A 144,179-nucleotide genomic window follows, 5' to 3' on the forward strand; every position below is an offset into this window, starting at 1 on the left:
TCTGTAGACATGTGTATGTGGGTTATTTATAAGTTTGTTTCAGCTAGGCCTGTATGTCATATTGTAAAGGTTATTTTGTTATGGCATCTCTGTCGGCTTGCATGCCCTTTCATGTTATGATACAACTAAAATAGGGTGTAAGTATATGTAAAAGTTTGACCCATTGCAGTTTTTGGATGTAATATCACATTATGCATAGTTCAATTTGGCTATATTTGACAGTTACGTATATGGGGGCCTAGGTCGGACCTCAGTCACAGCTTACGGGGTTGGATCGTGACAGAAGTGGTATCAGATTAATTATGGGTGCATTATGTGGCTGTAATATGATATGGATATATATGTTGGCCCTATGAGGCATTATTGGCATCTTCTATGTGCAGGTGTTGAGATAGTAAGAAATATAGAGGAAACTCTGCCCAAATTTTTCTAAAAATAAAAGGAGCAGGAGATACAAGGCTGTAGTATGTCTTGCCCATAATAAGGATGAGATTTGACTAAACTACGAGTATGGATGACCTCAAGAAATGAGTTAATTGATAAATTGATGGCAATAGAAACTAGGAGGTCGATACTGGTATGGTAGAACGAAGTTGGAAAAGACTTGTGAAAAAAGAAGATGATTTAAAGAAGACTGATAGATCTAGATAGAATAGTATATTAAGGCAATGACTAAATTGATACACAGTTAAAAACTACGACGATTTATAGTTAAAAGAAGTAATAGTATTATTAATACAAGAGTACAAGGGAAAAAGAATTGTGATGGATATGAAGTGTTAATAAGACAGCTTGTGAGACATTAAGGATAAGACTAACTAAGAAGGGTAAGTAACCCATAGTAAGAATCGTGAAGTAGGTCAAGCAATGTTATACTATGGGAATAAATGCGAACAGGATACCATGTGAATATAACGAAGATCGTTATGAGAATAAGTAAAGCTTAGTAAGGAAGTAGCTAAAAGGTATGACGTGGTCTATGTGATTGGAATATAAAGATAGGTGTGAAATAGAAAAGCAAGCTATGGAACAAATAAGGAAGGCTTATCAAGTTCTGTAAGGAAAGTTTTGAATAAAGGTTATATGATGACTAAAAGGATAGCTAATGCAAGGAAATAAAGAGTAATATGGAATTCCTTGAGCACAACTAAAAATGGACATGAGTTGGAGGAATAATAAGGAAGTTCTAACAGAGGCACCCAAGATAGACATAAGTAACTGAATACAAGGACAGAGCAAAAGAAGAATGTATGGTTATAAGTTTAAAGTGGTAGTACAACAACATGATGTTAAGGTACACCTATTATTGAGGCAAGCTCAAGATGTTGTTAAGAAAGTGAGCATTGGGCGCACGACAAGGATGAAACTTATGAGGTATAAAGAAGTATTGTGTATACGTGACTCGAGTAATAACAATTAGACTAGACCAGCACCTCACGATTATGTTAAGATGTCGTACATAGGCAACCAAAGGTATGAAGGATGTAAAGGAAGGCCTAGATATGGTGCAGTATACCAAATGTGTTGGAAATGAATCATACGCATTTGAAAATTTGAGATAAGGGCGTAAGGTATAACAAAAACAGAAAGTGACATGGGTACACCCTAAAGGGGGGGAAATGGCTTCAAGTGAGATCCCATACTGGCATGAGTTAACAAGGTCTAAAAGCCAGTAATGAACGGATAGAAGTCATGATACCAGACATAGTGTTGAGAATTATTAGTAAGGACCTTGAATAGTATGACATCAAAGAATGGGTGTATACAAAGGGGATGAACATGATAAGAGAATCACAATGGGAACTTAAAGATATTATAAGGAATATACAGGATACACTTGACTAAAGGTTAGGATGTTGGTAATAGAGTTACTGGCTACTGGCATTGTGATATACAAGTAGAAAAAGAGAAGGGCTAAAGAATCTCTCCTATATTGGAATATAGGAAAACTTAAGAGTAAGTGAAGAAAGCAAAACAAGTATGACAAAAGAGAATGTAAGTGCGTGTTAGTAAAATGACACAGGTAGAGTAGAGTAAGCAAAGAGCAGGAAAGACTATGACTAAAATAGAACACATTTCGGGCAAATTACAAAAGAATAGTTATGCAGCCTACGAACATTGGTATACTAAGAATAAGATCAGGTGATTACTCAACAAAAGAAAGTTGGTAATAGAAATGTGATTGCCATATTGAGAATCTATTAAATAAAAGTGTAAGATGGTTCAGGGCAGAACTATTAAGATATAATCAGTATTAAGGACAAAAGCCATAGTGGGGCCCTGACCTGGACTGAAGGAGGTAAGACACTAGTATAATGATCCTAAGTCATTTTCTGGACTTCTCTAAGCACCTACACACGTTTAGGTAAATATTACGATATGATGTGTGATAAAAGAACCGGAAAGAAGATCTGAGTAAAAGCGTCATATAATATGCCTAAAGTGTTACAAGCTGCATTAAGAGGAATTGTACAATAGCTTAAACAAAATTAAGCATCAGAGGCTTGATAGCCTATTACATGGGATGGGAATCTCGACTCGGAAATGAAAGGCAATTAATATAGGTTATAGTACAAGCTGACCTCGCATTCTATGGAAGTTTGAGTTCATATGAGTTATGGTAGATAGGCTGACAGAGTCAACCCATTTTCTTCTAGTTGGGAAGGCATATTTAGCTGAGAGTTATGCTAGATGACATAGCAAGGAAACAAGAAGATTTCACAAAGTTCCCACATCTATTATCTTAGACAGGGAAGTTTAATTTACAGCTAACCGTTGGAGATCATTCCGAAAGGGATTGGGAACACAGGTGAATCTTAGTACGACATTTCACCTTCGATTAATGGATAGGCCCAGAGGGGATCTAGCAAGTTATTGATAATGTAAAGTTTATTCAGGAAAAACTATTAACAACCCAAAGTCAACAAAAGTCAGACACAGATAGTCGACGTCGACCTTTCGAGTTGAAGTGGTTGAATGAGTATTTGTGAAAGCATCACCAAAGAAAGTTTTAATAAAATTCTACAAGAAAATGATACATTGGTCCTTATCAGATTATTCATAGAATAAGCAAAGTTTCCTATGAGTTGGACCTACCATCCGATTGGAAGTACTACATTCAATTTTCCTGGATCAATGCTCTAGAAATATATAAGCTACCCTCCCAGAATATTCTATGTGAATGAGGTCCACATAGAAGAGAAGTTACCCTACGAGGAGAGACCTATCACCATCTTAGATCAGTAAATTAGAAGGTTGCAAACTAAGGACGTGGCTTCTATTAAAACATGTGATGAGACAAAGATAGGGAAGAAATATCCGTATAGGTTCCCTACGTCTACAGGTAATCTAAACTTCTAAAGCAATGGTGTTGACGAGAAGGAGGCCTATGGACGACAACTGGTATAGAGAATTCCCAAAGTCCTGGTAAGACCTCATAAAATTAATTAACATTCGAGGACGAATGTTCTAAAGGGGGGAAGGATGTTACACCCCACACTCTTAAGCTCGGAGTGTCTCATAAGCTTCTTAGAAGTTATCATATGAGCCTAATAATCTACGACACTATCAAAGAACTGTAAGAAAGGGAAAATGTGATACCCCATAGTAGGAAAGGTTTGAAATAGGGTCATGAGAAGTCAAAGGAGTTGGAGGCTATGTAATGAGTCATAGGACTCGACTTACCTACATAATCTATCAACTTAGAATTTTTACATACTTGAGCTACTTGAGTATATACTAAGATTATGTAGACGGGATTACAAGGGTTCTTAAGGTAAGATGAGATTATGAACCCACGAGGTAGAAAATAGGATGACACATGGAAGCAAGAAGAGAGTGCCACATGGCATCAGGATGAAGTGCCACGTGGTAGCAACTTAAGTAAGGAGGTTACCCACCTGCCTACTTGGGAGGGTGGACCCCACTTCCATGTGGCAGTATGTGAGTAGCCGCATGGGCTGAGGTGGTGCCCTAGGAGGCTGCCATGTGTCAGCCCTATGGGTATGCCACGTGTCACTCTACAAGGAGGGATATATATATACATGTGTATTAAATTTAAATTGATCACAAAATCAGCCTTTCACTTAGAAGAATTGAAAAAGAAACTCTAGGAGCTACGGAGAGAGGGGCGACAGCTTGGACAAAAGAAAATGTAAGGCCCGATTTCATTCCATAAATTAATTATTTAAGGTATCTTATGGTTATATAGTGGTTTTTATTAACATAAAATTTCATTTTGGGGAATCAAGGAAGAGATACAAACAGTTCGCTAACTTTCAGCATGTTATGAGAACTTCCGAGATACGTTTTAGTAAGTTTTAGCAAGGTATGTCTTGGTTCTATTCTCCCACATTTTGTTAAGGGTTTGTAAATGTTATTAGGGTGTTAATAATGTAAATTTAAGGTTTGTATCAGTACCAAGCGGACAACAAACAGCCATGATGTTTCAGCCGCGCTAGAAGAACTTCCGAGGAGAATTTTGGCAAGCTATGGCCAATTTCGGGTAAGGTAAGGGTTTTACTTTCAATTTGGAGTTTATTGTGTGGTTATGGAGTGTATTAAACATCTTATATATGGCTGGAATTATAAATATTGTACAAGGATGCTTGATGTTAGAAACAAACTAAACTAAGGCTGTCATAGTTAAATCGAAGTCGAGTAGGATATTGTGGTTGTTGTGTTGTGCTTGTAGGTACTTTTATTGTGTTTTGCATGGATGGAAAACATTAAAAAAAGGGTGTGGGAGATTTTGGTTTCAGCCACATAACTCTTCATTACGTATGGTTAAAGGTTTTATGAATTAGAGTTTATAAACCCTATTTTGGTATCGTAGTTTTAAGTGAGTTGTTGGGACTTGTATTGTGTAATGTTGCCATGTTTTATTTGTATATTAGTTTCTGATTGTTGTTGTTGGTTGTCTGCTAAGGTTTGGGGGCTAAATTGAAAGTACAGATAGGGCAAGTTATAGAGGAGATGCTGCCCGATTTCCGTTAACTCCTTAACTAACTAATAGACTAGTCGAGACTAGTCGAGAAAGGTGGATAAAGAATTGATTCCTATGGGTACTTGGTTGTAGATTTAGAAGTTGGAAGGTCGCAGGTTACTAATATTAGTATTACTTCCATGTTAAATAGGTGAAAGGAGTACTGAGGCGAGCTTGAATGTGATTAATCCATAACAGGTATGTATAGCTATTCTTCTTTTCTTTTGGCATGTCCTAGGTATAAGTTATGAATGGTTTGTATATGAAATGTGGGGATATGTCCACTCAAGAAACTCCAAGTGTAATTCATAGACTTTATTCACTTTGTGATGTTAAAACTCCTGTAATAGTTGAGTTGTTGCCTTTTAAGGCTCCTAGATCATGAACAGTAGTATATGTAAAGCATGTCTCTTGTTCCTTTTGGAATGTCTTAAGTATAAATGCAATGACATATGATATGAGGTGGAGGTAGTTCCTGTTATAAGCTCCGGATATAACTTGTGACTTTTATTCACTAATTTATATTAGATTTCTTAAAGTAGTTGAACTACTACCCTCGAGTCTCCTATCTGATAAAGTAATAGCTGAATGCATTAGCTCCTATTCCTAAGGTCTCTGTGAACTCAGATGTCTCTACTTCCATAAGCTGTTTAACCTTGTCTTGATACACGTCTATGATTCCTGAGACTCCAGCTAATATGATCCCTAACGGTCTTTAGAAGGTACTTAAGATGATTACTACTTTGGTCTTCAGGCGATGGTCCACTTGATTATTTTATTGAGTCTCAAATGATGATTTAGTTGCATATGGTTTCTCACTACTCTACTCGGGCACACTGTAACCCATCTTTCTCCGAGTCCCATAAGAGGGCCAGGAATGCGGTCGTGCCTAGTTTACTATTCGTTCACCGAGTCCTGGGCTGGCTATTTATATATATATATGAAGTATACAAGGATGAAATGTCATATACGATGAAGTAAAGCATACAATGATGCCATATGTGATGATGCTCATCACTGCGTCCCAGGCCGGGTATGTATATGTGATATGATGGAAACTATGAATGAGGTCATACATTCCGCGACATTGTTTTAAAATATGGATCAGGCCATACGTTCTGCGACATTGTTTTAAAATATGGATCGGGTCGTATGTTCTTCGACATTATTTTAAATTATGGATTGGGCCAAATGTTCCTTGGTATATTTTACTATATGATAAGGGCATCGAGTCCTAAAGTAGGTCAGGTGCGGTACGATATGTACACCACTCTTTCACTGAGACCCTCACTAAAGGGCCGGATATGATAGGTAGGCATATATATGAAAATATAGTGATGTTCATATAATGCATGACATGATATCGTATACAATGGTATGATGCCGTATACGATGATATAGTAACACCGAGTCCCACCGCGGGCTGGGAGTGACATGTGGGGATGATATACAAACCTTCTTTTCATAAGATGCAGGTATAGTGAATTATTAACTGCCATACCTGTTTCTTGCATCCCTATTTCAGTTGTTATCTCAATTATGTTATGTTATGCTTTATATACTCAGTATATATATTGTACTTACCCATGTTCTCTAGAGGGATGGGTTTCATGCCCACAGGTACAACTATTCATTTTAGAGATCCGCCAGCTTAGGATTTCCAATCAGCTATGTTGGAAATGCTCTAGTGTTCTGGGGCGTAACTTTTTATGGTGGTTATTCGATGTATATATCTGTTTATTCAGGGGTACGACGGGGGCCCTGTCCCACCATATTATATAGTTAATACTCTTAGAGGTCTGTATACATGTGTATGTGGGTTGTTTATAAGTTTGTTTCAGCTAGGCCTATATGTCATGTTGTAAAGGTTATTTTGTTATGGCAGCCCTATCGGCTTGCATGCCCTTTCATGTTATGATACAAGTGAAAGAGGCTACAGGTATATGAAAAGATTTTGACCCATTGGGGTTTTTGGGTGTAGTATCACATTACACATAGTTTAATTTGGCTATATTTGATGGTTACATATATGGAGGCCTAGGTCAGACTCCAGTCACGGCCTATGGGATTGGGTCGTGACATTTTGCATGGGGTATGGTTCCTGACCTACTGCATCAAACCTGAAAGCTATTGGAATCTCCAATTTTGGTGGTTATTTAGTTATCTTCCCATTCCCCTACTCGCTCCTTACCTATTTTGTATTAAAGCCAGACCGTCCTCTCCGGAGGGAGGAGCAAGGTTTCATATGAGGTCTATTTCTTTTATAGTTACCACCAACTTTTATATTCATTCTTTTATTTTGAGACTTTAGTTATAATTTTATTAATATGTAGTTCTAATCTCTTTCCTTAGAATTTAGAACAAATATGCTTGCCTTGGTTGTCCAACAACAACAAAAATATGTCTGTGTGTGAGTCTTTGCTATCTTCTTCAAATTAGTGTAAATCTGTCTTTTTCGTCCATGTCTAGTCCATGTAAATCTTTTGCTAAAGTAGGCATGTCTCCTAGTCTGATTAAAACATTTTCTTGCAAATTTGACTACCTTTATGAAGTAGATGTGTTATCCTAGAAATAAACTATCTTCCATATATCTACCTATGTTTAACCCATATTCGATCTCTATAAAAATGTCCTGTAATCCATAATTGAAAATCCGCTCTTTTGTCCAGCAGAATCGAAAAGGATTTAAAGAATATTTTACCATGTCAAAAACTATACCAATACCATATTTTTGCAAGTCACAAAGAACATTTCATCACTGTACAGATGCCAAAACACTTTTCATGCCAGTGAAGAAGCTTAGGTTTTATCCATATCCATTTTAGTGTTGTCAGAGTTGTGTTGACGTATCATGGAAACAAAGGCCAGCCTGTTGTGGTGGGTCTTTCCCTTATAGATACAAGATACAACAAATACCAACATGCGATATTAGGTATGGCTAAAATAACTCTCAATGCCAGGACTGTGTTTTTCACGATATTCCACAACTTCAATTTTTCCCTACAAGATATGTACCTCACGAAGGAATTGAAGATACAGGTCCAAATCCTTAGAGCTCCAAAAGCTAGAGATGATATACGGGCTACCCTTCACTATTAGATAACTTGGAGATTCTAGAACCATGTCATGGACCTATATCTTCCAGGTGGCCAAGATGCTTTGTTCCTAAATGTAGATTCCACCAATGGAACCACTCAATGCCCCAAATCCTGAGGCAAATATCTATAAAAGAACTTGTCAAAGTTCTCTCTAATTCATGGATTACAAACCAAGAGAAGTTATAGAGGAGGATCCTTTTGATCCAAAACCAATATTAAAATTTTCTATGATTGATTATGATTGGATACCATAGTTCGACTAGGAAGGCCATGAAGTACATTGGTAGAGATGTCCTTTTACAGGGCAGATAGTGAATACTCCAAAAGTGAAGTAGACTATAATGAAAACTCATATCAAAGCGCTAATTAGAACACCAAAGAAGAGGAATACCAAATCCTTGTCTAATATAAACCCCTAGATTGGCCAGCTTTACCTAGTCCATCAAATAAAACCTCTCTAAGAGAGTGTGGACCATAATTTTTCATCTTATCCCATACAAGATCTAGTCACACATATGATTTTCGCTCATATCAGCCATTCGAAAAGGATAACCCAAGCCATGCTCCAAAAATACCACAAAACAAAGTTATCTTACCAATGGGAGAACATATGCCAGCAAGCGATGTAGAGGCAATACTCAATTTATAATGGGAGAATTCCATGTGACAAAACAAGGCATTGTCTAGTCTTGAATAGTCCATCAAAATTATTTTCCACTCACATGGAAAGTTAATGGGCAAGGTAAATGCTATGGAGAAAATGATAGACCAAACGTCCACTCAACATGCTGGACTTATTAGAGTACTAGAAAAATGGATGCAAACCATGCAGTTTGATATATGTTCATTGGGAACTCACTTTTCTACTTATTTGAACAATAATGAAGTGATATGGCCTCCATCAAAGAGAAAAACCAACTACTGAAATATGGTAGCCTTGACCCGTAGAGAATCCATAGCTCTACATAAAGTTCTACCCTATTTCCCATATGTTACCAACCATACTCTCCACCAAGTCTAGATTATCCTGTCTTTGCTTTCTTCTATGGTGCGTATGAATCTATGCTACTGAAAAAGAAAATTTTGACATCGACAAACTCATGTGGGAAAGAAAGGACACCATGGTTGCTCAGAAGAAAACGAGGAAGCACAAAAAAATTCAAACAAAAGAAAGTTACAGACCCAGAACTATGATGATCTCAAAATACAGTACCCTAGATAATGACCTCTTCTTCTCAAATTTAATTCCTATTGTTACAAGTGATGACTTGATGACCTCTGATCAAGAAAGGTCAAATACAGACAAAGAATAGTATTCCTTGTTAAAGACAGTCTCAGATGAAGATACAAACTAAGATTTCCTATCCAAGGAAATCCAAGAGAATGGTGACCAATTCTTCAAAGATCATGGTTGCCCAAATACTGACTTGATCATCTCTAATCAAGGTGTTCCAGAGCTTTATACTCTTAAAGAAGATTGTCCAATAGAAGATTATTTTAGAGCTATTCACGATTATCTCAAATACGATGAACACCTTGATGACATCTATCTGGACCTAGAACCTAAGAATAATAATCCCTCTAATATAGACATTGAAGATAGTGAAGATTCTTCTAATGATTCCAAAGAATATAAAGACAATTCTCACGAATATGTTGAAGAAATTGTTGATTCCTCACAAGAATTAGTCAAGGAGGAATATCCTCCAATCTTCATGAACAAACATACAAAACCAAACATCTCCAAAGTTTATGACAATCAGGATGGCATGACAGATCATCAGATCCCTTAAAGGAGGCCAGAACCAGAGACTTCAACACCAAAACACTTTGGACTAGATTCAACACTTTCACTCTTGATGATATTAAGGTCTTAACATGGCCCCAGTGAATCGAAGACTTTTACACTTGGATAGTTACATAAAACCTGGTTGAACGAGAGAAGTACATTATCTTGGCATAATTTACTTCAAGGTTCTCCATTATTCTCAGAGATTGGTGGAATGGACTAGGAGGCATGGATAAGAACCTCCTCCTAATATAACAAGACTTCACCATCAACTAAAATATTCCTTAGGAACTCTTTTATGGAGATACCGTTCAATGACGATAAAAATATCAATGGCAAATTTTTGAAATAAAGTGTACATCATAGATCGAACTATCCTTGATATCCATTACCAGAAGATGGAAAAAATCTTATTTTAGCTAAGAGGAGACCCTAGTTTAGACCTTGGATTTATGTCATCACTACCAAAGATATTACTAGGCCATGCCATAATGATCATTAAAAGGAAATTTAACACTATAACCTCCCCACATATCGGTTAATTAGGCAGGCCATCTTTAAAGAGCTATGTAGCATTTGAACAAAGAGATCTATCTTAAAGCATATCTTCAAGAGCAATAAAACACCAGATAGAGCATGCATTCAAAGTGACATAGTCACTAAATCTGTTTGCCCTTGCTCAAGTCATCGAAAATGGCAAAAAAGCTAGAAGCTATTCAGAAGATTCAAATTGCAAAGGCCTCCAAATAATTGATTCAGGATGACTAGACGCACCAAGTATTTTAGGTAAAGAAGTCCAAACAACTGCAAAAAAAATGATCGTTGATTCATTTGCAACAAACCTGGACATCTATTCCTAATCCAATAAGTCTATCAAGTCCTTCTAGTTATTTGATGATATTGCAAACCATACATGCATGTATCTCAGTATGAATGATGATGTTTAATCAAACTTCTCTTTTGAGGATGAATCAATAGGCAAGACCCACTTATCCTTAGATGTCTACAGACCTTAAGAGAGGATGACGATACTAATGCAGCATCTCACCACAACATGTACCATATTTCCAAAGAACAAAAGGAGGTTGTTAGTGTTCCCCAGAGCTAGAAACTCCTCATGTTCAGTTGGCTATCTATTCATCCAAATGGGATACACCAGTTTAATCATTGAACTCATGGATACAAGATTTGAATCATCCATCCTCAACCCATCGGTTCTTCCCGATGATCTATGGATTTTTCACTTTCAGAATTTTAGCATACCATCAAAAGAGATATTGAAGACCAAGCTAAGCACAGAAGTCTGGTCGTAATTAAATTCTTTTCAAGGTTAGAGTTCAAAACTAGAATTTTTGGTTCAGCATTCTAGGAAGAGACCTCATTATTGGGTTTGACATATACAAAAAACTGAAGGATAGACTTTAGATCAGAACAAAAGGAATAGTCTTTAGAAATAATTCAAGCCATATATATTGATCTCAAAGTTATTCCACATCATCAGTATTGACGAAAAAAAAGACAAACCCTCCAACACTATCTTGATGTTTAAAACACCAACAACTGTTCAAACTAACATGGCAGAGTACCCATTGGAATTGTTCACACTATATGAAAATTCATTTGATCTAGTGATAATGATGGAATGGAGGACATTCTTGTCCCCACCTTACAAATTAAAGGCACAACACTTCAAAGGAACAGATGATACCATGGCAGATTTCCTATCTAAACCGAAGACATTTATAAGGAAATTCACAATAGGGTCAGAAAAGATACAAGCTACTATGGCTATCACTCATTTACGACCTCATGCAAAGCATGGCATAGACTGGTGGATGGGAGAAGGACATCCAAGACCAACTCCAATACCTTCAACCAATGTATAATCATATGTTTCCCGATGATATGTGCATTTACCACCTCCACCACGAAATTAAAACCTATCAAATTATCCATAAAAATTTACCATAAAGTTTCCATTACATGATTTCCACCAAACTTCCTAGCCAAGTTTATCACAAAACTTTCTTGACAAGTTTATTTGCAGGTAGTTTATCCACATACTTGAATGTTGCCTACAAGTAGTTTATTAACTTTCTTAGAAAATTCCAACAAGTAGATTACAAAACTTCTTGGAAGATGCCAACAAGTACCGTACACACCTGCTTGAAGTCACGTACAAGTTGCTCACCCACCAGCTTCCACATGTCATCACATGTCAATGATATGCTTTTGTTTTTAGTATTTTGTTTTATTAGGATCCTTCATAGTTATGTGGTGCTTAGTTTGAATAAAGTATGCCATCTTATATTATATTAGATAAATATAGTGTATTCGGATAAGGATTTGCTATTTTTAGATAGGATAGGGCTCATCTATTCTTAAAATAGAATGTCGTGAAGGTTATGTTTTAAAATTATGCTTGTTTGTATTAGGATACCTTCTCCTATAAAAGGAAGCCTAGGTCGTAGGTAGAGGACATTTAAATCCAATCTTAGTTTTAAATCTTAGTTTTCTCTCCAGAAAATATGATAGAATAGTTGTAACATCTAAGTCTTTTTCAAGTCTTAGAAAAATAATACTCTTTTGTACATATACTTTGGTTATGAATCATATGATTTTTGGCTAAACCTGTCTCTTATTCTTCTCTCTTAGGGGGATGGAAAGTTAGGTCCGGTAGTAAGAGTAGTGGGGGTAAGGAAACACCCAGAAAGTTTGGTTGTTAGGATTTCAATAGCTTTCTAAGTTTACCAATATCAGCTTGATGCAACTAATAGTTTATGTTTACCATCACACCACCTGTTGTAATTGCAATACTCTTTAAAAGTGTTAAGTATGTAAGCCAGTAATGATAGAGTAGGATATGTTCCTAGAATCTTGGAAGGCGCATAGTCTGGGAGAGACACAAAATCCCATTTTATATTGGGAAAAATTATACCATCTATCATTAGATTTACTACATAACAGTAAGAGAGTTATTGTGATTGAAATCCCATAGAGTTTTGATTTCCCCCCCTTTATGGACATGTATCGCTTTGTAACTTATTTTTGTAGTTGTGCTCTTGCTGGTTTGCATGGCATATGGTTCCTAACCGCCTACATCAAATATGAAAGCTATTGAGTTCTCCAATCTCACGTGGTTGTTTGGTTGTTTTCCCTTGCCTTTGATCTCTTCTTACCAATTTAGTATTAGAGCCAGGTCGTCTTCTCCGGAGGAAGGAGAAACATTTTGCATAAGGTCTAATTATCATGTTCTTACCCTTAAATTTTATAGTCATTCTTTTAGATTGTGTCTTTAGTTATAACTATGTTCATATATAGTTGTAGTCTATTTCCTTACAACATAGAACAAATAGTTTTTCTTTTTGTTGTGACTTTCCTTAGTTTTTATAATAAATATGTCTAGTCTTTATTGTCTAAAAACAACAAAAATATGTTTGTTTCCTTTACCATCTTCTTCAAATTTGTGTAAATATGTATCTTTAGCAAAAGTAAACATGTCTCCTACTCTAAGTAAAATGTTGACTTGCAAATATGACTACCTTTATGAAGTATATGTGTTACTCCCAGAAAATAAAATATCTTCTACAAATCTACCTATGTTAAACCCATATTCAACCTTTGTAAAAAAGTCTTGTAATCCATGGTTGCGAATCCTCTCTTTGGTCCAGGAGAAATCAAAAATACTTTAAGAATATATTGTTGTGTCAAAACTAGATCAACACTTGATTCTTGTAAATCAGGAAGAACAGTTCATCATAATACAAATGCCAGAAGAATTTTCACTCTATTGGAAAATCTTGGGTTTTACTTATATCCATTTTGGTGTTGTCAGAGTTATGTTGATGTATTACAAAAGAAAAGGCCAGCCTATTGTGGATGTGTTTCCCATCTAGATACTAGATACAATGAGTACCATCTAACTTGGGTATGGCTGAAGTAACTCTCAACTCTAGGACTATCTTTGTCACAATATTCCCCAGTTTCAATAAGTCCCTACTAGATCCGTATCTCACAGAGGCGTTGAAGATACAAGCCCGAATCCTTGGAGCTCCACAAGCTAAAGATGCTATACATGAACCTCTTTACTATTAGATGGCTTGGAGAGTCCAGAACTATGCCATGTACCTATCTCTTCCAGGTGGCCAAGATGTTTTTTTCTTGAATGTAGATGCTACATATGGAACCACTCTGTGAACCCAAATCCCGAGAAAAATATCTAAAGAAGAACTTTTCAAAGTTCTCCTTGATTCATGGGTCATAAACTACGAGATGTTTTGAGAACATCCAAAACCTCTCTAATCTACTGAGCCTATCTGTAGAAAAAAGTACAATAGCATAGTCTCTATAAACTTTGACCACCCTCACCTCAAAAAACATAATAAAACTGCCTTTTCTATATACTTATACCAACCTTTTGATAAATTTGTAGAACGAAGCCTTTTGATCCAAAAGTTATATCGAAATTTTGTGGGAATGATTATGATAGGATTCTACAATTCAATCATGAAGGTCTTGGTGTATACTGGTAGAAACGTCTTTTTACAAGGCATATAACATGGTATATAGACTATGACTGTACAGAGTGTCAGGAAGATGAAGTAGATAGTGACTACGCTGATGATGAAGTAGACTATGATGAATACTCCTATCAAAGTGCCAATTGGAAAACAAAAGAAGAGGAATGCCAATTCCTTGTCTCATATAAACTCCAAGATTGGCCGAATTTACCTACTCCATCAAATAAAACCTCCCTAAAAGAACCTGCACCACAAGTATTCATGTTATCCCATGAAATCTCTAGTCACGCATATGATTTTCCTTTATATCAGACATTGAAAATGGTAACCTGATCCAATCTCTAAAACTACCACAAAAGAAAGTTATCTTGAACATGAGAACATATACCCACAAGTGACATAGAGGCAATACTTAATTGGAAATCAGAGAATGTCATGTGCCAAAAAAACATTATTTAGTCTCTAACAGTCCATCAAAACGTTCTCCACTCACAGGGAAAGTTGATAGTAAAGGTAGATATGATGGAGAATATGATAGACAAGACGTCTACTCAATATACCATACTTATCAAAGCACTAGAACAAAGGATGCAAACCAATAAGTTCTATAAATTTCCACTGGGACCATCACATTGCAACTTCTTTGACAACAACATAGTGAAATAGCCTCCATCAAAGAGTAAATCCAGCTGTTGAAATATAGTTTCCCTGACCGACAGAGAAACCACAACTCTCCTTAAAGTTTTACCCTATTTTTCATGTGTTCCCAGTGATACTCCCTACCATATCCATATGATCTTGTCTTTGCTTTCTTCCCTGGTGCGTATGAGTCTATGACACTGAAGGAAAAAATGTTTTCCATAGAAAAACTCATGTGGGAAAGAAAGGACGCCATGGCTACTCAAAAGTAGGTGGAGGAGGTATAACAAAACTCCAGATGAAAGAAAGCTGCAAACCATGGAACCATGATGATCTCAAAATTCAGTATCCTAGAACATGACCTCATCGTCTAAAATTCAAGTCTTATTGTACCAAATGATGACTTGATGACCTCCGATCTAGAAAAGTTAGAGGAAGACAAGAGAGGGGATTCCTTGATAAAACAGTCTCAAAAGAAGACACAGACTGGGATTTCTTGTTCAATAAAATCTATTGTTACACCCGTACTTTTGTACCTTGGAATGCTTCTTAAGCTTCTTAAGTTGCTGGAAAGGCTTTTATGTTTCTTAGAGGCTGTCATGTGAGTCGGATAATCTATAACGCTATCAACTAATCCTAAGGAAAGGAGAATGAGATACTCCATAATAGAGAAGATTGGAAATAGGTTATAAGAATCCAAAAGAAGTTGGAGGTCAAATAGTGAGTTGTAGGACTCGACTTACTTGTGAAAGATATTACTTGGGACACTTTACATATTAAGCTATTGGAGTGCATGTTGAGTTGACGTAGCAAAGATTACATAGGTTCTTAAAGTGAGACGAGATTACGAACCCATGGAAGAGATGGAAGGAGGCGTAACACTTACTCGGAAGCAAGCAGGTGATGCACCTACTTGGACTAAGTAGGTGACACACCTACTTGGGGGTGGACCCCACTGCCACGTGGCAGCATATGGGTGGCGGCATGGTATGAGATAGCACCCTAGGGGGGATTCCATGTGTCACCCCTAGGGGATTCCACATTTCACCTCCAAAAATGGGATATATATGCTAAAATTATGACTAAGGAAATCATTTTTCAGCATCTACACTTACGGAAAATCTGAGAAAACTTGAGGGAGAGAAGAGAGAGTCACGACAGCCATAAGAACAAGGTAGGCCCTCCATTTTTGATCCATGAATTAATTATTTAAGGTATCCTACGGTTACCTAATGGTGTTTAATAGAATAAAGTAATTATTTGGGGCAGCAGGAAGTGCAGCGAGCAGCCCCACAAATTTTCAGCATGTTAAGAGAACTTCCAAGACAAGTTTTAGCAAGTTTTAGCTAGGTATGACTTGGTTATCTTCTCACACATATTGGTAAGGGTTTGTACATATTATGAGGGTGTTAATAATGTAAAGTTAAGGTTTGGATCAGCACCAAGCGGACAACAAACAGCCACGATATTTCAGCCGCGCTAGAAGAACTTCCGAGGCATGTTTTGGCAAGCTTTGGCAAATTTCGGGTAAGGTAAGACCTTTTCCTTCAATTTGGAGTTTATGGTATTTTTATGAAGTGTATTACATGTTTATTAAGATGCTGGAAATATGAAAATCCCATAACCATGCTTGACGTTCGAAATAAACTAAATTGGAGTAGCTAGAGTTAAATTGTAGTCGAAGCAAGGTGTTGTGCTTGTGGTGTGCTGCTGCAGGTGTGTGGTGGTGTGTTGCAGGGCCTAAAATTTTCTAAAAGAGGTGTGGGATCTTGTTTTTTCAGCCACATGACCCCTCATTTCTTATAATTAAATATTTTGCGAAATAAAAAATGGAAACCCTATTTTGATATCGTAATTTTCAACAAGTTGTTTGGAGCTTATGTTGTGTAATGTTGCCATGTTTTATTTGTATATGAGTTGTAGATTGTTGTTTTTGGTTGGCTGTAGTGGTTATATATCTAATTGAAAATTTCTTTAGAGCATGTTATAGGGGAGGTACTGTCCGATTTCTGTTAACTTCTTAACTAACTAAGGAACTAGTCGAGAAGACGAGTGAGGAGATGAGTTCTATGAATACTCCTATGTAACTTAAGATGCTGGAAAGTCTAGGGTTGTTGATGCTTGTATTGATTTCATGTTAAATTAGTAGAGAAGGTTGGAAATAGAGTCATAAGAATCTGGAAGGAATTGGAGGCCAAGTGATGAGTCGTAGGACTCGACTTACCTACGTAAGCTACTAAATTAGAAAACTTACATATTTGAGCTACTTGAGGACATACCTACCTTATGTAGCACAGATTAGATAGGTTCCTAAAATAGGACGAGATTATAAATCCATGAGAAAGGGGAAAAGATGACATGTGGCAGCCAATGGAAGAGTGACATGTGGCAACACCTCAAGCAATCAGGTGACCCACCTGCTTGGGGTCAAGTAGGTGACCCACCTTCTTAGGGGGAGGTGGACCCCACACCACGTGGCAGCCCCTTATTGGCAGCATGTATGTGTTGGCCCAATGGGGGCCGAACACATGTCACCCTTAGGAAATGACATGTGTCACCCCCTAAGGCAACATATATCTATATGTGAAGTGACTCTTAGTCACATTTTCTTTCCAAAACAACAGCCAAAAAGAAAGGAAAAATGTGAGAAGAGCAAAGGAGGCAACCATGGTTTAGAAGAAACTAAGGTAGCTTTGCAACTTTCTCTTCGCAAATTAATTATCTACGGTGTTCCTAAACAATGAGGAGATGTATATATATATCTTAAAATGTCTACAGAACAATAAATTCAGCTTTACACTTGGAACAAACAAGAGAAAGCTAAAGGAAAGCATTGAAGACAAGGAAAAGAGGGCTACAGGTTTGGGGGCTTCCAAGGTAAGCGTCTGAGTTTTGTTCTGTGAATTAATTATTTGAGGTGTCCCACGGTTATATAAAAGTGTTTGATAACCAAAAATTACAATTTGGGGAAGCATAGAAGGGACATAAATAGACCGCTTAATTTCAGCACGTTTGGAGAAGTTCTGAGTTGCAATTTGGCAGTTTTTACCAATTTTAGGTAAGGTAAGGTTTCTCCTATTAATTTGGAGTTTATGGTATTGTTAAGAAGTTTATTATATGTTTTTAATTAGCTATAAATGTGAAAACATCATAGAGATGCTTGACGTTCGAAATAAACTAAGTTGGAGTCGTTATAGTTGAATTATCGTTGAAGTAAAGGGTTGTGCTTGTCAGGTGTTGCTGCAGGGGTGTGATGTTTTGTTGGAGGGACTAAATTTGTTCTAAAAGGGGTAAGGGTGCTTTTGTTTTCATCCACATGACTCCTCATTTCGTATAATTTAAGGTGTTACAAAATAAAGGCTAGATATCCTATTTTGATATCGTAATTTTGAGCGAGTCGTTTGGAGCTTATGTTGTATATTGTTGGTGTGAATTGCATAAAAATATGCTGTAGGTTGTTGTTTTTGGTTGGCTGTAGTGTTTATGGATCTAATTGGAAATTTGGATAGGGCACATTTAGGGGAGGTGCTGCCCAATTTTCGTTAACGCCTTAACTAATTAAAGAACTAGTTGAGGAGACGAACAAGGAAATAGGTTCCATGAATACTAAAGTGCAACCTATGATGCTGGAAAGTTAAGAGTGGTTGATATTCGTATTACTTTCATGTTGAATAGGTTCAAAGGACGAAGAGGCGAACGGAATAAAGAGTAACTCATAAGAGGTATGTGAAGCTCTCTCTTGGCATGTTTTTGACATAGGTATATAAAGCCTATCTTTTCTCTTCCTTTTTGGCATGTCTTAGATGTAGTCTATGGATGATGAAAGCTTCAGGGAAACTTTACTCTTAGGTTCTGAATATGACTTCAGGACTCTTGATCACTTCCGGATGCTAAGACTTTTACAGTAGTTAAACTCCTACTCCTCGAGTCTTCTATATGACTGTATAACAATTGATTCAACTAAGATCTTCTTGTAAAAAAAGAAAGGCTAAAAGATAACCAACGCTCAGACTGCTATAAGATATTTCATACTGGTATATGTCTAAGATGTCCAAAACACCCTTTTACATAGTCCTTATTGATATTTAGAGGATATACGTCAGATACTTTCTGCCCTAATCTCCTGGGATGATTCACCTGACCACTTCATTGAGTCTCCGTTAATGATTTAAACTATGTTTTGTTTCTCACTACTCTATTCGTGTATACTGTAACACTTCTTTCATCGCACCTGAGTAGGGAATAGTAATCGTGCATAAGTCACTGCATTTTTCACCGTTCCCTCACTAGAGGGTCGAGTATGTATATATATATATGATGATGTGTTGTAATAAGGTGGTGATGGTACTGGGGCTATGATGGTTTTACAGATATGATTCACCGGACCCCTGAAAGGGCTGGCTATATGGTATGATATGAGCATGCATGCTTTTATAATTCATAGAGTACAGGTACAAGCTTTTAATATTATAATTTGTTCCCCTACTTATTTATTTCGGATATACCTCCAATTGTATTATGCTATATTTTACATACTCAGTACATATATCGTACTGAACCCTTTTTCTCAGGGGGTTGCGTTTCTTTCCCGCAGGTATAGATACATATTTTGGAGTCTGTTAGCCTAGGATTCCGCTCAGCTCAGCTGGAAGAGGCTCGATTGTATCAAAGACTAGTTGTTGGCACTGGCCATCAATGTGTAGTATTGTTTTGTTATTCAGGGGTACGGTGAGGGCCCTGTCCCACTATATATTGTCAGTAATATTGTTAGAGGTATGCAGACATATATATGTGGCTTGTATATGCCAGTTTGGTTCAGCTGGGTTTATATGATATATTATACGTGTTCTTTTATTATGGCAGCCTTGTTGGCTTGGACGCCCTTTTATGTTATGATATAAAAGAAAAAGGCTACAAATATATAAAATGTTATGACCCATGGGGGTTGTCATGTACGTATCATGTCATTGTAGTCCGATTTGACTATACTTGATTTATATGCATTGCATGTTTATAATTCGATATGACCACGACTGATAGATATGTATACAAGGGGTCTAGGTCAGACCCCAGTCGTGGCCTACGGGGTTGGGTGGTGACACTTGTCCCATTATATGACTAGACAATCGTTCTGTAGAGGTCTGTAGACTTGTGATATGGGTTATATATATATGTTTTGGATTGGTGTTCAGTGACGACCTTAACAGCCTTCGTGTGCCACATCTATTTTCGTGCACTCTCTAGCGATCTATTTTGATTTCCTTATTTTTGTAACGACCCAACCCCGTAGGCCACAACTGGGGTCCGACCTAGACCCCCCATATACATATCTATTAGCTGTGGTCAAGTCGAATTATAAACATGCAATGTGTATAAATCAAGTGTAGTCAAACTAGACTACAAACAACATGATACATACATGAGAACCCCCATGGGTCATAGCATTTTATAAATCTGTAGCCTTTTTCATTTGCATCATAACATGAAAGGGCATGCAAGCCGACAAGGCTGCTATAACATAATAATATATATCATATATCATGTAGACCCAGCTGAATTAAACTTACATACACAACCCATATATACATGTCTACAAACCTCTAACAATATTAATGACCACATATGGTGGGAGAGGGCCTCCGACGTACTCCTGAATAGATAAAACAATTTTATACATCGGTGGTTAGCATCAAAAACTAGGCTCCGATACAATGGATCCTCTTCTAGCTGGGCTGAGCAAAATCCTAAGCTGACGGACTCCAAAAACCTTTATATGTACCTGCGGGCATGAAATGCAGCCCCCCTCCCTCCCCCCCCCCCCCCCCCCCCCGAGAAAAGAGGGTCAGTACGACATATGTACTGAGTATGTAAAAACATAACATAGCACAACTAGAAGCATATCAAAATAGAGAAGCAAGGGATAAATTGTCAAATCAGAAACCTGTACCTGTACTCTGTGAATTATAAAAGCATGCATGTTCAAATTATACGATATAGCCGGCCCTACCAGGGATCCGGTTAATACATCTGTAAAACCATCATAGGCCCTGTGCCATCACCACCTTATTACAACACATCATCATATATATAAATAACTGGCCTGGCCCTCTAGTGAGGGACTCAGTGGATAAATGCAGTGAATTGCACGAATTTGATAACCGGCTCGGGATTCGGCGAAGAAGTGTAATAGTATACATGAATAGAGTAGTGAGTAACTATATGCAATTTAAATTATATCGGAGACTCGGCAGAATAAGAAAGTTAAGCTTTTACCTAAGGATCCGAGTAGTGGTGTAGTCATCTCGAGTGTCCTCTAAATGCCATTATGCGCTGTCTCAATTTAAATCTCAGGGACCCTATACATGTATTAACATAGGGCCAAATCATTTATTGAATCAAAACACTTGGTGTCATATAGTCTTTAAGACTTGGAGCCTATACATTAATTATCTCCTTAATACATAGAAGTTTCCAGGAAACTAGTTCAACTATTACAAGTGTTCGATATTCAAAAGTAAATAGGAGATGTTTAAGAATGGAGTTACCCTAGAGTTCCTATCATATTTCACTTATAACTAAGACATGCCAAAAAAGAAAGATAGTAGGCTCTACACAGTCTGTACCTCCCTTCAGGTGGTCATCCTGTACATATTTCGTATCCGGCACATCCTGGGGCTTGGTGAACAACTATGGAATCATAGTCTCATTTTCATACCAAGTACATATCAAGAGAAGGAGAGATAGCTTTCCACACACTACTTTTTGACATGTAAAAGCCTTAATAGGCAACACTCAATTCTTACAGAAGTTCCAATACTAAGTAGTGGATAGGGGTTACGAGGCGTATTTGGAGTTCAGGGAAAGGAATTATCCTCTCATTTCACATACCATTTACTTAAGGCTAAGACATGCCAAAAGAAAGAAGAGGTAGTTTCCCATACCTCGTATGGGTTACTCTTTATCACGTTCGCCTCATCGTCCTTTGAACCTATTCAAAACGGAAGTAATATGAATATAAAACATCCTTGACGTTTCAGTCCTTTGGTTACATTTGAGTATTCATAGAACTCAGCCCCTCGCTCGCCTTCTCGACTAGTTCTTTAACTAGTTAAAGAGTTAACAAAAAATGGGCAGCATCTCCCCTATAATATGCCCTATCTGAATCCCCAATTACGTCCTTAATACCTACAGCCAACCAAAAACATAACCAGAAGATCATATATATATAAATAACATGGCAACATTACACAATATAAACTCCAAATGACTCGCTCGAAACTACGATACCAAAATAAGGTTTCTAGTTTCCATTTTGCAAAACCTTTAACCGTACGAAGTGGGGGGTTGTGTGGCTGCAACCAGAAGCTCCCTCACATCCTTTAGAACACTTTTAGGCCCTGCAACACCCCACCACACAACCAGCAGCATCCCCCCCCCCCCCCACAATGCCTTATTTTGACTTCAATTTAACTTTAACAATTTCAATTTAGTTTATTCCGAACGTCGAGCATTTCCATGACTTATTTTATACTTCATGCAGTATAAAAGGCATATAATACAACCCATAGAAACCACATAAAGTCAAAATTGAAAGGAGAAACCTTACCTTACCCGAAATTGGCCAAAACTCGTCAAAATTGCGCCTGGGAAAACTTTTTAACGTGCTGAAAGTAGCGAACTGTTTGTAGCTTGTCCTTGCTTCCCCAAAATGGATTTTTACATTTTCAAACATCGATATGTCATCATAAGATAACCTAAATAATTAATTCACGGAATGAAATTGGGACGTACCTATTTTTTTCCTCCAAGCTGTCATGTTTTTCTCTCCACTTTAGGGTTTGCTTTTCTTTTGTTTGCTGAAGTTTTTGGAACATAAATGAAGTATATATTACATATACATACATATATGTGGTCTTAGGGAGTGACATGTGTCATCCCCTAAGGGTGACACGTGTCCAACCCCTATTGGCCACCATGTCCATGCATTAAAGGAGGGGCTGCCACATGGCAGTGGGGCCCACCTTCCCCATGCAGGTGGGTCACCTACTTGAACCCAAGTAGGTGGGTCACCTGATTGCTTGAGGTGCTGCCATGTGTCACTCCGCTATTGGCTGCCACGTGTCTTTTTTTCTCTTCCTCGTGGGTTCGTAATCTAATCTTATTTTAAGAGCCTATGTAATCCATGCTACACAAGCTTGGTACGTACTCCAATAGCTTAAGTACGCAAGACTTCTAAGTTAGTAGCTTACGTAGGTAAATTGAGTCCTACAACTCATTACTTGGCCTCCAATTCCTTCCAGATTCTTATGTTTCTATTTCCAACCTTCTCTACTACGGGGTATCACTTTATCCCCTTCTTAGAGTTATTTCATAGTGTCTAGATAGTAGCGGTCTCATGGACACTTTCAAGATGACTAGGAACACGTTTCAAGGTTCAAAAGTGCGGGGTGTAACATTTTCTCCCCCCTTTAGAACATTTGTCCCCGAATGTTAAACAAAACTTCCCTTAGAACTTTATACAGAGTATAGGGAGATTCTTTGCTATTGCCATAACACATACTCCTATCTAAGTATTTAATATACGGGTTTCAGGAGTTGGGGTTACCTGTAGACATAGGGAATTGGTGTGAATACTTGCATTTTATGTTCTCTTCAGCTTCCCAGGTCATTCTCTTTCTGGTTTTTGTTTTGCCACAATACTTTGACGGAAGTCACATCCTTATTTGCAACCTTGTAATTTGCCGTTCTAAGATGGTTATAGTTAATTCCTCGCAGGATTCCATTTCATGTACATCATCTATGGGACACAATCTGGGTGGATCACCAGTACATTGTGAAGTATCCATATCATACATATTGGGCGTATAGTTTCGTAATCAGGTTGTAAGTTCAGCTTACAGGCAACTTTCCCCATCTTATAAGTAACTTGATAAGATTCGATGTATTTCGGGCTAAGTTTCCTTTTCTTGCCGAATCTTATTACTTCCTTCCTGGGTGACCCTATTACGAACACCCAATCATTAATTTGGACTCTGAATGTCGATGTTGATTAACTGCATATTACGTCTGCCGACTCTAGGCTGCTAACCAATAGCTTACCCAATCATTTCGGGGCCTTTTAGTCTCTGGCCTAATAGGGGGACTTGCATACTCTATCATACAATGTCTTGTACGAGGCCATCTAGATACTAGAATGGTATCCATTCTTATAGGCAAACTCAATAAGTAGTGGACGATCGTCCAAGTTACTCTTAAAGCCAACCATATAAGCTCACAATATATCTTCTAGCATTTGATAGTATGCTCAGTTTGTTCAGCAACTCGAGGGAAAAATGTGGTACAAAGACCTATCTGTGCTCCTGATCTCTTCTTGGACTGATCCCCAAACGTTAATTATAATTCAAGTCCCTCTATCTGAGATAATAACTGGGAAACCTCTTGGAGTCTTACTACCTCCTTGACCTATAACTTAACCTAGTTTCAGCTGCATAGGTGGTCTTGATTGAAAGCAAATGGGCTGATTCATTAGCCTACTCACAATAACCCATATAGTACCCTACTTTCGCAGAGTATAAAGTAGGTACGTAATGACATTTATAATTTGGGAATCCTTAGCCTCGTATAGTCCTTCTCGACTCCTTTCAAATATTTAACTGGCACCCTATCCTTTTGGGTTTTGTTTTTTCTCTGGCCCCTTAGAGTTGGCTGCCAAGTGGTATCGAAATTTCCTCGCCCACTGGCCCTTATAGACATTCCGTGGTTTGCCTACCATTAACTGGTACTATGTTGAAAAATTGTAGAATTCAAGTGCGCCATCAATTAGCAATTAGCTAATCCTTCTTGTCTTGCTTAAGTCCTTTTTACAATACTCTCAACGTAACTTATAGTACTCCAGGTACATAATCTCATGTCGTTTCTCTGCCGCTAGTTTAGATTCTTCCATCTCGCGCGATCATACCAACACTAATGCTCTAAATTCCACCAGAATTTAGAAGTTAAGCATGCTTGGGCGTGAGTAATACTGGGATGGGTGACCTTCCTGGGAAGTCTTCATGTTGCACTTCATTGTAATCCTTATAATAGCGTGTCGGGCACTCAACTTAGCCCAAGATTTACCTTAGTGTCGTCTCGCTAGTCTTCATGTTCTGCCTTGCCCTTTCCTCTATTATCTTGCAATTGGTATAGGGGTAGATATGTGGTTCCACTATGACCACGTCCCTAGTCCCCTACTATACTCACCCATTTTGTACGCACCCATTCATTAGGGTTGGCTACTGAGTAACGCTAAAGTTCATTCATATAGTGATCTTTATAGCCGCTTTGAGTTTTGTCTGTCATTAGCCGGCATAATCCCGAAGAAGTTTGGCATATGAGCTCGCCATCCTATAGTAATCAACTAGTTCTACCCATCATACTTAACCTATTTTACACTTTTCTTACCCCGGCTGGTAACACTTTAGATTTGTTATCTCGTGTCTTCCTTTACCTTTACGAGAATGTGAGAAGTGCTCAACTTAACCTGAGAAATATCCTAGCATCGTTTCGATAGGTCTCATGTGTTACCCTGCTGTTTCCTTCCTTATTCTACCATCAGTGTTAGGGTAGATCTTTGGTCCATCCGTGGTCATTTCATACTTTGTTCGTAGTATTAATTCCATCCTTATAGTTTGGCTTAACTTATCCTCGTATCTCTCGGTAGGGTATCCAAAATATCATAATGTTATTGTCACTATTGGACCCCCATTCTTTTTTTCCCATACTTCCTCACTTAAACAGATGTCTATATATACATATCCGTATGTCGTACAACCCTTCGAACGCAACTTATAGGAGGTAGATGTAGTCTTTTCGTCTCTTGGTTCATTCTATTGTACACATCTTACTCACATTGAAACTTGATTGTCCCATCTTGTTATACTTCTTTGTTTTCCCTTATTTACTCTTTGCTCATCTCATCCCCTATCATAGGAGGTTTCGTGTTCCTTTTTCCTTGGTTATTTATCTATCGCAACATCATTTACGACCAACTCTATAGCCAATATTTTAGCTTTTGGTCTAGCATGCTGTCATTATCCTTCGTAGTATCCCTTAAGTTATTCGATATCTTTTTGTTGTTACGCCCTTTTTTTTATATGCACCCACCTTTTAGCATTATGTAATTCAAGGTCTTGTTGAAATCTTCTTGACAGTGCCTTACAATGCATTCCAACTTCCATTCCATTATCGGTGACTTCTAGACCTTCCTGACTTAGTTTAGTCTGGGTTCTTATTGAAAATTAAACATCTCTCTCAAATATGTTATCCTATCAATTGCCTTCACCTTACCTTTTCCACTCTCTCATTGAATTCCCTTCTTTAGAGGGTACTTATACCTTTATCTCCTTCCCTAATTTATATGGTACTATATCACATCCCTGTCTTTCTGTATATTTTATAACTTGGTTATCCGTGCAGAGAACCTTGGCTAAATCATGAAGCATCGAGAACCTTTTCATACATAGTGCAAGACCTCATCTATAATTTGTACTTGAGTAATGGGACTCATGGAACAACTTGTCCAAGGCCACATTCTACTTATCTTCATCAAAATTTAATTAGTACTTGTAGTCGTTCCAATTTCAATTACGCGGTGCTAGTATTCCAATGACAACTGTTCAAGGTTTTCTTGAAGTAGTAGCTCTATCCCAACCTATATCCTTTGTTTCTTGGGGTGAACGTAAGTTGCACCATTTATTCCCTAAGTCTGCCATTTTTTCATGTAAGGGTTCTATTATTTTTGGGGCAACATTGTGTACACACGTCATTCCATTATACCTTATGCCCTATGTCCTTACTGTGTACCCAACACATGCTTTTAACTTAGTCAACGTATACCAAGTGTGCCTTACTAGTGGTCATACTTTATCCCTGTATAATTGTATCACACCATTCAATTCATACTTACATATCCCCTTTTTAGTTCGTACTCATATTCAGTTCTTGACATCTCTTTGAGGTGCTTCTGTTAGAAGTTCTTTCCCCAATTAGTTGGTGGAGAACTATAAACTGTTATCGAAACCCCTTTTCCAACCATTATTGGAAGAAAATAGAACCTCTTAAACATTACAGTACTTTTTTTAATACTTGACCTACATGGTCTCCTTTTGAGTTTATCCTCGAGTTATGAACAACTTATCTAGTTTACAATTAGGAGTTGGGGGCTTGGTACTTTCAAAATGATTGAAGCTCAATTACTAGACATCTTACCCTTCAACCTGAGCTTATTTCTTTTTCTACAACACAATTATGGCCTGAGATAGTGTGGTCTGAACTGTATTGTTCAAATAGACTTTTGTTTCTCCGAAATAAGCTTCTCTAAGTAAAAAGGGTATCCCTTATTGACGACAGAAAGTGTATCTCTTACAGCTTTAATTTGGTATAATATGGGTACTCGGTATTAATTTCCAAGATATGTTATAAAGCTATGTTTTATCCCCTTTTTCTTGTTTTGGGAAAATTTTGACAGAGTTTCCTCTATACTTCTTACTATCCCACAACCTGCACACAGAAAATACCAGTAATGCCTCATAGGGACAACACATATATATATTCATATTATATCACAACCACACAGGGCTCTTAATATCATCTCATATCATAGCCATACAGGGCTTTCAACGTCAACAATAATATAAAAATACTGGACTTACATCATATGTCCAACTTCAAACTGCATCTGTTGTATTTTCCCGTGTACTTTTTCCTTCAGTTTTCAACTTTACATTTCAATCACATGTCAATACCTTACCCAACAGATATCTTTCATGCCTTTACTTTACTTACCTGCGTGTTTTGTAGCTTTCCATGTTGTCAATTACTCCCTTCTGTTGGTGTCATCCTTCAGCTAAAAGCCAAGGTTAGTATAAGAAGGTTTCCTATGACTCAGATCTATAGCATGATCTCAGATATGAAAGAAAGGTAACATCCAAAATGTCCTGTAGCTTCCTGTTTGTAGATGTGGCACATACCACATCAATAAATCAAGAATCTACTAGACATGGTCTGCGGACAATCTGAGGACGAACTGCTCTAATACCACTTCTGTTAAGACCCAACCCTGTAGGCCACGACTGGGATCCGACCTAGACCCCCCATATACATATCTATTAGCTGTGGTCAACTCGAATTATAAACATGCAATGTGTATAAATTAGGTGTAGTCAAACTAGACTACAAACAACATGATACATATATGAGATCCCCCATAGGTCATAGCATTTTATACATCTGTAGCCTCTTTCATTTGCATCATAACATGAAAGAGAACGCAAGCCGACAAGGATGCTATAATATAATAGCATATATCATACATCATGTAGACCCAACTGAATCAAACTGACATAAACAACCTACATATATATGTCTGTAGACTTCTAATAATATTAATGACAACATATAGTGGGACAGGGCCCCAACCGTACCCCTGAATAGAAAAAAAATTATACATCGGTGGTCAGCACCAAAAACTAGGATCCGATACAATGGAGCCTCTTCCAGCTGGGCTGAGTGAAATCCTAAGCTGACGGACTCCCAAAACTTGTATCTGTACCTTCAGGCATGAAACACAGCCCCTCGAGAAAAGGGGGTCAGTACGACAAATTTACTGAGTATGTAAAAACATAACATAGCATAATTGGAAGCATATCTGAAATAGAGAAACAAGGGATAAATTGTCAAATCAGAAACCTGTACCTGTACTTGTACTCTGTGAATTAGAAAAGCATGCATGTTCAAATTATACCATACAGCTGGCCTTACAAGGGATCCGGTGAATACATATGTATAACCATCATAGGCCCCATGCCATCACCACCTTATTACAATACTTCATCATATATATACATAACTGCCTTGGTCCTCTAGTGAGGGACTCAGTGGATAAATGCAGTGAATTGCATAAATTTGATAACCAGCCTGGGACTCGACGAAGTAGTGTTACAGTATAGACGAATAGAGTAGTGAGTAACTATATGCAATTTAAATTATATCGGAGACTCGACAAAATAAGAAAGTTAAGCTTTTGCCTAAGGACCTGAGTAGTGGTGTAGTCATCTCCAGTGTACTCTAAATGTCATTATGGGCTGTCTCAATTGTAATCTCGGGGACCCTAGACATGTATTAACATAGGGCCAAATCATTTATGAAATGAAAACACTTGGTGTCATATAGTCTTTATGACTTGGAGCCTGTACATTCATTATCTCCTTAATACATAGAAGTTTCCAGGAAACTAGTTCAACTATTACAAGAGTTTGATATTCAAAAGTAAAGAGGAGATGTTTAAGAATGGAGTTACCCTAGAGCTCGTATCGTATTTCACTTACAACTAAGATATGACAAAAAATAAAGAGAGTAAGGTCTACATAGTCTGTACCTCCCTTCAGGTGGTCATCCTATACATATTTTGTATCTGGCCCATCTTGAGGCTCGGTGAACAACTATGGCATCATAGTCTCATTTTTGTACCAATTACATATCAAAATAAGAGAGAGATAGCTTTCCACACACTACTTTTTGACACGTAGAAGCCTTAATAGGCAACACTCAATTCTTACAGAAGTTCTGATACTAAGCAGTGGATAGGAGTTATGAGGCATACTTGGAGTTTTGGGAATGAAATTATCCCCTTATTTCACATAACATTTACTTAAGGATAAGACTTGCCAAAAGAAAGAAGAGATAGTTTCACATACCTCATACAGGTTACTCTTTGCCACATTCGCCTTATTGTCCTTTGAACCTATTCAACACGGAAGGAACATCTAAGTCTTTTCTAAGTCTTAGGAACATACTACTCTTTTGTACATATACTTTGGTTATGAATAATATGATTGTTGGCTAAACCTCTTTCTTATTCTTCTATCTTGGAAAGTAGGTTTGGTAGTAAAAGTAACAGGGTAGGGAAACACCAGGCAAGTTTTCTTGTTGGGATTTCAATGGATTTCTAAATTTACCAAAATCAGCTTGATGCATGTACAAGTTTAACTTTACTATCATACCACCAATTGTAATTAGAATACCCTTTTGAAATATTAAGTACGAAAGCCGATAATCATAGAGTAGGACTTGTTCCCAAAATCTTGGAGGGTGCATAGGTAGGAGAGCCACAAATTCTATACCCCATATATTTTAAAGTTGGAATATTTTATGCTAATTGAGATAACTTTAAGGAAAAGAACATTTAGAGATATGAGATAGAGACTTTTAATCTCCAATTTTGATTAAGTGTATGAATTGCTTACAAATTTTAATTGATATAGAACATTAGTGGGAATTAGGGATTAATTAATCATGGTTAGATTATTAAATGGGAATAGTGATTAAACTAATACTAATTAAAGTATGAGTGGGCTAAGTGGACCCTACTATAGCATGGCCAAATTTGATTGGCCCATGCTATGAGTAGAGCACGTGTAACTTCAAGGCTGCATGTATAAGAACTTAATTGATGACTAATTAGTTAGTCATTCACTTCATTCTTTTTTAACATAACATAGAGGTAAAGAGGGAGGGTCTAAGCCATGGCAACTCACGACCATGGCTGAGCAAATTTAAGCCCCAAATTCTGATTCCTACATTAATTCTTTAAGGTATTTTTCAATCAATTGGAGGTGATTTACAATGTGAAACAGTTATTGAGGTAGAAAGAATAATTATCACTTCAATTCACAAGTTTCAGCCAACTTAAGGTGCAAATTTGTTACGGTAAAATCTAATCCTTTTCTATATATTTTAGAAGTGGTTTGGACTTGTTATAATTTGGTACATGTGAATTGTATATAAAAAACTATGCATGTTGATGTCGAGGTATGGTTTGAGCTGTGTAGGGGGATATTTTTAGTGTGTTGTTGTTCTTGTTGATTTGAGTAATTAAGAGTTAAGACTTATATTGTGTTGATGGTAATTAATGTGCTGTCTTAATCCAGAAATAATAGAGTTAATTATAATTAATGTTGATATTTTTATTGTGGTTGATTATATAATGAGAATGGAAGAATATTATATTTGAAGTTGGAATTTTAATTGTCTTAAAGGCTGGTTATAATGTGTTTATGTTGTGTTAAATTAAAGGATTAAGTATAGTTACATATATACATTTTATGGTTGTAATTATTGGGCTGTTATAAATTGTTTTGATAAAGTATGGTGGATGTGGGCTATTCGGAGTATTTAGAAATTTTATCTTGGATAGTCTTAATATCGCATTTACTTGTGTGGTTGTTGAGACTATTGATTGTTGTATGGCTGGTTGGATGTGAGGAGAGTGAGTGACATAGGGGAGGTGCTTTCCAACTATCTAGAAATAAGCTACTAATGTTAAACTACGCTTTATGCCTTTTCATAGCTTAACTATAGTCATGACATCTTAATATAGGTTGAGATATTTTTTACAATGTATACTCATCGAATCCCGAATTAAGCATCAAAGGTATGTTAAGATGTTCCTTCTTTCTTTTTGCATGTCTTAGATTTATGTGATGAATAATTTGAGCTTAGGGTAGTTCTATTCATATATTCGGAATGTGATTCATGATCCTTATTCACTTCTTGATGTTAGAACTCCTAAGGTAATTGAGCTATTGCCCCTCAAGTCCTCTATACGTTTGATAATAGCTAGTATAGAATTCCTATTCTTACAGACTCTATAATAATTGATGTACTTAACTTTCAATAGTTGTTTTGCATTATCTTAATACATGACATATGATTCTTGAAGCTCTATTTGATATAGTTCATACTGATATGCAAAGACTGCTTAACATGACTATTGCCTTAATATTCGATGTTTGTTATTCTGCTTATTCCATTGAGTCTCAGATGATGATCTGATAGGTATGGTTTCTCATGATATTCTACTCATGCATGACTCAACATGTCATTCACTGAGTCCTGGGCCATGTATGTTGTTTTACACAGTGTTACCACTTTATTCACCGATCCCCTTACTAGAGCATTGGGTACCGAATATGTATAAGGCGATATGATGATATTATTGTGGCACCGAGTCCCATAATGGGATAGGTAGGGTATATGATAATGATATGCATGCTTTCATTTCATAAGACGCTAGTATAGTGACTTCTTGATTATCATACTTGTCTTCTAGAATGTCTACCTCAGTATGATCATTTTTATCGTATTTCATTCTTTACATACTTAGTACATATCTTGTACTAACCCTCTTTATTTAGGGGGAGCTGTGTTTCATGTCTGCGGGTACATATACTCGCTTTGGTGATGTGCCAGCTTAAGACCCTTATTCAGCTATCTTGGAGTGCTCCATTATCTCGGAGCCTAGACTTGTGGCACAAATCCTTTTGATGTATATTTATATATTTATGTAGGGGTATGGTGGGACTTGTCCTATCATATTTTAGTGTTAATACTCTTAGAGGTCTGTAGACATACATATGGGTTGTGTATGGATGTTGTTCGGTTGTGTTAGCATGACTTATTTTGGGACATCCTATACATAGTGGTAGCCTTGTCGGCTTGCGTATATATTTAAGGATGTTTTCGATGTAGTAACAGCCTTGTTGGCTCATGTATTATGATATTTTTGTTAATTGTGACTTTTTAGGAGATATGTTACCATGATACATGTATGTAATGTTTTGAGATAACATTATATTTTCACGAAGCCTCCATATTGTGTTAGTTTTAGTTTGATGATGTCTAACAGAGCTATGTACATGAGTTTTCAGCTCAGGCACTAGTCATAGCCTATAGGTATGGGTCGTGACAAAAGTGTTATCAGAGAAGTTCATCTTTGTAGTGTCTACAAACCGTGTCTAGTAGAGCTTTATTCATCGATACATAGCATCACATCTATAAACAGGAAGATATGGTACATTTAGGATGTTGTCTTTCTTTCTTACTCTAGATCGTGCGATAGAGCTATGTTATTAGGATAATCCCTCACTAACAGATTATTATGTCTATAACTATGCCTCTAAAGAAAGCGATAGCTGTCCAGAAGGGCAAATCAGTAGTAGGAGAGACTAGTCAAACTCAAAGAGTTAGTAGGGACCATGTACTATCCATACAAAAGATTATACTTCAGTGAGAGAGCTCTGCTACACCACCACCTCCAGAGGAGCTTAGAGCAGCAACAACTACAGATCAGAGGGTGGCTCTACCTCTAACTCCTAAGGCCTTAGTACCTGAGCCTCTAGCTCCCCAGCCAAGGGCGGAGGATAGGTCCATGAGAGATGCAGTTCAGTTACTAACCAGATTAATGGTAGGGAAGGCTCACAAGTATGGGGTAGGAGTTGATTATACAGATATACATGATAGTTTAAGGGTTTGTGACTTCTTGACCTGTAACCCCTCTAGAGTTCTATGGGTAGAGGCCTGCGGATGACCCACAAGAGTTTATCTGACATATACAGCATAGGTTGAGGGTAATTAGGGATTCTGAGAATGAGTCTATTGAGTTGGCTTCATATCGACTGCGTGATATAGCCATTAATTGGTATGAATCTTGTGAGTTTTCTACGGGTGAGGGTGCTCCTCCTGTGGTATGGGAACAATTTTTGAGGGCCTTCCTTTGCTATTTTCTACCTCTGGAGATGAGGGGAGGTAGAGTTGATAGATTCTTACATTTGAGGAATAATGGCAGTAGTGTTTGATATTATAGCCATGAGTTTGACTTATTGGCAAGACATGCGTCCACTATTGTAGCTGATATGACTGTTAGAGTGCATCATTAAGTGATGGGGATGGATTGTTATTTTATTGATAGCTTTATGGTAATGGCCTATCACCCAGATATGGATATTGCTCGGGTACAGGCATATGCATAGGGGGTAGAGGAGCGTTACAGAGGGCGTCAACCATATAGGGATTAGATAGAGGCCAGCATAAGAGAGCTAGATCGATTGGGTATTCTAGCAAGTTTTGAGATAGGGAGCCGCAACAGAATAATAGATATTCTTCTCAGTTAGCCCAGAGTGCACCTCTATAGTTCACATGTAGGAGATTTGATAGCACAGGGTAATTAGGATCCAGTCAGATCTCTAGGGTTTTAAGTTCACAGATAAATAGGGGTTTGTGCCAATCGAGGCCACCTTTACCTCGGTGTTCTCATTGTGGTAGGACCCATTTGGAGGAAGGTCATTTTTCCACTTGTGATTCCTTTATGTGTGGCCGTCAAAGCCATATTATGTGGGATTGTCCATTCGGAGGTATCCTAGGTGGTGTGACTCAACCTACTGGGTCATTTGTTTGTTCTTCTTCTTAGGTGGCTATGCACACCACGAGGTTAGGTATTCATACATCAGTAGGCTGTGGTAGAGGTCGTGGTTAAGCTTCTAGTTCTAGCGGTCCCTCGAATTGCATATATGCTTTGGCTAGTAGATAGGATTATGAAGCATCACCAAATGTGGTTCTAGGTATAGTATCGATTTTCTCTCGATATGTATATGCATTGATAGATCCCGTCTCCACCGTATCATATATATCTTATTTTATTGCCAATAGAATCAGAATAAAGTCTGAGTTAATAGAACCATTTGAGGTAGCTACAGTGATAGGATATGGTGTTATAGCAAAGCAAGTTTATAAAAATTGTTCGGTGAACATATGCAGTCATTATAACTTGGAAGATTTGATAGAACTAGATATGACTGAGTTTGATATTAATATGGGTATGGTTAGGTTAGCTTCTTGTTATGCTAACGTTGATTATAGAGTCAAAATAGTTCATTTTTAGTTTCTATGGGTTTCAATTATAGAGTTGCTGGGAATACGGAATCACCGAGGGTAAGTTTATTTCATACCTCAAGGAAATGATGATGGTTAGAAAGGGTTATATTTATTATCTGGTTTGTGTGCATGATTTGAAAATAAAGGTACCAACTCTTCAATCAGTTCTGGTAGTTAATGAATTTCTAGATGTATTCCCAGATGAAATTCCAAGTCTTCCTCCTAAGCGGGAGATAGAGTTCTCTATAGATATATTACTAGATACTCAACCCATATCTATTCCTCCCGACAGAATGGCACCCGTAAAGCTGAAAAAGCTAAAAGGGAAACTGAGAGACTTGTTAGAAAAGGGATTCATTAAGCCTAGTACATCACCTTGGGGAGCACCGGTACTATTCATGAGAAAGAAAGATGGGTCCCTGCAAATGTTTATTGATTATAGGCAGTTGAACAAGGCAACAATAAAGAATAGATATCCCCTTCCTAGGATTGATAATTTATTTGACCAGTTGCAGAGTGCTAAGTGTTTCTCAAAGATAGACCTGCGGTCAGGCTATCATCAAGTATGGGTAAAGGAAGCAGATATTCCAAAGACTGCATTTAGGACCCGATATGGGCATTATGAGTTTAAGGTGATGTCTTTTGGGCTGACTAATGCTCCAACAACGTTTATGGATCTAATGAACCCTGTGTTCAAGCCATTCTTATACCTGCTCGTGATTGTATTTATTGATGATATTAAGGTCTACTCACGATCAAAAGAGGAGCATGTAGATCATTTGAGTACGATACTTGGGGTGCTCCAGCACCAGAAGTTGTATGCTAAGTTCTCTAAATGTGAATTCTGGTTGACTTCAATAGTATTATTAGGGCATATCATTAAAGCGAATAGTATTCGAGTAGATACATGGAAGATTGAAGCCGTAAAGACTTTTCCTAAACCTACTACACCTACTGAGGTACGTAGTTTTATGGGGCTAGCAGGATATTACAGGAGATTTTTAGAGAAGCTTGCTTTGATTTCAGCACCTTTAACAAGGCTAACTCAGAATGGGGTTAAGTTCCAGTGGACCGATGCTTGTGAATGAAGCTTTCAGTTGCTGAAAGATAAGTTGACTATGGCCCTTATTCTAACTCTTCCTGAAGGACTAGATGTCTATGTAATTTATTGTGATGCTTTCGGTATTAGTCTAGGTTGTGTATTGATGCAACATGGTAGAGTCATAACCTATTCCTCCCAGCAATTCATAGAGCATGAAATAAATTATCCTACTCATAATCTGGAGTTAGAAGCAGTAATTAATGCTTTGAAAATATGGAGGCATTATATATATGGCATGCATGTTGATATTTACATGGATCACAAAATTGTCCAATATATCTTTAAACAAAAGGAGTTGAATTTGCGGCAGAGAAGGTGGCTAGAGTTTCTAAAGAATGATCATGTTGACATTCTATACAACTCAGAAAAAGCAAATGTTGTAGCATATGCACTCATCCATAAATCTATGGGTATCTTGGCATATGTATAGCAAAAATGGAAGATGATACTCCATGAAATTTGTCAGTTAGCTAACCTTGGAGTCCATTTGGCTGATTCTGATGATGGTGGAGTTTCTATTCGAGGAGTTTCTGAATCCTCTATCATGGAAAAGATAAAGAGACACCAGTACAAGGACCCTATTCTAGCATTATATAGGGATGCGACCCTTCAAAAAGAGAAGACCCCATTTAAGAGCACACCTGACGAAGTGCTAAGATATAAGGGTAGATTATATGTGCCTGAGATTGCAGGACTACGATAATAGGTTATGGAAGAGGCACACTATGCCCATTATTTTATTCATACAGGGTCAACAAAGATGTATCATGACCTTAGATGTTTATATTTGTGGGATGGCTTAAAGAAGGACATAGCAGAGTTCATAGCCCCGTGCCTAAATTGTTAATAACTTAAGATCGAGCATTAGAAGCCTGGTGGACTATTACATGGGATTGAAATCCCAACTTAGAAATGGAAAACAATTAATATGGACTTCATTATAAGCTTACCTCACACTCCATGGAAGTATGATTCCATATGGGTTATTATAGATAGGTTGACAAAATCAGCCTATTTTCTTTCAGTTAGGACTACATATTTAGCTGAAGACTATGTAGAGGTATATATCAAGGAGATAGTAAGACTTCACAGGGTTCCCATATCTATTATCTCAGACAGAGGAGCTTAATTTACAACTAACTTTTGGAGATCATTCCAGAAGGGATTGGGAACACAGGTGAATCTTACTACAGTATTTTATCCTCAAACTGATGAACCAGCTGTATGTACTATTCTGACACTAGAAGATATGTTGCGGTCCTATATTATTGACTTTAGAGGTAGATGGGATTGATCATTTGCCACTTATTAAGTTTTCTTATAATAATAGATACCATTCTAGTATCCAGATGGCACCGTACGAGGCTTTGTATGGAATGAAGTGTAGGTTACCTATTGGTTGGTTTGATGCTAGTGAGACTAAGCTAATAGGCCCAGACATGATTAAGCAAGCTATTTATAAACTGAAGATCATTCAGGAGAGACTATTAGCAGGCTAGAGTTGATAGAAATCATATGCAGATAATTGATGTCGACCCTTAGCATTTTAGGTTGATGATTGGGTGTTCTTAAAGGTGTCACCCATGTATGGTGTAATGAGATTTGGCAAGAAAGGGAAACTTAGCCCGAGGTACATTGGCCGTTACCAAATCATTCATAGGGTAGGCAAGGTTGCCTATAAGATGGACCTACCATCTAATTTGGAAGTAGTTCATCCAGTCTTCCTTGTATCGATGCTTTCCAAATGTATAGGCGACCCTTCTAGAGCATTTCCCATGGATGATATCCAACCGACGGAGGAGTTATCCTATGGGGAGCAACCTATAGCTATACTTGATCATCAAGTGAGAAGGTTGCATACTAAGGACGTGGCTTCCATTAAGGTATTATGGCAAAATAATAATCAAGAAGAGATGAACTTGAAAGCTGAAGAAGAGATGAAACATAAATATCCGTATTTGTTCCCTACGCCTACATATAATTTAAACTCCTAAATTGATTACATGGATTGATAGGTGAAACTATATGTTGTAGAAATAAAAGAGATTTCCCTGAAATCTTTATAACATTTCATGAGATTTGTTTAACTTTTGAGGATGAATGTTCTAAAGGGGGGAAATATGTTATATCCCATATTTTTGAACGTTGGAATATTTTACACTAATCGAGATATGTTTAAGGACAAGATCATTTTGAGATATGAGATAGAGACTTTTAATCCCCGATTTTAATTAAGTATACAAATTGCTTACAAAATTTAATTGATATAGAATATTAGTGGGAATTAGGGATTAATTAACCATTTTTAGATTATTAAGTGGGATTAGTGACTAAACTAATACTAATTAAAGCAGAAGTGGGCTAATTAGACCCCACTATAGCATGGCCAAATCTGATTGGCCCATACTATGAGTAGGGCACATGTAACATCAAGGCTGCATGTATAAGAGCTTAATTGGTGACTAATTAGTTAGTCATTCACTTCATTCTTCTTCAAAATCACATAGAGGTAAAGAGAGAGGGTCTAAACTATGGTAACTCACGACCATGGCTGAGAAAATTAAAGCCCCCAAATTTTGATCTCTCTATTAATACTCTGAGATATTTTTGAATCAATGAGAGGTGATTAACAACGTGAAGTAGTTATTGAGGTATCAAGAATAACTATCACTTTAATTCACAAGTTACAACCAACTTAAGGTGCCAATTTGTTACAGTAAAATCTAATCCTTTTCTACATATTTTAGAAGTGGATATAAGAAACTATGCAGGTTGATGCTGAGGTATGGTTTGAGCTGTGTAGGGGGGGATATTTTTAGTGTGTTGTTGTTCTTATTGATATGAGTAATTAAGAGTTAAGACTTACATTGTGTTGATGGTAATTAATGTGCTGTCTTAATCCAGAAATGATGGAGTTAATTATAATTAATGTTGATGTTATTGTTGTGGCTGATTATATAATGAGAATGGAAGAATATTATATTGGAAGTTAGAATTTTAATTGTCTTAAAGGATGGTTATAATGTGTTGATGTTGTGTTAAATGGAAGGATTAAGTATAGTTACATATATATATTTTATGGTTGTAATTGTTGGGCAGTTATAAATTGTTTTGATAAAGTATGGTGGCTGTGGGCTGTTCGGAGTATTTAGAAATTTTGTCTTGGATAGTCTTAATATAGAATTTGAATGTGTGGTTGTAGAGACTATTGGTTATTATATGGCTGGTTGGATGTGAGGAGAGTTAGTGACATAGAAGAGGTCCTTCCCAACTATCTAGAAATAAGCTACTAATGTTAAAGTACGCTTTATGCCTTTTCATAGCTTAACTATAGTCATGACATCTTAATATAGGTTGAGATATTTTTGACAATGTATACTCATCGAATCCCGAAGTAAGCATCAAAGGTATGTTAAGATGTCCCTTCTTTCTTTTCGCATGTCTTAGATTTATGTGATGAATGATATGAGCTTAGGGTAGCTCTATTCATATGTTCGGAATGTGATTCATGATCCTTAGTCACTTCTTGATGTTAGAACTCTTAAGGTAATTGAGCTATTGCCCTTTGAGTCCTCTATACGTTGGATAGTAACTAGTATAGAGTTCCTATTCTTACAGACTCTATAATGATTAATGTCCTTAACTTTCAATAGTTGTTTTGCATTGTCTTGATACATGACATATGATTCCTGAGGCTGTATTTGATATAGTTCATACTGATATGCAAAGAGTGCTTAACATGATTATTGCCTTGATATTCTAGTGTTAGTTATTCTATTGATTCCATTTAGTCTCAAATGATGATCTGATTATGTATGGTTTCTCATGATATTCTACTCATGCATGCCTCAATATGTTATTCACCGAGTCCTGGGCCGGTTATGTTATTGTACATAGTGTTACAACTTTATTCACCAAGCCCTTTACTAGAGGGTTGGGTACGGAATATGTATATGGCGCTATGATTATATGATTGTGGAATCGAGTCCTATAATGAGTCGGGTACGGTATATCATAATGATATGCATGCTTTCATTTCAGAAGACGCCGGTACAATGACTTCTTGATTATCATACTTGTCTCATAGAATCTCTATGTTAGTATGATCATTTTTATTGTATTTCATGCTTTACATAGTCAGTACATATCTTGTATTGACCCCCTTTCTTAGGGTGGGGGATGCATTTTATGCCCGCAGGTACATATACTCGCTTTAGTGATCCGCCAACTTAGGACCCCTATTCAGCTGTCTTGGAGAGCTACATTATCCCAGATCCTAGACTTTTGGTACAAATCCTTTTGATGTGTGTGTATATATATATATATATATATATGTTTATTTAGGGATACAGCGGGGCTTATTCCCGTCATATGTTAATGTTGATACTCCTAGAGGTCTTTAGACATACGTGTGGGTTATGTTTGGATGTTGTACGGTTGTGTTAGCATGACTTATTTTGGGATGTTCGTATATGTAGTGGAAGCTTTATCGGCTTGCGTGTATATGTATATTTTGAGATGTTGTATGTAGTGGAAGCCTTATCGGTTTGCGTATATATTTAGGGATGTTTCCCTATAAGTAACAGCCTTGGTACTCGTGTATTATGATATTTTGGTTGATTTTTACTTCTCAAGAAATAGGCTACAGTAATACATATATGTAATGTTTTGAGATGACGTTATATTTTCACGAAGCCTCCATATTGTGTTTAGTTTCAGTTTGATGATGTCTAATAACTATGTACACAAGTGTCTAGCTCGGGCACTAGTCACAGCCAACGAGGATGGGTCGTGACACATACATAATTCATAAAGATAATATCATTCAGAAGTATAATTGAAAATACCCATAATTAATATCATGAACCCTAGAGATCAATGTAGGACAATTAATGGAAAAACTCTTTAATTTAATACAATAACCATCAATTTATATCAAACTAGACTCATAATTATAATTTGAATCATAATTCATGCAATCGGACTAGAGATCATAATACCCATAAAATACCATACTTTAATTTGATAGAAAACTTGAAAAATTGATTGGGCTTCATGGATGCAAGAAACCATAAATCAATACTCACATACCTTAAGTGAGAAAATCAAATAATTTGGAAGAACTTGAGAATTTTGATGGAGATCTTGAGTGAATTTACTTAAGGTCTTCAATAAAGTACTTGAGAGTCTTTTGTATAGAGAGAAATATTTGAGTACGGGAATTGTAGAAGAATAAATAGAATTAGAGGTTTAGGTTAATTTATAGAGATAAATTAGGTCCTAAAAATGTCTAGGTTCATCAACTAACAATTAGAAAAAAGTCTAAAGTGCCCTTACTTAAAATTGAATTAGGACAAAAACCATCGCCCAAGTCTGCGATGCAGAGGTGTTCCCTGATAGGCCAATTTTGAGAGGATGAGGTTTTGGTACAATTTTAACTTAAGAAAAATTGCACTGAATGGGAGCAAGTCCACTACACGGACTTGCCACGCACTTTATTATTTTGCACTATTTCTTTGATAAATCTATCTTCGGATATACAGATCCTAAAAATCCATCGAGACCATTTTCTCATATGTTTTGATCTCCTAATCGATATTTTGGTTCGAATTCGCCAAAACAATTGAGGATAATGCATTACGCGAACGGCCTATTCCTAAGACAATCTTAAGGTACTCATGAGGATTTTGAGGAATGTTACAGAAAGCTTTGACTCCAAATAAATGTTTATTAAAGCAATATCTATGATCAAAAGGGAGTCTTATGAAATAAAAGAATGATGAAATGCTATGAACGATGGAATCTTTATGCAATAAGGACAATTATTGCATATTTGAATCACCAATGGTTTTAACGAGCTATTCTACCGAATATGATGTTTTGAACTCTCAAGCTATATGCTATGACTATTTTGAATTATTAAACTATTTCGTGGGATTAACATATCACCAAATGGGTATTGAGGTGGGATTCGGTAAGGAAATCCTAGTAGCAACCCCTTGTCTCATTAATTATATGCTAACATAGGAGCCCTTGTAGAATTTTTAGTCTTATGGATCCACGAAAACCCTTAAAGCTAAAGTTAAATAATAAATGTAAAATTGACGGAGTTCTATCCTAAGCAAGTAGACTCCCTGGCCAATGTAGGGGACTATGTTAAATTTCTTGTTATTGCTCATATGGTCTTAATGTCAGTTTTGGTCAACTTCCCACTAATGAACACTTCGAATCCTATTTAAATGATTCCTCATGCATGTATATATCCAGCATATGTATGATTTTAAATAATATCTACTTGAATACTCATGCATGCACTCATTTTAGTACTTTACCTTATACATGTCCTAAATGTTTTACATTGTATTACATGCCTACATACTTATTACACTCAAAGTACTAATGCATACTCTTTTGTCTACATAATAATAGAACCATGCAGGCATCGGTGTTCCTCTTCGTTCTCCACCACGTGGCTGGTTCAGATTTCGTGTGAAGGCTACTTTTGGTAGATTCCTATGTTTTGGGAATAATATTCTTTTGTCTTTATAGATTATGATATGTTGAGACCTTTAGACACTTACTATGGCAACTAATTCTATTTTGATTGACGGTGAGCTAGGGACTTGTCTTAGCCCCCGCTAAATCTAAAAGTTATGGGTATTGTTAGACATATCTAAGTTGAAGATTTACTATTATGGTTTCCACTTGTTTTTTATAATCATTACCTATGAAGGGCTAAATGAATTCTAAAAAGCTTGTTTAAGTTTGGGTTCCTTATTCGCTGTGTCACATCTATGTCCTCAGCTTGGGTCATGAAAAAAGTAAAAGAAAAGACTAATAAAGTTAACAAAAGGAAAAGACAAGGAATGTAAAAAGAAATATGCATTTCAGCACATAGTACCACCAACTATTGATCAACGATTTGTTTACAACCTCATAAATCTAAAATGTCCAAAAGTAAGGAACAAAGGACGAACTCTCAAGAAGTGAAGAAACACTTGCACCAAGAGCTGACAACGGAAGCCATCACGGGCCGTGGTAAGTATACATATTGTGGTGAGAAACCGTGATAGATATTCAGAGACTCAGCACTTAAGGGAAAGAACCACGAAGGAGGACCAAGCACCGTGGTGAGCACCACATGTCATGAAGCCCTTCGTGGTGAGCCCTCCCAAGACCCTCAAGATTTTTCCAAAGTCAAGGTCCTCAGACGATGAGCATAGATTGTGGAACTCTTCACGAACCATGGTGTTTCCTTGTAGTGGACACCCTACAAGTCCACCTACAGGACCTACACCACGACCACTTTTCACTGTCCGTAATGCCCTTAACGAAGCGTGAAGAGGTTCCATGGTGGAATTTCAGAGACTACCCCTGTAGACCCTTTTCAACTATTTTCTAAGTCCCTCTCCTCGGGACCCCACCATGGACCGTGAAGGGTTCTTGTGAAGACATTTCCAGTTAGATTTTTTAAAATAGGCATTTTAATCTTTTCCTGCATTTTTATCCTAAATGACGTCATTTTGGAGGTTGAGTTCTTCTGTCTAGAGACCCTAAAATTATAAAACCCTCATTTGGCATACTTATAATCAATACACTAAATTTCCCCTCCTTTTAAATCAAAGAACTTCAAGGCAAAGCTAGGGTTTTTATCTCAAGGCATTTTAAGTCTCCTTTCTTCCTTAAGTTTTCATAGGGATTTTATGTCCCCAAGGTATATGAGTTTTCTATCCACGGGTCCATTCACCATGGAGCCCAAAAGTTCTTCTCAACTTTATATTTAAATTCTAATGATAAATCTTTATGGGTCATTGCATGATGACTCTATATTCATAGATTATGAGGTATTTTAAGTTTATTTACATATGTTGATGTATATTGACTCTCAATTCCATGAAATGAATGATTTTCTAAAGTTCCTACATGAAGGATTGAAAGTGATTTTAAGTGTATATGGTAGGTTTTTTTTGAGATCTTTACTTTGAAGTATTTCCATCACTCTCATGCATGCAATAAACTCTTTAAAATGCATTTGAATATTTTATGAAATGAACCCGCCTAGTTTCTGTATGTTAAAGTGAAGTTGAAGTGAAAGATTTTGACAAAATTAAATTTATGAAGTGTTTATGTAAAGGGAGTCTTATGAAATGATTGAATGATGAAAAGTTTTCTTAGCCAAAGTAAGGTTTCAATCTGAAAAGACAAATCTCGCATTAAAACAAATGAAATATTTTAATGAGCTATTCCACCGAATGATAAATTTATGTTAAAGTTATATAAATATTTATTCCATTAAGATGTTTAAATGTTATTCCATTGGATCGACCTAGCACCGAATGTAGAATATAGATGGTGACTCGACCTAAGGGGTCCTTAAATAGAGTCTCATGATGCATTAACTATGCACCAACATAGGGGCCCTTGTAGGCTATTATACTCTAGTGGATCCACAATTAGACATTTTAGTTAAAGTTAATGAAATGATTAAAGTTGATGGAGTTCTACCCGGAAAGTAGTCTCCACGCGCTGACTTAAGGGGTATGTTAGATTCCATGTAATATCTCACACGGTCTTAAATGTTGGTTACGGTCATATTCCAACAAAATTAATGTTTTAAGGTTCCATATGATGTTTCTCATTTATGCATTTATTATTGCGTATTGCTTATATATATGACTTGATGTTCTTCATTATAGCATGCTCACATTCTTAGTACATTCAATGTACCAACCTATACTTTTTCCTGCATGATATCACCATGTAAGAACCGGCATTGTTCCACACTCTCCTCCCCGTGGCAAAGTTATGTTTGAAGGCTACCAGTTTTGGTGAGTTCCCATATTTTGGGATCAACACTCCTAACCTATCTAGCTTATGTAATGTTTAGAAATTTGAGTTATATTTTGGTATTTTGACATAATCTTGAGGGTGAGCTAGGGAGATGTCTTATGTACCGCCAAGTCTTAATGCAGAAGGTATTATTGGGTATAGTAAAGGATGATATGCTGACTTTTATTGTTATTGAATGTGAAACCCCTTTGTCCTAAATACCCCTTAGGTTTTCGCTTTTTGTTGTTTTATCATTATAGATGAAATGCTCAATGGATGCTAAGAGGCTTGGGTGAGGCACCTCCCCATGCTTCATTCGCATGTCATGTCTAGGCCTTAGGCTTAGGTTGCGACAAACTTGGTATCAGAGCTCTAGGTTTTAAAATGGTCCTCATAGTCCAACATACCATGTCAAATAGGGTTTTGTTCATTGTTTTGGAGTCATGGGCCTCGCTAAGGATTATTTAAATGAAACCCCCAACTCACAGAACACAGAGACGACCACCAAACTTTGAAACCCCATCTGAATCTAATGTAGCCAGACTGGTATAACCTCCCGAAACCCAATCTCGCAGTGCAACTCACTCATCATCCTTAAACTAATTGCCGAGAATCTGTTCTAACATAGATGAATGAGCCCCCATGTAAGCTAACAGATACCGGGAATCATAGATGTCAAGTCTAATCATCTGGTTAGCTAAGGACTGGATGTCCAAAAATAATTATCTCTCCACAGTAGAAAGGAATGCTAGACTACCTATACTCACCACCTTCCGACTTAAGGGATCTACTACTACATTCACATTGCCTGGATAATAAAGAATAAAGAGGTCATTATCCTTTAGGAGCTCAATCCAAAGGCGTAGACTTGATTTAAGATTCCTCTTGCTCATAATGTACTAAAGGCTACTGTGATTAGTGTAAATCTCGCATTAAACTCCATATAGGTAGTGCCTCTAAATTTTAAGTGCAAAAACTACCACCGCCAACTCTAAGTCATGAGTGGTATAGTTGCACTCATGCAGCTTTAGCTGCCTCAACACATAAGCAATAACACAACCCTGTTGTATCAGTACACAACAAAAATCAATGTCAAATATATCACAATAAATGGTGAACCCCTCATGCTCAATTGGAATAGTCAATATAGAAGAAGTGGTAAGCAACTCCTTGAGAGACAAAAATCTTCTCTCACACTCTTGTTACCATACAAATGGGACATCTTCATGAGTCAACCGAGTCTGGGGTGCCACTATAGTAGTAAACCCCTCAAAAAAGCGCCTGCAGTACCCTACTAATCTGACGAAGCTATAAATCTCAATCTTAGAGGTGGGTCTGGCCCAATCACGAATAGCCTCAATCTTCATTGGATCTACCATAATTTCATCCTTGGACTACACATGCCCCAAGAATTCTATGGACTCAAGCCAAAAATCACATTTTTACAACATGGCATAAAGTAGCTGATTTCTCAAAGTATGGAGCACTACTCTCAAATATTGCTCATGCTCCTCTCAGCTCTGCGAGTATAGAAAAATATCATTGATGAATACTATCACAAGGAGTCCAAGTATGGCCTAAACACTTGGGGTCATCAAGTCCATGAATGTGGTAGGGATTTTAGTCAACCAAAAAGACATTACTAGGAACTCATAGTTATCATAACAAGTCTTAAATGCAAACTTAGGGATGTCTACTGCCTAAATCTTTAATTGGTGGTAGCCAAATCTAAAATCAATCTTATAAAACATCACAGCTCCTTGAAGCTAGTCAAATAGATCATCAATCCTAGGCATGGGGTAATACTATTTCACCATCACCTTGTTTAGCTTCCTGTAATTGATGCACATCCGTATAGTAAAGTCCCTCTTCATAATGAATAGGACTGAGGAACCTCAACACGATACACTAGGCCAAATAAATCCCTTATCTAAGAGATTCTAAAGCTGAACACTAAGCTTCTTGAGCTCTTTGGGAGCCATATGGTATGGTAGGATAGAAATAAGATGAGTACCCAACTCCAAATCAATAGCGAAGTCAATATCGCAGTCGGGAGGGAGGCCAGGCAGATCGGTAGGGTGCACATCTACAAACTCTTAGACTATAGGTACTAAATCAACTCTAAGGCCTTCCCTATTCAAATATCTAACACAAGCCAAGTATGACAAACACCCGCTAGCCACTAACCTCCAACCTCCAGGCCTTAACAAAAGAGATCATCCCAACCGGCGTGCGATAACAAGAGCCTTGCAACACCACCGATAAAATACTAGGCATGGCTAAGGTAATAATCTTGGCCTAGCTATCCAAGACCGCACGATGAGGGGATAAACAGTCAAGGACAAAAATCAAATCAAAATCCACCATATCAAGCAAAATGAGATCAACCCTGGTGTCACACCCCTGAATAGTCACCACACCGGATCTAAAGACCTGATCAACTATTAAAGAATCACTTACTTGGGTTGAAACCTGCAACAGCTTAACTTATAGCTCTGGGATCATACTCACCTAAGGGGCACAATACATAGATATATAAGAATAAGTGGAGCCTGGATCAAATAAAGGTGATGTAGGCTGATGGCATAATAAAACCATACTTGTGATCATATCTTCTGAGGCCTCAGCGTTTGCCCTATCTAGAGCTGCATAGAAGTAGGTCTGGGCTCCTCTACCCTACGCATTGACTTTGCCTCCTGACCTTCCTCCTCAGGGACTTCCCCATGCACCCTTATGACTACCCCTGCGGTCCTGACCCTGTCCTCAACCTCTAACTAGAGGTGTTGGTGCTAGTGCTAGCGGAGGTCTATATACCTATAGAGCTGGTAAGACCAGAATACGATGAGGGAACTCATGGTACCAATGATCTAACACCCCTGTGAATGTTGGCTAAAAGCTGAAGGTCGGCTTTCTCTGCCTAAAGAACCCATTTGTGAACCACCTCGGCCCTTACTTAGACTGTCACTAAAGACAACTTGACGGTGTTGATGACCCTCTAAAGTCTGAAGAGAGGCCTGGAGGGGGCAACTTGATTGAACCGACTAGAATGTATTGTGAGATTTATCATAGGACTCCCAGGGTATAAAGTGGCGCCCATCATGGCTATCCTCATGTCTAGCACTCTTGGCCCTGCCTCCTTAGGCTTCACGATGGAGATGTTAGAGCATGAGGGCATTGTTACACCCCACACTTTTGAACTTGATGTGTGTTCCTAACATTCTTAAAAGTGTCCAGGTGACCCCTACTTCCCAAAAACTATAAAACGACTTAAAGAAAGGGAAATTGTTATACCCTGTAGTAAAGAAGGTTGGAAATAGAGTCATAAGAATCCGGGAGGAATTGGGGGCCAAGTAATGAGTCGTAGGAATTGATTTATCTATGGAAGCTACTAACGTAGAAGTCTTACATACTTAAGCTACTTGAGGATATACCAAGCTTTTGAAGGATGGATTATATAGGCTCTTGAAATGAGATGAGATGACAAACCTACGAAAGGGAGTAAAAACTAGTTTTCGAACTTACGAAAGTCAAGCAAGAAGGTGAAAAGCAAAAAGGTGACTTACCTACTTGGGGTGGACCCCACGCTTCCACGTGGCAGCTTTGGGTTGGAAGCTTGGATTAGGTGGCACCCTAGGAGGCTGCTACGTGTCACCCTTAGGGGGCTGCCACATGTCACCTCCTAAGAAGGTGTATATATACATGTTGGCTGACTATTAGTTCATTTTCCATCTAAAATGTTCAGCCAAAGAGGAGGAAAAAAACGTGAAGAACCAAAAAGGAAAGGCAACCATGGTTGTGAAAAACTAAAGGAAAGTTCTTCAACTTTCTTCCACGAATTAATTATCTACGGTGTTCTTCAACCACATGAAGATGTATATATGTATCTTATGATGTCTACAGGATCATCACTTTAGCTTTACGCCTAGAAAGGTAAGGAAAAAGCAGAGAAAAATGTTGAAGGGCAAGAAGAGGAGTTACGAGTTTGGGGCTGCCAAGGTAAGCCTCCGAGTTTCATTCTGTGAATTAATTATTTAAGGTATCCCACTGTTAAATAATAGTGTTTGATAATCAAACATTCCAATTTGGATGGAAATGTGAAAACACCATAGAAATGCTTGACGTTGAAGACAATCTAAATTTGAGTTGTTATAGTTGAATTGTCATCGAAGTGAACTGTTGTGCTTGTGGTGTGCTGTTGTAGGTGTGTGGGGGTGTTTTGTAGGGCCTAAATGTATTATAAAAGGGGTTTGGTTGCTTCTGGTTGCAGCCACGTGACTCCTTGTTTCGTATAATTAAAGGTTTTGCAAAATAAAGGCTAAATATCCTATTTTGGTATCGTAATTTTTAGCAAGTGGTTTGGAGATTGTGTTGTGTAATATTGCCATGTTTTATGTGTATATACTCTATAGGGTGTTGTGGTTGGTTGACTATAGTTATTAGGTATGTAATTGGAAATTCAAATAGGGCATATTATAAGGGAGGTGCTGCCCAATATTAATTAACGCCCTAACTAATTAAAGAACTAGTCGAGGCGACGAACAAGGGAATAGGTTCCATGAATACTAAGGTATAACTGAAAGTGCTGGAAGGTCAAGAGATGTTGCATTCATATTACTTCCGTATTGAATAGGTTCAAAGGACGATGAGGTAAATGTGGCAAAGAGTAACCAGTACGAGGTTTGTGAAGCTTTCTCTTGGCATGTTTTTGGAATAAGTATGTAAAGCTTATCTTTTCTCTTATTTTGGCATGTCATAGAGGTAAGTAAAAAGTGATACGATCCCTGAAGTGATTTCATTCCTAAGTGTCTCTTTTTCAATTCTGAATGTTGACCTTTTATGATTGTTAAGCTATTTTCCTTGAACCTTCTATATGCTAAGGGACTAATGAATATACAAGCTCTGGGGTGATTCCATTCTTAAGCATCGCCTATTTACTTCTGCATATTGAACCATTTCCCTAGAAACTTCTATATGTTAAAGTGGTACAAAATGTGCAGACTCCAATTCTTAAAGACTATATGATAACAAGTGGTTCTAATTCCATAAGCGACTTGGCGTTACCTGAGTACATGTCTAGGGTATCCAAGATTACAATTGACATAGCCCATAATGGCATTTAGAGTACACTCGAGATGATTACACCGCTACTCAGGTCCTCATATAAAAGTTTAATCTTCTTATACGGTCAAGTATCTGGTAATGTTTTAAACTGCATATGGTTACTGACTACTCTACTCGTGCATACTGTAACCCCTCTATCACTGAGTCCTGGGCCAAGGCATATTCTCGTGCACAGTTCACTACATTATCCACTGAGTCCCTCACTAGAGGGCCAGGGCATGTATGTATATGTATGATGATGTGTTGTAATAAGGTGGCTATGACACTAGGTCTATGATGGTTTACAGAGGTATTCATCGGATCCCTGGTAGGGCTGGCTATATGGTATAATTTGAGCATGCATACCTTTTATGATTCATAGGATACAAGTACAGATTTCTGATTTGATATTTTGTCCCTTGTTTCTCTATCTCAGATATGCTTCCAATTGTATTATGATATGTTCTACATACTCAGTACATATGTCGTACTGACCCCCTTTCTTTGGGGGGGGGGTGTATTTCATGCCGGTAAGTACAAATACAGGTTTTGGGAGTCCTCAGCATAGGATTCCTGTTTAGCTTAGCTGGAAGAGGCTCCATTGTATTAGAGCCTAGTTTTTGCACTGACTGCTGATGTATATAGTTATTTTGTTTATTCAGGAGTACGGTGGGCGCTCTGTCTCTCCATATATTATAATTAACATGGTTAGAGGTCTGCAGACATGTATATATGGGTTGTGTATATCAGTTTGGTTCAGCTGGGTCTACATGATATATAGTATATGTTATTATGTTATGGCGTCCTTGTGGGCTTGCGTGCCCATTCATGATGTAATACAAATGAAAGAGGCTATGTTATCACCCAATAGGGTTCTGTTATGTGGTGTTATGTTATTTACAGTTTGACTTGACCACAATTGATAAACATATATACGGGGGGTCCATGTCAGACCCCAGTCCCCGCCCACGGGGTTGGGTTATGGCAGAAGTTGTATCAGAGTAGTTCGTCCTTGGATCGTCTATAGATTGTGTCTAGTAGAGTCTTGATTATCGATGTGTTGCGCGCCATATCTATAAATAGGAGGCTACAGAACATCTAGAATGTTACCTTTCTTTCATATCTGAGATCATGCTATAGATTTGAGTCATAGGATAATTTTTTATATTAACCTTGAATTTTAGCAGAAGGACGACATCAACCAAAGGAAGTAATTGACAACATGGACGTTACGAAGCACGCAGGTAAGTAAAGTAAAGGCATGAAAGATATTTGTTGGGGTAAGTGATGGAAGAAAAATTGAAATGTAAAGTCGAAAGCTGAAAGAAAAGTACACTGGATAATGCAACAAATGCAGTTTGAAGTTGGACGTACGCGGTAAGTCTAGTATTTTTATATTATTATAGACATTAAAAGCCCTGTGTGACTGCTATATGAGATGATATTGAAAGCCCTGTGCGGCTGTGATATGATATGAATATATATATATATGTGTGTTGGCCCTGTGAGGCATTGTTGGTATTTTCTATGTGCAGGTGATGGGATAGTAAGAAGTGTAGAGGAAACTCTGTCAAGATTTTCCCAGAACAAGAAAAAGGGAATAAAACATAGCTTTATAACATGTCTTGGAAATTGATACCAAGTACCCATATTATGCTAAATTAAAACTGTAAGAGGTACACTTCATGTCGTCGATAATGGGTACCCTTTTTACTTGGGGAATTGTATGTCGGAGAAACAAAAGCCTATTTGAGCAGTACAGTTTAGACCACGATATCTCCAGCCATATTGGTGCTATAGGACAAAAAAAAACTCAGGTTGAAGGGTAAGATATCCAACAATTGGGTCTCATTTTTGCTGAAAAGTACCATGCCCTCAACCCTTAGCTGTGAACTAGATAATTTGTCCACGAATTAAGGATGAACCTGGAAGGGAACCAGGGAAGTCAAACACTAAGAATTATTGTGATGTTTAAAGGATTCTTGTAATATTAGAGGTCGAAGATTCCATAATATGACCTGGGCTACAAGACTCACTTCGCACCCCATGGATAGATGACTCTAGAGGGAATGTTACTTGTAGATTAATAATATTAGCCCATTCCCCTTTAATTAAAGGTTACCTACTCAGCTGAGAAATTGGGAAGACAGATAAGTCTTCGTACATTACTTTACCCTCAGACTAATAGATAGGACAAGTGCACTCTACAAACTCCAGAAAATATGTTAGGGGCCTGCATTGTTAACTTAAAAAATAGTTAGAGTGATCATCTATCCCGTACTAAAATTATGTATAATAGTGTCCGAAGGGCACCATAGACAGCTTCGTATGGAAAAAGGTGCAGAACCCCTACTGGTTGATTTATAGTGGATGAAGCTGCACTATGCATAGTCCAAAGTCGACAGAAGTCATACCTAGATAACTGACATCGACACTTTAAGTTTGAGGTTTAGGATTAGGAGTTCTTAAAAGCATTACCCAAGAATAAGGGTAATAAGAACTCGGAAAGAAAGGGAAACTTGGCTCGAGATACGTGGGTCCTTATCAAATTATTTGTGTTATAGGCAAAGCTGCCTAAAAGTTGGACCTACTGTCGAATTTGGAGGCAACATCCAAGTTTTTGCGGATCAACACTCTGCAAATGTATAAGTGAACCCTTCCAGAATATTCTCCGTGGATAAAGTCAACATAATAAAGGAGTTATTCTACGAATCGCAGCCTATCACCATCCTGGATCGACATATTAGAAGATCATGGACTAGGATGTAATTCCCGTTAAGATATTGTGGTAAAACAAAAATCACAAAAAGGATGACATGAGAAGTCAAAAAGGAGATACAGAGAAAATATCTGCACTTTTTCACCATATATAAAGGTAATCTAACCTCCTAACTGAATTGAGAGATGACAATTACACAACACCCCTGAAACCCTTATAAAACCCTATAAGTTGAGTTAAAATTTGAGGACGATTTTTTTAAAGGGGGAAATGATGTTACACCCCACACTTTTGAACCTTGAGACGTGTTCCTAACCTTATTAAAAGTGGCCAGGTGACCCCTACTATCCAGATACTATCAAACGACTCAAAGGAAGGGAGAATGTGATACCCCATAGTAAACAAGGTTGGAAATAGAGTCATAAGAATTCGAGAGGAATTGGGGGCCAATTAATGAGTCATAAGACTCGATTTACCTACAGAAGCTACTAACTTAGAAGTCTTACATAATCTACTTGAGGATATACCAAGCTTGCGAAGCACAGATTACATAGGCTCTTGAAATAAGACGAGATGACAAACTTACGAAAGGGAGAAAAAATTAGTTTTCGAACTTATGAAAGTCAAGAAAGAAGGTGACAAGCAAGCATATGACTCACCTACTTTGGGTGGACCCCACACTACTACTTGGCAACTTTAAGTTGGAAGCTTGGACTAGGTGGCACCCTAGGGGGCTGCCATGTGTCACCTCCTAAGGAGGTGTATATATACATGTTGGCTGACTCTTAATTTATTTTTCATCCAAAATGTTCAGCCAAAGAAGAGGAAAAAACATGAAGAACCAAAAAGGAAAGGCAGCCATGATTGTGAAGAACTAAAGGAAAGTTCTTCAACTTTCTTCCATGAATTAATTATCTACGGTATTCCTCAAGCACACGAAGATGTATATATGTATCTTACAATGTCTAAGGGATCATCTTTTCATCTTTACGCCTAGAAAGGTAAGAAAAAAAACAGAAAAATGTTGGAGGGCAAGAAGAGGAGCTAAAGGTTTGGGGCTACCAAGGTAAGCCTTCGAATTTCTTTCCATAAATTAATTATTTAAGATATACCACAGTTATATAATAGTGTTTGATAATCAAACATTCCAATTTGGAGAAGCGGAGAAGGGACATAAATAGTCTGCTCTATTTCAGCACGTCAAGAGGTTTCCGAAGTGAGTTTTGGGCGAGTTTGGCCAATTTCGGGTAAGGTAAGACCTTTCATTTAAATTTGGGTTTATGTTGTTGTTAATAAGTGTATTATATTTTTTTAATTGGATGTAAATATAAAAAAACCATAGAAATGCTTGACGTTGAAGACAATCTAAATTGGAGTCCTTATAGTTGAATTGTCATCGAAGTGAAGTGTTGTGCTTGTGGTGTGCTATTGCAGGTGTGTGGGGTGTGTTGCAGGACTAAATGTATTATAAAAGGGGTGTGGTTTCTTCTGGTTGCAGCCACATGACCCCTCATTTCATATAATTAAAGGATTTACAAAATAAAGGTTAGAAATCCTATTTTGGTATCATAATTTTCAGCAAGTGGTTTGGAGCTTGTGTTGTGTAATGTTGTCATGTTTTATGTGTATATAAGCTGTAGGGTGTTGTGGTTGGTTGGGTTTAGTGATTAGGTATGTAATTGGAAATTCGGATAGGGCATATAATAGGGGAGGTGCTGCCCAATATTTGTTAACGCCCTAACTAATTAAAGAACTAGTCGAGGAGACGAACAAGGAAATAGGTTCCATGAATACTAAGGTGTAACTTAAGGTGTTGGAAAGTCAAGAGTGGTTGGTATTCGTATTACTTCCGTATTGAATAGGTTCAAAGGATGATGAGGCAAAAGTGGGAAGGAGTAACCCATACGAGGTATGTGAAGCTTTCTCTTGGCATGTTTTTGGAATAAGTATGTAAAGCCTATCTTTTCTCTTCTTTTGGCATGTCGTAGAGGTAAGTAAAAAGTAATACGATCCCTGAAGTGATTTCATTCCTAAGTGTCTCTTATTCTATTCTGAATATTGAACTTTTATGATAGTTAAGCTACTTCCCTTGAACCTTCTATATGCTAAGGGACTAATGAATATACGAGCTCCGGGGTGATTCTATTCTTAAGCATCGCCTATTTACTTTTGAGTATTGAACTATTTCCCTAGAAACTTCTATATGTTAAAGAGGTACCAAATGTGCAGGCTCCAAGTCTTAAAGACTATATGATAACAAGTGGTTCTAATTCCATAAGCGACTTGGTCTTACCTTAGTACATGTCTAGGGTCCCTAAGATTATAACTGACATAGCCCATAATGGCATTTAGAGGACACTCGAGATGATTACACCGCTACTTAGGTCCTCGGACAAAAGTTTAATCTTCTTATAGGGTCAAGTATCTGGTAATATTTTAAATTGCATATGGTTACTGACTACTCTACTCGTGCATACTGTAACCTCTCTATCACTGAGTCCCGGGCCAGGGCATATTCTCATGCACAGTTCACTGCATTATCCACTGAGTCCCTCACTAGAGGGCCAGGGCATGTATGTATATGTATGATGATGTGTTGCAATAAGGTGGTTATGGCACTAGGTCTATGATGGTTTACAGAGGTATTCAATGGATCCCTGGTAGGGCCGGCTATATGGTATAATTTGAGAATGCATACCTTTTATGATTCACAAGGTACAAGTACAGATTTTCTGATTTGATATTTTATCCCCTGTTTCTCTATCTCAGATATGCTTCCAGTTGTATTATGTTTTGTTTTACATACTTAGTACATATGTCATATTGACCCTCTTTCTTCGAGGGGATGTATTTCATGCCTGCAGGTATAGATACAGGTTTTGGGTGTCCTCAACTTTGGATTCGGTTCAACTCAGTTGGAAGAGTCTTCATTGTATCGAAGCATAGTTTTTGCACTAACTACTGATGTATATAGTTGTTTTGTTTATTCATGGGTACGGCAGGGGCCCTGTCCCACCATATATTGTCATTAATATAGTTAGAGGTCTGTAGACATATATATGTGGGTTGTTTATGTCAGTTTGGTTCAGCTAGGTCTATATGATGTATAGTATATGTTATTATGTTATGGCAGCCTTGTCGGCTGACATGCCCTTTTATGATGTTATACAAATGAAAAAGGCTACAAGTTTAAGAAATGTTATCACCCAATAGGGTTCTGTTACATGGTGTTATATTATTTACAGTTCGACTTGACCATAACTGATAAATATATATACGGGGGGTCTAAGTCGGACCCTAGTCGCGGCCTATGAGGTTGGGTCATTACAGACATGGTCTACCACCTCAGAAATGAGTGGCCCACTGAGATTGAGGACTTAGTCTTAATCCACAATTCAATCCTCAATCCTCTAACAAAAAGTCCAACTCTTTCCTCCTCAATGGGTAAGATCATGGAGACATACCTAGAAAGCACATGGAATCGGGCCTTATACTCAGATACGATCAGGGATCTCTTCTCCAATTATTAAAATTGATCTCGGAGATGATCTTTAATACTCTTGGGATTAAACCATCCTAAAAAGAACTGTGAAAAATCATCCCATGTCACCAGTGGAAATGAAACTGGCTTAGTCTCAAAGTATGTATGCTAGCACTAGCAGGTGGGACCCTCTAGCTCATAAGTAGTGAAATGGCTCCTCTCGAATCTACTAGACCCAAGACCTGCAGCCTCTCTCGACAAGTAAGTAGAAACTCGTGGGCATCTTTACCCATGCCCCAGAAAATTTTGGTGGTGATAGTCTATGGAATATCCCAAGCATCTTCCACTCTCGAAGTGGCATGATGCCCTCCAAATCATTCGGCTGAGCGACTGGTGCCATTAGCTGCTGAACAATCAGTGTCACTAGTGTAGGCTGGTCCTGCGGTGGTGGAGCGGCTGGAGTTGAGGACTTGTGCATACCCCCAATAACAGCCAAAATCTAGGCGAACATCACTTATAAGTCTGGAAGTGTGGCTGGCGCTCCTGGTTGCTGGGCTGGTCCCGGGCACACAGACTACTGATATTCTAAGGCTATATGTGGCTCCACCTCTAGCTACCGTGGCATAACCCAGAGGTCGGCCTCTACCTCGAACGCGCATAGGAGCCAACCTATAAAAGAGTGGAATAAATGAGATTTCCAGAAACGAATAAGACACATACTAAAAATTTGTGATACAAAAGAGACACGTTCTTAATGACATCTTATAGCCTCCCAAGGATAAGTCACAAATGTCTCCGTATCCGTAAGACTCAACTAGACATTAACTCTATAAAAGTGAGACCGCTGAACCTAGGCTCTGATATGATGGCACCTACTATGACCCATTAGTTGGAAAGCCAACCCATATCGCGGAACTGTGAGTAATGGGATTTTAAGGTAGAAAACTACCAATACAATCTAATATAATAAAGAAATAATAGGAGCATACATGAACGGGCGAAAACAGCTAAATATATAAAACTAAGGAGGATCTCTGCAAGAACCTGGAGGTCAGATGTATAGCGCTACTTGTAAAAGAGTATAAGTCACAAAAGTAGACCATGGAAACAAAGTTGTCTAAAAAGAAAAAGATAGGCAAAATGTATATATAGAAGGAGATGAGTAAATTCAGGATGCAATATGCTCACCCTTACCTGCGATCACGACCGCAGCTAGTTGAATCAACATCGATAACTTGTACTTGAACATGTATCATGAAAAATAAATGTAGAGTGTACTATGAATACCGAAACAATAAGTACACAGTAGGTATCATAGATTGACTGAGCAAGATTAGAAAAAGTAAACTGAAATACGAGTGAAAGATAATAACCAAAGACAGGGCAAGAAATAAATGTAGGTATGTACATGAGCATACTAACAAATAAAGAAAAGGAATCTAACTAAATTCGTCTGGCACCCATAAACCCGATGGGTATGCTTGTGCATAAGTAAAGACTAACCACCTGCACAGACTTCCATAGGACCGATCGATGCAAAAATAGATGAAGGAAAAATGAACGGCGCCAAAAGGATTCCAATAATATCACCATTTCCCAGACTTGAACTGAATCATTCCCAACTCTAATACCTCAACCCAAAACTGAGAGTAGATGAAGAAATTGAACAAAAGATTTATTAGGGAATCTGGAATTGAACAATGTGTAAGTTGGATAATGGATGCAGTCGGGGAAATGTAGCTAATGAGATGACATGAGTAAGCGAGACACTAGACTTTAACCTGTTAACATTAGCTAAGGGTATAATACGGGTAAGCTAGACCATGGTATTTAACTTAGAAAATTTGGCCAAGGGTTAAAGATGGGTAAGCTAGACCACTAACTTTAATCGGGTATCTATAGCTAAATAACTAATCACGAGTAAGCTAGACCATGGACTTTAACCGGGTAACTGTAGGTAAAGAGTAAACCAAATTAAAATCAACAATCAACCGTACATCACAAGGAATACCTCCAAACCAAGTATCATAGAGCGATATAGGATCGATAAGAGAATAAGGCATTATGGAGGTAAATTCATAACCTGAATTACTACCTTACTAAAGTTCAGACTATCAGACTCAAGTCTGCAATATCGGTCTATAGGGGGCTAACTGTCCGAAATGATGTTGGAGAAGTTCTAAGGCCCAAAGGCACCAATTTTGTGCAAGTCTAAGGCAATCACTAGTCTAAGCCTAGACTAAGGCTCAACATACTTCCAAACATATAACCACAGGCATGGTATTCACCTCAAAGCATAGGTGATCAATATTAACAAGAGTCATGCTTACACAACCAATAATTTCTGGGAAATAATACCTAGGCATGAAATCTAGGAATTTCGCATGCTTGACACCCAAACCCCTCAAAACTCGTAGAATTCAATATATAATTACCTAAACATGCTCAATCTAACGAGGGTAAAACCGTAGCTTATAGGCCGATCGTGCGAACTCAACCTCATAAAACTAGAGTTTTTCCCTTTTTAGCAGCCTCCGATTGCTTACATACTATCAATAATAAAATCACAATGCTAATAGGGTCATTATAAAACTAGAATTATCAAATTCAAAAATGGTCCAATTTTGGAGTCAAAAATCGAGAATTGTGGGACCTGCTCCGTAGCTCATGGAATTGACAAAAAGAATAGGCTCACACAACTACCCACAACTCATGTTCTACTAGGGAACACAATACTCATACCAAGTCAGTGTCATAACCCAACCCTGAAGGCCGTGACTAGTGCCCGAGCTAGACACTTGTATATATATTTATTAAGCATAGTGAAACTGAAACAAAACACAATACGGAGTCTTTGTGAAAATAGGATGTCATATCAAGAGTTACATATATGAATCAGGGTAACCTGTCTCCTAGGGAATCACAATCATCAAAAGATAACACAGTTCATAAGCCAATAAGACGGCCACTACATACAACATCCCATACTATATATATATATATATAAATATATACGCAAGCCAACAAGGCTGCCACTATGAATGGGAACGTTCCAAAATATAAGTCATATAGACACAACTAAACACATATACACACAACCCACATATATGTCTACAAACCTCTAAGAGTATCAACAGTATCATATGGCGGGACAGGGCACCTCAGTATACCTGAATAAACATATATGTACATCAAAAGGATCTGTACCAAAAGTCTAGGCTCCAGGACAATAGAGCCTGCTAAGACAGCTGAATAGAAGTCCAAAGAAGGAGAATCACCAAAGCGAGTATCTACATCGGCAGGCATGAAATGCAACCCCTCCCCAAATAAAGAGGATCAGTACGAGATACGTACCGAGTATATAAATAGGTTCCTTAAGATTATGGACTTTCATATACCAACTACTTTCCAATGTATAGAAGACTCAAGGGAAGTAGCTCAACTACTTTAAGAGTTTTAATGTCTAGAAGTGAATAAGAATCATGAATCATACTCGGAACCGATGAATGAAATTACCCCAAAGCTCATATCATATATCACTTATATCTAAGACATGCCAAAAGAAACAAAGGATAACTTTACTTACCTTCAATGTTTATCCATAGCACAATACATATACGCTGCCTGCAGTGTGTCAAACTAAATTGAGAAGTCAAGAACTGTGCTTAAGCTACAGGAAGGTTTCAAAACATATTCTAACGTTAGCAGCTCATTTCTAGAAAATTAGGCAACATTTCACTTATATTCAAACCAACTACATACCAACAAAGTCACCATCAACAACCACATATTCAAGTACTATATCAAATTTAGCAAAGGCAAGATTCATGAATGTTCGAAAATAGTGCGCACAATACGACGTTCCATAAATTTTTAACATAACAACTACGATATAATCAAGTTACTCTTAATAATCTATAGCCATAACACTTTATCGAATGACCTTATAATAGTCCAACAATTACAACAACACTATAGCCTTAGCTACTCTTAATCATTCAATTCAATAAGAATTTAGTCCTTCAATTCAACAAGAACAACAACATACCAAAAACAACTCCTAACTAACAATGTAAACAGATGCCTGATACTCTCACAAACACTTACTAACATGCTAAATGGACCATCTACGTTCATTATACATTACTTAATACATTCTTTCCATCTAAGTTCATGAACTACACCAACAACCACACGTTAACAACATCACCTTCTTATGTGCAAGAAAATTACATTAACATTATATAAACATTCTACAACATACCACACAACAATTACAACTTCCATTTTAACCATTTAATTCCTTCATTCTCATTACATAACCCATGACAATAACAACCAAAATATTAATCCAATTCAACTCACCAACTTCAATTAAAATAGCCCATACGACTTCAATAACATTCCAACGCCCACGTACATAATTTCATGCATCCAATTAACTTTTACACATTCACAACATGTCCAAATTCATCCTAAAACATATAGAAAATGATTAACTCTTACCTTACCAAGTTGGCTTCTTAAGTTGGCTGAAACTTATGGATTACACGTTAGGCCTTCTTGCTGCTCCAATGATTATTTCACGTTGTTAATCACCTCCAATTGATCTAAAACTACCTTAGAAAATTTATTGGGGATTGGAAATTTGGGAGCTTGATTTTCTCAGCCATGGCCGTGAGTTTTCATAGCTTGGACTCTCCTTCTATTTCTCTATATTTCCAATGGTTGAAGATGAAAGAAATGAGCTTCTTAGTCATCAAATTGGGTATATATAGGTTTCTTAGGGGTTTAACACGTGTCCACCCTTATGATATGTGTCTATTGTTGACATGTATCCCATTATCATCCACATACCAATCCGATTCTTCCATATGTCTTCGTGAGTCCCACTTAGTAGTCTAATTAAGTTAATTAATCATAATTAATCACTCACCCCCACTTAATTCCTGTCACAAGTTTTCACTTCCTCCAAATTCATGTTGAGCCTTAAAGTGTCCTAAGCCTTCCTCTAACTAATGACCCATTTCATGTCCTCTAGATCATGATTCCCGGAAGATCCCCTCCAAGAGCAAGGGATGATGATGAGGACCAAGATCCTCTAGTTCCCAATGTTCCACATCATGAGGAATAAGTAACCCATGCTGAATTTTGCAATATAATTATGTTGTTGGCTCAAGTCGTAGCTAACCAAGGGCATCAAGTTGTACCTTCTCCTTAAGTGCAAATTTTCACCTCTAGAATTCGAGATTTCCAAAGGATGAATCCATCTAAGTTTGATGGTTCTAAACTAGATTAGGATCCTATGGAGTTCATCAATGAGGTGTACAAAATTATGGCTATCATAGGTATGCCACTAAATGAGAAGGCTAAGCTAGTGGTCTATGAATTCAAAGGTGTGGCTCGAGTTTGGTATGAATAGTTGGTTGTTGACAAGGATGAAGGCATAGGTACAATAGGATGGGAAGAGTTCAAGGGTTCCTTCCTCGATCACTTCTTTCCATTGAACTAAGGGATGCCAAAATCCAAGACTTCATCAACCTTCGTCAAGAGAGTATGAGTGTAAGGGAGTAGTCCCTCAAATTCAATAAGTTGTCAAAGGGTGCTCACTTCATGGTCTCCGACCCCGTGAAAGAATGAGAAAGTTCATTTATAGTATCTCAAGGTTGATTTCCAAGGAATGGAAAACGACTATGTTTGTGAAGGAGATGGACATAAGTAAGCTAAACCACAAACTTTAACTTGGTAACTTTAGCCAAGGGCCGAACACAAGTAAGCTAGACTACGTACTTTAAACTGGTAACTATAGCCGAGGGTTAAACACGGCTAAGTTAGACCACGGACATAAATTAAGTATCTGTAGCTAAGGAGCATTTTCACAAGTAAGCTAGACCACCGACTTAAACCAGGTAACTGTAGCTAAGGGAGTGAACTGAATTCGAATTAGTGATCAACCGTATGTCATGGGGAGTATCCCCAAATCAAGGTCATCATTGCACCACTCCAGCCCGAGCCTAATATAACTCGAGGAGCTGAGAACACTCCTAAAAATCAAGAACTGAGTGATAAAAGACTCATAGGAGAATATGGAATTATGGAGATAAGGTCACAAGCTGAGTTACTTCCTAACTAAAGCTCAAACTATCAGACTCAAGTTTTCTATATCAGTTTACAAGGAGCTAACTTTCCGAAATGACATAGTAGAAGTTCTAAGGACCAACAACACCAAACTCGCCCAAGTCTAATGCAATTACTAGTCTAAACCTAGACTAAGGCCCTATTTTCTTCCAAACATATAACCACAACCACGGTATTCACCACAAGGCATGGATGATAAACATTAACAGGAGTCATGCTTACACACCAAAAACCTTCCCCAAAAAAACACCTCGGGCATGGAATCTCGGAATTTAGATGGATCGACACCCAAAAATTCAATATAGAATTGCCTAAACATGCTTAGTCTTGGAATTAGGGAAAAGCATAGTCTAGCTGTAAGCCGACCATGCACGCTTCGACTCACAAAAACAGAGCTTTTCCTTTTCTAGTAGTATCTGAATATTGCCATGCTATCAACAATGGAATCACAACATTAATATGGTCGTTATGATACTAAAATTATCGAATTCTAAGACTGCCCAATTTTGGAGTAAAAAATTGGGAACTTTCCGACCCACATCGTAACTCACGGAATTGACTCCATAATAGGCTCCAACCATTACCCCCAGTTCATGTTCCATAATGTAACACAATACACACACCAAATTAGCCCCAAAACTTTCATGCATTCACGATCAACTACAAGCTAAAGAAGAATAGAAGCAAAGGAAAAAGGGAAATTACCCCAAAAGACGGTTCCACTTCTAATTCTTAATACACCACTAGGTTTCCTTAAAAAATCTACGCAAGTTAGCATTTTTAATCACCCAAATTGCCCGAGAATTGAAGGAGAAAAAAAAGTTTAAAATTTGATATAAAATCTAAAATTTGGTTCTTAAGAACGACCCTCAGTTGTCACATTAGCGACCAATCGATGATCACTTAAGCGACACCCACTTAAAAGGTGTGGACCACTTTAGCGACCGATCACTTTAGGGACAGGGCTATCGCATAAGCGACATCCATCCAAAGGGGGCTGGTCGCTTTAGAGAGATCTTTTAAGCATAGCGACACTTACTTTAGGGACCTAGGGTCACTTAATTAATGGCACTAGACACTACAGGTGCAAGAAAGAGCTTAGCATGCCAAATCCTCTGATGGGGTGCTCGACATTCATTAGAAACCCCATGCATGCAAATGAGATATACTACCCCAGCCAAATTCGATGTTATGGACTTAATAGAGAATTCTAAATTCCAATACGAGGTCATTTTAATGAAAAATGGGTCCCACAACTAAGTGTCATTTTAACCTATTTGCATAACGGGCCTTGGGGTTAGACGGGAAACCTTGAGAAGCAAACAAAGGATCGTTCTAGATCAAACTCGATATTTCAAAGCTAACCACACTGTTAGAATTTTCATTTGGGCAAATTATCAAAGAATGTTGACTAAACTCAACTATGGCTCAAATTTCTTAGGCAAAAGAGTCAAATGGTTCTAAACTCATATTGATTGTCTCGATAGTCATGCCGACTATCGACTAGCCTAATTTAGTCATTACGGACCTGATGGAAGCATCATAATTCTGTTCTGAGATTGTTTTCCTAAAGTTTTGACCAAAGTCAACTTTTCAAGTTATAAAAGATCTAAAACAGGGAAACAGGGCTAAAATCTAAACAAACCACCAGGCGGCCAAACAGTTAATACGAGCAAGTCATAAATAACTTGGGGTCACTACCAGAATACTTTTAATGAAGGTACGAATGCTTTAATTCAAGAATGTCCTGGAGGGTGTTTATGACATTCACTAGTAAAAGAACTTTCATCCACGAAAGCAAGAGTCAAGATGTACCTGAAGGCTTAAATAAGCTAGGAACTGTGCCTGCATCTCATGCTCAGTCTCCTAGGTAGCCTCCTCGACTGGACGATGCCTCCAATGGACCTTAACAATAGGAATGGCTCTGGAATGTAACTGGCTCCTCAATATATCTCGAATGATAATCAAACGACAAGTCCTATTGGTCGACGCGTATGATCTACATAGCTCCGGTGTCTATTCTGAGCTGTCTTAAGCCTATCTTGAATCACCCCCACCTAATCTAAGACCTCTTGCTTCAAGTCTGTACTGTGCAACCTGGGATCAATAGATCAAATCGATGAGCTAGAGAGCGACAAAGCCTACCATATAAGGAATCAAATGCGCAATCTGAATACTGGAGTGCTAGCTGTTATTGTACAAAAATCTGCCAAGGGAAAGAACTAATCCCACTATCCTCCAAAATCTATGACACAAGCCTACAACCTATCCTAGAGAAGATGTATAGTGCACTCTAACTGACCATCAGTTTGGGGGTGGAAAGTTATGTTAAGGTTGACACCGGTACCCAACTCTACCTGGAAAGTCCTCCAAAAGCTAGTTATGAACTGTGAGCCCTGGTATGAGATAATACAAATAGGCACACCATGAAGGAGAACCACCTTCTAAATTTAAATACGGGCTAACCACTTAGCATTCTAGGAAGTATGAACGGGAAAGAAATAAGCTTACTTGGTCAATCGATCCCTCATAGCCTAAATTCTATTAATACCCAGGGAAGTTCGAGGCAACCCCATAATGAAATCTATGGTTATCCTCTTCTATTTCCACTCAATAATGGGTAATCCCTGATTCTTACCACCAAGCCTCAAATCTTTAATCTTAACCTGTTGACAACTCAAATAACATGACACATAATCTGTAATATATCTGCTCATGCCATTCCATCAGTAGTGCTGCTCAAGTCGCGATACATCTTAGTCGTGCCCGAATAGATACAATATGTGGAGTCATGGGCCTCGCTAAGGATTATTTAAATGAAACCCCCAACTCTCAGAACACAAAGATGACCACAAAACTTTGAAAGACCATCTAAATCTAATATAGCCAGACTGGCACAACCTCTTAAAACCCAATCTCGCAGTGCAACTCACTCATCATCCTTAAACCAACAACCGAGAATTTGGTTTAACAGATATAAATAAGCCCCCATAAAATCTAATAGATACAGGGAATCAGAGATGAACTGTGAGCCCTGGATGTCCAAAGATAATTATCTTTCCATAGTAGAAAGGAAAGCTAGAAAACCCATATTCACCACCTTCCGACTCAAGGGGTCTACTACTACATTCACATTGCCTGGATAGTAAAGAATAGAGAGGTCATAGTCCTTTAGAAGCTCAATCCAAAGATGCAACCTTGAATTAAGATTCCTCTTTCTTATAATATACTAAAGGCTACTGTGATTAGTGTAAATATCGCATTAAACTCCATACAGGTAGTGCCTCCAAATCTTAAGCGCAAGAACTATCGCCGCTAACTCTAAGTCATGAGTAGTGTAGTTACTCTCATGCATATTTAGCTGCCTCGACATATAAGCAATAACCCAACCCTGCTGTATCAGTACACAACCAAAATCAATGTCAGATGTATCACAATAATTGGTGAACCCCTCGTGCTCAATTAGAAGAGTCAATATAGGAGCAGTGGTAAGCAACTCTTTGAGTGACAAAAATCTTCTCTCACACTCTTGTGATCATACAAATGGGACATTCTAGTAAGTCAAGCGAGTTGGAGGTGCCACTATAGTAGAAAACCCCTCAACAAAGCGCCTGCAGTACCCTGCTAATCTGACGAAGCTATGAATCTCAATCATAAAGGTAGGTCTGGCCCAATCACAAATAGCCTCAATCTTCGCTGGATCTACCATAATGTTATCCTTGGACTACACGTGCCCCAGTAATTCTATAGACTCAAGCCAAAAATCGCATTTTGACAACATGGCATAAAGTCGTTGATCTCTCAAAGTATGGAGCACTACTCTCAAATGTTGCTCATGCTCCTCCTAGCTCTATGAGTATAGCAAAATTTCATTGATGAATACTATCACAATGAGTCCAAGTATGGCCTAAACACTTGGGTTCATCGAGTCCATAAATACGCAAGGATTTTAGTCAACCCAAAAGACATCACTAGGAACTCATAGTTATCATAACGAGTCCTAAATGCAGACTTAGGGATGTCTGCTACCCAAATCTTAAATTAGTGGTAGCCAAATCTAAAATCGATCTTGTAAAACATCACAGCTCCCTGAAGCTGGTAAAATAGGTCATCAATCCTAGGCATTGGATAAGTAATCGATGCACATTCGTATAGTATAGTCCTTCTTCATAACGAATAGGACTGGGGCACCCCAAGGAGATACACTAGGCCAAATAAATCCCTTATCCAAAAGATCTTGAAGCTGAACATTGAGCTTCTTCATCTCTTCGGGGGCCATATGGTATGGTAGGATGGAAATAAGATGAGTACCCAACTCTAAATCAATAGGGAAGTCAATATCGCAATTAGGAAAGAGGATAGGCAGATCGGCAGGGAACACATTTACAAACTCTTAGAGTATAGGTATTGAATCAACTCTAAGGCCCTCCCTATTCAAATCTCTAACACAAACCAAGTATAAAAAACACCTGCTAGCCACTAACCTTCAGGCCTTCACAAAAGAGATCATCCCAACTGGCGTGCGATAACAAGAGCCTTGCAATACTATTGGTAGAATACCAAGCATGGCTAAGGTAATGATCTTGGACTAGCAATCCAAGACCGCACGGTGATGGGATAAATAGTCCAGGCTAAGAATCAAATCAAAATCCACCATATCAAGCAAAATAAGATCAACCCTGGTGTCACACTCCTCAATAGTCACTACATTAGATCTAAAGACCTGATCGACTATTAAAGAATCACTTACCTGGGATGAAAGCTGCAACAGCTCAACTAATAGCTCTGGGATCATACTCACCTAAGGGGCACAATACATAGATATATAAAAATAAGTGGAGCCTGGATCAAATAAAGTTGATGTAGGCTGATGGCATAATAAAATCGTATATGTGATCATATATTCTAAGGCCTCAGCGTTTGCCCTATCTAGAGTTACATAGAAGTAGGCCTAGGCTCCTCTACCCTACATATTGACTCTACCTCCTGACCTTTCTCTTTAGTGACTTCTTCATGCACCTTTATGACTACCCCTAAGGTCGTAACCCTGTCCTCGACCTCTAACCAGAGGTGTTAGTGTTGGCGGAGGTCTATTTGCCTATGGAGCTGGTAAGGCTAGCATACGGTAATAGCACTCATGGGACCAATGATCTAGCACCTATGTGAATGTTGTCTAAAAGCTGAAGGTCAACTTTCTCTACCTAAAGAATCCATTTGCGAACCACTTTGGCCCTGACTAAGACTGGCCCTAAAACCAACTTGACGGTGTTGATCACCCTTTGAAGTCTGAACAGAAGGTTGGAGGGGGTGGCATGGTTGACCCAACTATAATGTTTTGCGAGATTTATCATAAGACTCCCAAGGTCTAAAGAGGCACCCCATCATGGCTATCTTTATGTCTAGCACTCTTGGCGCTGCCTTCTTAGGCTTCACGAAAGAGATGCTCGATTATGAGGGCATGGTCTACAACCTCTAAAATGAGCAGCCCACTTAGATTGAGGACTGAGTCTGAATCCACAATTCAATCCTCAATCCTCTAACAAAAAGTCTAACTCTCTTCCTCTATGGGTAAGATCATGGAGACATACCTAGAGAGCACATGGAATCGAGCCTCGTACTCCGATATGGTTAGAGATCCCTGCTTCAATCATTAAAATTGATCTCGGAGATGATATCTAATACTTTTAGGATTAAACAGTCCTAAAAAGGATTGTGAAAACCCAGCCCATGTCACCGGTGGAGACAAAAATGGCCTAGTCTCAAAGTATGTATGCCACCACTACTGGACGGGATCGTCTAGCTCGTAAGCAGTGAAATAGTTTCTCTTGAATCTACTAGACCCAAGGTCTGCAGCCACTCTCGGCAAGTAAGTACAAACTGGTGGGCATCCTTACACATGCCCCAGAAAAATTTTGTGGTAATACTCTATAGAATATCCTGAGCATCTTCCACTCTTGGAGTGGGATGATATCCTCCAAATTATCCGGCTTAGCAGCTGGTGCTATTGGCTGCTGAATAATCGGTGTCACTAGTGTAGGCTGGTCCTACGGTGGTGGAGTGGCTAGGGCTGAGGCCTGCTGCATACCCCCAGTAGCAGCCAAAATCTAGGCAAATATCACCTATAAGTCTGGAGGTGTGGCTGGCGCTCTGCCAGAACCTGCAATGTGCTCACCCTTACCTCCGATCACTACTACAACTAGTTGAATCAATGCCGATAGCTAGTACTTGAACAATCATCATGAAAAATAGATGTAGAGTCTACTATGAGTACCAAAACAATAGGTACACAGTAGGTATCATAGATAGACAGACCAAGATAAGCAAAAGTAAACTAAAATGCGAGTGAAAGATCACAACCAAATACAGGGCAACAAAAAATGTAGGTATGTACATGAGCGTACTAACAAACAAACAGAAGGAATCTAACTAAATTCATCGGGCACCCATAAACTCGACGGGTACGCTCATGAACAAGTAAAGACTAACCACTTACACAAGCTCCCATAGGCCTGATCGATGCAAGAATAGATGAAGGAAAAATGAATGGCGCTAAAAGGATTTCAATAATATCACCATTTCCCAGACTTAAACTGAACCATTCCCAACTCTAATACCTCAACCCAAAACTGAGAGTAGATGAAGAAATTAAACAAAAGATTTATCAGGGAATATGGAATTGAACAATGTGTAAGTTGGACAACGGATACAATCGGGAAAATATAGCTAACGAGATAATATGAGCGAGCGAGATATTGGACTTTAACCTATTAACATTAGCCAAGGGTACAACACGGGTAAGTTAGACCATGGTATTTAACCTAGAAAATTTAGCCAAGGGTCAAAGATGGGTAAGGTCGACCATTGACTTTAATCGGGTATCTATAGCTAAATAGCTGATCATGAGTAAGCTGGACCGTGGACTTTAACCGGGTAATTGTAGCTAAGGAGTAAACCAAATTAGAATCAACAATCAACCATATATCACTAGGAATACCTCCAAACCAAGTATCATAGAGCAATATAAGACCGATAAGAGAATAAGGCATTATGGAGGTAAAGTCATAAGCTAAATTACTACCTCACTAAAGCTCAGACTATCAGAGTCAAGTTTGCTATATCATTCTACAGGGTGACTAACTGTCCATAATGATGTCAGAGAAGTTCTAAGGCCCAATGGCACCAATTTCGTGCAAGTCTAAGGAAATCACTAGTCTAAGCCTAGACTAAGGCCCAACATGCTTCCAAATATATAACCATAGGCACGACATTCACCACAAGGCATGGATGATCAATATTAACAATAGTCATGCTTACACAACCAATAATTTCCCAAAAATAACACATAGGGCATGTAATCTAGAAATTTAGCATGCTCGATATCCAAACCCCTCAAAACTTATAGAATTCAATATATAATTGCCTAAGCATGCTCAATCTAACGAGGGTAAAACTATAGCCTATAAGCCGATCGTGCGAACTCAACCCCATGAAACTAGAGTTTTTCCCTTTTGAGCGGCCTTCGATTGCTTACACACTATCAACAATAGAATCACAACACTAATATGGTCATTATGACACTTAAATTATCAAATTCGAAAATGGTCACATTTCGGAGTCAAAAATTAAGAATTGTGGGACCTGCTCCATAACTCATGGAATTAACTAAAGGAATAGGCTCCCACAACTACCCATAACTCATGTTCTACTAGGGAACACAATACACATACCAAGTTAGTGTCACGACCCAACCCCGAAAGCTGTGACTAGTGCCCAAGGTGGGCACTCGTATACATATCTATTAAAAATTGTAAAACTGAAACAAAGCACAATATGGATGCTTTGTGAAAATAGGACGTCGTCTCAAGTGTTACATACATGTATCAGGGTAACCTGTCTCATAAGGAATCACAATCATCAAAAGATAACATAGATCATAAGCCGATAAGATGACCACTACATACAATATCCCATAATATGTATATACGCAAGCCAACAAGGCTGCCACTATAAATGGGAACGTTCTAAAATATAAGTCATATAGACACAACTAAACATATATACACACAACCCACATATATGTCTATAGACCTTTAAGAGTATTAACAGTATCATATGGTGGGACAGGGCCCCTCTGTACACCTGAATAAACATATATGAACATCAAAAGGATCTATACCAAGAGTCTAGGCTCTCGGACAATAGAGCCATCCAAGACAACTGAATAGAAGTCATAAGCAGGCGGATCACCACAGCGAGTATCTACATCTGTGGGCTTGAAATGCAGCCCCTCAAAGAAAGAGGGACAGTACGAGAAATGTACTGAGTATATAAAGCATAAAATACAATAAGAAGGATCATAACTGAAGTAGAGATTCTAGGATGCATGTATACTAATCAAGAAATTATTGTACCTAGGCCTTACGAAATAAAGTTATGCATATCATTATCATATATCGTACACGTCCTATTATAGGACTCGATGCCATAACCGTATCATTATATTATCATATCATCATATACGTATACCGAACCCGACCCTCTAGTAAGGGAATCGGTAAACAATATCATGTGCACGTATACCATACTAGGCCCATCATAGTACTAAATGCCATAACCATATCATTGCGTCAATATATCATCATATAACATACTCGTCCCCCTAGTGAGGGACTCAGTGGATAATGTAGTAAAATATGCATGATAACATACCCGACCCGAGACTCAGTGTAATAATAGTATACACGAGTAGAGTAGTGCAAAACCATAAGCATTTAGATCATCATTTGAGACTTAATAGATAATTAGACTAATTAATACTTGAGTATCAAGGCAATAGTCATGTTCAGTACTCTTAGAATGTCATTACGAACCTTATTAGATAAAGCCTCAGGGATCATAGACATGTATCAAGAAAAGGTGAGACAACTTATGAAAGTTAAGGACATTAATCATTATAGGGTCCTTAAGATTAGGGACTTTCATATACCAATTATTGTCCAACATAATGAAGACTCAAGGGAAGTAGCTCAACTACTTTAAGAGTTAACGTCAAGAAGTGAATAAGAATCATGAATCATACTCGGAACCGATGAATGGAACTACCCCAAAGATCATATCATATATCACTTATATCTAACATATGCCAAAAGAAAGAAGGGATAACTTTACTTTCCTTCAATGTTTATCCGTACCAAAATACGTATACACTACCCGCAGTATCTCAACCTATATTGAAACATCAAGAGTTGTGGTTATGCTACGAGAAGGTTTCAAAATGTACTCAACGTTAGCAGCTCATTTCTAGAAAATTAGGCGACATTTCCCTTATATTCAAACAAACTACGTAACAACCAAGTCAACATCAACAACCACACGTTCAAGTGCTATATCAAAGTTAGCCAAGGCAAGATTCAAGAATATTCTAAAACTATCCGAATAATACGACGTTCCATAATTTTTAACATAACGACTATGATGTAATCAAGTTTCTCTTAATAATCTATATCCACAACACTTTATCGAATGACCTTATAATAGTCCAGCAATTACAAAAACACTATAGCCTTAACTACTCTTAGTCTTTCAATTCAACAAGAATTTAGTCCTTCAATTCTATAAGAACAACAACATACCCAAAACAACCCCTAACTAACAACGTAAAGAGATGCCCGATAGTTTCAGGAACACCTACGAACATGCTAAACAGACCATCTACATTTATTATACATTACTTAATACATTGTTTCTGTCTAAGATCATAAACTACACCAGCAACCACATGTTAACAACCTCACATTCTTTTAAGCAAGAAAATTACATTAACATCATAATCCATGACAATAACAACCAAAATATTAATCCAATTCAACTCACCGACTTCTATTAAAATAGCCCCTATAACTTCAACAACATTCCAATGCCTACGTACATAATTTCAAACATCCAATTCACTTTTACACATTCACAACACGTCCAAATTCATCCTAAATCATATAGAAAATGATTAAATCTTACCTTAATAAGTTGGCTTCTTAAGTTGGTTAAAACTTGTGGATTATATGTTAGGCCTTCTTGCTGCTTTAATGATTAGTTCACATTGTTAATCACCTCATATTGATTGAAAACTACCTTAGAAAATTTATGTGGGCATTGGAATTTGGGAGCATGATTTTCTCTACCATGGCCGTGAGTTTCCATGGCTTGGACTCTCCTTGTTTTTCTCTATATTTCCAATAGTTGAAGATGAAAGAAATGAGCTTCTTAGTCATCAAATTGGGTATATATAGGCTTTATAGGGGTTGGACATGTGTCGACCCTTATGACATGTGTCCATTGTTTATGTGTGTCCCATTATCATCCACACACGAATAAGATTCTGCCACATGTCTTGGTGCGGCCCACTTAGTGGTCTAATTTAGTTAATTAATCATAATTAATAATTAATCCCCACTTAATTCAAGCCACAAATTTGTAAGTAGTTGCATCACCTACTTGCCCTTTTCATTTAAAAATGCAGCCCACATATTCCAAGTAGGTGCATCACCTACTTATTCTTTTCATAGGTTAGCAATTAGTCTTACCTTAAGAACCTGTGTGATCCTTGCTACATAAGCTAGACGTGTAATCAAGTAGATTAATTAAGTAAGACATCAAAACCAGTAGCTTAAGCAAGTAGGTCGATTACTATGATAAATTATTTTTCATCGAACCCTATTCAAACCTTTCCAAACCTATTTCAAACCACCTCTACCCAAATAGAACTAGTTTATGCAAAGTATGAGGCGTTACGTCCTCCCTTCCTTATGATTATTTTGATAATGTCATAGATAACATGGATCACATGACAGCTTTAGAAGAGCTTTAAAATGTTCCAATGTGCAAAAGTATGGGATATAATAGTCAGCCCTGAAATTATCATGCATTCATGATCAACTACAAGCTCAAGAACACTAGATGTACAAGAAAGAGGGAAAAGTACATCAAAGGACAAATCAACTCCTAATTCTGAACACACCACTAGGTTCCCTTAGAAAATCTACACAAGTTAACCTTTTAAATCCCCCAAGAATTGAAGGAGAAAACCAAGTTTGAAATTGGATATAAAATCTTAAATTTATCTCTGAAGAATGACCCTTAGATATTGCTTTAGAGACCACCTGCAATGACTTAAGAGACACCCACCTGAAAAACATGCATCAATTTAGCGATGCCTGGTTTCTTAAGCAATCGGTTGATTTAGCAACTGGGCTATCGCTTAAGCTACACCCACCAAAAAGGCGTTAGTCGCTTTAGCGAGCTCATATTCGCTTAAGAGATGCTCGTTTTAATGACCAAGGGTCTTTTAAGTGGATGCACTAGACACAGTTAGTGCAAAAAAGATCTTACCATGCTAAATCCTCGAACGTGATGCTTGGGATATTTTTGGAATCCCGTGTGCGTAAAGGACATATGCTACCTTACAAAATTTGATGTTTTGGATTTAATGATGCATTAGTAATTCACATACGAGGTTATTTTAAGAAAAAGTGGATCTCACACCCATGTACCATTTAGATTCTATTCCCACAACAGGCCTTGGGATTAGACCGAAAGCCTCGGGAAGCAAACGAAAGGTTATTTTAGACAAAACTCAACATTCTAGAGTTAACTACATTGTCGGAATATTCATCCAAGGGCATTTTCCAATAATGTTGACCAAAGTCAACTATAGGCCAAATTTCAAAGGTAAAAGAGTCAAATGGTCCTAAACTCATACCGATTGCCTCGTTACTCTTACTGACCTTGCTTATAATCTAATTTTGGAGCTATTGGAACTATCAAAATTCCATTATAAGGTTGTTTTCCTAAAGTTATAACCGAAGTCAATATTTAAAGTTATAAAAGCTCCAAAATATGGAAATGGGCAAAAACCTAAAACGAACGGCAAGGCGACCAAATAGTCAGTACCAGCAAGTCATAAATGACTTGAGTTCACTACAAAAATGCTCTAAACGATGGAATGAATGGTTTATTTCAAAAATGACCTATAGGGTCATTATAATACTTCATTTTTATTTTCATCGAGGGTGAGCTAGGGACATGTCTTAGCCCCCTCCAAGTCTAAGGCTAGAGTTATTGTTGGAAAAATATAGGACAAATCTTGACTATTGATGTTTGGTATGATGTTTCCCTATAGTCCCTCTTTCCCCTTATTTTTGCTTTTTTATTGAGTATAATTACCTATGAAATGCTAAATGAATGCTAAGAGGCTTATTTTAGGTACCTTCAGGTTCCTTATTTGATGTGTCACGTCTAGGCCCTATGCTTGGTTCATGAAAATGAGCAAGAACATTAGCTTTACCTGGGTGGTAGGGAATACTTATATCAAAATCTTTGAGTAACTCAAGTCATCTCTTCAGCCTCAAGTTCAAATCTTTCTGACTATACACATTCTTCAAGCACTTGTGATTAACAAACATATCCATTGGATGTCATATAGATAATGACACAAAATCTTTAGATCACACACTATCGGTTCTAACTTGAGATTATTAGTCAGATAATTCCTCTCGTGGATCTTAAGTCATCTTGAATCATAAGCTTTCTCTTTACCTTTCAACATTAAAACACAACTCATTTAAACTCTAGACACATCAGAGTAAATCACAAACCCATTTTTCCCTCGTGCACGGATAAATTGGAGTAGTAGTAAATCTAGTTTTCAACATTTGAAATTTTTTCTCACAAGCATCTGACCATTTGAAATTAATCTTCTTCTGAGTCAACTTCATCAATGGAGCTGATATGGATAAAAATCCCTTAACAAACCTCCTAGGGTAACCAACCAAAATCAAGAAACTTCTTATATTAATCGGGGATGTGGATTGTGGATAATTTTTTACTACTTCATTTTTTTGTGAATCTACTAAAATTTAATCACTGGAAATAATGTGGCCTAGGAATGCCACAGAAGCAAGCAAGAACTTAGAAATTGAAAAAGTAGCATACAAATCTTGGTACTTATGAGTTTGGAGAATAAATCTGATATAGTTTTCATACTCCTCATTTCTTGAAAAGATCATAATGTCATCGATAAAAACCATAAAAAAAATGCCAAGATGCTGCTTAAAAATGCTATTCTTGAGGTTCATTAATGCCAAAAGAGATTTAGTCAAATTACAGGACATAACTAAGAACTTATAATGACCATACCTAGTTCTAAACGTGGTCTTTGAGATGTCACTTTCTCTCACTTTCAACTAATGATAGCCTTATATGAGGTCTATCTTAGAGAAAGAAGTGGAACCTTGAAGTTGGTTGAACAATCATCAATTCTTGAAAGACGGTACTTGTTCTATATGGTGACCATGTTCAACTGATGGTAGTCAATCCATATGTTAAGGGAACCATCGTTCTTTCACATGAATAGGACTAAAATTCCACAAGGTGAGATGCTCGGCCTAATTAATACCTTATCTAGAATATCTCTCAACTACTCTTCTAAGTCTTTTAACTTAGATGGATCCATTCAATATAGCAAAATAGAGAGATATTTATTATCAGAAAGAATATCTATTCTAAACTATATCTTCCTATCGACAAGAACTCTAGGTAAAACCTCAAGAAAGAGTTTAGGAAACTCATTTATGACTGAAACTGAATGAAGGGATGGTGTCTCCACACTATAATGTCTAACTCGGACAATATGGTAGATACACCCCATAGAGACTAACTTTCTAGCCTTAAGGTATAAAATAAATCCCCCTTAAGCACTATTTGACTACAATTCAACTCTATAACTGGCTCGTTTGGAAATTGGAATATGATAACTCGAGTTCTATGATCAATTGAGTCATAGCAAGCATGAAGCTAATCTATGTAAATAATGACATCAAAATCATCCATGTCTAACTTTACTAAGTCTGTTGAAGTATCTCTATAGTATATATTAACTATACAATCTTGATAAACTCTCTTCACTAGAATATACTTAACAATATGAGTAGAAACACTGAAAGGCTCAAAAAGGCATTCGGAAAGGATCTCAAACTTAACGGCTACATAAGGAGTCACAAAACATAAAGTATCACTTGAATCGAGTAAATCATAAACATCATGAGAAAAGACTTGAAAAATACTAGCAACAACATCTGGCAAATTCTCTTATTCTTGATGACTAGCGATAGCTTATAGATTATTTGAATTTGTGCTGGCTCCTGAAGTCGAACCTTTTTTATTACATTTACCTTGTGGTAGTGCTGTTGAAGATTGGGCCATGTTTCCCCTATTACCCTTCCTGTTTGACGGTTAATATCTAATAAATAGACCATTTGGCCACATTTGAAGCAATAATTAGTGACATCACGACACTCTCCCAATGCAATCTATCATACCTACCATAAGGCTGGTTGAGGGAAAAACCTTTGAGATCTTCTGCCATTACAATTGTTTATTATCGGTGCACTCACTGATTATGGTGCATAATTGAAAGACCTCTTTTGAAAGAATAAATGGCTTCCATTACCACTCTTTTGGTGGTTCGACTCATTACTTGTGGATTTGACTTTCTTACTCTAGTGGTTTTCCCTATCCTTTCTCTTGTTCTCCTCAACCTGTTGAGCATACATAATAAGTATGGAGGGGTCTATATCATAAATCATCAAGGCAGCCTGACATGCTTTCTTCATATGTCTTCCTAAGCAAGAGACAAACTTTCTCATTTTCTCTCTCATATCTAGGATCAACTTTTGACCGACAATTGGGTGATTTTGTGACTGCACTATTAAACACAACAACATCTATTACTAAATATTCACAAACTCCTCCACATTTTCTTCCCTTAAATCGCGTAGGAAGAAATTGTCTATAAATGCATTCTCAAACTCATTTCAGATAGCAGGCTCAACATTCTCTCCAGGACTCGCCTCCAATTGAATATATAAGACATTTGAAACATTTTTGAACTCATAGGAAACAATCTTCTCTCTCTATCTTAGTCACATGCATAGCCTTGAGGATCTTTCACATTCATATATAAAGTTCTGCTAATACTCCTCAACTTCGAACATGGTGGAAATTAGCAGGTTCATCCTAAGTAAGTCTGTTACACTCCATACTTTTGTACCTTGGAATGCTTCTTAAGCTTCTTAAGTTTCTAGGAAGGCTCCTAAGTTTCTTAGAATTCGTCATATTAGTCGGATAATTTATAATGCTATTAAATAATCCTAAGGAAAGGAGAAGGAGATACTCCATAATAGAGAAGATTGGAAATAGGGTTATAGGGATTTGGAACGAGTTGGGGGAGGGAAATAACAAGTTGTGGGACTTGACTTACTTGCGTAACCTACCAAATTGGATGTCTTATGTACTTAATATACTTGAGTACACGTCGAGCTTCAGTAGCAAGGAATATATAAGCTCTTGAAGTAAGAAGAGATTATGAATCCACAGAAGGGAAATAAGGAGACGACGCACCTATGTGAAACTAGTAGGTGATGCACCTACTTGGACTAAGTAGGTGATTCACCAGCTTGGGTGGACCCCATGCTGCTATGTGTCAGCATGTGAGTAGGATGAGGTGGTGCCATAGATGGCTGCCATATGCCACCCCTAGGGGATGACACGTATCCCTTCTTAAGGAAACATATAAATACATATTTTGATGAATATTAAGTTATTTTCATCAAAAAAATACCAACAAAGAAGAGAAAAAAATGTGAGAAAGGAGAGAAGGCAGCCATAGATTTGCCTAATTTGAGGTAAGCCTTTGACTTTCGTTCTGTATGGTGACCTTGTTCAACTGATGGTAGTCAATACATATGCTAAGGGAACCATCGTTCTTTCACATAAATAGGACTGAAATTCCTCAAGGTGAGATGCTCGGCCTAATTAATACCTTATCTAGAATATCTCTCAATTACTCTTCTAAGTCATTTAACTTTGATGGATCCATTTAATATAGAAAAATAGAGAGAGATTTATTATCAGAAAGAACATCTATTCTAAAGTATATCTTCCTATCGACAAGAACTCTAGATAAATCCTCAAGAAAGACTTTAGGAAACTCATTTATGACTGAAACTGAATGAAGGGATGGTGTCTCCACACTATAATCTCTAACTCGGACAATATGGTAGATACACCCCATAGAGACTAACTTTCTAGACTTAAGGTATAAAATGAATCCCCCTTAAGCACTATTTGACTACCATTCAACTCTATAACTGGCTCATTGGGAAATTGGAATATGATAACTCGAGTTCTATGATCAATTGAGGCATAGCAAGCATGAAGCTAATCTATGTAAATAATGACATCAAAATCTTCCATGTCTAACTTTACTAAGTCTGTTGAAGTATGTCTATAGTATATATAAACTATACAATCTTGATAAACTCTGTTCACTAGAATATACTTAACAATATGAGTACAAACACTGAAAGGCTCAACAAGGCATTCGGAAAGGATCTCAAACTTAACTGCTACATAAGGAATCACAAAACACAAATTAGCACTTGAATCGAGTAAATCATAAACATCATGAGAAAAGACTTAAAAATACTAGTGACAACATCTGGCAAGTTCTCTTATTCTTGATGACTAGTAATAGCTTATAGATTATTTGAATTTATGCCAGCTTCTGAAGTCGAACCTTTTCTGTTGTATTTACCTTGTGGTAGTGCTGATGAAGATTGGGCCATGTTTCCCCCATTACCTTTCCTGTTTGATGGTTAATATCTAATAAATTGACCATTTGGCCACACTTGTAGCAATAATTAGTGATATCACGACACTCTCCTAATGCAACCTATCATACCTACCATAAGGCTTGTTGAGGGAAGAATCTTTAGGCATACTACCTTGAGATTATGAGCCTTGAGCTCTGAAGTTCTGGTTTATTTGAGATCTTCTGCCATTCTAATTGTTCATTATCAGTGCACTCACTGATTATGGTGCATAATCGGAAGACCTCTTTTGAAAGAATAATCGGCTTCTATTACCACTCTTTTGGTGGTTTGACTTATTACTTGTGGATTTGACTTTCTTACTCTAATGGTTTTCCCTATCCTTTCTCTTGTTCTCCTCAACCTGTTGAGCATACATAATAAGTATGGAGGTGTCTATATTATAAATCATCAAGGCAGCCTGACACGCTTTCATCATATGTTTGCCCAAGTAAGAGACAAACTTTCTCATTTTCTCTCTTATGTTTAGGATCAACTTTTGACCGACAATTGGTTGATTTTGAGGCTACACTATTGAACATAACAACCCCTGTTACTAAAGATTCACAAACTCCTCCACATTTTCTTCTCTTAAACCTCGTAGGAAGAAATTGTCTATAAATGCATTCTCAAATCATTTCAGATAGTAGGCTCAACATTCTCTCCAAGACTTGCCTCCAATTGAATATACAAGACATTTGCAACATTTTTGAACTTATAAGAAACAATCATCTCTCTCTATCTTAGTCATATGTATAGCCTTGAGGATCTTTCACATTTATATATAAAGTTCTGCTGATACTACTCAACTTCGGACATGGTGGAAATTAGCAGGTTGATCCTAAGTAAGTCTGTTACACTCCATACTTTTGTACCTTGGAATGTTTCTTAAGCTTCTTAAGTTTCTAGGAAGGCTCTTAAGTTTCTTAGAATTCATCGTGTGAGTCGGATAATCTATAACGCTATTAAATAATCCTAAGGAAAGGAGAAGGAGATACTCTATAATAGAGAATATTGGAAATAGGGTTATAAGGATTTGGAACGAGTTGGGGGGAGGGAAATAACAAGTTGTGGGACTTGACTTACTTGCGTAAGCTACCAACTTAGATGTCTTATGTACTTAAGCTACTTGAGTACACGCCAAACTTTAGTAGCAAGGAATATATAGGCTTTTGAAGTGAGACGAGATTATGAATCCACAGAAGGGAAATAAGGAGATGACGCACCTATGTGAAACCAGTAGGTGATGCACCTACTTGGACTAAGGAGGTGATACACCTACTTGGACTAAGTAGGTGATTCACCAGCTTGGGGTAGACCACATGCTGCTACGTGTCAGCATGTGAGTGGGATGAGGTGGTGCCCTAGATGGATGCCATGTGCCACCCCTAGGGGATGCCACGTATCCCCTCTTAAGGACACATATAAATACATGTTTTGATGAATATTAAGTCATTTTCATCAAAACAATAGCAACAAAGAAGAGAAAAAAACATTAGAAAGGAGAGAAGGCAGCCATAGATTTGGCTAATTTGAGGTAAGCCTTCAACTTTCCTTCTATATGGTAACCTTGTTCGACTGACGGTAGTCAATACATATGCTAAGGGAACTATTGTTCTTTCACATGAATAGGACTGAAATTCCTCAAGGTGAGTTGCTTGGCCTAATTAATACCTTATCTAGAATATCTCTCAACTACTCTTCTATGTCTTTTAACTTTGATGGGTCCATTCAATATAGAAAAATAGAGAGAGATTTATTATCAGAAAGAACATCTATTCTAAAGTATATCTTCCTATCGACAGGAACTCTAGATAAAACCTTAAGAAAGACTTTAGGAAACTCATTTATGACTGAAACTGAATGAAGGGATGGTGTCTCCACACTATAATCTCTAACTCGGACAATATGGTAGAGACACTCCATAGAGACTAACTTTCTAGCCTTAAGGTATAAAATGAATCCCCCTTAAGCACTATTTGACTACCATTCAACTCTATAACTAGCTCATTGGGAAATTGGAATATGATAACTCGAGTTTTATGATCAATTGAGGCATATCAAGCATAAAGCTAATCTATGTAAATAATGACATCGAAATCTTCCATGTCTAACTTTACTAAGTCTGTTAAAGTATCTCTATAGTATATATAAACTATACAATCTTGATAAACTCTGTTCGCTAGAATATACTTAACAATATGAGTAGAAACACTGAAAGGCTCAACAAGGCTTTCGGAAAGAATCTCAAACTTAACTGCTACATATGGAATCACAAAACACAAAGTAGCACTTGAATCGAGTAAATCATAAACATCATGAGAAAAGACTTAAAAATACTAGTGACAACATCTGGCAAGTTCTCTTATTCTTGATGACTAGTAATAGCTTATAGATTATTTGAATTTGTGCCTGCTCTTGAAGTCGAACCTCTTTTGTTACATTTACCTTGTGGTAGTACTGATGAAGATTAGGCCATGTTTCCCCTATTACTCTTCCCGTTTGATGGTTAATCTCTAATAAATTGACTATTTGGCCACACTTGTAGCAATAATTAGTGCCATCACGACACTCTCCCAATGTAACCTATCATACCTACCATAAGGCTGGTTGAGGGAAGAACCTTTAGGCATGCTACCTTAAGATTGTGAGCCTTGAGCTCTGAAGTTCTGGTTTCTTTGAGATCTTTTGCCATTACAATTATTCATTATTGGTGCACTCACTGATTATGGTGTATAATTGGAAGACCTCTTTTGAAAGAATAAGCAGCTTCCATTACCACTCTTTTGGTGGTTCGACTCATTACTTGTGGATTTGAATTTCTTAGTCTAGTGGTTTTCCCTATCCTTTCTCTTGTTCTCCTCAACATGTTGAGCATACATAATAAGTATGGAGGTGTCTATATCATAAATCATGTAGGCATCCTGACACGCTTTCTTCATATGTCATCCCAAGCAAAGGACAAACATACTCATTTTCTCTCTCATGTCTAGGATCAACTTGTGAGCTACAATTAGGTTATTTTGCGGCTGCACTATTGAATAGAACAACCCCTATTACTAAAGATTCACAAACTCCTCCACATTTGTTTCTCTTAAACCTCGTAGGAAGAAATTGTCTATGAATGCATTATCAAACTCATTTCAGACAGCAGGCTCAACATTCTCTCCAAGACTGGCCTCCAATTGAATATACAAGACATTTGCAACATTTTTGAACTTATAGGAAACAATCTTCTCTATCTATCTTAGTCACATACATAGACTTGAGGATCTTTCATATTCATATATAAAGTACTGCTGATACTCCTCAACTTCGGACATGGTGGAAATTAGCAGGTTCATCCTAAGTAAGTCTGTTACACTCCATACTTTTGTACCTTGGAATGCTTCTTAAGCTTCTTAAGTTTCTAGGAAGGCTCCTAAGTTTCTTAGAATTCGTCATATTAGTCGGATAATTTATAATGCTATTAAATAATCCTAAGGAAAGGAGAAGGAGATACTCCATAATAGAGAAGATTGGAAATAGGGTTATAAGGATTTGAAACGAGTTGGGGGAGGGAAATAACAAGTTGTGGGACTTGAGTTACTTGCGTAAGCTACCAATTGGATGTCTTATGTACTTAATCTACTTGAGTACATGTCGAGCTTAAGTAGCAATGAATATATAGGCTCTTGAAGTAAGATGAGATTATAAATCCACGGAATGGAAATAAGGAGACGACGCGCCTACGTGAAACCAGTAGGTGATGCACCTACTTGGAATAAGGAGGTGATACACCTACTTGGACCAAGTAGGTGACTCACCTGCTTGGGGTGGACCCCATACTGCTACGTGTCAGCATGTGAGTGGGCGTATGGATGAGGTGGTGCCCTAGATGGATGCTATGTGCCACCCCTAGGGGATGCCACATATCCCCTCTTAAGGACACATATATATACATGTTTTTATGACTATTAAGTCATTTTCATCAAAAAATAGCAACAAAGAAGAGAAAAAATGTGAGAAAGGAGAGAAGGCAACCTTAGATTTGGCCAATTTGAGGTAAGCCTTCAATTTTTGTTCTGTGAATTAATTATTTAAGGTATCTCAAGACTACATGAAGTTGTTTAACAGCATAAAATTTCTATTTGGGGTAGCGAAGATGGGACGCGAATAGCACGTCAATTTTCTGCATGTTAAGAGAACTTCTGAGGTAAATTTTAGCGTGTTCAAGTAAGGTATGGCTTGGCCCTCTTCTCCCACATTTTCGTAAGGTTTTTACATTTTATGAAGGTATAAATACGGATTTTAAACATGAAAATATACATGTTACGACTAAAGAACATTGCAGGTCATGTAGGGGCTGGTTTGGCACGATTTTAATGGGTCAAAGTTTGGCTAGAGTCATTGTTATTGTGGTGTTATGTTGGGAGTTGTTTTGTAGTATTTCAGGGATGGAACATGATTAAAAATGAATGTATATTCTTATGTTTACAGCGACATGATACCCCAGTTCGTGTGGTTAAAGGTTTTACGAAATAGAGATTAAAAACCCTATTTTGGTATCGTAGTTTTAAGGTAGTTGTTTAGAGTTTGTGTTGTGTAATATTGAAGTGGTTTACTTGTATATATTCTGATTATTGTTGTTTTTTGTTGGATTCTAAAGTTTGGAAGTTAAAATGAAAGTTTGGATAGGGCAAGTTATAGGGGAGATGCTGCCCGATTTCCGCTAACTTTGGAACTAGTAATGAACTAGTCTAAGGGAATGGATAAGGGATTGGTTCCTATGGGTAATTGGTGGTAGAATTACAAGATGGAAAGTCAAAGGTCACCAACCTTAAAATTACTTTCTTGTTAAATAGGTTCAAGAGACGACGAGGTAAACGTAATAAAAGTAATCTGTAAGAGGTATGTAAAGCTAACTGTTCCTTCTTTTGGCATGTATTTGGCATAAATATGTAAAGCTAACCATTATTTATCTTCTCATATTTTGACATAAGTATATAAAGTTAATCTTCCTTTTTGGCATGGTTTTTAAGAAATAAGTATATGACTTTTATATGATTCCAAGGAAGTTCCTATTCGTAGAGCCGCTAGAATGGCCAACTTCTTGATTTCCCTAACAATATTTTATCGTGCCTAGATACGTGTATATTTCCAAAAGTTCTATTTGGATATAACTCATAGTGATATTCAAAAGGTACTTGATACAACTCTTATCTTGATTTTTGAATAATAGCTCATTTTGTTAACTCCATCAACTCTCAGAAATGATTTAAAGTACATTTAGTTTCTCACTACTCCACTCGTGGATGCCTCAATACTTCCTTCACTGAGCTCAGGCTAGGATTTGTTATCATACATACTTCTCTGCATTATTCGACGTTCTCTGACGTGAGGGGGTAGGTACGACCTGTACATGGGATTTATGGAGTTATGATGTGCCATGTACACATATGATATGATATGATTTGATATGACCATCTGATATGATATAATCTATTACAGAGATATTTCCTGCTCTAAGTTATGATGTGTTGTGGAGCCAGTGATGGGGCGACGACCACGATTTGTTAACCGAGTCCCCTAATGGGGCCGGATATGGCATATGTTTTCTGCATACATTATCTGTGGTTATGAAAAGTATTTTGGTATTCTAGATATTTTACTCATTTTTGCACCTTCTTTTCTGGTAATGGCTTTACTTATTACAGTTCCTGCTTTACATACTCAGTACATTGTTCATATTGACCCCCTTTGTTCGGTGGCTGCATTACATGCCTGCAAGTACAGATTCTCGGTTTGCTGATCCGCTCACTTAGGACATTCACCCTATTCGTTGGCAGTACTCCTTTGTCTGGAGCCCTATTTTGGTACTAACTTTTATGTTGTACATTTGTACATGTTTGTTAAGGGTACGACGGGGCCCTGTCCCTTCATATGACTAGGCTATTATTCTGTAAAGGTCTGTATACTTATGATGTGGGTAATATATATATGATTTTGGCTTTGTGTTCCGTGATAGGCTTAACGACCCTCTTGTGCTATATTTATTCTAATGCACTCTTTAGCGGCCCCTTTTTTGAAACCTATTTTTGTCTATTCTGCTAACACGCTAAGTGGGACTAAGGGTACGTATGGTTGCCCAACACGGGCACCAGTCATGGCCTACAAAGTTGGGTCATGAAAAAAATAGTATCAGAGCAGTTCGTCCTCGGAGTGTCTACAGACCGTGTTTATTAAAGTCTTGTTTATCGATGTGTTATTGTTACACCCCACACTCTGGAGCTTGGAATGTCTCTTAATCTTCTTAGGAGTTACTATGTGAGCCGGATAATCTACAACACTATTAAGAAACTCCAAGGAAGGGAGAATGTGATGCCCCATAGTAGGAAAGGTTGGAAATAGGGTTATAAGGACTCAGAAGAAGTTGGAGGCCAAGTAAGGCATCGTAGGACTCGACCTACCTATGTAAGCTACTAGCTTAGAAGTCCTACACACTTAAGCTACTTAAGTACACATCGAGCTTAAGTATCAAGGAGTGCATAGGCTCTTGAAGTAAGATGAGATTACGAGCTCACGAGCTCATGAAAGAGAAATAAGGAAACAACGCGCCTACTCGAAACAAGTAGGTGATGCACCTACTTGGAAAAGCAGGTGATGCACCTAATTAGGAGCAAGTAGGTGACGCAGCAGCTTGGGGTGGACCCCACTGCCACATGGCAGCATGTTATTGGCTGAACAAGTTGAGGTGGCACCCTAGGGGGCTGCCACGTGTCACCTTAGGGGGCTGACACATGTCACCCTAGGGGGATTCCATATGGAACCTTCTAAAGAGGTGTATATATATGTATTATGTGACTCTTAACTTGTTCATTATCCAAAAAACAGATAAGAACTTTGAGAGAAAAACGTGAAGAAGGATAAGGAACAAGGCAACCACAGTTTTGAGAAATTAAAGGTAAGTTCTTTAATTTTTCTCCGTGAATTAATTATCTACGGTGTTCCTCAAACACATGGAGATGTATATATGTATCTTATGATACCTACAGAACTGAATCTTCAGCTTTACAATTGGGAAACTTGGAAGAAAGTAAGAAAACAGAAGAGGAAAATGCTAGGGGTACAAGCTAGAGGAGCTACGGGTTGGGGATGCCAAGGTAATCCCCCAAGTTTCTTTCCATGAATTAATTATAAATAGTGTTTTATAACCAAAAATTCCAATTTGGGGCTGCAGAGAAGTAACACAAACAGCCCGCTCAATTTCAGCACATTTGGAGAAGTTCCGAGTTGTAATTTGGCAGTTTTGGCCAATTTCAGGTAAGGTAAGGTTCTCCTTAAAATTTGGACTTTATGGGGTTGGTATGGAGTGTATTATGTACCTTTTATACTGCTATAATTATAAAAAAAAGTCGTGGAGATTCTCAGTGAAGGAAACAATCTAAATTGAAGTCGTCGTAGTTAAATTGTAGTTGAAGGGAGGCGTTGTGTGGTTGGAGGAGGCTTATGGTTTTGTGATGTGTGTTGCAGGGACTAAATGTATTATAAAAGAGGTGGGGTATCTTTTGGTAGACACCCTATTTTGATACCGTAGGTGATGCACCTACTTGGCCTACATGAAACCAGTAGGTGATGCACCTACTTGGACTAAATAGGTCATACACCTACTTGGAACAAGTAGGTGACTCACCTGCTTGGGGTGGACCCCATGCTGCCATGTGGCAGTATGTGAGTGGGTGCATGGATGAGGTGGCACCCTAGGTGGCTGCCACATGCCACCCCTAGAGGCTTCCATGTGTCCCCTCTTAAGGACATATATATATACATGTTGTGATTACTATTAAATTATTTTCATCAACAAATCAGCAACAAAGAAGAGAAAAAATATGAGAAAGGAGAGAAGGCAGCCACAGATTTTGCCAATTTGAGGTAAGCATTTGGCTTTCATTTCGTGAATTAATTATTTAAGGTATCTCACGGATACATGATGGTGTTTAATAGAATAAAATTACTATTTTGGGCAGCAAAGAAGGGACACGAACATCCCGTCTATTTTAAGCATTTTAAGAGAACTTCCAAGGCAAGTTTTAGCGAGTTCTAGAAAGGTATGGCTTGTCTCTATTCTCCCACATTTTTAAGGGTTTGGACATTTTATGAAGGTATAAATAAGTATTGGCAACATGAAAATATACATGTTATGACTAAAGAACATTGCAGGTCATGTAGAGGCTGGTTTGGCGCAATTTTAATGAGTTAAAGTTTGGCTAGAGTCGCTGTTATTGTGGTGTTGTGTTGGGCATTTTTTTGTAGTATTTCAGGTATGGAACATGACTAAAAATGACTACATATTCTGCTGGTTGCATCCACATGACACCCCATTTCGTGTGGTTAAAAGTTTACAAAATAGAGATTAAAAATCCTATTTTTGTATCGTAATTTTAAGCGCGTTGTTTGGAGTTTGTGTTGTCTAATTTTTAAGTATTTTTCTTGTATATATACTGATGATTGTTGTTCTTTGTTGGATTATAAGTTTTGGAGGTTAAAATAGATTTTTGGATAGGAAACGTTATAGGGGAGATGCTGCCAGATTTCTGCTAACTTCGGAACTAGTAATGAACTAGTCTAAGGGAATGGATAAGGGATTAGTTCCTATGGGTAATTGGTGGTAGAATTAAAAGATGGAAAGTCAAAGGTCACTAACCTTAGAATTAATTTCATGTTAAATAGGTTCAAGAGATGACGACGAGAACGTGTTAAGAGTAATCCATAAGATGTATGTAAAGCTAATCGTTCCTTCTTTTGGCATGTCTTTGGCATAAGTATGGAAAGCAAGCCATTCTTTCTCTTGGCATATTTTGACATAAGTATATAAAGCTAATCTTCCTTTTTGGCATGATTTTTATTAAACAAGTATATGACTTTTATATGATTATAAGGAAGTTCCTATTCGTAGAACCGCTAGGATGGCCAACTTCTTGATTTTCCAAAGGATATTTTATCGTGCCTATATATATGTATATGATTCCAAAAGTTCTATTTGGATATAACTCATAGTGATATTCAAAAGGTACTTGTTACAACTCTTGTATTGATTTTTGAATAATAGCTTATTTTGTTAACTCCATCGAGTCTCAAAAATGATTTAAATTGCATTTAGCTTCTCACTACTCCACTCATAGATGCCTCAATGCTTCCTTCACCGAGCCTGGGCCGGGATTTGTTATCATGCATACTTCTCTCCAATGTTCGTTGTGACCTGATGTGAGGGGGAAGGTACGACCTATACATGGGATTTGTGGAATTATGATGTGCCATATACACATATGATATGATATGATATGATCTGGTATGGAGATATTCCCTACCCTTGAGTTATGATGTGCTGTGGCACCAATAATAGGGCGGTGACCACGATTTGTTCACTGAGTCCTATAATGGGGCCGGATATGCCATATGTTTTCTACATATATTATCTGTGGATAGGAAAAGCATTTTGGTATTATGGATATTTTGCTCATGTTTGCACCTTCTGTTCTGGTAATGGCTTTACTTATTATAGCTCATGCTTTACATACTCGGTACATTATATGTACTGACCTCCTTTGTTTGGGGGTTGCGTTACATGCCTGCGGGTACACACACTCGATTTGCTGATCTGTTCGCTTAGGAAATTAACCCTATTGGTTTGCATTACTCCTTTGTCTGAAGCCCTATTTTGGTACTAACATTTTTGTTGTATATTTGTACATGTTGGTTAAGGGTACGATGGGACCCTGTCCCATTATATGACTAGGCTATCATTCTGTAGAGGTCTGTAGACTTGTGATGTGGGTTATGTATATATGTTTTAGGCTTTGTGTTCCGTGATGGCCTTAATGACCCTCTTGTGCTATATTTGTTCTCATGCACTCTATAGCGACCCCTTTTTGACTCCTACTTTTGTCCATTCTGCTAACAAGATAAGTGGGGCTAAGGGTACGTATGGGTGCCCAACTCGGGCACCAGTGAGAGCCTACAGAGTTAGGTCATGACAAAGTCTTTAATTCTAGTTGTAGCTATCACGACCTAATTCCTCAAGTCATGGTGACACCTACTATCTACCCACTAGTAGGTAAGTCTAACCTCAGATTTAGGAACTATAGAAAATGGACCATCATAAGCGGAAGGAAAGTAGCAAATAATAATAATAATAATAATAATAATGAGAAAAGAAGAATAATAACAACACAACAAGATAACCCCTACGACCCGATATCAGTCGGTAGTCGAGCCGTAAGACAAAATAAGGAAGTACAAGGTTTATACATATATAATAATATTAATAGTAATAGACACTGTCTCTGAATACAAAATAAAGACTGGTCTAAGTCTTTTAAAGAAGAAGATAGGCAACTCGCAACTCCAAGAGATCACCCAAGACTCCAAAATTTAAGAGTTGCTCCACACGATATCAAAATTTGTAGTGAAAACTCATACTATGATCTGCAGGGTGCAAAAGTGTAGTATGAGTACAATAAGTAACACTCAGTAGGGATCAGCTGACTGAGCTCCAAAGATAAAGTAAGTATAAAGAACATGTAAGCAGGGAAAGTATATCACATGTAACTAACAAGAATAAAACGAAATCCTACAATAAGAACATTTGATAAAAGGGAGGGGGAGATAGGAAACACTCAAGGAAACAAAGGACGTACCTAGTGGTGCCATCCCAAGACCTAAACATGACAATACACAACAAAGGGGAGATAACTGTTATACCCCATACTTTTGTAGCTTGCAAGGTTCTTAAGATTCTTAAGTTTCTTGATAGGATCTTAAGTTTCTTGAAAGGTTCTTAAGCTTTTTAGAAGTCACCATATGAGACGGATAATCTATAATGCTACCAAACAACTCTAAGAAAGGGAGAATGTGACACCTCATAGTAGGAAAGATTGGAAATATGGTTATAAGAATTCGGAAGAATTTGGAGGCCAAGTAATGAGTCGTAGGACTCGACTTACATACGTAAGCTACCAACTTGAAAATATTACATTCTTAAGCTACTTGAGTTCTTACCAAGCTTGCATAGCGAGGATTACATAAGTTAGTAATGCAAGATGAGATTACGAACCTAGGAGAAGGAAAAGAAAGTGACATATGGAAGCAAGGGAGAGTGCCAGGTGGAAGCAGCAGGAAGTGCCACGTGGAAGCAGCTGAAGCAAGGGGGTGGACCCCCACTTTCCACATGGAATCCCCTAAGTGGAGGAGGTGATGCATTGGCCCACTAAGGGCTTGACACATGTCACCACTTAGGGGATGACACATGTCACCACCTTAAGGTGGAATATATATATATATATATATATGTTTTATTACTTTTCAACTCATCCTTATCCCATAAGTTATATCTTCATCCAAAAATATTTAAGGAAAGAAGAGAGAAGAAACTCTAGCTAGAGAGAAAGAGAGAGCCTCAGATTTGGGGAGGAAAAAAAGGGTGAGTTCTCCAATTTCATTTGGTGAATTAATTATATAGGATATACCAAGAGGGTATGAAGGTGTTATTAATGTAAATTTTTGGTTTCAAGTAGCCCCAAAAAGATAGAAAACAGCCATGCAGTTTTATCCGTGCTAGAAGAGCTTACGAGGTGAGTTTTGGTGAGTTTCAAACAAGGTATGAATTTTCTATTTAAATTGGAGTTTATGATGTTCTTATGAGGTATATTAAATGTCTTTAATGATGCTGTAAGTGGAAAAAAATTCATAAGGATGCTTGACATTAAAAACAAACTAAATTGAATTGGTTAGAGTTAAATCGAAGTCGAGAAGTGTGTTGTAATTGTGTGCTGCAGTTGCAGCTGGTTTGATTGTGTGTTTTAGGGATGGAAAGTGTTCTAATAAGGATGTGGGTGCTTCTGTTTGCAGCCACATGACCCCCCGTTTCATATGGTTAAAGGTTTTACGAAACAAAGGTTAAAAACTCTAGTTTGGTATCGTAGTTTTGAGCGAGTTTGTTGGAGTTTATATTGTGTAATGTTGAAGTTATTTTACTTGTATATATGCTTCTGGTTGTTGTTGTTGGTTGTATGTGGTAATTTGGGATGTAATTGGTAGCTTGGATAGGTCAAGTGATAGGGGAGATGCTTCCTGATTTCTGGTAACTTCGAAACTAGTAATAAACTAGTCGAGGGAAATGGATAAGAAAATGATTCCTATGGATACTTGGTTGTAGAGTTGGAAATTGAAAAGTGAAAGTTGATTAACCTTAGTATTGCTTTCATGTTAAATAGGTTCAAAAGACGACGAGGTGAACGTGGTTAAGAGTAATCCATAAGAGGTATGTGAAACTACCTTCTTTCTCTTGGCATGTTTTTGTCATAGGTATGTAAAGCTAACCCTTCTTTCTCTTGACATATTTTGAGATAAGTATTACATGATGTATTTTTTGGGGGTTATCCCATCTATAAATCTCCAAGCGTGATTTATGACTCTTATCTACTTCCTAATGTTAGAGCTTCCATAATAATGGAGCTATGGCTCTCAAGCCTTCTATATGATGGAGAGTAGTAAAAAAATGTGAGGCTATCTTCCTTTCTTTGGCATGGTCTTTATGAAATAAATATATGATTTTTATATGCTTCCAAGTAAGTTCCTATTCTTAGAGCCACTTGGATGGTTAATGTTTTAGATTTCCAGAGGTTCTATTTTGATGCAATCCATAGTAACATTCAAAAGGTACTTGATATGGTGCTTGTCTTGATTTGTGAATGTTAGCTCATTTTGATCATTCCATTGAGTTTCAAATATGATTTAAATTGCATTTAGTTTCTCACTACTCTAGTCATGGATGCCTCAATGTTTCCTTCACTGATCTCGATCCAAGAGATACATGATCGTGCATACTTGTCTGCCTTATTCGCCATGCCCCGACATGAAGGGGAAGGTATGCCCTATACATTGGTTGTGGAGTTTTGCTGTGCAATGTATACATATGTTAATGTCTGATGATATGATATGATATTTCCATCTGATATAATATGATCTGTTATGGAGATATTCCTTACTCTGAATTTATGTTGTGTTGTGGCATTGGTGATGGGATGGCGACCACGTTTTGTTCACCGCATTCCATAATGGGGTCGTATATGACATATGCTTTTCTGCATGCATTACCAAGGGTTGTGATAAGCTTTTTGATATTTCTGGATATTTCGCTTATTTGTTTTGCACATTCTGTTCTGGTGATAACTTTATTTATTATAGTCCATGCTTTACATATTCAGTACATTTTCCGTACTAACCCCCTTTCCTCAGGGGGATGTGTTACATCCCCACAGGTATAGACATTTGAGTTGTCGATCCTCTTTCTTAGGATATCCACTCTGCTGTTTGACAGTACTCTTTTATCGGGAGCCCATATTTTGGTACTAACCTTTATGTAGCCTATATGTATACATTGGTCAGGGGTATGATGGAGCCCTGTCCCATCATATGATTATGCTATCATTATGTAGAGGTCTGTACATATATATTTGTGGGTTTTGTATATGTTTTGGGCTTTTGTGTTTCGTTATGGCCTTATCGATTTTTGTGAGTTGTATTTCTTTTTATGTGCTATCTAGTGACCTAAATTAATATCTATATTTGTTTATTCTGCTAATATGCTAATTTGGGCTAAGGGTACGTATAGGTGTCTAACTCGGGCATGAGTCGCGGCCTACGGGATTAGGCCGTGATAAAAGTGGTATCAGAGCGGTCCTTTCTTGGAGTATCTACAGACAGTGTCTAGTAGAGTCTTGTTTATCAGTATATTGCATGCCACATCTATAAAAAGGAGGTTACAGAACATTTAGGATGTTACCTTTCTTTCTTATCTAAGATCGTGTGATAGATCCGATTCATCGGAATACTTCTTATATTAACCTTTGATATTAATAGAAAGATGAAAGCAACGGAAGGAAGTGAGTGACGATATTGGAAGTCACAAGGCATGCAGGTTAGCAAAGGCACGCAAGATATCTCTTAGGTAAGGTATTGAAGTAGAATTGAAATGTAAAGTTGTAAATTAAAAAGAAGAGTAGACAGGAAAGTGTAATAGGGGAAGTTTCGATGGATGTACGAGGTAAGTCCATTTTCATACTGTTGATTATGGGTGCCCTGTGTGGCTGCGATATGATGTGATATGATACATATATATATGTAACTTTATACATGTTGGCCCTGTGAGCCACTATTGGTATTTTCTGCATACAGGTTTGATATAGAAAGAAATACAGAGAAAACTCTGCCCAGATTTTCCTAGAAATAAAAAGAGAATGAGATACAGAGCTATAGTATGTCTTGAAGGGTCGTGCCCACAATAATGATGTGATTTGGATAAACATAAGTATGGGTGACCTTGAGAAATAAGTTAATTACTGAATTAATAGCAATAGAAACTAAGAGGTTGATATTGATATGGTAACTGAAGTTGGAAAAGACTCATGACTGTAGGGAGATGATTTAGAGAAGACTGGTAGTTCTGGATAGAATGATATATTAAGGCACCGACAGAATTGATACACAGGGATAAGCTATTATGAACTATAATTAAAAGGAGTAACAGTATGATTAAGAAAAGAGTGCAAGGGAAATAAAATTGTGACGGATATGAAGTATTAATAGGACAGCTTAGGAGATATTAAAGATAAGACTAACTAAGAAGGGTTACTAACCCATAGTAAGAATCGTCAAAAAGGTTAAGAAGTGTTATATGATGAGGTGGAATACAAACAGGATATGATGTGAATATAACAAGGATCGTTATGAAAATAAGTAAAGCCTAGTGAGAAACTAGCTAGTGATAGGATGTGGTCCATGTAATAAGAATATAAGGGTAAGTGTGAAATGGAAAAGCAGTCTAGGGAACAAGTAAGCAAGACTTATCAAGTTCCATAGAGAAAGTTACGAATAAGGATTATGCGATAACAGAAATGATAGCAAGCATAAGGAAAGAAAGAGTAACTGAAAGGAGTAAGTAAGAAGAAAGTGAGATGACAGTGTAACAATAGGTCATGACATGTGTAGCCGAAGATACGAATGCTAAAATTGATGGAACAACGAAAGAACAAGTTGTAAAAGGATGAGCAATAAGATAAAATAGGTGTTAGGGAATGATTGGTATGATACGAATAAAGATGGATGGACAGAATATGTTTTGGAAATGAGAAAAAGGATTATGTGGAAGTAATGCGTTATGAATTATATAGAGGTAGTATAATATACCTCTTGTGCGGAGTAAAAGATAGACATAGATGGGATAAATGATAAGAGAAATCTATGGAATCACCCAAGATAGATATGATTAAATGAATATAGATACTGAACGAAAGGGGAGCGTACAATATGAACTTAAAAGTGCAATATGACTATATGGTTATAAGGTAAGGCCCTGATTGAGGCAAACTTGGTATGTTGTTGAGAAAATTAAAAGCCGGTGTTGGGTACATAGTAAGGGAAAGAGGTATGACGTATAAAGGAGGGGTGCGTGCACACACTACCTCCCTGAGAATAGTGGAATCCTTAAGAGACAAAGATGGTAAACTTAAGGATTAAATAGTGCAATATACATTCATCCCAAGAAATTGGAACAACTAAAAGTGCTAATTAACTTTTGATAAAGATAAGTGAAGTATGTCCTTGGATGAGTTGTTCCATGGGTTACATTACATAAGTACAGATTAATAAATGAGATGTCGCACTATGTATGGAATGGTTCCCGTCGCTTCGTGACTTAGTCAAGGTTTCATACATATAGAATTAAGTTATAAAGGATGAAAAAAGAGATGGACATCATATGGTACAAAACAGATTGGGAAAAGAGATTGGATGAGTTTTGAGATTGGACAAAGGTATAAGTACCCCCCCCCCTTAAGGGGGAAAGCGGGTGAGAAGAATGCAAGGGCAAGATGCAAATAATGTATACTACAATATCCCTCGCTAAAGCAAGTTAGAAGGGGTAAAATCCAACAATAATAGGATAGAAGTCAAAATGGTATTTAAGGTGGTGTCAAGAAGTTTTTCGCAAAACCCTGCACTACATAACGGTAAAATATGGGTATGTATAAAAAAGAAAGGGTACGACCAGGAAAGGGTATCGAATAACTTAAGAGATCGTGTGAAGGATAACTATACCATGCTGGGTCAAAAGCCAAGATGTTAGCTATAGCGTTGGTCGCAAATGATATTGCGATAGATAAATAACCAAGGATAAGGGACAGCAAGCTTTCTATGGTTGGAAGTGAGAAGAGCAAGGAGTGAATAAAAGAAAACAAAGAAGTATGATAAGATGGGACAAGCGAGTTTCAATATGAATGAGATAGGTGAAGCATAATCAACCCGGAGATGAAAAGACTACTTCTACCTCCTACAAGTTGTACCAGTAGGGTTATGCAACCTATGAATATGTATGTGTTACGTATAGGGCCAAGTGAGTAAGTATGTGGTAAAAGGAATAAGGGTTTAATAAGGACAATACAGTTATAATATATTGGATATGTTACAAAGAGGTAGAGAAGAGATATCCGTACTTGTTCCCTATATCCAAAGGTAGTCTAAACTCCTAAAAGGATTAGAATACAACGATTATAAAGAACTCCCAAAATACTCATAAAACCCTATAAGATGAGTTAACATTCGAGGATGAATGTTCTAAAGGGGGGAAGACTGTTATACCCTAAACTTTTATACCTTGGAAGGTTCTTAAGCTTCTTAAGTTTCTTGATAGGCTCTTAACTTTCTTGAAAGGTTCTTAATCTTCTTAGAAGTCACCATGTGAGCCGGATAATCTATAACGCTACCAAACAACTCTAAGGAAGGGAGAATGTGACACCCCATAGTAGGGAAGATTGGAAATATGGTTATAAGAATCTGGAAGAAGTTGGAGGCCATGTAATGAGTCATAAGACTCGACTTACGTATGTAATCTATCAACTTGAAAATCATAAATTCTTAAGCTACTTGAGTTCATATCAAGCTTACGTAGCAATGATTACATAGGTTTGTAAAGGAAGATGAGATTATAATCCCACGAAAAGGAAAGGAAAATGACACATGGAAGCAAGGGAGAGTGCCATGTGGCAACAGCTAGAAATTCCCCATGGCAACAGCTGAAGCAAGGGGGTGGACCTCATCTGCCACATGGCATCCCCTAAGTAGAGCAGGTGATGTGTTGGCCTACTAAGGGCTTGACACATGTTACCATTTAGGGGATGACCTGTGTCACCCCCCTAAGGTGGAATATATATATGTTTTATGACTTTTCAACTCATCATTATCCCATAAGTTACATCTTCATCCAAAAGAATTCAAGGAAAGAAGAGAGCAGAAACTCTAGCTAGAGAGAAAGAGAGAGCCTCGGATTTGGGGTAGAAAAAAGGGTAAGTTCTCCAATTTTATTCCATGAATTAATTATATAGGTATACCGAGATATTATGAAGTTGTTATTAATGTAAATTTATTGTTTAAGCAGCCCCAAAAGGATAGAAAACAGCCACGTAGTTTCAGCCGCGCTAGAAGAGCTTTCAGGGCGAGTTTTGGCGAGTTTCGGACAAGGTAAGGCTTTCCCATTTAAATTTAAGTTTATGATATTTTTATGAGGTATAATACATATATTGAATGAGTCTAGAAGTGGAAAAAATTTCATAAGGATGTTTGACGTTAAAAACAAACTAAATTGAAGTTGTTAGAGTTAAATCAAAGTCGAGAAGTATGTTGTGATTGTGGTGTTGCAGTTGCATCTGGTTTAATTGAGTATTACAGGGATGGAAAGTGTTCTAATAAGGTTGTGGTTGCTTCTGGTTGCATCCACACGACCCTCCATTTCTTATGGTTAAAGGTTTTACGAAACAAAGGTTAAAAACTCTATTTTGGTATCGTAGTTTTGAGCGAGTTGGTTGGAGTTTATATTGTGTAATGTTGAAGTGATTTTACTTGTTTGTATGCTTATGGTTGCTGTTTTTTGTTTTCTATGGTAATTAAGGATGTAATTGAAATTTTGTATAGGGTAAGTGATAGGGAAGATGCTGCTCGATATTCGGTAACTTAGAAATTAGTAATAAACTAGTCGAGGGAAATAGATAAGGAAACGATTCCTATGGATACTTGGTTGTAGGGTTGGAAATTGGAAAGTGAAAGGTTATTAAACTTACTATTTATTTCATGTTAAATAGGTTCAAAAGACAATGAGGCAAACGTGGTTAAGAGTAATCTATAAGATGTATGTGAAGCTACCTTATTTCTCTTGGCATGTTTTTGGCATAGATATGTAAAGCTACCCCTTCCTTCTCTTGTCATGTTTTGATTTAAGTATTACATGATGTAATTTTTGGGGTTTATCCCATCCATAAATCTCCGAGCACTATTTATGACTCTTATCTACTTCCTAATGTTAATGTTATACCCCGTACTTTGGTACCTTGGAATGCTTCTTAAGCTTCTTAAGTTTCTAGGAAGGCTCTTAAGTTTTTTAGAAGTCGTCATGTGAGTCAGATAATCTATAAAGCTATCTAACAACTCTAAGGAGGAGATAATGAGATACCCCAATAATAGGGAAGACTGGAAATAAGGTTATAAGAATATGGAAGGAGTTGGAGGCCAAGTAATGGGTTGTAGGATTTGACTTACTCACATACGCCACCGACTTGGAAGTCTTACATAACTAAGCTACTTGAGTGCACACTGAGCTTAAGTAGCAAGGGATACATAGGCTCTTAAAGTGAGATGAGATTACAAATCCACGGAAGATAAATAAGGAGATGAAGCACCTACTTGAAACAAGTTGGTGATGCACCTACTTGGACCATGTGTCACCCCTAAGGACATGTATATACATGTGTATTAAGGCTGAATTTCTCACAAAACCGCCTTGAACTTGAAGGAAAAGAAAAGGAAACCCTAGGAGGCTAAGAGAGAGGGGTGACGACTTGGCCAAAGTGAAAGGTAAGCCCCGATTTCTTTCCAAGAATTGATTATCTAAGGTATAACAAGATGATATGAAGGTGTTAATAATGTAAATTTAGGTTTTGTAGCAGCAAAAAATGGATAGCAAATAGCCACAACGTTTCAGCCGCAATTAAGGAACTTCCGAGGCGAGTTTTGGCAAGCGTTGGCCAATTTCGGGTAAGGTAAGGGTTTTTATTTCAATTTGGAGTTTATGGTGTTTTTATGGAGTGTATTACACGTCTTATAAATGGCTGATAGTATAAAAATTGCACAAGGGTGCTTCACATTAGAAACAAACTAAGCTAAGGTCATTATAGTTAAATCAAGGTCAAGTAGTGTATTGTGGTTGTTGTGCTATGATTGAAGGTGGTTTGATTATGTGTTTCAAGGATGTAAAGTGTTCAAAAAGGGGTGTGGGAGCTGCTGGTTGCAGCCACACGACCCCCCGTATGTTTAAAGTTTTAAGAAATAGAGATTAAAAACCCTCTTTTGGTATCGTAGTTTTGAGCGGGTTGTTTGGGACTTGCTTTGGGTAATGTTGTAGTGGTATGGTTGTGTATTGGCTGCTGGTTAATGTGGGTAATATGGCTGCTAAGGTTATAATTTTGATATGGAAAGTTATAGGAGAGATGCTGCCCGAATTCTTTTAACTTCTAACTAACTAATTGTCACGACCCAACTTGGTAGACCCTGATGGGTGCCTAAACTGGATACACGCGTGTACCCCTGCAAATTATAAGTAAACCCGTTTCCTATTCGACTCTTAGTGTACTAACAAATAATAAAACATACAAGCCAACAAGGCTTCCATAGTGTAATAATTTACAACACGCCGTATAGGCACAACTGGAACAACTTACAAACGACCCACATACATAAGTCTACAGACCTATAAGAATAGCAACCATATCCTATGGCGGGATAGGGCCCCTGTCGTACCCCTAAATAAGAAAATATATACATCCAATACTAAGTATAAAAAACTCGGCTCTGATATAATGGATCTTCTTCCAAACTGGCTGAGCGGAATCCTAAGCTGGTGGACTCTCAAAACCTGTGTCTGTACCTGCGGGCAAGACAACATATGTACTAAGTATATAAAGTACAAAGCATTATAAGTAAATTTGTAGTTACCATAGGGGTGCATAGAGCAAGTATAAAATTTAATAGAGTATTGTACCTGCACCTTACAAAATAAGGTCATGTATACTAGTATCACAAACCATATTCGGCCCGCTCGGGGACTCGGTGTAACAAATGCATCATTTTATCATCATAGGCACATACATACTATTAGCATTGTGGAACGTACAAATCGATCCATTAATATATAAAGTTAGTACCGAGGAGCGTTCAGCCCGATCCATACATATAATACGTTAGTGCCGAGGAATGTACAGTCTGATCACTATACATATAACACGTTAGTGTCGAGGAACATACAGCCCGATCCCTAATTAATGTAATAATGCATTTTTGTGCACGTAAACCTTGGTAATATATCAGACATCTCCCAAATATCATTATAAGAATGTCAAAGAGCCTCTAGGTATAGGAGCTTACACATCCAATCATCACTCAGTATGCAGAAGGCTCGAGGGTCATAGTTCAACTACTTCAAGGCCCTTATCATTCAAAAGTGAGTACAAGTCATGAGTTACACAAAGAACTTATAAATGGAACTGTATCTAGATCATATCACACATCATTTCACTTACATTAAGCCATTTCAAGAAAAAGAAGGGATAGACTTAAAGTATAATACTTTTCATCACGTAAGTGGCTTACAAGACAATAACTAAGCTATTGCATGAGTTCTAATACAAAGAAGTAAATAAGATTGACGAAGCATACTCAGGGTGATATGAATGGAATTACTCCCACATTACATACACAATCCACTTAAGACTAAGACATGCCAAAAGAAAAGAAACATAGACTTTATGTACTCCTCACTTCCTAACGTATGAAAGCCTTGAGAAGCCCTAGTTCAATTACTATAAGAGTGCTTTCATTAAGAAGTAAATAAAGGTCATGAATTGCACTTGGAATTTATGATTATATTTACCCTCAATCTCATATCATTCACTACTTAACTTGAAGACATGCCAAAAGAAGGGAAAGATAAGCTTTACATACCTCATATGGATTCTTCTTAACCATGCTTGTCTCGTCGTCCTCTGAACCTATTTAACACAAAATTAATACTGATATTAATAAATTTAAACTCTCCATCCCCCTTAATACAAAATCAAACATCCATAGGAATCAATTCCTTTTTCGCCTTTCTCGACTAGTCTCGACTGGTCTATTAGTTAGTTAAGGAGTTAATGAAAATCGGGCAGCATCTCCTCTATAAATTGCCCTATCCGAACTTCCAATTTAACCCCCAAAACATATCAGCCAACCAAAAACAACAATCATTAGATCATATACAATTAAAATATGGCAACATAACGCAATACAAACTTCCAACAACTCGCTTAAAACTACGATACCAAAATAGGGTTTTTAGTCGCTATTTTGTAGAATCTTTAACTATATTAAAAAGGGGGTTGTATTGATGCAAAAAGAAGAACCCATGCCCCATTTAGACCATGTTACATCTCTACAACACATAACCACACACCTGCAGCCGCACACCACAAGCACAACACCTTGCTTCGACTATAATTTAACTTTAACAGAACCCCTATGAAATATTTATACCTAAATCCACATAAAAATCATATAATACACTCCATAAACACACCATAAACTCCAAATTAAAAGGAAAACCCTTACCTTACCCGAAATTGGCCTAAGCTTGCCAAAATTCGCCTTGAAAGTTCTCTAGTTGCGGCTGAAATTTTGTGGCTGCTTGTTAACATTTTGATGCTGATCCAAATAGAACATTTACATTATTAACACGTTATTATAATGTCTAAACCCTTACCAAAAATTGGGATAAGAGAACCAAGCCATACCTTGCAAAAACTTGCTAAAAGTTGTCTTGGAAGTTCTCTTAACATGCTTAAAAGTAGCGGACTATTTGTATCTCTTCTTTGCTTCCCCAAAAAACAATTTTAAGTTTTTAAAAACCTATATATCACTATATAATACCATAAATAATTAATCCACAAAATGAAATCGTGCCTTACCTTTTGTTTTTGCTCAAACCCGTGGCTGCTCCCTCTAGCTCCTAGTGTTTTTCTCTCTTTTTCTCTCACTTTCTAAGGTTGTAAAAACATTAATATGATGACTTAGTCATAAAATGGAATATATATACTTTTCCTTAAGAGGTGATACATGTCATCCCCTAAGGGTTGCACGTGTTAAGCCCTTATTGGACCACCTCAATCATGCAATGAATAAGGGGCTGCCATGTGGTAGTGGGGTCCCCCCAAAGTAGGCGGGTGGGTCACCTCCTTGTTTCAGATGCTGCCACGTGGAACTTCCTCCTAATGCCACGTGGTACTCTCCTCTTACTTCTACATGTTATCCTCTTCTCTCCCTCATAGGTTCATAATCTCATCTTAACTTAAGAACCCGTGTAATCTCGGCTACGCAAGCTTAGTATATACTCAAGTAGCTCAAGTGTGTAAAACTTCTAAGTTAATAGATTACGTAGGTAAATTGAGTCCTACGACTCATTACTTGGCCTCCAACTTCTTCCAACTTCTCATGACTCTATTTCTAACCTTTCCTACTATGGGGAATCACATTCTTCCTTCCTTAGGGTTGTTTGATAGTGTCGTAGATTATCCTGCCCATATGATAACTTATAAGAAGCTTAAGAAACATTCTAAGCTCAAGAGTGTGGGGTGTAACATCCTTTCTCCCTTTAGAACATTCATCCTCAAATGTTGTTTAATCTTATAAGGTCTTATCGGGACTTTGGGAATTCTCTATACGAGTTGTCACCCATAGGCCTCCTACTCGTCAGCATCATTGATTTAGGAATTTAGATTACCTGTAGACATAGGGTTCCATAAGGATATTTCTTCTCTATCTTTGTCTCATCACATGCTTTGATGGGAGCCACATCCATAGTTTGCAACCTTTTAATTTGCCGACCCAAGATAGCTATAGGTCGCTCTTCGTAGGATAACTCCTATGTTATGTGGAATTCATCCACAGAGAATATTATAGAAGGGTTGCTTATATATTTGCGGAGCATTCATCTGTGAAAACTTAATATATTGCTTCCAATCGGATGGTAGGTCCAACCCATAGGCAACTTTACCTATTCTACGAATGATCCGATAAGGAACAACGTATCCCTTTCTTGCCGACTTTTATTAAACCTTGCCTTGGTGACACTTTCACAAATACTCATTCATCTACTTCAACTTGAGAGGTTGACATCGACTATCTGCATATGACTTTTGTTAACTCTGGACTATTATTAGCTTTTCCTGAATAAGCTTTACTTCATCAATAACTTGCTGGATCACCTCTAGGCCTATCCATTAATTGAAGGGCGAAATATCATACTAAGATTCACTTGTGTTCCCAATCCCTTCCAGAATAATTTCCATCGGTTAGCTATAAATTAAACTTTCCTCTCTGAGATGATAGATGTGGGAACTCTATGAAATCTTATTGTCTCCTTCATGTATCATCTCACGTAACCCTCAAATGAATGTGTCTTCCTAACTGGAAGAAAATGGGTTGACTTTGTCAGCTTGTACTATAATCCATCTTAACTGCTTTCCATTTCCGAGTCGGGGTTTCCTTTTCCTTTAATAGTCTATCAAGCTTCTGATGCTCAATTTCATTTAAGCTATTGTATCGTTCCTCTTAATCCAACTTGTAACACTGTAGGCATGTTATCCTATGCATTTACTCAGACCTTATCTCCAGTTCTCTTACCATACATCATATTATAATCCTTTCACCAATGTGTGTAGGTACTTAAAGCAGTCCAGAGAATGACTTAGCATTTCTATACCAGTGTCTTACCTCCTTAAGTCAAGGACAGGGCTCCACTATGGCTTTTTTCCTTAATACTGATTATATCTTAGTAGTTCTGCCTAGAACCATCTTACACTTTTCTTTAATAGATTCTAAATATTGAAATCACATTGCTATTACCGACTTCTTTTTATCGCATAATCACTTGATCTTACTCTTAGTATACCAATGTTCATAGGCTGCACAACTATTCTTATGCAATTTGCACGAAGTGCGTTCCACTTTGGTCATAGTCTTTTTTGCTCTTGGCTTACTCTGCTATACATGTGTCATTGTACTAACACACACTTACAGTCTCTTTTGTCATACTTGTTTCACTTCTTTCACTTACTCTTAAGTTTTCTCATATTCCAATATAGGAGAGATTCTTTAGCCCTTCTCTTTTGCAACTTGTATATCACAATGCCAGTAGCCAGTAACTCTGTTACCAATATCCTAACCTTTAGTCAAGTGTATCCTAGCTATCCCTTATAATCTCTTCAAGTTCCCATTGTGATTCTTTTATCGTGTTCATCCCCTTTCTATGCACCCATTCTTTGATGTCATACTATTCAAGGTCCTTACTAATAATTCTCAATACTGTCTCTGGTATCATAGCTTCTATCTATTCATTACTGGCTTTTAGATCTGGTTAACTCATACCAGTATGGGATCTCACTTGAAGCCACTTCTCCCTCTTTAGGGTGTACCCATATCACTATCTGTTTTTGTTCTACCTTACACCCTTATGTCAAATTTTCAAATATGTACGATACTTTTCCAACATATTTGGTATACTGCACCATATCTAGGCCCTCTTTTACATCCTTCATACCTTTGGTTGCCCATGTACGACATCTTAATATAATCGTGAGGTGCTGGTCCAATCTAATTATTATTACTCGAGTCACGTATACACAATACTTCTTTATACCTCATAAGTTTCATCCTTGTCGTGCGCCCGATGCTCACTTTCTTAACAACATCTCGAGCTTGCCTCAATAATAGGTCTACCTTAACACCATGTTATTGTACTATCCCTATAAATTTATAACTATACATTATCCTTTCGTTCTGTCCTCGTATTCAGTTACTTATGTCCATCTTGGATGCCTCTATTAGAACTTCCTTACTAAGCTTTACTTATTCTCATAATAACCTTCATTATATTCACATAGTATCCTGTTCGCATTCAGTCCCATAGTATAACACTGCTTGACCTTCTTCACGATTGTTACTATGGGTTACTTACCTTTCTTAGTTAGTCTTATCCTTAATATCTCACAAGCTGTCTTATTAACACTTTACTTTCATCATAATTCTTTTTCCCTTGCACTCTTGTCTTAATCATACTATTACTTCTTTCAACTATATCTAGTCATAATTTATCCCTGTGTATAAATTCAGGTGATGCCTTAATATATCATTTTATCCAGATCTATCAATCTTCTCTAAATCATCTTCTTTGGCTTATAAGTCTTTTCCAACTTCGTTCTACTATACCAGTATCGACCTCCTAGTTTCTATTGCCATCAATTTATCAATTAACTCATTTCTCAAGGTCATCCATACTCGTTTAATCAAATCTCATCATTGTTGTGGCCACAACCTTTCAAGATATACTGCAACCCTGTATCTCATTCTCTTCTTATTTTTAGGAAAATTTGTGCAGAGTTTCCTCTGTATTTCTTACTCTCTCAACACTTACAAGTAGAAAATGCCAATAAAGCCTCACAGGTCACATATATATATATTTATATCATCTCATATCGTAGCCATACAGGGCATCCACAATTAATAATATAAAAATACACTTATCTGTTACACTTTCCTATTAACCTTTCCTTTCACTTTTCAACTTTATATGTCAATCGTATTTCAGCACCCTACCTGCGTGCTTTATAACTTCCAATATCGTCTGTTATTTTCTTCTATCGATGTAGTCCTCCTGCTAAAATCATAGGTTAGTATGAGGAATTTCACTTCCTATGACTTGTCTCTATCGCACGATCTTCAATCTGGAAGAAAGCAACATCCTAAATGTCCTGTAGCCTCCTCTCTATAGATGTGGTGCATAACACACCGATAGACAAGACTCTACTAGAGATGGTCTGTAGACATTCCAAGGACGAACTACTATGATACCACTTCTATCAAGTCTAAACCCCGTAGGCCATGACGGGTGCCCGAATTGGACACAAGCCTGTACCTCTGCCAATTATAAGTAAACCAGTTTCATGTTCGACTCTTAGTGAACCAACAAATTAAAAAACATACAAGCCGACAAGGCTGCCGTAGTGTAATAATATTACAATACACCGTATAGGCATAGCTAAACAATTTACAAATAACCTACATACATATATCTACATATCTCTAATAATAGCAACCATATCCTATAGCAAGACAGGGCTCCTGTTGTACCCCTAAATAAGCAAATATATACATCTAATACTAAGTACAAAAGTTTTAGCTCTGGTACAATGAAGCTTCTTTCTAACTAGCTGAGTGGAATCCTAAGATGGCGGACTCCCAAAACCTGTGTTTGTACCTATGGGCATGAACGCAGCCCTTCGAAGAAAGAGGGGTCAGTATGACATATGTACTGAGTATGTAAAGTACAAAGCATCATAAGGAAATTTGCAGTTACCATAGGGGTGCAGGGGACAAGTATAAAATTTAACAAAGTATTGTACCTACACCTTACAAAATAAGGTCATGTATACCAGTATCACATACCGTATCCAGCCCGCTCAGGGACTCGGTGTGACAAATGCATCATTTTATCATCGTAGGCACATGCATACTATTAGCATTGTGGAACATACAGCCTGATACATATATATATCAGGTTAGTGCCGAGGAGCGTTTAGCCGGATCCATACATATAATAAATTAGTGCCGAGGAACGTACGACCCAATCCCTATACATATAACACATTAGTGCTGAGGAACGTATGTCCTGATACATAAATAATGTAATAATGCATATAAGTGCATGTAAACCTTTATAATATATCAGACATCTCTCGAATATCATCATAAGATATGTCAAAGAGCTTTTAGGTATATGAGCTTACACATCCAATCATCACTCAGTATGCAGAAGGCTCGAGGGTCATAGTTTAATTACTTTCATGCCCTTATCATTCAAAAGTGAGTACAAGTCATGAGTCACACACAGAACTTATAAATGGAAATATCTCTAGCTCATATCACATATCGTTTCACTTACATTAAGCCATTTCAAGAAAAAGGAAGGGATAGGCTTCACGTATAATCTTTTCACCATATAAGGCGCTTATAAGACAATAACTCATCTATCACAGGAGTTCTAATACCAAGAAGTGAATAAGATTGATGAACCATACTCGGGGTGATATGAATGGAATTACTCCCAAATTACATACACAATCCACTTAAGACTAAGACCTGCCAAAAGAAAAGAAAGATAGACTTTATGTACTCCTCACTGTCTAATGTATGGAAGGCTTGAGAAGCCCTAGTTCAATTATTGTAAGAGTGCTTTCATTAAGAAATAAATAAAGGTCGGGAATTTTGCTTCGCATTTATGAGTAGATTTACCCTCAAGCTCATAGTATTCACTACTTAACTTGAAGATATGTCAAAAGAAGGGAAAGATAAGATTTACATACCTCTTATGGATTCTTCTTAACCGTGCTTGTCTCGTCTTCCTCTAAACCCATTTAACACGAAAGTAATACTTATATTTATAACTTTAAAATCTCCAGACCCCTTAATATAAAGTCAAGTATCCATCGGAATCAATTCCTTATTCGTCTTTCTCGACTAGTCTGGACTTGTCTATTAGTTAGTTAAGGAGTTAATAAAAATCGGGCAGCATCTCCTCTATAACTTGCCCTATCTAAACTTCCAATTAACCCCCAAAACATAGAAGCCAACCAACAACAAGAATCAGAAGATCATATCAAATTAAAATATGGCAACATTATGCAATACTAACTTCCAACAACTCGCTTAAAACTACGATACCAAAATAGGGTTTTTAGTCGCTATTTCACAGAATCTTTAACTATAAGAAACAGAGGGTTGTGTGGCTGAAACAAGAAGAAAAAAAATCCCGTTTAGAAGATGTTACATCCTTGAAACACACCACCACACACCTGAATCCGCACACCACAAGCACAACACCTTGCTTCGACTACAATTTAACTACAGCAACTCCAATTTAGTTTGTTTCTAATGTCAAGCATTCATATGAAATATTTATACCTCCAGCCACATAAACATCATATAATACACTATATAACCACACCATAAAATCCAAATTGAAAGGAAAACCCTTACCTTACCCAAAATTGGCCAAAGCTTGCCAAAATTTGCCTCAGAAGTTCTCTAGTTGCGGCTGAAATTTTGTCGTTGCTTGTTACCCTTTTGATGCTTCTACAAAAAGAATATTTACATTATTAACACCTTCATATCATTTAAAAACCCTTACCAAAATTTGGGATAAGGGAACCAAGCCATACCTTGCCAAAACTTGCTAAAACTTGTCTTGGAAGTTCTCTTAACATGCTGAAAAGTAGCGGACTATTTTTATCTCTTCCATGCTGCCCCAAAATGAAATTTTTTGTTTTTAAACACCGCTATATCACCATAGTATACCTTAAATAATTAATTCATGGAACAAAATCGTGCCTTACCTTTTTTTTCCTAAAACCCGTGGTTGCTCCCTCTAGCTTCTAGCATTTTTCTCTCTTTCTCTCTGACTTTCTATGGTTATAAAAAGATTAATATGATGACTTAGTCATCAAATAGAATAGATATACTTTTCCTTAGGATGTGACACATGTCATACCCTAAGGGTGACATATTTCAAGCCCTTATTGGGCCACCTCAATCATGCAACCAATGAGAGGCTGCCATGTGGCAGTGGGAGCCCCTAAGAAGATAGGTGGGTCACCTCCTTACTTCAGCTGCTGCCATGTGACACTCTCCTCTTGCTTCGACGTGTCATCCTCTTCTCTCCCTCATAGGTTCATAATCTCATCATAACTTAAGAACCTGTGTAATCCTAACTACAGAAGCTCAAGTGTGTAAAACATCTAAGTTAATAGCTTACATAGGTAAATCGAGTCCTACAACTCATTACTTGGCCTCCAACTCCTTCCGACTTCTCATGACTCTATTTTCAACCTTCCCTACTATGGAGAATCACATTCTCCCTTCCTTAGGGTTATTTGATAATGTCGTACATTATCCTTCCCACATGATAACTTCTAATAAGCTTAAGAAATATTTCGAGCTCAAGAATGTGGGGTATAACACTAATAGACTAGTCGAGAAAGGAGAATAAGGAATGGTTCCTATGGGTAATTATTGGTAGAATTACAAGTTGGAGAGGCGAATCTCACTAACCTTAGAATTACTTTCATGTTAAATAGGTTCAAGAGACGACGAGGAGAATGTGTTAAGAGTAATCCATAAAAGGTATGTAAAGCTAGCGTTTCCTTCTTTTAGTATGTTTTTTGGCATAAGTATGTAAATCTTATTCCTTCTTTTGGCATGTTTCCTTCTTTTAGTATGTTTTTTGGCATAAGTATGTAAATCTTATTCCTTCTTTTGGCATGTTTTGACATAAGTATGAAAAGCTAATATTTCTTTTGGCATGGTCTTTATGAAACAAATATATGAATTTTATATGATTCCAAGCAAGTTCCTATTCCTAGAGCCACTAGGATGGCCAATTTCTTGATTTCCAAAAGATATTTTATTATGCTTGGATACGAGTATATGATTCCAGAAGTTCTACTTTGATATAATCCATAGCGACTTTCAAAAGGTACTTGATATGACTTTTGTCTTGATTTTGAACGATAGCTCATTTTGATTATTCCATCGAGTCTCAAATATGATTTAAATTGCATATATTTCTCACTACTCCACTCGTGGATGCCTCAATACTTCTTTCATTAAACCCGAGCTAGGTTTGTTATGGTGCATACCTATCTGCATTATTCGTCGTGCCCCGACGTGAGGGGACAGGTACGACCTGTACATGGAATTTGTGGAGTTATGATGTGCCATGTACACATATGATATGATATGATCTTATATGACAGCTTGATATGATATGCTTTGTTACGGAGATATTCTGTTCTCTAGATGTATGTTGTGCTATGGCGCCAGTGCCAGAGTGGCAACCATATTTTGTTCAATGAGTCCATAATGGGGTCGAATATGGCATATATTTTTAAGCATGCACTATCTGTGTTTATGATAAACATGATGATATTCTGGATATTTTGCTCATTTTTGCACATTCTCTTCTGGTAATGACATTACTTGTTACAGTCCATGCTTTACATTTTCAGTATATTTTCCATACTAAACCCCTTTTTTCGAGGGGCTATGTTACATGCCCATAGGTATAGACACTCAGTTTGCTAATCCGCTCGCTTAGGACATCCACCCTGTTGGTTGGCAGTGCTCCTTTGACTGGAGCCCTATTTTGGTAGAACTTTTCTGTTGTATATTTGTACATATTAGTTAAGGGTACGATGGGGCCCTGCACCATCATATGATTATGGTATCATTCTGTAGAGGTCTGTAAGCTTGTGTTGTGGGTTCTCTATAGGTGTTTTGGGCTTGTGTTCAGTGACAGCCTTAACGGCCTTCGTGTGCCACATCTATTTTCGTGTGATCTCTAGTGATCTATTTTGATTTCCTCATTTGTTTATTATTCTAACATACTCAGTGGGGATAAGGGTACGTATGAGTGCCCAAATCGGGCACCAGTCATGACCTATGGATTTGGTTCATGATGGAAGTGAAAGAGGAAATGAAAAAGAAGTATCCATACCTATTCCCTACTTCTACAAGTAATCCTAACCTTTGGAACTCTAATATTGATTGCTCGATGAAAGTATATGTTATGGCAATGGGATAGAGGAAATCTCCATATAGTCGGTATAAGATCTTGAGGAATGTTTTTGTTCATATTTGAGGACGAATGTTCTAAAGGGGGGAAGGATGTTACACCCCATACTTTGGTACCTTGGAATGCTTCTTAAGCTTCTTAAGTTTCTGTGAAGGATCTTAAGTTTCTTAGAAGTCATCATCTGAGTTGGATAATCTATAACGCTATCAACCAACTCTAAGGAGGGGAGAATGAGATACTGCAATAATAGGGAAGATTGGAAATAAGGTTATAAGAATCCAGAAGGAGTTGGAGGCTAAGTAATGAGTCGTAGGACTCGACTTAATCACATACGCCACCGACTTGGACATCTTACATAAGTAAGCTACTTGAGTGCATGTCGAACTTAAGTAGCAAGGGATACATAGGCTCTTAAAGTGAGATGAGATTACAAATCCATGAAAGAGAAATAAGGAGACGTAGAACCTACTTGAAATAAGTAGGTGATGAACCTACTTAAAATAACTAGGTGATGCACCTACTTGGACCAAGTAGGTGACACACCTACTTGAGGTGGGTCCTACGCTGCCACATGGAGGCTTTGGATTGGATGTATGGATGAGTTGGAGCCCTAAGGGGATGACTCATGTAACCTCCTAAGGACATGTATATACATGTGTATCAAGGCTGAATTTCTCACAAAACAGCCTTGAACTTAAAGGAAAAGAAAAGGAAACCCTAGGAGGCTAAGAGATAGGGGAGACTAGAGTAGCACAAAATAGATAGCAAACAGACACAATGTTTCAGCCGCAATTAAGAAACTTCTGAGGCGAGTTTTGGCAAGCTTTAGCCAATTTCGGGTAAGGTAAGAGTTTTTATTTTAATTTGGATTTGATGGTGTTGTTATGGAGTTTATTACGCGTCTTATATGTGGCTGAAAGTATAAAAATTTCACAAGGATGCTTGACGTTAGAAATAAACTAAGCTAAGGTCGTTATAGTTAAATCGAAGTTGAGTAGTGTGTTGTGGTTGTTGCGCTGTGCTTGCAGGTGGTTTGATTGTGTATTTCAGGGATGGAAAATGTCCAAAAATGGTTGTGGGATTTGATTGTTTCATACACACGACCCCCATTATGTATGGTTAAAGGTTTTACGAAATAGAGATTAAAAACCCTCTTTTGGTATCGTAGTTTTGAGCGGGCTGTTTGGGACTTGCTTTGGGTAATGTTGCAGTGGTATAGTCGTGTATTGGATGCTGGTTAGTGTTGATAATATGGCTGATAAGGTTATAATTTTTATAGGGAAAGGTATAGGGGGGATGCTGCCTGAATTCTGTTAGCTTCTAACTAACTAATAGACTAGTCGAGAAAGGTGAATAAGGAATTTGTTCCTATGGGTAATTGGTGGTAGAATTACAAGATGGAAAGTTGAAGGTCACTAACCTTAGAATTACTTTCATATTAAATAGGTTCAAGAGACGACGAGGTGAACTAGTTAAGAGTAATCCGTAAGAGGTATATAAAGCTAACATTTCCTTTTTTTGGTATGTTTTTTGGCATAAGTATGTAAATCTTATTCCTTCTCTTGGAATGTTTTGAGATAAGTATGAAAAGCTAATCTTTATTTTGCCATGCTCTTTATGAAATAAATATATGAATTTTATATGATTTCAAGAAAGTTCCTATTCCTAGAGCCACTGGGATGGCCAATTTCTTGATTTACAAAAGATATTTTATTACGCTTGGATACAAGTATATGATTCCAAAAGTTCTATTTTGATATAATCCATAGCAAATTTCAAAAGGTACTTGATATGACTCTTGTATTGATTTTGAATGATAGCTTATTTTGATTATTCCATCAAGTCTCAAATATGATTTAAATTACATATAGTTCTCACTACTCCACTAGTGGATGCCTCAATGATTCTTTTACTGAGCCTGGGCCAGGTTTCTTATCGTGCGTACCTCTCTACATTGTTCACCATACCCCGATGTGAGTGGGCAAGTACAACTTGTACATGGGATTTATAGAGTTATGATGTGCCATGTACACATATGATATCATATGATTTGATATGACCACCTGATATGATATGCTTTGTTACGGAGATATTCCCTACTCTAGATGTATGCTGTGCTATGGCGCCAGTGATGGGGTGGCGACCATGTTTTGTTCAGCGAGTCCATAATGGGGTCGGATATGGCATATGTTTTTCTTCATGCACTATCTGTGCTTATGATAAACATTATGATATTCTAGATATTTCACTCATTTTTGAACATTATATTCTGGTAATGACTTTACTTATTACAGTCCATGCTTTACATTTTCAGTATATTTTTCGTACTGAACCCCCTTTCTTCGAGGGGCTATGTTACATGCCTGCAGGTATAAATGCTTTGCTGATCTGCATGCTTAGGACATCCACCCTGTTGGTTGGTAGTGCTCCTTTGTCCGGAGCCCTATTTTGGTACAAACTTTTCTATTGTACATATTGGTTAAGGGTACGATAGGGCCCTGTCCCATCATATAATTATGCTATCATTCTATAGAGGTCTGTAGACTTGTGTTGTGGGTTCTGTATAAGTGTTTTGGGCTTGTGTTCATTAACGGCCTTAAGGGCCTTCGTGTGTCACATTTATTTTCATGCGCTCTCTAGCGATCTATTTTGATTTCCTAATTTGTTTATTCTTCTAACATACTCAGTAGAGCTAAGGGTAAATACAGGTGCCTAAATCAGGCACTAGTCATGACTTACGGAGTTGGGTCGTGATAGTTAGAACTTCCATAATAATAGAGCTATCGCTCTCAAGCCTTCTATATGATGGAGATTAGTAAAACAATCTGAAGCTATCTTCCTTTCTTTGGCATGGTCTTTATGAAATAAATATATAATTTTTATATGCTGCCAAGTAAGTTCCTATTCTTAGAGCCACTTGGATGGCTAATGTTTTATATTTCGAGAGGTTCTATTTTGATGCAATCCATAGTAACGTTTAAAAGGTAATTGATATGGTGCCTATCTTGATTTTTGAATGATAGCTCATTTTGATCATTCCATCGAGTCTCAAATATGATTTAAATTGCATTTAGTTTCTCACTACTCTACTCCTAGATGCCTCAATGCTTTCTTCACTAAGCCTGGGCTAGGAGATACATGATCGTGCTTGTCATATGGCCATCTGAGATGATATGATCTATTACGGAGATGATATGGCAATTTGATATGATATGACCATCTGATATGATATGATCTGTTACGGAGATATTCCCTACTCTAGATTTTACATGCCCGCAGATACAGACGTTTGAGTTGCCGATCTGCTTTCTTAGGACATCCACTCTATTGTTTGGCAGTGCTCTTTTATCCAGAGCCCATATTTTGGTACTGACTTTTCTGTAGCCTATATGTATACATTGGTCAGGGGTATGACAGGGCTCTATCCCATCATATGATTATGCTATCGTTCTATAGAGGTCTGTAGATATGTATTTGTTGGTTCTGTATATGTTTTAGGCTTTTATGTTCCGTGACAGTCTTATCTGCTTTCGTGAGCAGCATCTGTTTTTGTGCACTATCTAGTGACCTAAATTATTTTCTATATTGTTTTATTCTGCTAGTATGCTAATTTGGGCTAAGGGTACATATGGGTGTCTAAATCGGGCATGATTTGCGACCTACGGGATTGGGTTGTGACATAAACTAAATGACAAACTACTAATAGAAGTAAGCACAGATATCACATAAAGGCCCAAAGGACTGTATCAACTAAATCCCTACACAAAAGATTGATAAGAAAGAACAAGGGCAGTAACTACCTTCAAAAAAGAGGCTACCCTTTTATACCGTGAAAGTTCACAAATACTAAGAAAATACCTCCTAAGCCCCTATGTACCTGGGAAGTTCACTCACAAACACGTAACCGTACGACATCCCATATTATCGACAAGTAAAAACAACTATACTGATGATAAACAATGCATATATGCATGAAAATAATGTCACAAAATAGTAGTACCCTCGATGCCTAGCATCTCATATCTAGATATATACACCTATTTCCGGTCCCGGCCAGGAAGAAGGACCCATAAGCCTCTATGGGATTGCCATAAGGGGCTCGGGAATGCCCTTATATACCATTTGGTACCGATCCAAGTCTTATCTTAATATGTATCATAAATGCATACTCTATGCCTATAATCTATATCATTAAATAAGCACATCCTCGGTGCCTCGAATCAGTATCATAAAATGAGCGCATCCTTGATGCTTCAAATTAATATAAAATGAGTGCATCCTCAATGCCTTAAATCATTATAAAAATGAGTGCATCCTCGATGGCTCGAATCGGTATGATAAAATGAGCGCATCCTCGATGCCTCCATTCCACTAAAATAGTAGTAAAAAGGTAGTAAGACCTTGATTCGAAAATCAGTATAAACTATTTTGGGTTACAACCCTGCCTTTTCAAATCAATGCTAGAAAACAATGATCTAATACAATGCATGTGGTCACAAACACCCAAACAACGCACATAATCACATACAATAATGACTCTACAAGAACCCTACCCTCCAAAGCATATAAAAGGCTCACAAATACAATCGACCTGAAATCAAGGCCTAAAGCTAAACTCTACTCCTCTAATTCAAATAAAAGGCCCAACAAGGAAATCTACTATAATAGGTAACAAGGAGGAGAAAAAGAGAAAATAGGTGCTCAACTATTCAATCAATACCTCTAGATCCATCTAAGAGAATATCACCTAGAGATTAATAACTATAGATAGCCCCGCCAAACGGCAATAGGAAAACATAAGGGATTCTAGCTCTAAATCAAGAAATAGAGTCCAATAGTAATTCATAAGCCTAACCAGGTGGAAATAACTACACCAAGGCTCCAACGCAAGTGTAATGCTATAATGAAGAAACTAAGTCTCCTAAACCTCCGCTAACAACTGCTATAACAATACGAATCAATTCAAACCTCAAGTCTAAGGAACAAATTTGCCAATCATCATAAGAAATGAACAAGTCGCCTAAAATAGGTTCATCAAGACCAAACTAAGGAATAATTAATCAGCTTCCCAACTAGAATAGAAATCTCATAAAGGCGAACTAGCCCAAGGCTCATACAAGGGAAAACAACAAAAAAATCTAGGAATCAAGTATAAATTATCACATACAATCCAAACAACAAGCAAAATATACTAAAAAGTACATATTCCAGCTCAATCAAATAATAGGAGATGGTAGCCTACCTCGAAGATGAACACGCATGCTCTAAGTCCACTTTACGATAACGTTTTGCTCCAAAATCTACTCCAATTGCCTCCACACAACAAAAATGCAGATCACCTTATCAATATGAACATTTTAACATTAAAATAATATTTTTTTGAAATAAACCAAAAATTGGGTCTAAAACAGGATTATCAAACCCGTAATGAGAATCCCGAAAATGACTTTATGAAAACGTCCTCAACGCATTACTGAGCTTCTACCCCAAAATGGGGCACAAATTGATGCTCAAAACGACCGAAATCAGCTCAGTATTTCAAAACACCATTAGAGTCCTAACTAAGCTTTGATAGCCCCTTTGGGCAACAAAATTACCTTAAACCGGCAATCTTCATGCTTACATGAACCTAGAAAAACATAGCCACAACTCCCACAAATATAATGAACTTAGAATTGCCTAAAATGGAGCTCTTTAGCTCCCAAAATCGAAGAAAAAGAAAAAAGGTCGGGCTAGTTCGCATCACTGGTCTTAATTATAAGTCCAGTGAATTGCACTTTGCGAACGTGAAAAGGAGGTCCATGAACGCAAAGGTTAAGGCCTCAATGCTCAGCAAAAGTAGAAGGGCTACGCATGTGGAGTCCAGGCCTTCAATAATCGAACACGGCATAGGCATCATGAATGCAGAGGCCAATCTGTTGGGCCTCCGCGAACGTGGCTTGGGTGGTGAGAACACGCAAACCAAAATTGTTCCGCACCAGCATATGCACATCAGTAAGTTTTATAAATATTTCCAACTCCGACGGGGTTCTTTTAAAATCTCATGCTCACAAATGGAATATGCTACCCTACTAAATTCAATGTTCTGGACTCAATGGCACAGTTAAAATTTCAATTCAAGGTCGTCTCAACTAAATGTGGGTACCACACCAAATAATAATTTTTTTCCATTTCCACAAGGAAGCTCAAAATAATATTCGAAAGCATCGGGACATGAATGAAAGGTCGTTTTAGACCAAACTCGACATTCTGGAGCTAACCGCGCTGAGAAAATTTTAATCCGAATGCGTTTACAAAGTATGTTGACCAAGGTTAATCTTAGAAAAAATTTCAAAGGCTAAAGTGACAAATGGACTCAAACTCACACCAATCACCTCAATAGTCGTGTCACCATTCCTACAAGCATAATTTGGCAATTATGGCAATTTTGGAGGTGATGGAACCATAGGAATTCCATTTTGAGGTTGTCTTCCTGGAGTTTTGACCAAAGTAGATTGTTCAAACTATAATAGTTCCAGAATAGGGAATCGAGCATAAAACTTAAATGAACAACCAGGAAACCAAATTGTCAGTGCCAACAAGCCATAAATGGGTTGGGATAGCTACGGAAAGCTCTAAACACTAAAATGATTGGTGAAGGATAAAAATAACCTCGAGGGTCATTACAACATCCATTACGAAAATGACTTTCATCCTCAAAAGTCAAAGGATAGAAAGAACCAAAGGGCATGAAAAGATTAGAAAGCTAGTCCCACAAGCTTCGCCAAGCCTATAGGTACCTTTTTGGTTGGGAAACCCTAACCCAAAACTCAAACCATAGGAAATGTTATACCCCATACCTTTGTACTTCAGAACGATTTCTTAAGCTTCTTAAAGTTGCCCTATGACCCAAATTATCTATAACATTATCAAATAACTCTAAAGAAGGAAGGACGTGATGCCCCTTAAGAGTGAAGGTTGGAAATAGGGATATAAGAATTTGAAATAAGTTGGACGCCAAAATAATAAGTTGTGGGACTCGACTTACGTATGTAAGATACAAAATTGGACATCTTAATTACTTAAGCTATTGGTGTACATATTGACCTAGCGTAGCAAGGATTGCATAGGTTCTTAAAGTGACATGACATTACAAACCCACAGAAGAGGTGGAGGAAAGCGTAGCACCTACTCAGAAGTAAGTAGGTGATTCACCTACTTGGACTAAGTAGGTGATTCACCTACTTAGACTAAGTAGGTGATGCACCTACTTGTACGCAGTAGGTGAAACACCTACTTGAGGTGGGTCCCACATAGACACATGGCAGTCTAGGAAGGGATGCATAGATATAGTTGTCTAATAAGAGTTCGACACGTGTCACCCTTAGGGGATGACATGTGTCACTTCTAAAAGAGGATATATATTTACATAACATGAATAATTCATCACTTTTTTTTCTTTTAACTTAGAAAAATAAGAGAGAGTTCAGAGAAACTTAAGGGAAAGAAGAAGGAGAGAGCTACGGGTTTGACGGGCTACCAAGGTAAGGCCCAATTTTGTTCCATGAATTAATTATTTAAGATATAATAAGGTCATATGATGGTTTTTAATAAAGAAAAATTTCTATTTGGGGTAGCAAAAATGTGACACAAATAGTCCACTAAGCTTCAGCACGTTAAGAGGATTTCCGAGGTGAATTTTGGCAAATTTCGGACAAGGTAAGGTCTTCACTTTAAAAGTAGAGTTAATAATGTTGTTATGGAGTGTATTATATCTTTTAAATGAAGTTGTAAGTAGTAAAAATGTATAGTTATGCTGGACGTTTTAAGCGAACGAAATTGAAGTAGTTCTAGCCGAGTTAAAATTGTTAAGGTTGTATACTATCGTTGTGATTGTGGCATTGTATTTGGAGATTGTTTTATGGAGTGTCGCATGGATGGAAAGTGGGTAAAAATAGGTGTGTGTGTGTTTCTGGTTTCATCCACCTAACCCTCTGTTCCACATGATCAAAGGTTTTACGACTTAACTATTGAAAACCTTATTTTGGTATCATAGTTTTAAGCGAGTAGTTTGCAGTTTGTATTGCATTATATTGAAGTGGTTTACTTGTATAAGAGATGATGATTGTTGTTTTTTGTTTTCTGTAGTGGTTGAGGATGTAATTGGAAATTCGGATAGGGAAAGTTATAGTGGAAGTGTTTCCCGATTTCCGTTAACTTCTTAGCCGAATAATAAACTACTTGAGAAAAGCACCTAGGAAAATGATTCCTATGGATGCTTAGTGATGATTTGGGAAGATGTAAAGTTGAAGGTTATTAGTGTTAGTATTACCTTTGTGTTAAATAGGTTTAGAAGGCGACGAAGTAAGAGTGGTTACGATTACTCGATAAAAGGTATGTAAAGCCTATCTCTCCTTTCATTTGGCATGTCTTCAAGTTAAGTTATGAATTATATGAGCTTGAGGGTAAATCTAATCATATATTACAAACGTAATTCATGGTTCTTATATACTTTTCGATCATGGAACTCTTACTATAATTGAACTAGGGCTTCTCAAGCCTTCCATTTGTTAGGAAGTGATGGGTATGTAAATCTATCTTTTTATCTCTTGGCATGTCTTAGCCACAAGTGATTAGTATATGTAATGTGGGGAAAATTCCATTCTTAGAGCTCCTGCGATAGTTGATTTATTGTCTTGTAAGCCTTCTACGTGATGAAAAGTAGTATACGTGAAGCTTATCCCTTCCTTCTCTTGAAATGGCTTATTATAAGTGAAATGATGTATGATATTAGATAGAGGTAATTCCATTTATAGGTTCCAGATATAACACATGACTTGTACTCACTTTTGAATGGTAAGGGTCTTAAAGTAGTTGAACTACGACACTCGAGCCTTCTATATACTGAATAGTGATTGGATGTGTAAGCCCCTATACTTAGAGGCTCTTTGATATACATGCACATATATGAATATTTTTCTATGTAGGGATCGGGCTGTACGTTCCTCGGCATCACTATATAATATACGGATCGAGCCATCATACCTCGGCATTATTATATGAGATACGAGATAGGCTGTTGTTCCTCGGCATTATCATATGATATATTGATTGGGCCATCGTTCCTCAACATTATTACATGATATTTGGATCGGGCAGTACGTTCCACAATGCTAATAGCATATATATGCCTATTATGATAGATGATGTATTTGTAATACTGAGTCCCCTAGCGGGCCGGGTATAGGGTTGATGAGGGTATACACGACTTCAATTTATAAGATGCAGGTACTGTAGTTTTGTAAATGTTATGCTTGTCCCCTGCATCCCTATGTTAGTTTTTCCCTATTTATGATGTTTTATACTTTACATACTCAGTACACATATCATACTGACCCCTTTTTGGGGGGGCTGCATTTCATGCCCACAGGTAACGCCGCACGTTTTGGAGATCCGCCAACTAAGGATTCCACTCAGCAAGTTTGGAAGAAGATCCATTGAGTCGGAGCCGAGTATTTGGTACCAAACCTTCTATGTATATATTTGTTTATTCGGGGGTACAGCGGGGGACCTGTCCTACCATATGTAGTCGTTAACACTTTTAAAGGTCTGTAGAAAAGTGTGTGGGTTGTGTATGTACGTGTGTTCAATTATGTCCATATGATTTATGTTTTGGGACGTTCCCTTTGCCGTGGAAGCCTTGTCGGCTCGCATGTATGTATATAATTGGACGACCCAACATGCTATGATAGCCTCATCAGCTTATGTATTATGCTGCCTAAATGAAAAGTCATGGTCTCTTTAGAGACAGGCTTACTTACGGTTTACAAGTATTACACGAGTGTCCACCTCGAGCACCCGGTCAAGGCCCACGGGGTTGGGTCGTGATAGGAAATCTTCCAAATTCACTTATCTCTTTTATATTCCAACCAACTTCCAATTTCTTTCTTTTGATACTAACTTCAACTCAACAAGGACAAACTTAATCGAATGCAACAGACTGATTTAAGATAAACCAAAACCACACAGATCCTTCAAAATTAGTCGACCAACAGACAAAAGGAGATGCTAAATAACTCCTAAGTCGAATGCTTTGCTTTATACTCCAAACTCCAGACTGTTTATTCACCATGGTTATCCTACCTATCCTAAACCACAGTAACGATTCCCCACACCATCTGAACACTGCCCAAATAACATCAAAGGAAGTGTAAGCACCACCTGAGCTTCAAAGAGCGTTAAGAACTCAAATTGATCAACTCATCCCAGGGAACTAGCCCAAAAGTTCTAACCCAATGACTCCCAAAATCGATAACATTTGTCTGAAACCTATCTTTCAGAACTGAAATAGCCACTTTAAGGGGAATCCAAATCAATAGGAGGAAACCTCATTAAGAACATGTTCAATGTCACTCTACTACCAATAGGACTTCTAGAAACCAAACCAATATGAGAACCGAACCCAAAAAGAAGTCAAAACTAAGGCCATAAGTCCATATACCACTCCACTAGTGAAAATATGGGCAAACCACCAATCCAAGAGAAAACCTAACCCAATAAGAAGTTTATTAGCATACTAAACTTGCAAAAGTGACCCAATGGAACCGAACCATCACAAAAAATACCACAAGTCAACCTGCCAGCTAACCACTGTTACACCCCACACTCTTGAGCTCAGAATATCTCTTAAGTTCTTTAGACATTATCATGTGATACGGATAATCTACGACACTATCAAATGACTCCAATGAAAGGAGAATGTGATACCCTATAGTAGAGAAGGTTGGAAATAGAGTCATAAGAATCCGGAAGAAATTGGAGGACAAGTAATGAGTCGTAGGACTAGATTTATCTACGTAAGCTACTAAGTTAGAAGTCGTATACACTTGAGTTGCTTAAGAACATACCAAGCTTACGTAGCATGGATTACATAGGCTCCTAAAATAAGACGAGATTACGAACCCATGAGGAAGGGGAAAAGACGACATGTGGCAACCAATAGGGGAGCGACATGTGGTAGCACCTCAAGCAAGCAGGTGATGCACCTACTTAGGGTCAAGCAGGTGATGCACCTACTAAGGGTCAAGTAGGTGATGTAGCTGCTTGGGGGGTGGACCCCACTGCCACATGGCAGCCCCTAGTAGGCAGCATGATACGGTGGCCAATCATGGCTTGACATATGTCACCCTAAGGGGCTGACATGTGTCATCTCCAAGGCAGCCCATGTATTTATGTTTTATGACTCTTAAAGCAAGTCATTTATCCAAAATAAGCCAAGAACTTAGAAGGAAAAACGTTAAGAAGAAAAAGGAGAAAGGCAGCCACGCTTTGGAAAAATTAAGGTAAGTTCTTCAATTTTACTCCGTGAATTAATTATCTATGATGTTCCTCAACCCCGTGGAGGTGTATATATGTATCTTATGATGTCTACAAAATTAATTCTTCAGCTTGGAAGTTGAGAGAAAGTTGAAAGAATAAAGAGGGAAAATGTTAAAAACTAGTTAACAAACCCGTTCTTGGAGGGGATAGTTGTTAGTAATATTGGTATAACTTCTTGTGTATAGCCTTATTTCGGGTGATTCAATATGTTTTGGAAATTTATTCCATAGTTCTATAACTTTAATGAGACTTTAAAATCTATTTTTTCTTTTAGCTTCTCGAAAAAGGGTGATGAAGTGTAGAGGAGGTACTACCCAAATTTTGGTTTTGGAAATCTTACACGGACTGCTGTTAGAGTTTTGGGCATATCATTTTTTACAGAATTGATATAGGGGTGATTTGAAATTTTATGTGACCCTAAGACACATTTCTTTAACTTTCATGAAGGATGTAAATCTTGTTTCCCTCCATTACCCCTTAGAAACAAAGTGACAAGGTAAAACAGTATGGTGTCCAGAATTCACGTTTTTATAGTTTTGAGTGAGTTGTTGCTGCAGGGGTGTAATATATTGTTGCAGGGCCTAAATGCATTGTAAAATGGGTGTGAATGCTGCTGGTTCCAGCCACACGACCCCTTGTTTCGTATAATGAAAGGTGTTATAGAATAAAGACTAGATGCCCTATTTGATATCATCTTTTTGAATGAGTCATTTGGAGTTTATATTGTATAATGTTGGTGTGAATTGCTGTAGGTTGTTTTTGTTGGTTGGCTGTAGGTATTAGGGACCAAATCAGAAATTCGGATAGGGCATATTATAGGGGAGGTGCTGCCTAATTTTCGTTAATGCCTTAGCAAACTAAAGGACTAGTCGAGGAAACGACTAAGGAAATAGATTCCATTAATACTAAGGTGTGACCTAAGATGCTGGAAAGTTAAGAAGGGTTGATATTCATATTACTTTTATGTTGGATAGGTTCAACTGATGATGAGGCGAACAGGATAAGGAATAACTCGGACAAGGTATGTGAAGCTTTCTTTTGGCATGTTTTTGGCATAAGTATGTAAAGCCTATCTTGTTTCTTCTTTTGGCATGTCTTCAAGTTAAGTAATGAATGATATGAGATTGAGGGTAAATCTACTCATAAATGCCAAGCGTAGTTCATGGTCCTCATTTACTTCTTGATGAAAGCACTCTTACAGTAATTGAACTAGGCCTTCTCAAGCCTTCCATATGTTAGGAAGTGATGAGTATGTAAGGCTATCCTTCCCTTCTCTTGGCATATCCTTGATAGAAGTGCAATATGTATATTTGTGTATGCAAGTGGGGATAATTCTATTTATAAGGCCCTGAGCATACCTCCTAATTCTTATCAATTGCTGAATACAAGGACGCCTACGATAGGTGAATTATTATCTCTCAAACTCCTTTGGGATATGAAGGGACAAACAGGTGAGGCCTACCCTTTCTTTCTTTTGAACGTTCTTAAAGAAAACGATACATGATACGAGCTCTAAAGTAATTTTATTCCTAAGCTCCGAATATGCTATACGTCTCATATTCACTCCTTGGTAGGAAAACTCTCATCATAGTTAAGCTACCTTCCCTGAACCATCTATATGTCGATTAATAGTGGGACTTAGAGCTCCTAGTCCTAAGGACTCTGTGATGACACATGTCTATGATTCCCTTAAGCCGGTTGTCATTACCCTAAAATATGTCTATAATTCCTAAGACTTCACTTAATATAGCCCTAGTGGCACTCAAAGGGCATCTGAGATGATTATTATCCTGATCCACGAACGATAGTTTAGTATGATTACCCTAGTGAGTCTCAGATAATGATCTACCTATATATGATGATTATAACACCACATCTCCTAATGGGCCGGGTATGGTATATGATGCTATGATTATAACATCGAGTCCCCTAATAGGACAGGTACAGTATATGATGGTATGATTATAACACTGAGTCCCTTAAAGGGCCGGGTATGGTATATGATGATATGATAATAACACCGAGTCCCTTAATGGGCTGGGTACGGTATGTGATAATATGATTATAACGCCGAGACCTATACTGGATCGGGTATGGTATGATATGTAATGATAGATGGGCATGCATGTAAAAACATAATAAGGTAATCGTAACCTATGACACGACGCTGTATACGATGACATGGTAACTCTGAGTCCCCCAATGAGCCGGATATGGTATGTGAAGATGATGTATATGCCCTTATGTTATAGGATGCAGATATAGTACCTTATTAACTATTATACTTGTTTCCTGCATCCCCATTTCAGTTGTTCTCTCAGTTGTGATGCGTTATGCTTTATATACTTAGTACATATATCGTACTGACCCCCCATTCCCTAGGGGGCTACATTTTATGCCCGCAGGTACAGATGTTCATTCTGGAGATCCGTCATCTTAGGAGTTCCTCTTAGCTAGGTCAGAAGTGCTTCACTATTATGGAGCCTAATTTTTTATACCGGTTACTTAATGTATATATTTATACATTCAGGGGTACGGCGGGGGCCCTGTCCCGCCATATGTTGCTATTACTATTCCTAGAGGTTTGTAGACATATGGATGTGGGTTGTTTATAAGTTTGTTTCGATTGTGCCTATATGGCATATTGTAAATGTTTTTATGTTATGGAAGACTCATCGGTGCTTGCCTTTTTATGATATGATACGATTGAAAGAGGCTATAGGTACATGAAAAAGTTTAAAGCTATTGAGGTTTCTGTGTATAGTATCACATCACACATGGTTCAACTTAAGTGTAGCTGATAAATACGCATAAGAGGGTCCAGGTTAGACCCTAATCGCGGCCTATGGGGTTGGGTCATGACAGAAGTAGTATCAGAGCAGTTCGTCCTTGGAATATCTACAGACCGTATCTAGTAGAGTCTTGTTTATCGGTGTTTTGTGCACCACATCTATAGAAAGGGGCTACAGGACATTTAAGATGTTACTTTCTTTCATATCTAAGATCATGCGATAGAGCTGAGTCATAAGAAATGACATTCCCCATACTAACCTGTGATTTCAGTAGAAGGATAATATCGATAGAAAAAAAGTAACTAATGATATCGGAAGTTTCACAGCACGCAGGTCAGCAAATGTACGAAAGACATATATCAGGTAAGGTATTGAAATGTGATTGACTTATACAATTGAAAAATGAAAGGAAAGGTAAACAGGAAAGTGTAACAGGTGCAGCTCAAGTGGACATAACAGGTAAGTCCATTTCCATACTGTTAATTATGGGCGCCCTGTGCAGCTGCGATATGAGATGATATGACTATATATGTGTGCCCTATGTGGCTGAGATGTTGTACAATATGAATATATATATGTGTGCCCTACGAGGCATTATTGGTACTTTCTGCGTGTAGGTGTTGAGATAGTAAGAAATACAGAGGAAACTCTGCCCAAATTTTTGTAGAAATAAAAAGATAATGAGATATAGGGTTGTAGTATGTCTTGAAAGGTTGGTCTCACAACAATGATGAGATTTGACTAAACAAGTATGGCTTACCTCGAGAAACAAGTTAATTGCAAAATGAATGGCAATAGAAACTAGGAGGTCAATACTAGTATAGTAGAATGAAGTTCGAAAGGAAGGTCATGTAAAACTAATGTTTTCTGGAGGATATAGGAGTAACATGGAATGTAAAGATAGGTGTGAAATGGAAAAGCAAGCTACGGAACAAATAAGGAAGATTTATCAAGTTCTGTAAGGAAAGTTTTGAATAAAGGTTGTGTGTTGACGAAAAGGATAGCTAGTGCAAGGAAATAAAGAGTAATATGGAATTCCTTGCGCCCAACAAAAAATGGATATGAGCTGGAGGAATAATATAGAAGTTCTAATATAGGCATTCAAGATAGAGGTGATTAATTAAGTATGGGTACCGAACAAAAAGGGAAATAGACAGTTACGAACTAAAGGTATAGTATGATAAAAAGGTTATAAGATAAGGACACTACTACAAAAAAGTTGATATGGTTTTAAGCAGGATTAGAAGTGAGCCTTAAGCACACGACAAAGATGAAAGCTCATGAGGCATGAAGAAGTATTGCGTATACGTGATTCCACCTTGGAGATTAGTGAGATCCTGCAAGGATAGGAAATGTTGATTTATAGAACAACTGCTGTATTATGAGGTTATTAGAAGAATAAGTGGTATCCACTGGAATCAGGCTAGTGTTATGATGAAGCTAGAAACACGGATCATCAAAGTATAAGTACTCTCGAGTGGAGAGTTTGAACCGATCATGGGCACGAGTCAATTATTGATTAGGATGAATGGAATATGGCTTTGAATGCACTGCTACATTACGGATGTTACTCGAGTACCAACCGTCAGATGAGATTTTATATGGTATATTCCAAATACTAAAGCACCCTATAGTTGTGCTAGGGTTTCCTATAAAGGAAACCTAACATATGGAAGATTTAACAGAACATGTAGATATGGTGCAGCATGTTAAATATGTGGGAATAGAATCATTCGCGTGTGAATAACTGAAAATAAACAGATGATGACATGGGTACACCCTAAAAGGGGGATGTGGATAAGATACGTACAAGCGTAAGAGAAAATCGACTGACGCTATCGTATGTAAATGGGAACGCTTAAACTTCAAACGAGACCCCATAAGGGATGGACGCGATCATACCTGTATTAATGCATTGGATTCCGTCAAAACTCCAAAATTAAGTGTGCTTGGACGAGAGTAGCACTGGGATGGGTGATCCCCTGGGAAGTGAAAAACGGAATGAAACAAGTATGACAAAAAGATATTATAAAGGCGTGTTAGTACAATGACGCATATAGAACAGAGTAAGCCAAGAGCAGCAAAGATTATAACTTAAATACAACGCACTTTGTGAAAATGGCACAAGAATAGTTGTGTAGCTTACGAACATTGGCATACTAAGAGCAAGGCCAAATGATTACTCGATAAAAGAAAGTCCGTAATAGCAATGTGATTTCCATATTTAGAATCTATTAAAGAAAAGTGTAAGATGGTTCGAGGGAGAACTATTAAGATATAATCGATATTAAGGACAAAAGCCATAGCGGAGCCCTGACCTCGACCGAAGGAGGTAAGCCGCTAGTATAGCAACACTAAAGCATTTTTTGAATGGCTCTACATACCTACACACGTTTGTGTAAGAATTACAGTATAATGTGTGGTAATAAAAATAGAAGGAAGATCTGAGTAAAAGAGGAAGATAGCATACCTAAGGTGTTACAAGTTGAATTAAGAGGAGTTGTGTAATGGCTTAAATGAAGAGGAGCATCAGAGGCTTGATAGCCTGTTTTGGGGGATGGGAATCCCGACTTGGGAATGAAAGGCGATTAATATAGGTTATAGTCCAAGCTGACCTCACACTCTACGGAAGTATAAGTTTATATGGGTTTTGATGGATAGAGCTGCCTATAAGTGGGACCTACTGTCCAATTTGAAGAAATACATCCAGTTCTCATAGATCAATGCTCCGCAAGTATATCAACGACCTCCCAGAATATTTCCCTGGGAAGAGGTCTATGTAACATGGAGTTATCCTATGAGGGGCAACTTATAGCCATCCTGGATTGGCAAATTAAAAGGGGTGCGAACTAAGGATGTAGCTTTTTTTAAGATGCCGTGGCGGAGTAAAAATCATGAAGAAATAACTTGGGAAACTGAAGAGGACATGAAACACAGGTATTCGTACCTATTCCCAAATGTCTGTGGGTAAACCCCTACTCCTGGAACTCATATATTAATTACATGGATGAACATGTATGTTATTGCAATAGAAGGGAATCTCCCTATAGTTTGTATAAAGTCTTAAGGGAAGTTTTATTCAACATTCGAGGACGAATGTTCTAAAGGGGGTAAGGATATTACACCTTATACTCTCGAGCTCAGAATGTCTCTTAAGTTCTTTAGACATTATCATGTGAGCCGGATAAGCTACGACACTATCAAACGACTCCAAGGAAAGGAGAATATGATACCCTATAGTAGAGAAGGTTGGAAATAGAGTCATAAGAATCCGGAAGGAATTGGAGGCTAAGTTGTTATACCCCGCACTTTTGAACCTTGAAACATGTTCCTAGTTTTCTTGAAAGTGTCCATGAGACCCCTACTATCCACACATATCAAACAACTCTAAGAAAAGAAGAATGTGACACCTCGTGAGAGGGAAGGTTGGAAATAGAGTCATGCGAATCCGAAAAGAGTTGGATGCTAAGAAATGAGTCGTAGGACTAGATTTACCTATGTAAGCTACTAAGATAAAAGTCATATGCACTTGATCTACTTAAGGATATATGAAACTTACGTAGCATGGATTATATAGGTACATAAAATAAGATGAGATTACAAACCCACAAGGAAGGGGAAAAGACGACACGTGGTAGCCAATGAAGAAGCAACACGTGGCAGCACCTCAAGAAAGAAGGTGACCCACCTACTTAGGGTCAAGTAGGTGACCTGCCTGCTTTGGGGGTGGACCCCACTGCCACGTGGCAGCCCCTAGTTGGCAGCATGATATGGTGGCCAATCATGGCTCAACACGTGTCACCCTAAGGGGTTTACATGTGTCACCTCCAAGGCAGACCATATATACATGTTAAAATGACTCTTATTTATTTACTTATCCAAAATTTCAGCCAAAAACGTGAAAAAAGGAAAAAAACAAACCTAAGACTAACAGAGAGTATTATGGTGGCAACAAGGAAAACAAAGGTAAGCTTCCACTTTTGCTTTGTAAATTAAGTATATACAGTGTTCCTTAAATATTTGGAGGTGTATATATGTGTCTTAGGATACCTACGGAACAATGGTTTCAGTTTTACACTTGGAACAAACAAGAAAAAGTTGAAGGAAAACTTAGAAAGCCAACAAGAGAGGGTTAGGGTTTGGTCCCCAAAAGGTGAGCCCCTGACTTTCGTTCCGTGAATTAGTTATTTAATGTATAGAAATTTTGTATAATTATGTTTTATATCAATAAATTCCAATTTGGTGGCACCGGATAAGTGGCACAAACAGTCCGCAATTTTTATTACGTTAAAGGGGTTTCCGAAGTTAATTTTCAGTAAGTTTGGGAAGCCGTTTGTTAAGGTATGGCTTGATTTTATTCTACCACGTTTTTTAAGAGTTTTTAAATGATATTAATGTGTTAATAATGATAAATCATGGCTTGGAGAAGCACCAAATGGATAATAAGCAGTCCGCGCGATTTCAGCAAGTTTGAAAAGTTTCCGAGTTGCAATTTGGCAGTTTTGGCCAATTTCGGGTAAGGTAAGGTTTCTTCTTTCAATTTGAGATTTATGGTTTTGTTATAGAGAATTTTACACGCCCTATAGGTGTTGTAAATGTGGAAATATCATAGGAACGCTTGACATTTGAAACAAACTAAATTGGAGTCGTTTGAGGTGAATTGTCGTCGAAGTAAAGTGTTGTTCTTGTGAGGTGCTGCTGCAGGAGTGTGGTGTTTTGTTGTAGGGCCTAAATATGTTCTAAAAGGGGTATGGGTGCTTCTATTTTCATCCATACAACCCCACGTTTCGTATAATTAAAGGTGTTATAAAATAAAGGCTAGACACCCTATTATGATATTGTAGCTCCGAGCGAGTCGTTTGGATCTTATGTTGTATATTGTTGATGTGAAATGCTTAAAAATATATTCTGCAGGTTGTTGTTGTTGGTTGGCTATAGGTATTAGGAGTGAAATTGGAAATTTGGATAGGGCACATTATAGGGGAGGTGCTGCCCAATTTTCGTTAACGCCTTAACTAATTAAAGAACTAGTTAAGGAGATAAAAAAGGAAATAGATTCCATGAATACTAAGGTGCAACTTAAGATGCTGGAAAGTTAAGAATGGTTGATATTCGCATTATTTCCATGTTGAATAGGTTCAAAGGACGACGAGGTGAACGGGATAAAGAGTAACTCATAAAGGGTATGTAAAGCTTCTCTTGGCATGTTTTGGTATAAGTACGTACAACTATCTCTCATTTCCCTTGATTTGTATTTGGTACGAAAATGAGATTATGATGCCATAGTAGTTCAATGAGCCCCATGATTTGCCGGGTACGAAATATGTATATGAAGATCACCTGAAGGAAAGTACAAACTACATAAAGCTTATTATCTTTCTTCTTTTGGGCATGTCTTTGTCTTAGTTGTAAGTTGAATATGATCTGAGCTTCGGGGTAACTCCATTCTTCAACATCTCTTATTTTCTTCTGAATATTAAACTCGTACAGTAGTTGAACTATTTCCCTGGAAACTTTTATATGTTAAATAGGTACCAAATGTACACGCTCCAAGTCTTAAAGACTATACAAGATTAAGTGTTTTTGATTCCATAAATGGTTTGGTCCTATGTTAATACATGTCTAGGGTCCCCGATATTACTTTTGACACAGCCCATAATGGCATTTAGAGGACACTCGAGATGACTACACCATTACTCGGGTCCTCAAACAAAAGCTTAACTTTCTTATTTTGTCGAGTCTCTGATAATGCTTTAAATTGCATATAGTTACTCACTACTCTACTTGTGTATACTGTAACCCTTCTTTCACCGAGTCCCGGGCCGTGTACGTTATCGTGCATAATTCACTGCATTGTTCACTGACCCCCTAAATAGAGGGCCAGGTATATATATATATATGATAATGTATTATAATAAGGTGGTGATGGCACTGGGCCTATGATGGTCCTACAGATGTGATTCACCAGACCCCTAAAAGGGCCGGTTATATTGTATAAATTAAGCATGCATGCTTTTGTGATTCACAGAGTACATGTACATGTCTTCGATTTGATAATTTGTTCCCCTACTTCTCTATTTCGAGTATATCTCCAGTGTATTATGTTATGTTTTACATACTCAGTACATATGTCATACTGACCCCCTTTCTCGAGGGGCTGCATTCATGCCCGCAGGTACTGATACAAGTTTAGGGAGTCTGTCAGCTTAGGATTCCATGCAGCTCAGCTGGAAAAGGATCCATTGTATCGGGGCCTAGTTTTGATACTGTCCACTGATGTATAAAATTATTTTGTCCATTCGGGGGTATGGCGGGGGCCCTGTCCCGCCATATATTGTAATTTACATTTTTAGAGATCTGCAGACATATATATGTGGGTTGTGTATGTCAGTTTGATTCAGCTGGCTCTACATGATATATGATATATGTTATTATTCTATACCAGCCTTGTCGGCTTGTGTTCCCTATCATGTGGTGATACAAACAAAAAGGTTTATAGGTTTATAAAAATATTATCGCCCAATGGGGCTCTGTTACATGATAATATTTTATTTATAGTTCAATTTCACCACAGTTGATAGCTAGGTATACGAGGGGTCCAGGTCAGACCCAGTCATGGCCTACGGGGTTGGGTCATGATACAAGTAATGAGTCGTAGGACTTGATTTACCTACGTAAGCTACTAATTTAGAAGTCGTATACACTTGAGTTGCTTAAGGACATACCAAGCTTACATAGCATGGATTACATAGGCTCTAATATAAGATGAGATTACGAACCAGCGAGGAAGGGGAAAAGATGACATGTGGCAGCCAATGGGGGAGAGACACATGGCAGTACCTCAACCAAGATGGTGATGCACCTACTTAGGGTCAAGTAGGTGATGCAGCTGCTTAGGAGGTGGACCCCACTGCCACATGGCATCCCCTAGTTGGCAGCATGATACGGTGGCCAATCATGGTTTTTCACGTGTCACCCTAAGGGGCTGACATGTGTCACCTCCAAGGCAGCCCATGTATTTATGTTTTATGACTCTTAAAGCAAGTCATTTATCCAAAATCAGCCAAGAACTTAGAAGGAAAAACGTTAAGAAGAAAAAGGAGAAAGGCAGCCACGCTTTGGAAAAATTAAGGTAAGTTCTTCAATTTTCCTCCGTGAATTAATTATCTATGATGTTCCTCAACCCCGTGGAGGTGTATATATGTATCTTACGATGTCTACAGAATTAATTCTTCAGCTTGGAAGTTGAGATAAAGTTGAAAGAACAAAGAGGAAAAATGTTAAAAACTAGTTAACAAACCTATTTTTGGAGGGGACAGTTGTTAGTAATATTGTTATAACTTCTTGTGTATAGCTTCGTTTTGGGTGATTCAATATGTTTTGGAAGTTTATTCCATAGGTATATAACTTTCATGTAGACTTTAAAATCCAGTTTTTCTTTTTACTTCTCAAAAAAGGGTGATAAAGTGTAGAGGAGGTACTGCCCAGATTTTGGTTTTGGAAATCTTACACGGACTACTATTGGTGTTTTGGGCATATCTTTTTGTACAGAATTGATGTAGGGGTGATTTGAAATTGTATTTGACCCTAATACACATGTTTATAACTTTCATGAAGGACGTAAATCCTGTTTTCCTCTATTACCCCTTTGAAACGAAGCGACAAGGTAAAATAGTAAGCTATCCAGAATTCACGTTTTGATAGTTTTGAGTGAGTTGTTTCTGCAGGGGTGTAATGTGTTGTTGCAGGGCCTAAATGCATTCTAAAAGGGGTGTGGATGCTTCTAGTTGCAGCCACATGACCTCTCATTTCGTATAATGAAAGGCGTTATAGAATAAAGACTAGATGCCCTATTTGATATCATCTTTTTGAATGAGTCATTTGGAGTTTATATTGTATATTATTGGTGTGAATTGATGCAGGTTTTTGTTGTTGGTTGGCTGTAGGTCTTAGGGAACAAATCGTAAATTCGTATAGGGCATGTTATAGGGGAGGTGCTGCCCAATTTTTGTTAACGCCTTAGCAAACTAAAGAACTAGTCGAGGAACAACTAAGGAAATATATTCCATTAATACTAAGGTGTAACCTAAGATGATGGAAAGTCAAGAAGGGTTGATATTCATATTACTTTTATGTTGGATAGGTTTAAAGGACGACGAGGCGAACAGGTTAAGAAATAACTCGGACAAGGTATGTGAAGCTTTCTTTTGGCATGTTTTTGGTATAAGTATGTAAAGCCGATCTTGTTTCTTCTTTTGCAATGTCTTCAAGTTAAGTAATGAATGATATGAGATTGAGGGTAAATCTACTCATAAATGACAAGCGTAGTTCACGGTCCTCATTTACTTCTAGATGAAAGCACTCTTACAGTAATTGAACTAGGCCTTCTCAATCCTTCCATACGTTAGGAAGTTATGAGTATGTAAGGCTATCCTTCCTTTCTCATGGAATATCCTTGATAGAAGTGCAATATGTATATCTGCGTATGCAAGTGGGGACAATTCTATTCAAAAGGCCTCGAGCATACCTCCTAATTCTTATCCACTACTGAATACTAGGACGCCTATGATAGGAGAATTATTGTCTCTCAAACTCCTTTGGGATAGGAAGGGAAAAAGAGGTGAGGCCTACCCTTTCTTTCTTTTGACATGTCTTAAAGAAAACGATACATGATACGAGCTCTAGAGTAAGTCCATTCCTAAGCTCTGAATATGCTATACGTCTCATATTCACTCCTTGGCAGGAAAACTCTCATTGTAGTTGAGCTACCTTCCCTGAACCGTCTATATGTCGATTAATAGTGGGACTTAGAGATCTTAGTCCTAAGGACTCTGTGATGACAGATGTCTATGATTCCTTTAAGCCGGTTGGCATTACCCTAAAATATGTCTATAATTCCTGAGACTTCACTTAATATAGCCCTAGTGGCACTCAAAGGGCACCTGAGATGATTATTATTCTGATCCACGAACGATAGTTTAGTATGATTACCCTAGTGAGTCTCAGATAATGATCTACCTATATATGATGATTATAACACCGAGTCCCCTAATGGGCCGGGTATGGTGTATGATGCTATGATTATAATACTGAGTCCCCTAATAGGTCAGGTACAGTATATGATGCTATGATTATAACACCGAGTCCCTTAAAGGGTCGGGTACGATATATGATTATATGATGATAACACCAAGTCCTCTAATTGGTTGGGTACGGTATGTGATGATATGATTATAACACCGAGACCCATACTGGATCGGGTACAGTATGATATGTAATGATAGATGGGCATGCATGTGAAAACATAATATGGTAATTGTAATCTATGACACGATGCTGTATGCGATGACATGGTAACTCTGAGTCCTCCAGCGGGCCGGATACAGTATGTGAAGATGATGTACATGCCCTTATGTTATAGGATGCAAGTATAGTACCTTATTAACTATTATACTTATTTCCTGCATCCCCATTTCAATTGTTCTCTCAGTTGTGATGCGTTATGCTTTATATACTCAGTACATATATCGTACTAACCCCCCGTTCCCCGGGGTCTACGTTTCATGCTCGCAGGTACAGATGTTCTTTCTGGAGATCCGTCAGCTTAGGAGTTCCTCTCAGCTAGGTCGGAAGTGCTTTACTTTTCTGGAGCCTAATTTTTGATACCGGTCACTTATTGTATATATTTATACATTCAGGGGTAAGGCGGGGGCCCTGTCCCGCCATATGTTGCTGTTACTATTCCTAGAGGCCTGTAGATATATGGATGTGGGTTGTTTATAAGTTTGTTTTGACTATGCCTATACGACATGTTGTAAATGTTTTTATGTTATGGCAGCCTCGTCAGTGCGTACCCTTTCATGATATGATACCAATGAAAGAGGCTACAGGTACATGAAAAAGTTTTAAACTATTGAGGTTTTTGTGTATAGTATCACATCACACATGGTTCAACATAAGTGTAGTTGATAAATACACATAAAAGGGTCCAGGTCGAACCCCATTTGCGGCCTACAGGGTTGGGTCATGACACCCATAATGACATCTGAGAACCTTCCATCCTGAACAAGAAACCAAGAGATGATCCCAAGAATTACTTTGACTCCATCCCAAAGCTGGGCTTTCTAGGAGATATTTCATTCACCCATAGAAGAAAAAAATTGACTTAGTCAAAACACCCCACAATAGAAGACCCTTATCAATATCTAACTCTTGAACCATCGACACACCCACTGTAGTTTAATGGTAGATCCAAGGCACAATACAGAATCATCGATATTGAAGGTACTCCTGGTTGTAAGGTAAAACCTCCTAAAATTTCTAGAATATATTATCCAACAACCCAAAAGTCTGCAAGTCACAACAGCACATCAAGGCAATTCTGATAAACCACGACTCATCAATATGAATGCTCCCACTTCAAAATCACACCTCTTTTGCTAATCGTTGGTCGATCACAACTGTATTACACTATCTCTTTCATGAATCCTAATAGAATCTTTTTTACATGACACTTCAAGCTAAAACATCACCCTACTTAGAATAACTAAGGATAAATCCCTTTCCAACCTTCCCAACTCAAACATAGCCATCTGACACCATATCACACAGCCAGCTAAATCGATAAATTAACCATAAAACTTACCATGAAGAGACAATCTAATAAAATTTGAAGGGCAAACCTTAATTTGTCATCTTAGAAACTAAGAACATGAATCAAACAAAGGAAGAATAATGAATGAGATCTACAGTAGACCACAAGGGCTACAACTATTGACATACCCTTTTATTGGCAACAAGCTCACATCAGCTAACCACACTAGGGGCAAACTAGAAAGGGGAAAGGATCAATTCAAGAAAACTCTAGGATGCCTAAAATTGAATTCCCAGAGAAATCAATTAATCTCAATATCCACAATGTATAAATCTACCACTAATGCAACATAAATGTAAAACTAATATGATCCACTACTAAAAAAAATCACCTAGGCAAGATAAACACATACACATAGATTAAAATAAAGTTGTCATAGAAAACAATAAGAAAGTAATTAGGCTAAGCAAGAACACCTACAAAAGTCTAGATAAAGTATCTACTAGATTCATAAGATGGATCTAACAAGCTAATTAATCATCGGTGGGTAAGAAGACCCCAACACCTAAGTACTATAATCAAGGAAGTTCCTAGAAACAAAATTTATGCACATTTGATTGATACTTGGAGTCTCTTTCTCTGTCTGACCTGTTGAAGCATGGGACAAAATATGCCTAGCGTTGAATTAAAAACTTGAAACACTAACTGCAACACTCGAGGTATTACTTATAACTAGCTATCCTTGAGCTCTATGAACCTGATCTTGTCGAGCCTGTCGCTTGTGATATGTGATTGTAGGACACTCTTTAGCCGAATGACTGAACTCACCATACGTATAACACTTTCCACCAAACATGGCCTGCTGAGATAAACTAGCTAAAGTATGAGCCCAAAAACCTTAATACTTGGCTAGAAAACCCTGAGATATCTGTTGTGAACTCTGTACATGGTGGCTGCCATAACCTATCACCGGACTTTCTAGAACCTGAGGTGCTTCCGCTATGTGTCCGATAGGTCGAGGGTGAGGCTGACCGTCACTAGGATGATGCCTACCTCAAAGTAGAGTATTACCTCTACTATGTTGATGGAGGGATCTCCCACCTATACCTTTATAAGTCTCCATGCATGCATGCTCCATAGACCTAACATAATTAACCACCTAGAAAAAGTAGACCCTACTGCTATCAAATGTTGTGATGTTAGGCAAAGCGGCAAAATCAATCCCTCAATAAATTGATGTCTCACTCAATAAGAAATATTGTAGCAGCCTTCCTTATCCAATATAGAAACTCTATCACATACTCGGAGACCGATGAAGAACTGTCATGACCCGACGTAGAGACTAGTCGTAAGAAGGAGATTGAAACCCCAAAGTTCTCCAACCAAGCCTCTTGTACATATCATAAGCATTCATAAGGTAAACCAAAAGAGGAAAAATCATAAGAGAGTCTAAATTATGAAGAGAAATTTAATAACGACACATGACAACATCAGCTCGAAATATTTGTCAAACTAGATGCCTCTACTCATGAATATGGGCGGGGAATAAGACATGTCCCTAGCTCACCCTCAATATAAAATATAGAAAAAGTCTTTGAAAATAATAACTAACTCGATAACTAGTCTTCGATAAATAAGGACTCACCACAACCGCTGGATAGGAAAGCTTAACTAGCTACGTAGATAAGTGTGATCTTCAACCTCGACCCCTACATTATGAGACAATGTAGGCAATATGTATGTATTAGTACATTGGAATGTACTAAGTATGTGGGCATGACATGCACTGTAAATCATGAAATGCAATGGTCAACTAAATTACATGGTAAGATGAGGTAAGTAAATAAATGAAAAAATCATATTGACCAAAGCATTTAAAAAGCAAAATTTTAAAATCATAGCACACATAAGAGATCACATATGTGGCATAGGAACCATAACTGACAATAAGACCATACGATATATATCATGGAATTCCGTTGTCTTCCCATACAACAAAGAAAAAAGGGAATCTAATTACCAAGGTAGACTCTACCCCACTAAGTGGGTCATGCATATGCTATATGTGGATACAATAGCTAGGCCATGAAGGCAATTCTATAGTGGCACATAATTATGAGACAAGAGACTTTATATAAGGACCTCATATTTTGAGTCCCAACCTCAAGTCCACATTCGGTGCTAAGTCAAATCCCATGGAATACATAAATAACATACAAATCATAATTTCATGTATCATAGGTTTGAAATCATGGAGTAGCTCATTTTTATAACATACTTGTAATGTGAGATTTGTTCTTTTATCATTATAAGCATATTTGCATAATTCATATCGTTTGGGCTTAGGTTACCACATAGGGCCCTAAGTCACCTTACTTCATAAATTACATGAAAATCATCCTTTGAAACATACTTATAGTCCATGATTATAATTGAAATACATAATCATAATTCATAATTAAAAAATTATTATCATAACTTATACTTGAAATTTAGGTAAGACATGAATGCATGATCAATTGATTTGAAAATCATGTAATTGACTTGAAAACATGTATGTTAATAAAATTTATATCCTCCCATACATAATTCATATATACAGTATCATTAGAAAGTATAATTGAAAATACTCATAATTTTCATCATGAACCCTAGATATCAAAATAGGAGAATTCATGGAAAAATACTTTAATTTAATGCATTAACCATCAATTTATATCAAAATAGACTCATTATAATACTTTGAATCATAATTCATGCAATAGGAGTAGAGACCATATGACCAAAAAAATACCGTACTTTAATTTGATAGAAAACCCTTGAGAAATTCATTGGGCTTCATGGATAAAAGAATCTATGAATAAATACCCACATACAACACCAAATAATTTGGAAGAACTTTAGAGTTTTGATGGAGAGATTGAGTGAATTTACTTGAAGTCTTCAATCAAGTCCTTGAGAGTCTTTTGGAGAGAGAGAAATATTTGAGTAGGTGAATTATAGAAGAATGAATAGAATTAGAGGTTTAGGTTAATTTATAGAGTTGAATTAGGTCCTAAAAACATCTATGTTCATTAGCTAACAATTTAGGGAAAAGTCTAAAGTACCCTTACTAAAAACTAAATTTAGGCAAAAACACACTGCCAGGTCTATGACGAGGAGGCAAGGAAGTCTGCGATACTGGTTTGCGCAGTTCCTTGAGAAATCTATCTTTCAATCTACGGTTCCTATAAATCCACCGATACTATTTTCCTACAGTTTTTTACCTCCTGATCGATACTATGAAATCGGATTTTTCAAAAAAATTACGAATAACGCATTACTTGATAAACCTATTCCCAAGGCATTTTAAGGCACTTGTGAGCATTTTGAGGGATGTTACAATATCTCCCCCTTGAGAACATTCATCCTAGAATGAGATTCAACTAATATGGGAAGGACATGGAAAAAAGATTAACAACCCAACATGATTATGAGGACACTTTGAAAAATGTATAGAGCATGTAAACTTCATAATAAACATAAAACATAGTATTTGAGAAAATCATTTACATTAATAATGCATGTGTATGAATGATATATGCAATTGAAACGTAGGAGTTTAGTCGATTTGATCATGAAAAACTAAGTACCTTTAGGCTTGAGTTAAAGGAAAGAGATATGGATAACGCTTCATCATGTCTGATTTTCCTTCCCACTTAGCACTCTCTACTTGTTGATTCCTTCATAATACTTTAATGGATGCAACATCTTTATTTCTTAACCTCTTCATATGCTGATCTAAAATCTCCATCGGGACATCCTCATAATTCAAATTCTCTTTAATACTTACGTTCTCCATTGGCACAATAGAATTTGGATCACCCACAAAATTCCTCAACATTGAAGTGTGAAATACCGGATGAACCAAAGTCAACTTAAGTGGCAAGTCTAACTTATATGCTACTTTGCCAATGCGCTTCAGTATCCTATAGGGTCTTATATATCTAGGGCTCAACTTTCCTTTCTTACCAAACCACATTCACCTTTCATAGGTGAAATGTTCAAATACACCATATCATCCACATCAAATTCAAGCTCTCTCTTTCTAGTGTCCAAATAGGACTTTTGACAACTTTGAGCCATTTTCAATCTTTCTCTTATGAGCTTTACTTTATCCATTGCATCAATTACCAAATCTGGACCAATCAATGCCATCTCACCTACTTCAAACCACCCCACTGGAGACCTACATCTTCTCCCGTATAAGGCTTCAAAAAGAGTCATTTGGAAGCTGGAGTGATAACTATTATTGTAGGCAAACTCAATCAATGGCAAATGGTCATCCCAACTTCCTATAAGATTAATCACACATGCCCTTAACATATCCTCCAAGATTTGAATTGTTCTTTTGGCTTGTCCATCGGTTTGAGGATGGAAAGTGGTACTTAGCTTGACTTTAGTACCAAGACCTTTCTGAAATGACTTCCAAAATGTGAACTAAATAGAGTACATATATCCGATATAATCAACAAAGAAACACCATAAAGTTTCATAAGTTAACGAATGTACAACTTAGCATAGTCTTCGGAACCATAAAAAGTCTTGATCGGTAGAAAATATGCCGATTTGGTCATTTGGTCCACAATGAGCTAAATAGAATTATTTTGTCTTCTAGTATGAGGAAAACCCATGAAAAAGTCTATATTCACATCTTCCCACTTCCATGTAGGAATTTCGATTCCTTGAGCTAGACCTCCGAGCCTTTGATGTTCAGCTTTCACTTATTGACAATTTGGACACATAGCCACGAACTCAGCTACGTACTTCTTCATTCCATTCCACCAATACACTTTCCTTAAGTCACGATACATCTTGGAGGATTTCGGATGAATTGAATACCGAGAACTATGGGCCTCATTCAATATCAACTCTCTTAATCCATCAACATTTGGAACACATAAATGACCTTAGTAACATAGTACCCTGTCTACTCCTAGGGAGAAAGCCTCAATGGATTTTTCAGCAACCGACTTCTTTAATTCGATCAAAATTGAATTATTGTCTTGTTTTGCCTTAATGTCTGCCACAAGAGACGATTCTGAACCATTATATATAAGAACGCATGCATCATTGCAATCAACCAAATGCATACCTAAACGTATCAATCTATGGAACTCTTTAACCAATTCCCTTTTATCTTCCTCAACATGTGCAACATTACCCATAGACAACTGACTAAGGGCATCATCTATAATATTTGCCTTACCCTAATGGTACAATATGCTCATGTCATCATCTTTTAGGAGTTCAAGCCATCTCATTTGCCTATGGTTTATGTCCCTTTGATTAAACACATGTGATCAGTAAACACATCAACTGTCACCCCATAAAGATAATGGCGCCAAATTCTAAACACAAACACAACTGCCTCAAGTTCAAGATAATGGGTTAGAGAGTTCCTTTCATACAGTTTAAGTTGTCTAGAGGCATATAGGCTATAACCTTACCATATTTTATCAAGACACAACCCAAACTGACACGTGAAGCATCACAATATAAAACAAACCCATTCGAACCTCAAGCAATGTCAAAATAGGAGCCGACGTAAGATGATCCTTCAATATTTGGAAACTTTTCTCACATTCTTCCAACCATTGGAATTTTGCCTTCTTTTGTGTCAACTTAGTTAAAGGTGAAGCAATAGATGAGAACCCTTCAACAAACCTTCTATAGTATTTGGCTAAGCCCAAAAACCTTCTAATGTATGAAGGAGATAATGGTCTAGGACAATTCTTAACCACCTCCATTGTCTTTGGATCTACTCTAATCCCATCATCGGACACCACATGGCCAAGAAATGCAACCTCCCTTAGCCAAAATTCTCACTTACTAAATTTAGCGAATAATTATTTGTCTATCAATGTTTGTAACACAATCCTCAAGTGACCTATATGATTTTCCTCATATCCAGAATAAATCAAGATATCATCAATGAACATCACTACAAACATGTCCAAATATGGATTGAAAATACGATTCATCAAATCCATGAGTATAGCGGGAGCATTAGTAAAACCAAATGACATTACTACAAATTCATAATGACAATACCTTGTCCAAAAAGATATTTTGAGAATATCACACTCCCTTACCTTCAATTGATGATAACCGGAATGGAGGTCAATCTTAGAAAAGTAGCTTGCTCCTTGTAATTGATCAAACAAGTCATCTATCCTTGGAATTGGATATTTGTTCTTTATGGTGACCTCATTTAACTACCGATAGTCTATACACATTCGGAGTGACCCATCCTTCTTCCTAACAAATAATACAGGAGCACCCTATGGTGAAATACTCGGTCTTATAAAACCATTATCTAACAAATCCTTCAATTGTTTCTTCAACTCCTTAAGTTCCACTAGAGCCATAAGGTAAGGAGGAATAGAAATAGGTTGGGTATCGGGAAGGATATCTATACCAAAGTCAATTTCCCTTTCGGGAGGAATACCGAACAAATCATCGGAAAACATATCAAAGAACTCATTAAATATAGGGACCGACTCAAGAGTAGGATTTTTGGAATCGATGTCCCTAACGCGCACAATATTATAAATGCACCCTTTGGAAATTATTTTTTGGGCCTTAATGCATGAGATGAATCGACCCTTAACCACTGAATCATTGCCCTTCCATTCAAGAATAGGCTTATTAGAAAGGTGACACTTAACCACACGATTACTACAATATATGGATGCATAAGCGACATATAACCAATCCATACCAAGAATGATGTCAAAATCAGTCATATCAAGTTCAACAAGGTCATATGGAATAACTGTGTGCAAGACCCATAACGGACAATTTCTATAAGCTCTCTTGGCTAATACCAAATCACCAATGAGAGTATAAACTAAAAAGGGTTCTATTAACACCTCGAGGAACACATCAAATCTCGTATCAATATAAGGAGTAAAAAAAGACAAATTGGCACCTGTATCAAGCAATGCATAAACATCAAAGTTAAAGACTCATAACATACCTGTTACCACATCAGGAGCCATATCAACCTCTTGTCTACCCTGAAGAGCATAGAATCGGTTGTTATGTTGGCCACCCTTAGGTTGAGCTTGGGGGCCTTGTTGAACTTTTCCTCCTAGAGAACGACCTTCTCTACCCTTGCTGACAATAAGAGGGCACTCGGATAGCTTATGACCCATCTTGCCACATACATAGCAAGTACCCATTTCCATCAAGCACTTTCCTCTATGATGCTTTGCAGACTTAGGAAAAGAATGGTTACTAGAATTTACACCTCTTTTTTCTTGAGCTTTAGGATATGGTACCCTATCCTTAGTAAACTTCTTCCCCGAGCTTTGTCCTTGATAAGAGCATCCACTACTACTAACATTCCTAGCATTGGAGAACCCACCTTCATACTAGACCGTGTTGGAATCCCTCATCCTCATTTACTTAAGCTTTTATCCTATAATTTGTTAGGCAAAAGTCATGAGGCGGGATATGTCCATCTCCTTAACAAGAATAGCGGTGCGACATTCCTTAGCAACCCAGTGGGATACCCCTAATATGAATTTACTCATTCGGGCACGTGGATTGGCAACCATTAAAGGAGCATACTTGGATAGCTTAGTAAACTTTAGGAAATAGTCCCTCATCCCCATATCTCCTTGTCAAAGATTTATGAACTCTAAAACTTTAGCCTCCCTTAACTTAAGAGGAAAAAAATGATCAAGCCAAGCAAGTTTGAAAGCTTTCCATTTAATAGGACCTTTATCCACTCTTTCCAACTTCCATTGAGTGTAGCATATCTGGGCAAAACCTTTAAGTTGGTAAGCCGCCAACTCTTATTTTTCTTTTGAAGTCACCCCCATAATACTCACTATTTTGTATACCTCATCAATGAACTCTTGAAGATCTTCATCAACTTTTGAGCCATGAAACTTTGGAGGATTAATTCTTACAAAGTCCCTTACTCTTGAGTCAGAAGTAGGAATATTAAAAGGATTCATAACACCTTGGTTGGTCACCACTTGGGCTAGTATAGTAATGGTGGTTCGGAACTCCGCATTAGTCACTTGGTCAGGTAGAGGACCATTGTCTTGAGGAACCGGAGGAGCTTGGGCTTCATTGACATTATCTCCCCTTGGAAATTGTGGTCTTATGTAACATCCCTCAAAAATACTTACACGTGCCTTAAGAATGCCTTGGAATTATTTTTTATTTTTTTATGGGAACAGACCCTACACAAGGCTCCCACCTCTCGTGCACAGTCAGGGTTTGAGCATCACCCCCAAGCCTTAACATAAATAAATAAAGTAAAAAATACAAGGAGGGGGACGTAAACCTTACCTCCGATCCTATGGTGGTTCATAAGTCGGCTAACCTATTAAGGTCGGCAACTCATCCCCGATACAAAAAGGAGACTAACTATAACTAGAAAGCAGTAAACCTATGAGAGGACTCCTCCCGGTATAAATCGACTAAGAAAGCATAAATGAGGGAGACTCTCCCCTTCCATGAGAAAACAAGAAAGTAACCAACACTAGTCGTATTCAACTATGCTACGTATCATACATTGCTAAATTGAAGAAGAACAAGTATATGAACCTTCTATCTCGCATGGGGTGGGAAAATTCTTTTCATCTTTGCTCTTTTTAGTCATGTCGTACCAAGTAGATCCCAAGGAAGTATGCAACACAACAATAGCACCTAAGGGGGGTGAAAGAAAATGATGTAAATGGAGCCATAGTAGCCAGCAACCTTGGGGTTGTTGTTAAGGCAGCTGAGGGACAGAGTAGGTGTAACATGCATTTTGTATGTGGTGCAGCCCTGACTTGAACAGCTAGTCGGAAGTCTATCAGTGTGTGCCTTGAACTTTGCATGGTTCCATTGTTGTCGACTGATCAGGCATGTACCTGCACATCCACAAATAAACCAAGAAGGAGCTCCTAGGGTGCATCCCTGGCTTAAATGTTTGACTGAAGGTGCCTTGCACTTTGGAAGGGTCCATTGTTGCTGTTTGATATGCCTACACATCATCAAGTCAACAAGCAAAGAGTTGCTGCTCATATAATGCATTATACTTAATTTTTTTTGAAAATTCGAGTTCGGAATATCGATCAGGGGGTCAAAACCGACTGGAAAATAGTTTCGGTGGATTTTTAGGACCCATAGATTGAAAGATAGGTTTCTCAAAAAACTGCACAAAATAGAAAGGTCCGTGATTGGTCCGTTTCGCGGACTTGGCAAGGATTTTTTGGAGGATTTGAATTTTTAGTAAGGGCATTTAGACTTTTCCTAAATTGTTAGCTAATGAACCTAGATGTTTTTAGGTCATAATTCAATGCTATAAATTAACCTAAACCACTAATTCTATTCATTCTTTTATAATTTACCTACTCAAATATTTCTCTCTCTACAAAAGACTCTCAAAGAATCCATTGAAGACTTCAAGTAAATTTGCTCAAGCTCTTCATCAAAACTCTCAATTTCTTCTTAATTATTTGGTATTCTCACTTAAGGTATGTGGGTATTGATTCATAGATTCTTTTTTCCATGAAGCCCAATGAATTTCTCAAGGGTTTTCTATCAAATTAAAGTATGGTAGTTTTTGGGTCTTATGGTCTCTACTCCTATTGCATGAATTATGATTCAAAGTATGATCGTTATTCTATTTTGATATAAATTAATGGTTATTGCATTAAATTGAAGAGTTTTTCCATGAATAGTTCTATTTTGATTTCTAGCGTTCTTGATGAAAATTATAGGTATTTTCAATTTTACTTCCA

Source organism: Solanum dulcamara, chromosome 3 (assembly GCF_947179165.1).
Source record: "Solanum dulcamara chromosome 3, daSolDulc1.2, whole genome shotgun sequence".
NCBI classification, from domain to species: domain Eukaryota; kingdom Viridiplantae; phylum Streptophyta; class Magnoliopsida; order Solanales; family Solanaceae; genus Solanum; species Solanum dulcamara.